The sequence below is a fragment of the Bufo gargarizans genome, chromosome 2 (assembly GCF_014858855.1).
Source record: "Bufo gargarizans isolate SCDJY-AF-19 chromosome 2, ASM1485885v1, whole genome shotgun sequence".
NCBI classification, from domain to species: Eukaryota; Metazoa; Chordata; class Amphibia; order Anura; family Bufonidae; genus Bufo; species Bufo gargarizans.
Window position 1 is genome coordinate 113,813,908 of NC_058081.1, and position 144,179 is coordinate 113,958,086.

At 44.6% G+C, this 144,179-nt stretch overlaps 1 protein-coding gene across 1 annotated transcript; it reads left to right on the top strand.

Moving 5' to 3' along the window:
- Window positions 1-3,281: 3,281 nt before the first annotated feature.
- Window positions 3,282-92,445, top strand: LOC122929570 (protein FAM169B-like). The gene is made up of 8 exons (XM_044283193.1): window positions 3,282-3,337; window positions 16,813-16,949; window positions 20,558-20,657; window positions 26,531-26,616; window positions 45,918-46,095; window positions 87,899-88,078; window positions 89,399-89,523; window positions 90,990-92,445. The coding sequence occupies exons 1-8, from the start codon at window positions 3,322-3,324 to the stop codon at window positions 91,155-91,157; spliced, it is 990 nt and encodes a 329-aa protein (XP_044139128.1). The 5' UTR covers window positions 3,282-3,321; the 3' UTR covers window positions 91,158-92,445.
- The last annotated feature ends 51,734 nt before the right edge of the window (window positions 92,446-144,179 follow it).

Consider the following 144,179-nt stretch of genomic DNA (forward strand, 5'->3'; position numbering starts at 1 on the left):
TGGAGCAGCTCATCCCAGGTCCTGTTCATCAGCAGCGGAGACACAAGGAGATGCCGGCTTCGCGAACAAGTGGACTAAGGTGAGTTTAATTATTTTTTATTTTATTTTAACCCCTCTAGCGCTGGTTTACTATGCATTCTGTATTCAGAATGCTATTATTTTCCCTTATAACCATGTTATAAGGGAAAATAATACAATCTTCAGAACATCAATCCCAAGCCCGAACTTCTATGAAGAAGTTCGGGTTTGGGTACCAAACATGCGCGATTTTTCTCACGCGAGTGCAACGCATGACAATGTTTTGCACTTGCGCAGAAAAAATCGCGCATTTTCCCGCAACGCACCCGGCTCTTAGCCGGGCCAAAAAAATGACGCCCGTGTGAAAGAGGCCTTAGTCTTTCAGCTCCCTTCAGGAAGCGTTTGATGAGTGGGTCCCGAGAATGTGGCCTGTTGAGACAGGCCGAGATGGCATAAACCTGTACCTTCAAGGTAGCTGGAGATAGGCCTCTATCTAATCCATCCTGAAGAAATTGAAGTATCGCAGGAAGGGGCGGATCTGCAGACGCCACCTGTCTGGAATCACACCATGCCTCGAAGATTCTCATGATCCTGGAGTAGGCCTTCTTTGTAGACTCTGCTCGGGAATGCGACAAAGTTCTCAGGACCGACTCGGAAAGCCCTTCTATGTTGGGAAGGGACTGATCAACCTCCAGGCTGTCAGGTTGAACCTGTGCAGATCTGGGCAGAGGTGAGTGTCCCACGACACCAGGGTCTGCTCCGGGGGGAGTCTCCAGTATTGTCCCCGACTCATCTGAATGAGCTGGGTAAACCAGGATCTTCTGGGCCAAAACGGTATGATGGCTATTACCGAGGCCTGATCCTGACGGATTTTCATCAATACCCTCGGTATCATGGAAAAGGGAGGGAAGATGTAAGCCAGCCTGAACCTCCACGGTATTGACAGAGCATCTATCGCCAGGGGGTTGTCTTCCCTGTAGAGGGAACAGAACCTCATCACCTTGGCGTTGAACCTGGTTGCCATGAGATCCACTTCTGGCATACCCCATCTGTGAACTAGCTGCCTGAAGATCTCCGGATGCAGAGACCACTCCATGGTCGGTAATCCTCGACTTAAGCGGTCCGCTATCATATTGAGGGAGCCTCGAATATGAACGGCAGATAGATGGGAAAGGTTCAGCTCTGCCCACCGAAGAATTACCCCGATCTCTGACAGAAGGGGCAATGATCTTGTGCCTCCCTGTTTGTTTATATAGAGGACAGCAGTCATATTGTCTGACTGGACTTTCACTGCTTTGCCCCGGATCTGAGGCGCAAAGTGAAGGAGGGCTAGCCGGATAGCTCGCATCTCGCGAAGATTGGAGGAAAGATGCCGCTCCAGAGGAGACCAAGATCCCTGAATTGGGGATCCGTCCAGGTGAGCGCCCCAGCCTACAAGGGACGCGTCTGTAGTCAATATGACCCAAGCTGGTTGGGTCATAGACTTCCCTGCTGGTAGCTGAAACCACCATCTGAGGGAATTTCGGGTTTGACCGGACAGGGAGCACAGGGAATCTAGCCCCGCAGGGCTGCCGTTCCATAGGTGTAAGACCTCCGACTGAAGAGGACGGAGGTGCCATAACGCCCAAGGGACCGCATCCGCAGCCGCTGACATGAGCCCCAGCATCTTCATGAGAGTCCGGATAGAGACTCGACGAGGGACATAAAGGACCTTTGCCAGGTCCTGAATCCGCGCTCTCCTTTCTGGAGTCAACCGGAGGGACATCTCCACAGAGTCGCCACGAATCCTAAGTAATGGATTGAAGTCGATGGGCTCACATTCGACTTCTGCCAGTTGATAATCCAGCCTAGGCGGAAGAGAAAGGAGACTGCGACCTGAAGATGGTGGGTAAGGATCGGAACTGAAGAGGCTATGAAAAGCCAATCGTCCAGATAAGGAATAATAGTCAGTCCTTGGAGTCTCAAAGCTGCCACCACCGAAACCACCACCTTGGTGAAGATGAGGGGGGCAGAAGAGATTCCGAAGGGAAGCACGGCGAACTGAAAGTGCCTGCAAACCCCTGAGATCTGGACCGCGATCCTGAGGAGTTTCCGGGAAGCGGAATGGATCGGAATGTGAAGGTACGCATCCTTGAGGTCCAGAGTAGCCATGACGTCCCCAGAATTGAGGATATGGCTGACTGACCTTATGGTTTCCATGCGAAACCTTGTTTTCCTTATAAATCGATTGAGGAATCTCAAATCGATGATCATCCGGAGATCTCCTGTCTTCTTGGGAAGAAAAAAGAACCCCTAAGCAATCTTCAGCTCCCAAAGAGGGAGCGACACGCCAGTCCACCTGTCCAGAGGACAGAAAAAAACACGGTGGGCTGGGGGGTGATCTCCTCCCTTTCAGGGAGCTGAAGATCGTTTATTGGTTCTTGGGCTCATTAAAATTCCGCCGGTCCTACCAGTCCACAGGGGCAGTTAACCCCATCTGTGCTGCTGTTGAGGACGTAAGGGAATTTATTTTATTTTTCCGGACCGGATTTTTTCATTCACCAATTGATGCGGATTGACTGCACAGATTTGACTGCGAACACCTGCGGATTTCAGAGTGGATTCTCCGCACATGAAAAAGGATTCAATTGGTGCAGATCTGAAAAAATAAAAAAAATCCGGTCAGGAAAAATAAAATAAATTAACATGCTGCGGATTTTAAAATCCGCACCGCAGGTCAAAATCCGTGCGGAAAAAAATCTGCATCGTGAGCATTGAGAATTTCAAATTCTTAGAATACAATGTACATGACCTACGGTGCGTATTTTCCGCACGCAATCCTGATCAGGACTTCATAAATGACATGCACAGCTGCCAACAGTCCTGAATTTGCCGGGCTGTCCCTTATTTTCAGACACAGTTTCTGCAAATTCGTAGCAACCCAGCCAGTGCCCGGGAGGGGGGGGGGTCTTTTTGCCCCTAATTTACCAAATTATAAGTGTACTGTCCCTGCCATTGGCACTATAGTGCCATGCCTTTTGCCACTTGACCAAACATCCTAATGGCCATGTGCCCTGGTTATCTCCTGCTACACAGGGCATTGCTGAGCACAACCCACTGTACAGCAGCAACTGTAAGAATTCTGGGTGAAACTACAACCCCCGCCACATTATGGCATAACGAGGGTTGTAGTATTAGGAGGCCACAGAGGAGGGAGCAGTCCCCGCCTCACGCCTCACGCCGCGGCCTATGGCAGCTCCAGCTGAGGGGGGAGGGTCGGGGGAGGCCGCGGACGGGAGGCGGCGCGCTGTGCAGCAGGATGTGATGGAGCAGGCCGGAGGTATAGTGAGCGGGGGGCGGCAGCTGCGCTACCCTTCTAGCTGGGACTTGTGGTACTACTAGAGCTGCCGCAAAGTCCGGGCGTTCTACATATGTACCTGTGTCACTCCACCTGCTGCAAAATCGTAATTCCCATCATGACAGGCTGGCAGTGCATGCTGGGGTTGTACTTTTGCAACACCTGCTCTGCCTCAAACAATAGTGGCCAGAGCAACCACTCCATGGTAGGAAATAATCTGGTTGCTATGGGCAACTGCTAGTTTTTGTGTCTGTTCATACTTCCTACCCGGCCTGATGTCTCTCCATACAAGCTTCTGCTTTATGCGGCAGCCTGTGCCCCACACATTTTTGACAGTGCCCTCTAACACCTCCCTATCTTTGAAAATTCCAATATCAGCAGCTCCTGTATCGTGCCACGTCTCTCTAGTCACCCACCCAGTCCCCTTAGTGCCCCTGTTCTGCCAAATCTCTATACCCTGCGAAAAGTCTATCCTGGAAGTGACGCGGCCGCACAGGAATCAGCTGGAGGAGGGTGTGCGCGGTGCTGCGCAAGCGCACATCCGCCGGCTTAGGGTACTTTCACACTAGCGTTTTTCTTTTCCGGCGCTGAGTTCCGTCCTAGGGGCTCAAATCCGGAAAAGAACTGATCAGTTTTATCCTAATGCATTCTGAATAGAGAGTCAGTCCTTCAGGATGCATCAGGATGTCTTCTGTTCAGTCTTTTTGACTGATCAGGCTTTTCAGAAAAACGTAGCATGCAGTATTTTTACCTCCGGCCAAAAAGCCTGAACACTTTGACTGAACGCCTGATCAGGCTTTTTTTCCCATTGACTTGCATTAACGCCAGATCCAGCCCCGTGTGTTCAGTCAAAACGGATCCGGCTTTTGCATGTTAAACCCGAAAAATGTGAAAAAAAAGTTAAAGTCCATAAATGACGGATCCGTTTTTTCCAATGCATTTTTCCATTGTGATCGAAAGCCTGATCAGGATTCAAATGTAATCCGTTTTCACACGTTTTTCCGGATCCGGCGGGCAGTTCCAGTGTCGGAATTGAACGCCGGATTAAAACAATGCTAGTGTGAAAATAGCCAAAGCAAAGAATTATTGCAGCGCCGCGATAGAAGTACTTTGTTCCTGGCGCGAGCGCCCTTAGGGGTATAGAGATTTTGCAGCGCAGAATGTTTCATCAGACCTCCCTACCCCTGAGTGCGCACGCGTGCACAAATCATCAGTTGCAGTTCAGCGCTACTATGTGGTGACCTCGGTATCCAGCACTCAGCTCTGCGGTAAGCATGAACTGCAACTGATGATTTGTGCGCGCGTGCACACTCAGGGGTAGGGAGATCTGATGAAACATTTTGCGCTGCAAAATCTCTATACCCCTAAGTGCGCACGCGCGGTGTGCGAAGTACTTCTATCGCAGCGCTGCAATAATTCTTTGTTAAGCCGGTGGATGCGCAGCGCCGCGCACACCCTCCTCCAGCTGATTCCTGTGCGACCACGTCACTTCCGGTATAGACTTTTCGCAAGGTATAGAGATTTGGCAGAACACCCCCACACATTAGTTATGACCCTTAAAGGGCATCTGTCAGCAGATTTGTACCTATGACACTGGCTGACCTGTTACAGGTGCACTTGGCAGCTGAAGGCATCCGTGTTGGTACCATGTTCATATGTGACCACATTGCTGAGAAAAATTTAGTCGTCATATATGCAAATGAGACTAGGAGCAATGGGGGTGTTACTGTTACACTTAGAGGCTCTGCTCTCTAACTGCCGTGCCCGCTGCACATTGATGGGCAGGGCCAGGCATTGAAAACATAATTACACCTGGCCCTGTCAATCAAAGTGGAAAGGGCACAGAAGTTGCAAAGAAAGTGGAGCCTTTAGGTGTAACGGCAACGCCCCCATTGCTCCTAGAGGCTCACTTGCATATATTAGAGCATTATTTTTCTCATTTCTTTTCAACATGGTACCAACGCAGATGCCTTCAGCTGCCAAGCGCACAAGTAACAGGTCAGCCAGTGTCATAGGTACAGATCTGCTGACAGATGTCCTTTTAAGTTCACCCTCACGGACAAGGATAGGACTGTTCTATTAGGGGCCGGGCATTCCATTCCACAAAATGCAAAACGCACACGTTAGTATCTGTGTTTTGCGCTTAGCAAAACAGCCAACGGTTGTGTGTATGAGTCCTAAGGGAGAGTTCACATCACTGTTATTTTTCTATTCTTCTGATCCAACAGAAAAAAACCGGATCCTGTGCAAGTGCACAATGCACGGAAATAAAAGTCCTCCATGCAGTACTGATGCACAGGATCCGTTTTTTTCACAGGATGTTTTTTAGTTTATTTTTCTGTTCTGACGGATCAGCAAAACAGAAAAATAACATTGATGTAAACTCTCCTTAAAGGGAACCTGTCATGAACTGTATACTGATCTCACTGAGGGCAGCATAAAGTAGTGACATGCTGATCTCAGCGATGTGTCACTCATGAGCTAAACGTAAGTGGTTGCTGAGAACCAGCATCATAATCATTGCAGCCCAGGCCTGGAAAAGAGTCACAGCTACCTGAGAAGAGTCCTGGTTATTCCTAATCTCCTGCTCTCCTCCCATCTGCTGATAACTGGCAGTTCTCTCCTAGAGACAAAGGGAGAAAACTAGGTAGAAGCCTGTCAGCCATCAGCCGGTGGGCAGGAGAGCAGGACTTCCTGAATAACCAGGACTCCTCTCAGGTGGCCGTGACATTGGTTCTCAGCAACCACTTACTTTTAACTTTTAAATGAGCGACTGCTGAAATCAACCTGCCTGTCTCTACTTTATACCTCCGTTAGTATGGGCAGCATCAAGTTGATGACAGGTTCCATTTAAGAATGACCAATTAGTGCCCCCTACAATATGGTTTTCCCCTTAGTGCCCCACACACTATTGCTGCCCTCTTAGTGCCAGCTCACATAGTTTAGAGAGGTTGTCTGGGCTTTTACTATTGATGACCTATCCTCAGGATAGGTCATCAATATCAGATCGGCGGAGGTCCGGCACTCCTCCAATCAGCTGTATGAGGAGATGGCGCGTCAGGTGTCCATGTGCCGTCTCCTGTCTCTCTTCCTGCTTCCTGATGCTGCTGTTTATGTCAAAGCAGCTGTGAACAGGAAGAACAGCTGATCGGAGGGGGTGCCGGGTGTCGGACCACCGCCGATCTAATATTGATGACCTATCCTTAGGATACTCACCTCGTCCGATGAACAGCACACATTTTCCTCGGCCTGTGCTCTCTCCTGCTCAGCTCAGTAGGTGCAATAGGGGAGGGCACAGGCCACAAAATGATGGAGCCTTGAGCTGACTGCCTGCTTTCCATTGTGTTCAACTGTATCTGCACCTTCAGCTCACAAATACAGTTGATATTGGGGAAAGCTGCACCACTTCCAGGACCAAGAACTGTAAAGTTTGGTGGAGGAGGAATAATGCTTTGCCAGGGACCAGCAACCTTCGGCACTCCAGCTGCTGTGAAACTACAACTCCCAGCATACACACATACTTGGCTGTTCTTTTACCTCGCATAGAAGTGAAAGGAGGATTCTGGGAGTTGTAGTTTGAGAACAGCTTGAGTGCCAGAGGTTACTGATCCCTGTGCTATGCCCAATCATTTTGGAAAATGATATGCTTCTATCCTGGTCTCTTCAAACTTGTTTGATTGGTTGGGGTGCTGGGAGTCGGACCCACATGATCTTATATTGATGATCTATCCTAAAGATAGATAATCAATATGCAAAACCAGACATTTAACTAAGGGCTCATGCATATGAACGTATTTTCTTTCCGTGACTGTTCAGTTTTTTTGTTTTTTTGCGGATCGTATGAGCAGCCATTCATTTCAATTGGTCCGCAAAAACTAAATAAAACAGAAGTTACTCCATGTGCATTCCGTTTCTGTATGTCCGTTCCGCAAAAAATAAATAAAAAAAATCGAACATGTCCTATTATTGTCCGCATTACGGACAAGGATAAGACTGTTCTATTAGGGGCCAGCTGTTCCGTTCTGCAAAATATGGAATGCACATGGACGTCATCCGTATATTTTGCAGATCCTTTTTTGCGGACCACAAAATACATACAGTCGTGTGCATGAGCCCTAATGCCTCTCTCATCATCATCTGAGAGGGGTCTAAAAGATTCCTGCTCATTAGTCACATGTAGGTACCCGAGTCATTTTGACTTTTCTTCCATGCCACGTGATGATTTCCCTTCCATCTCATTCAGTTTATTGTGCCTGCACAGGGTTTGTCATAAATTAGGTGCACCCCTGCCAGTCTGTGCACCTGGAGGAAAACCATGCCAGCCCCTGACTGGAGTAGCTTTCACACCTCCTTTATGCCTGTTTCTAGGAGTAAATGTTAGTAAATTTTCTCGGGCAGATTTTCTGTTCCCGCCACTCCCAGGTGGTGAGGACTGCATTAACGCTGGGTACACACCTGAGCGTTTTACAGCGCGTTCAAACGCGCTGTAAAACGCTCAACACATGAAAACCAATGCTTCCCTATGGCCCTGGTTCACACTTGAGCGTTTTACGCGCTGAAAAACGCCCTACGCTCAAAAAAGTTCTTGAGCTTCTTTGGGGCGTTTTGTCGCGCGTTCCCGTACATAGACTTTCGGGAACGCGCGACAATGGGCGTTCGCTTGTCTCTGTATGCGCGATTGCAAACGCCGGTACAATCGCGCATACAGAGCGCTCCATCGCGAACGCTCAGGTGTGAACCCAGGGTTAAACAATGGCTCTTGTGACTTTTTTACGCCACAATCTGGTGTAACTGTTAGTAAATGATCCCCCCCATATGTGGTTCCAATTGCACAAATGCCTGCATGTGTATAGGGCCTCTCTGGTCACTGTGATTTTTTCCCAAAAATGGCATACATACATGACAGGCTTGACCTCCAGTGAAGCTGCAGGAAGTTTATAGGATGGCATGCAGCTTTTCAAGGGTACGTCTACATCGCGATTTTGGGCACGTCACGTGTTGCTTGCCAGTTTTGTGTCAAAGTATGGCAGTGAAGCAGGGCTGCCATAGGAAAGAATTGAGCCGCAGTTCAATTCATGTTTTCTGCCACAAAAAATCCAACATTACTGATTCACCTGTCGCTGTAGCATCAAATATGCAATTCGCACTGTGTCGCCATGTGGACGTACTCTAAGGCCACCTGCACACTTTCTGGAATATGTAGTTTTTCAGCGTGGATTCCCGTGCGTAGTACAGTACCAGCAAAGTATATCAGATTACACAAATCTCATGACGGATATGCGGCAGAAACGCATATAACTCCGCATGGAAATTTGTGTTGATCTTATGTACGTTCACCGCACTCATGCAGATGGCCTAAGTCTTTTGCAATGTTAAGGCATATGCACGCTGTGTGGATTTTATTGCAAAAAAATGCAATAAAAAACGCTCATAAATCTGTACTATTTATTACCTTTTTGGTGTGTCCTATCTGCAGATTTTCGGTGTATTTTAACAACCAAGTTACCCTGTAGAGGACGAGAACCATACATGTATGGCTCTCTGATCGGGTGGGTACAGGAGCTGTGCGTGCCCAATCAGTCCTGCTGTATCTGCCGGCACCGCTGAAAATGCCAATGCTGTCGGATTAACCCCTCTGATGCCGTGGTCTCTGCTGATTATTGCATCTGAGTGGATTTCAGAGGATACTAGCTGCCTCTCTGAACACATGGGCTCCCCGGGCTGCAATGCTAGGGAGCCGATGGTTTCCGTGACCGCTTCCAGGCCTGCCAGGAACAGAGGCCTGTGAAGCCCAATCCCCCTAGACTGGGTCTCATAGGCACTCTGTCAGTGTAATACAGCATGTATTGTGCTGCATTGAAACATGGATCAGGCCCTCAAATGTTGAAGTTCCATAACGGGACATAACGGGACAAAAAAACATAGAAGTTTCAAGTAAAAAAAAAAAAAAGTGCCCCGTTTCCCCTCATCACACCATTTTTAATAAAATCAAATACAGATATATTAGGTATTGATGCGTCTGTAATGGCCGGCTCTATAAAAATATCACATGATCTAACCTGTCCAGTGAACGCCGTTAAAAAAAAAAAAATAATCCTGCCAAAGCCATTTTTTATCACCTTGCCTCACAAAATTATATCAAGCGAATCAGAAAGTCATATGTACCCTAAAATGATACCAGTGAAAACCTCATCTCATCCTGCAAAAGGCAGCGGCAGAGTTGCTGCCTTTTCTTTATCCTGCTTCCCAAAAAGAAAAAGTTATCAAAAAGTTATATGTACCCCAAAATAACTAATGATAATGACAACTCATCCTGCAAGAACATAAGCCCTCACACAGCTCCATAGAGAGAAAAATAAATGTACGTTTCTTAGAAGACGGCTGTACTGGTCCCCATAGGCTATGAGTAGGCAACATGGCACCTGTAAACCAATCCATCTGCGCTGCAAAAGCCAAAGGTGGTTTTTCCCCTCTGAACCCTGCAGCGCAAAGCAGTTTACATCCACATTTATGGCATTTCAGTACCCAGTACCCGCCTAACAATTTCAAGGATGTGGTGTGTTTCAGATGGCACCAGCTAAGCGCAACATATTGGGCACTTGAAATGCCATATCTGTGTAAAAATGACAATTTTCACTTTGCACCGTCTGCTGTAAATTATTTTTTTCAAAACACCTGTGGGGTCAAAATGCTATCTACACCCAAAATGCTATCTTTTTTTTTTTTATTTCATCCCAGAACCTCTACAGTTGTCAGCCAGTGCTGTATAAGTCACCAATCTAGGCCTCAAATGCACATGGCACTGCTTCTTTTCTGAACCCTATAGTGCGTCCAAGCAGCAGTTTATGACCACATATGGGTGTTGCCAGTGGCGTAACTAGAAATGACTGGGCCTCACAGCAAATTTTTGAATGGGGCCCCCCTTCCCCAGTAATTTTTTCGCAACCCCTTCCTTTCATGCCACCCCCATTCCTGTGGCTAATAAAGATCACTCTCTCAGACCAGGCCCGGCAGCTGTTCCATCCGTCTATACTGCCACTGTATATAATTTCATTGTGTAATACTGTTGAGGGGGCCCTGACAAAATCTTTTAGTCCTCCTCCTCCTGGATGGGCCCCTTCTAGGTCAGGGCCCCAAAGCAGCCGCTTCCCCCGCTTCCCCTATAACTACGCCTCGGGTGTTGCCATATTCAGGAGAAAATGAGTAACAAATTTGTCAGGGCTAAACTAACATTTTACTAGAAAAAAAAATAATTTTTCATGGCCAAAGGTTTCTAAATAGGCCAAAGTTCTCACTACAACCTTGAAATACTCCTTGGGGGTTGTAGTTTCCAAAATTCAGTCACTTTTTGGGGTTTTTCACTATAGGTGTACCTCACTATAGGGGTCTGACATGGCACCCATAAACCATTCCAGTTAAATCTGCCCTCCAAATACCATATGGCGCTCCTTCCCTTCTAAGCCCTGCGATGCACCCATAGAGCAGTTTACGACCAAATATGTAGCATTGCCATATTCAGAAGAAAATGGCTAACAATTTGTGGGGTGCTGTTTCTCCTGTTACCCCTTGTAAAACTGAAAAGTTTTGGCCTAAAGTGACATTTTCTTGTAAAACATGAAATTTTTCATTTTCACAGCCAAGTGTTTCTAAATTCTTTGAAACGTCTGTTGGGCCATTGTGGTAACTACACCTCTTGAAATATTTCTTGGGGGGTCAATTTTTGGGGGTTTCCACTGTAAGGGTAGCTCAGTGTCACGAATCAGCGGGTGTGAACCCACTGTGCCATATGTTCTATCTCCTATAAGGGCGTTGTCTAAGTGGACCCCTCTATCTTCACAGTACCCCTGATGGTGGGTATAGACTTTCCCGAGGGGAACACCAGGACACTACCTCTTGAAGTGGATAGGCATACGAGGCAGCTGGTCCAGGCGGACCAGGAGGTACCTGAGAGAGGTACCAGAGGTATAGGCGATGTCAGCAGGCTGAGTCGTTACCAGGAGCAACAGTGCAGGACTGAAGGATGATGCAGAGGCGAAGTCAGACAGGCAATAGGTCAGGGCAGGCGGCACAGGTACAGGTCAGGCAATACAGGTCGGCAACAGGAGAGTCAAGGCAAGCAGGCAGGTATCAAACAGGTAGCAGAATCCAGGAACACAAGTACAAATCAGGAACACAGGCACACAAGCCCCTATCAGGAACCTTAGCAGGACACAAGGACCTTGACACTAAGGCATCTGGGAAGGGGGCTGAGCCACTTATATATGTGCAGGAGGGCTAGGATTGGTCAGCGAGGTCATGTGATCTAACCCATAAAGCTCAGGAAATGACGCACGCCGGCCCTTAAAGGGATTCTGTCACCTTGTTTTAGCTTATAGAGATGCGGACATGCACGGCTAGATCACCGCTAGCATGTCTGCAATATACCGGTCCTATAGGGCTGTGTCCTTTTATTTAGTTAAAAAAATGATTTTAGAGATATGTAAATGAGCCTTGTAAGGTGCCCAAGGGGCTGTACTAACCTTCTTGGAGCCCAGCCACACCCCCCTGTGAAGGAGCCCAGCACTGCCTGCATCCTCCAAATCTCCTCCTTTCTTTACAGTTAGATTGCCGTAATCTCGCGATGCGCAGTTCCTTCCCTGAGGCTGATGCCAGCACAGGGAAGGAACACTATACCGGCACTGCGCATGCGCGAGCTTGCGCATCTCAAGATAATGCAATCTAACTGTGAAGAAAGGAGGAGATTTGGAGGACGCAGGGGGGTGTGGCTGGGCTCCAAGAAGGTTAGTGCAGCCCCTTGGGCACCTTACAAGGCTCCATTTACATATCTGTAAAATCATTTTTTAAACTAAATAAAAGGACACAGTTTTATGGGACAAGGTATATTGCGGACATGCTAGCACCGATCTACCCATGCATGTCCGCCTCTCTATAACCTAAAACGAGGTGACAGAATCCCTTTAAGGAAGTGCTGCAGGAAACAAGCAGCAAGCATGCTGTGGCCATGGCTGAGAGGAAACTGTGGAGCAGATCCCAGAACAACAATACCTAGACAGACAGAGCCCAAGGGAATTTTTTCGAATTTCACCTAAATTTTCCTTTAATTCTTGTGGAACACCTACAGGGTAACCAAAGTTTGTAAAATCATTTTTGAATAAATTGTGGTGTGTAGTTTCTAAAATGGGGTAATTTAACACATAGGGAATGTTGCATAACAACTATTTTATTAGGTATCACTTTCCATCTTAAAAGCAGAGAAATAGAAATTTTGGAAATAGTGAATCTTTCCACATTTTTGGTAATGAACCGTATCAACTCAAATTTATCACTACTATGAATTACAATGTGTCACAACAAAAACAATTAAGAATGGATTGGATAAGTAAAAGCATTTCAAAGTTATTACCACATAAAGTGACACGTCAGATTTGCAAAACTCATCCTGGTCCTTAAAGGGGTTCTCTAGGGATCATTTAAAATGGCCACCAACAACCTGTCCTAGAATGTTAGCAGGACTAGTTGCCTCCACTTACAGAGCTGCCTGGGGCGGGTGAGGGGATAGAGCCTTACTACACTGCTCTACTATAGATGGTAATGATGTGATCCTGCCTACGATATACCATCATGGCTGAGCTGCCTGACAGGAACACTCACCAATGTGTAGTTCTGTATATGCAACTACCAGAGGGTAGTGTGTAGTGAGGCCCTCCTTATCCCCGTAGGCAGCTCTGCAAGTGGAGGCAATCACATGCTAGGACTGGTTGCTGATGGCCATTTTAAATCTTTCCAGGAGAACCCCTTTAAGGCGAAAACTGGCTGTGTCCTGAAGGGGTTAAGTTGCAGTGTATCAGCTGCGGATCCGCACAATTGACACGCTGTGGATTTCAAAAGCCGCAAAGCATGTCAATTTCCGTGCATACAAAATCTGCACCATGTACGTGAGATTGGGGAGATTTCATTAACTTTGCTGGTACTTTATTACGCTGTCCATGTGTAATAGCTGTGCATAATCCGCACCGTGCGCCTGTACCGTAACATCTCTGATCCCTTGTTGTAACCTCGACTTGTGTTCTGGGAAAGATTAGGTAATGGCTTTTGTTTCCTGTTGATCCCAGAAAGTGAGCGGCAATATCTGGTACATGTTATAATGCATTGTACATTTCCCCGTGCCATCTGATTTCTAACACGTCTAACGCCAAGCTCTCTTATATTCCATTTCTTTATATAAGTACATTCCTTACGGTGGAGCTGAATTCCGCAGAAACATATGGAAGGAAGCTGATATCCAAGCGGGACCCTCCAGTCTCCACTCGGCTGGATGAGAGAGGGAGGGGGTTGTTTACCAGTTCTTCTCTGTTTAAGATGGGCTCAGTAATGCCCAGAATTCCCTCTGCACAGGGCAGTGCTTCTAAATTTACCCTCCTTGTGGTTATTTGGTATCTCCTGTCCAGTGACCGTAAGATGTTCATTTGCATTCATATTTCACATTCTTTTCCTAATTATTTTACTTTTAACCCTTGATGGACTTGAATGCATGTATGTTTCCCCGTATCACACGTATTTTAGTGTATGGAAGCGAGACACTTAATACCACAGAGTCAGTATGACTTTTTGGTGGCCCAAAAATGAGACCTTTTTGAAACATTAATAATGCATAATTATTAAAAAGGATTTCCAGTGTTTAATAAGTGATGTTTAACAACTTTTTACATACTTTGAGGGTCATAGCGCACTTTGCCTGGTGTAAGCGTAAAAAAAGTCACAAACCCCTTTTTGCGACTTTTTTGTAACGCCTGTGCGACAAAACAAAGACCGGCGTAAAGTGCCTATGTTTGTAAATGACCCCCATTGTGTTTCAATTCACCACAATTTGCTAAATATCTTCTTGCTGTCAGTGAATGGGAAAATTAACATTTATATCCAAGGGCTAAAAACATGAATCATTCGGAAAGATGAAGGCTGCCGTTGCATCCAGTCTTGACAGTTTTATGCCTTTGTAAAGATTTTATCAGTTTTTACCTCAAATTTCATTAAACTATGGCAAAAATGTTGGTGTTTCATGAAAGCACAACATTTATACTAATGCTTTGAGAAAATGGCAGCAGACACTATGACAACCACAATGTGTGAATATAGCCTACAGTATGGAAAGTAAATAGTCAGGATGCCATGGTGATGCTTTTTATGTACAGTGATACGTTATAGCAAATCAAGGCAGTAGAGGGATTTTCTGATGCAGTTTTTGGCGCTAAAACAAGGAGTGGATCCAAAACAGAAGTGAAGTAGTATTTGTTCTTTATGCCACATGTTGCGGCTGTGGTGCAGCGAAAAAAACATGCTGTTTTGCAACAATATACCTACATTTATGGTGCATTTTTTTTCCCAGCAAATGGAAAACACACAGAAAAACTGAATTACATTCATTACAAAATAGTTTCCTTAAAGGGGTTGTCTCACTTCAGCAAATGGCATTGTTTATATAGAGAATATTAATACAAGACACTTACTAATGTATTGTGATTGTCCATATTGCCTCCTTTGCCAGCTGGATCCATTTTGCCATCACATTTTATACTGCTTGCGACCACCCTTCAATCCAGCATCAGTGGCCGTCCTTGCACACTATAGGAAAAAGCACCAGCCTATGTGAGCTCCCACAGTCCCGGCCACCAGAGAGGCCAGTGCTTTTTTTCTATAGTGTGCAAGCACGGCCACCATGGAAGCGAGCAGTATATAATGTAATGTAAAAATTTGTCTAGCCAGCAAAGGAAGCAATATGGACAATCACAATACATTAGTAAGTGCCTTGTATTAACTTTCTCTACATAATAAATGCCACTTACTGAAGTGAGACAACCCCTTTAAAGTAATTTAAGTCTGCTGTGTGTTTTCCATTTTCTGGAAGAAAATGCACCATAAATGCAGATATATTGTTGGAAAAACCGCATGTCTATTTGGGTGCATTTTAATTTTTTTTTGCCACATCCAAAATGCAGCACAGTTGGAATGTGTAGCAGCACTCTTAGGGCTCATGGCCTCAAACGTAAGGGTTCTGTGCCCGTGCTGTGGACTGCAAATAGAGGTCCGAAGTGCACAGGCACCGTCCTTGTGCACTCTGTGCTGCGGATGTGGACACATTGATTTGATACTGCAAAAGATAGGACATGTCTTATTTTTGGCGGTGCTGAGGCACGGACCTGAAAGCTTACAGAAGTGCTTTGTAGTGTTTCCATAGGCTTCTGATGGACATGCCCTTTCTTTGGCCATATCTTTTGGATCCTGGACCCATTCAAGTTAATTCGCAGCATGGCGTGCACACGGCCAATGTCCGTATATTGCAGATCCGCTATTTGTGGTCTGCAATACAGGGACGGAGCCCTTACATTTGTGGGCATGAGCCCTTACTCTTCTTTTATTATTCACACCTGATTTTGCCCTTAAAAACTGCATAAAAAAAACTTGCATGTGAAAACCCAGCCTTTAAAGGCCACTTTAGCATGGTAACTATTAGTATCAGGAATGGAACCTACAGATAAAAGTATAAGGCCTCCTGCACACGACTGTGTCTGTTTTGCGGTCCGCAAAATACAGATGCAGTCCACGTTCTCCGCATTTTTTGCGGACCCATTAACCTCAGTGGATCCAATGTCCACACAGATGATCCTTGTGCTTTCCACATCTGTACGTCCATTTCACAAAAAGACAGAACATGTCCTCCGGCTGCAAAATACAGACCAAGGACCCATTGAATTCAGTGGGTCAGCAAAAAAAGAAAATGCGGATTGCACACAGACCGCATCCGTATTTCATGGATCCGCGATTTGCGAACAGCAAAACTGTTACCGCCGAGTGCATGAGGCCTAATGGAAAGATTTGTATATCTTCAGTGTTTTGGAACCACTGCTGGTTTTGATATGAAAGAAATATAGCTTGTCTGTTCTGCATTTCATACTTCTCATAGACCTTCAGCTAACATCTGCCGTTTTTTCGGTGAAACATGCACACAAAAAAAACCTCTGCAAGGTGCAAAAAAATGCAACTAAAACGGCAGAAAAATGTCACTAAAAAACTAGGAGCGAAAACACCCTTGTAGAGGCAGCAGCCTCTTGTCATGATGCTCCAAGTGTTTATTAGTGATATTATTTTAACATTCTAGATTTTCATAATGTACCCCTACTTTAGGAGACTTTACATCTAGGTTCATGTGCTTGATTTTCTAGTACAGTGGATTGTTTCAGCAGAGAGAGCACTCTTACAGGGAATTTCAGCTGTTGTCCTCCTAAGCCTCTTCATACGCTGCAGTCTGCTTTCTGCTAATGCATTCCAGCGATGAGTGACTACAATAATATTTTATTAGGCAACTGCTATTTAGTTTTTCTTTATGGTACAACAGAATTGCTGCTTTTCTTATAGAAACCTCATGTTGTGTGCTGTATCTAACACAAGCTGTCACTTTGTAGAACGTTGCTCCCCTATTGACAATATAACGTCATCAGATTTGCAAGGCGTCTTGGAGCGTTCAGCCCAGCACTACCTGCATATAAGACAGCATCATGGACCCTCTACTGAATTCTTTTCCTGTCCAGATGGAGAGAAGGTATGTGCGTGGAATAAGTGCATGTGGTTATTTCGCTACTTGAATTGGGCCAGTATAGAGGTCTAAGGACTATATGGTCCACCAGTGGTCTTCAGCCTTTCTGTCTAGCCATAACTATGGCTCTCAGCCTGAATTTTCTTGCCTGCATTTTTATGTTGTTTCTTTTACTGATCTGTGTACCTAATTTCCAGTTGTGCAACCTTAAAATAACATGTTTGCCAGTAAAAGGCCCACCCAAACTGTCCAGCTCGTAACATCTACAGGCAGAGACCCCGTTTGAACCTAGATTTTTTTTTTTCTTTGCTTCCCTGTTTTAAAGTCCCCCCACGTCCCTCACATATTTTCAATGCCTCAACTATATTCCCCTCCTTCAGCCGAGAGCCTCTTCCTAAACTGAGCAGAAATTCTTATGAATCCTCAGCTGTTTTGCATGCTTCCAGCAGTAAAGGCTAAGGAAATACTTGTATTTCATTTGAGCACCCTCCACTGACTTTAACTGGAAAAGCAGAGTAGGAGTTGTCTTTCCATAGATGTAGAAAGTCTTATTCCTGTTCTGTAAAATAAAGACACAGTCAGGTTGTGTGATTTCTAGACACTCTCCAATGATAAAGATTTTTTCTAACTGGGCACGTCCTTGCTTACAGGGGCTCTATACTTTTATGATCTTGTACCTATATTACTTAGCTGTATCTGAAGCTCTCCACTTAAACCAACTACGACTTGTCATTGTAGACGTAGCTTCATCACTGTGCTCTGTGGACCTCCTAAGAATTGGGGACTCGGCTACCTCAGCAATGACTCCTTTAAGTGAAGACCTCATACATTCCAGTATACCAAAGCATTTATGGATGATGGTTTGGGTGTTGTTGACTCTTTAACTGAAAAATAGTGACCACACACACTGGAAGCTAAATGCTCTACCTAGGACCTTAAAGGGCACATACATATTGGCCTGTATGCTCTCACAAATGGTGACTAATTTCAGTGCTTATTTATGGCAGGATTTAGGCTAGGGCTACACTACAACATGTGTTACGCTACATTTTGTTGCAGCAATGTCGCGTGACAATTTTTATAATGATAGTCTATGTCGTGTCACATGCTGTGACTGTGACACAACCGTAGCAAAAAATACATCCAAGATGGACTTTTCTGCGACTGTCGCGTCACAGTTGCAGCATGTCGCAGTGCAACACTGTAGACTATCATTATAAAAATTGGACATCAATGTTGGATATCAGTGTTGCGCGACACATGTTCCAGTGTAGTTGTGCCCTATGTGTCGCGCAACTTATTGTCGCCGTGTAGCTCTAGCCTTAAAGTATTGAAAACCTGCAGTACAAATTGGCACACTATATAGAAAATGCAAGTCCAAGAGTGCCCCTAAAAACAGTTCCACTCAACAAGCAAACAGCATGCACGGTGAAATGACATATGAGCGACCACCTGGTGGTCACTCACATACCACTGTCAACTCCCCTCGGCACTAGGTAATTGAAAATGTCCTCTAAGGTTGAATTACACTGTCAAAATTGTATTTTCCTTTTTCCAGTCATACAGCGTGACATTGTGGCTCTCCAGAAAGTAAAAACGGGTGTGTGCATGGCCCCATTGCCCCGTATGGGTCAGTGTGCTATCTGTTTTAAAAAGAGACGAGGACTTGTGTTGTGGTTTTTCTTTTTTGTAAAGAACAGTTATACACAAGTTTTTTAACAACATGTAGAAAGTCGAATATGACCAACCAGGGCAGGGTCCCCACTCTAAAATGCCCCATATCAGTTGCATGGTCTGCTTCTATGGTACATAAACTCTTTAATAGTTTCTGTCAAATAATTCTTACATACTCTCAAGATAATGCCACACAGACTTAACTGGAATCCATTGCTTGTGCTAGTTTTTATGTCTTTGAAAGGTCAAACTGACCTTTTTGTCTGCAGCAAGAGCATGGGGATTCTCACAGGTCTTGCAAGTTCCAGAAATATCTTCAAGATCCACATGCAAAACAGGATTTGCTCATTGTTTGACCTCTGTACTCCTAGTAGAAAAGGGGTTTCAAAGTCATTGAGTCTATGGATTGGTCTGAGAGATGAGAGATGAGAAAGGAGACTCTTAGACCAGATGAGAGACGTTACAGTGACATTAGCAGTGAAATGTTATTTGGACCTCCCAATATTGAGATCTTGGTAAATACAGGTGAAACACCAGAGAATTAGGAGGATCATAGTCTGATAAGACAGATGTCCGGACTCCTAGGCCCCTTTCACACAGGCGAGAATTCCGCGCGGGTGCAATGCGTGAGGTGAACGCATTGCACCCGCACTGAATCCGGACCTATTCACTTCAATGGGGCTGTGCACATGAGCAGTGATTTTCACACATCACTGGTGCGTTGCATGAAAATCGCAACAAGCTCTATATTGTGCGTTTTTCACTTAACTCAGGCCCCATAGAAGTAAATGGGGTTGCGTGAAAATCGCAAGCAAGTGCAGATGCGTTGCGATTTTCACACATGGTTGCTAGGTGACGATCGGGGTGGGGACCCGATCTTTATTATTTTCCCTTATAACATGGTTATAAGGAAAAATAATAGCATTCTTAATACAGAATGCTAAGTAAATTAGGGATGGAGGGGTTAAACATATTTTTTTTTACTCGCCTCATCCACTTGTTCGTGCAGCCTAGCTTGTCTTCTTTCTTCTTCTTTGAGGACCTGGGAGGAAAGGACCTTTGGTGACGTCACTGTGCTCATCACATCGTCCATCACCGAGACGGGCTGCGTGAACAAGTGGATGAGGTAAGTTAAATTTTTATTCTTTATTTTTATTTTTTTTAACCCCTCCATCCCTAATTTACTCAGCATTCTGTATTAAGAATGCTATTATTTTCCCTTATAACTATGTTATAAGGGAAAATAATAAAATCTACAGAATACCTAACCCAAACTTCAGTGAAGAAGTCCGGGTTTGGGTCTGGGCACCACATTCAGTTTTTTCTCATGCGCGTGCAAAATGCATTGCACTCGCGTGGAAAAAACTGAAGAATGCAACGCAATTGCATACAAAAATCACCCCACTCGAAGGCAAAATCGCACCCGCATCCTATCCAGCCCTCACACGCGACGCCCATGTGAAAGAGGCCTAACAGCATGAACTTTCAGTACCAAATAGTAACCAGAAATGGTCAAGCAAAGCCAAGGAAGAAACATCACTCAGGATCAGGCAGTAACAGATCATAATTGAGAAATAAAATAATTGGCTTCAATAACCCACCTCCATTGGATGGTGGCAGACACTTTGCCCAGGTGCAGGTGAGAATAGTGACCAGGGCCTGACACTAAAGAAAAAGAACATGTTATAATCATGTAATTTTCCAGAGGGAAGTAGAGAACTGGCTGTGTCATTGATTTGCTTTTTCCCCAGATGAGTACAGCCACTTGGAGGACTTTGAAACTTTTTGAGATATTAGTCAACAAGTATAGCATGTTGGTTAAAGTTGGTGAGAGATCAATACAGATTCCACCCGAAACGAATTGGCTGGATGAAATTCTCTTTTAACCTTGCAATAATTGGAATTTTATTAGACTCATTAAAACACTGTTACTTTTGCAGATAAAGGTCGATGGAAACTGTGTTCTTCATGCACCTTTGTATCGTGATGACGACACTCTGAAAATGCTGCTCTTAATAAACCCAAAGAAAAGAGACTCAGGTGTGGGATAGTTTTGAGTAAGAGCATATACAGAAAGTATGGTAATATGGTACACACTGACCTGATACAGCGTGGAATAAAGTAGTGAAGATCTGCCCCGACACCAACTAGAGTGTTGTTCATGAAATCGGTCAAAGTGGTAGGCGCAGTGTCCTAGAGCAATTATCCCTCATGGGTGGCTTTACATGGTGATCTTCTTGATTGCTCGGAAGGGTTACTAAAGAATAGGTCATTGCTTTGTAGAGCCTGACCGTGTTCTTACTGTACCAGAAATACTGCACTACTAGCAGTAGACTGGCTCGTTAACGTAATTTCTCGCCCATATTCATTGGGGGACACAGAAACCGTGGGTATAGCTATGTCCTCTATTAGGTGTTGACACTAGTAAAAGCTGTTAGCTCCTCCCCTGGCAGCTATACCCCCTCCAGCCTGGAAAGAGAGCTTCAGTTTTTTCTAGTGTCAATAGGAGGCAAGACCTCCCCTGAAGATTTTTTATTTTAGTTTATTTTTTTCCTTCTTTTTTTAGATGGGAAAACAGTGGACGCCTCGCCTCCCTGTTCTCCCGGGGTCGAGTTGCGCCAGTGCCCGTCACCCGCACTGCTGCCTCCCCCACAGAAGACAAGGTGAACCAGGACAGCCTCGATCCCTTTTATCCCGCCAGCCAAGGGGTCACCCATCCAAGCCCCCCTTTTCCAGCGTCCTGCCACTACGGTGCGAGTAGCTGAAGGGGTGACCCTGCTGGACCAGAGGAGGGGTGAAGATGGCGGCAGGAAAGAGAAGAGAGGTGAGTACACGGGACTAGGTGAGTATGTTTAACCCTCTGGGATTGGTCTCCCCCCTCCCCCCCCCCCTCGTGGTGGCAATAGTCTGCGAACACACAGGGCTTCAGCATAGCCCAGCACCTGCAGCCAGTCCAGCACCCCTGAAGCATTCCCCTCTAGCACAGCCCATTTGGTTGATGATTTGAGTGGAGGACATAGGGGGTTAATGTCCGCTGGGTCCGTATTAACATGCAGGGAGCGGACAAGGCGGCATCCCCGACAAGGCTGAATATACCCTTCTCCACCCCTTCGGGAGCGGGCGCCGCGCATCGCTCCGGGGGAAGGTTAACCGCCCTGCGGCCGGCACTGCTTCAGTGCTCCGGCCGCGATTTTTGCCGCCCACTCAAAATATGGCGGCCAGCAGGGCATACGGGGACCGAGCGCACCACTGGTCTTAGGCGCTCGGTCACACATGCGGAGGAGACTCCCACTCCGCAACACCTCCCACATTTACTGCCCTTGGAGTGGACGCCGGCGTGCAGCTCCGGAAGGGGTGAACTGCAGCGCGATCCGCCGTGCACCACATCAGTGTTCCGGCCCGCACTTTTCTCTGCCCGACCCGCGCTATCAACTGCCCGGCCAGCGGGGTGAACGCCCCCAGTCAGTCCAGCCAGTTTGTGACACTGCCGTTGCAGCATTCGGGGGTGGGGGGTGGGGGCAGATGGCTTACTCTTTGAAAAGCCGTGCAGCGGCTTGCTGGGCCGCAGCCTTCATCCCGGGGGGGGCACTCTGGCACAAATTCTTCCCGCCCTTCTCCCCCTCCCCCAGTCGCCTGCTGAGCCACCGGTCTTGAGACTGCCTTAACCATTCATGGCCACCCACCATTCTTAGACCGTTACCTGATTATCTGGGGCTCTTCCCCCAAGTACACTGTGCATGAGTGGAGGATTTAACCCCTTCCTGCCTCTTGTCATTTAGGCCGGCTTCCTAGTTAAAAAAATAATAATTATAATAATAATAAAGGAAATGTGCGTCCATACGGGTCCCCCTCCTCAGCCGCAGGGCCACCTGGTCTGTGTGGTCCCACACTGGGCCCGTGTCCTTTCTCGAGTAAGGGGGACCTCGCAATCCGCCCTCCGGGGCCGTTTTAGTTGATGATTCTCCACCTGCGCAATCCAGTGATGGACCACTGCAGGATCCCAATCCGTCCTCCGGGGCCGTTTGGTTGATGATTCTCCACCTGCGCAATCCAGTGAAGGACCACTGCAGGATCCCAATCCGTCCTCCGGGGCCGTTTGATTGATATTTCTCCACCTGCACCATACAGTGGAGAACCTTTGGGATTCCCAATCCACCCTCCTGGGTTGTTGGTTGATAATTCTCCACCTGCGCAATCCAGTGGGGTCCGCTGGAACCTCCCATCCACTTTCTGGGGTTCTTTGATTGATAATGCACCGCCTTCGCAATCCGGTGGAGAGACCTCTGGGAGTTCCCGTTCCACCCTCGGGTGGTTTTGGTTGATAAGTCTCCGCCTGCGCAGTCCACAACTGCCAGGGGCGAGATTCTGAAGGGTAGCTCTACGCGCAAGCGAACCGCAGCAGGACATCTTTCTCCTCGAATATTTCCGCTCCCCCACTCTTCCTCATTGGGGAGGGTCCGTCCAGGAAGGGGGAGAATTTCTGATTCGGACCCTGACATGAGTCCAAAGCAATCTTCCAGAGATTGCGTCTAGGTGGCCAGTAGTCGTATGCATTACCCCCTTCCTTAGGCGGAGTAACTGCACTACTTCTGGATACAGTACCTGCCTTATACATTGTCCCCTGCCATAGGTGGACTAAGTACAATGACTTGGGGTTCGGGACCTGCCATATGCAGATCCATCGGTGGCGCGATGACATTATAACTGGTTACATTGTGTGCTGTATGCATTACCCCCTTACTTAGGTGCACTATTGCACTCCACGGGGTGCAGGACTCGCCATATGCGCTAGTTCTCGCCGTGGGCATTTGCCCCCCTTCATAGGTGGGGTATTCTCCCTACCACTCACCAGTACTTGCCGTACTCTTACAACTTCCTTATGTAGCTAATTGCACTACCATTGAATACAGTTCCGACTGTCGCTCTATCCTTCCATAGGCGGAGTGTTGCACATCACCGTGCTTCTGTCGCATTTCCCCCTTCCGCTAGTGATCCACTAGCGGGGAATAAGTAAACATCTTCACATGCTGCAATTCTGCGGCACCACGGCTCTTGGTGCCTTCGCTTATTTCCAAGAGGGCGTGACAACATTCGGTATTCGCACTCTTACCCTAGTGCTATATGGATGCCACCAGTGGACACAGTGGCTATTCCTCATTGCATCCTTCTTTTGGTGCTGGTTTTGCGCATGATTATAACATCCTCTGTCTTCCCAGGGGGTTCCTAGCATCACTTGTGTGTCCTACAGACCCCCCATCTCTATGGGCATCCGTTGCTCCAGTCGGTCCTGATATTGTCTGCATCAATGCGTAATACATACTCCGTTGCACATATCTAGTATGTTCCAGCGAGTCGACTTTTTTTCACTGACTCTGTATTCTCTATCCACCACTCCCCCTTCTCTAGGGAAGTGGTTATGCTGGCAACTCTGGTTTAGCTCCTACAGCTTGTTTTCCTCCACAGGTGCAGCTTTTCGCTCATGTTCGAATTCATAGTCGCTGCAGTGGGACATCCCCCTCTGGTAGGGGTCCTATTCTGGAGCTAGCTTGGCAGTTGCGCCTGTTCAGCGCCCTTCCAGGTAGAATTTTTAAGGTTAGCTCCACATAACTGGGGCAGTGTATCACGTGGCTTCGGGCCTCCCCCTCAGTTTTGCGCTGATGGGGCAAGCGCTGGCTACCACTGTGGTAGCGGTATTTCGTTTCCACTACATGCTTGGGTTCTTACTGCACAGCCCTTCGCCAGGCGATGGTCTCTTTATCACCGGATTCAGTGGCTTCTACTGGTTCCCCTCCTCTGCTGGGGTATGGGGCTAGCAATGCAGTGTGACTTCCCTTGCCTGGCTTCCTTCTCGGGCGGAATTTTTTGCACGGCCACTTGATCCTTGGCTACTTCTGTATAGCGTCGGTCTCTTACAGGGTATGGGCTTAGACCTAGCCTATTCTTCTCCTGTCTTTTCCTCCTCTGGCTCATGGTTCATAGTCACCCCATATGCCTTGGTAGTTCCTACGTTGCTACCTCCCCTTACCTACGTTGCACAGGGTATTCGTTTGGTGGCTTTCCATTCCAGACGCGATCCTGTCCCAAATGGTGGGCTGTGGCGCCCTCCACATTCTTCCTCCTACAGGGACTCTTCCATTGGTCCGGGTGTGCTAACGGTATCTACACAAAAGCTTCCCACCTTTCTCTCCAGAGCCAGAGTTCCGGAAGCATGCGCCATTGAGGCCCTGATTCTCCGTGGCGGGAGTCCCGTCCCCCCCCCCCCCCCCGCCTATGCGTTTCTTCCCCTCCTTCTCAGTGTTCTTCGGGAGATCCGGATGGAGGACATTCAGACATATCCACCCGTCGCGCTTGGTACGCCGACCTTGGTCACTGCCACTCAGAGACATCCTTCTTTCAAGGGGTCCAGTCATACATGACCATGTCAATGACGGCGTGGCTATTGAGACCGCCGTTCTGACGTGGAGAGGGTTTTCGGCGGATGTCTTCCGCACTATGATTCAGGCCAGGAAGCCTGCATCGCCCAGGATCTATTATGGGACCTGGAGGTCCTTCCGGGGCTTCTATGAAGCCAAGACATTCCCTCACTTTGTGGTTTTCTCTCTCCTTTCTATTTTCAGGGTTGGACCTTGGTTTAGCCCTTGGTTCCTTGATGGGTCAGGTGTTGGCGCTTCTGTCTTGGGGCAGCTTTCCAGCGTCCTCTGGTTCCCCTGGTGCCCATGGGAATCTTCCTTCAAGGAGCAGCACATACGGTTCCTCTGTACCGTCCTTACAGCCTTGGGATCTCAATATAGTTCTCTCAGCGTTCCAGTCCTCTCCCCTGGCGCCCTTGCAGGAGTTCTCACTCTGGCTCCTGTCGTAGGGGTAGTTTTTTCTTGTGGCTATCACATCCCTCAGGCAGGTGACTACGTTGGGGGTGCTCTCTTGCAAGATCCCCTACCTGGTTCTTCCAAGTCTAAGGCGGTTCTCCTGCCCATTCCTTCTTCTCTCAAAGGTGGTCTATGACTTCCATATCAATGAAGTAATTGTCCTTCACGGTCCCTTCCTTCGCACCCTACGGAAGGAAGTTACATTATGGACGTTGTCAGTGCTCTAATCATTATTAGCAGCCTCCAGTCCCTCTCTGCGTACGGACCCCCTTTTTCTCTCAGGAGGGTCCTCGCTGGGGATTGGCGGCCTTCAAAATGCGATTGCACGTTGGATTCGGTCAGTGCTGCAGCTTACCGCGCTCGGAGCAGGGTTCCGCTCTTAGGTGTCACGGCTCACTCCCCCAAAGCGGTGGGCGCTTCTTGGGCTAGGAGGAATCGTGCTTCGGCTTCACAGTTGTGTAAGGTGGCTCCCGGTCCTCCTTACACATGTTCTCCAGAAATAACCAGGTGCATACTTATGCATCGAAGGTCGCTGCGTGGGCCGCGTGGTCTTGCAGGCGACAGTTCTTAGTTTCCTGCAGGGGCGCTTGCTCTATGGGTCTGTGGTTTTCCCTCCCTGTGGACTGCTCTCGGACGTCCCATGGTTTCTGCGTCCCCCAATGAATATGGGCGAGAAAACAAGATTTTTGTAAAACTTGCCAGTAAAATCTCTTTCTCGCTCTTCATTGGGGGACACAGCACCTACCCAGTGTTGTTGTTCGGCCACAGTTGTGGCTGTTGCTGGTTAGAACCTAGTTCGGTTCTTGTTGCTGCTACACGTTTTTTTGTTGGTTTACTTGCTTCTCCTACTGCTTCTCACAAACTGAAGCTCTCTCTCCAAGCTGGAGGGGGTATAGCTATACCCATGGTTTCTGTGTCCCCCAATGAAGATTGAGAAAGAGATTTTACTGGTAAGTTTTCCAAAAATCTTGTTTTTTAGTTAAAAACATTTCATGTTGTGGATGTCTTTTTTTATATTTTAATTTATTACTTTTTGTGTCATCCTAGTTTTGGCTGTGTACTTCAATAACAAGTGGTGGTGTGTAGCTGATATCTTACAATCATGTGTTCCAGTCCAACAAAGTCTGAAACAGGTGAGTATTTTTTATCTAAAGCCTTTTTCTCATCAGAGACTACTACTTATACAGGCACTGCAAGGGAAATGTAGTATAACATCGCGGCCATGCAGATGGATGCCTTTCAGTACAGTGGTTTGAGTGCATCAGAGCAGGAATATGGACTGTGTTTAAATGTGACTCAGTCCGCATATGGTGTGTTTCTTTATGTTACCCAAGTGATTTTTTATTTACCGCAGTGAATTGTAATATTATAGTATTTCATTGCACTTGGTTAATGGGGTTTTCCAGGATTATAGCCTTTATTAACAAGCCCCCAGAATGTGTGGTAACTAACGAAAAAAATCATACTCACCTGCTCTCCTTTTCTTTGTTCCTGCGTCCTAGCTTTGTTCGCGACCTTCCAGTCCCTGGCCTTTTTACATCTGGCCAGGGTACAAACGGGGTTTGCAATACTGCAGTCAATGACTGGCAGTGACATGTCCCAAAGTTGCACGTGACCCACAGTGAAATGCGGCTTGGGGACACCCCGCCTATGAGGCCAGTCATTGATTGCAGTGGCGCACTCAATCCATCCGTTGGTCACAAGTAATCAGGCCTGGAACTGGAAGATTGCTGAATGGAGCCAAGTGCGTATGATTTTTTTCAATAGGTGCTACACTCTCCTGAGGTTAGTTAATGAAGGCCATAAACCTGTAAAACCTCTTTAAAGAGGACCTTTTGTCTGTTTTAATAGCTTCATGCATTCTCCATGTAATAACAATCCTGGAGCATCTATTCTTATGGCTCTATATTATACCATTCCTTTATTATTTCTACTAAAAATTGTGAATGAATTGCTAGCAGTCTGAAGTAAGGGTACAGAGGGGTGGTAACCAGTTGGGGGTGTGTCCCTGCACAGACTCACTGTATCCAATCAGTGCTGCCATTTTCAGACTGTGCAGGTACACCCCCCAACTTGTTACCTCCCCTCTGTACCCTTACTGCAGACTGCTAGCAATACATTCATAACTTCTAGTAGAAATGATAAAGGAATGGCACAACATAGAGCCATAAGAATAGAGGCTCCAGAATTGTTATTACATGGGAAATGCATGAAACTATTAAAACAAACATGTCAGGAGTGGTGAAAAGTCCTCTTTAAGCTTTTAGAACATTTAATAATAAAAAAAAGAAATCTTGCAAATAAAAGACCCTTAGCCGTCCTCCCATGAAGTCCCTATTTTATTTAGGTGCTTCTCATTCATCTTGGTCTCCCATACATTGAACAAAAATGCTAAATAAAAATTGCAATTTTTTGTTCATTCCAGAAAAAAATGCAAAAAGAAGCAACCAAGAAGTCATAAGAAAAATATTATAGGTCTTTGAATGCTGAGACGCAAAACGTAAAAGTGTAATTTATCTTACCGTAAATTCTCTTTCCTTTAGTCCAAAGCAGCAGCCCCCACGGGGATTTCTAATCCTCCTGAAACATAGGACAGGAGATGTCAATTAATCAATTAATAGCAGATCCTATATTACTCCCTAGCTTAGAACCTCCCACTGTGTAATTCTAAATAAACCTAAGAGAAACAATAAACCACTCCGGTCTGTTTTAAAAATTGTTTTATTGGGTGGGTAATTATGTGCTGCTGCTTTGGATTAAAGCGAAGAGAATTTACTCTAAGAAAAATTACACTTTCCTTGTCGTCCTTCAGCAGCAGCACCCACGGGGATTTAGCAATTAATCCTAAGGGGAGGGCTCTCATTATACCGCAGACTCTATTACCGCTCTGCCAAAAGCTGTCTCTCCCTTTTGCCGCATATCCAGTCTGTAGTTTTTCATAAATGTGTTGGAAGAGCTCCATGACGCTGTTTTACAGATCTGGTCTATGGGGACCGATTTTTTTTCTCCCCACGATGTAGCCATCGCACGATTTGAATGAGCTTTTATAGGCTTAGGTATCTCAAGACCCTTCTGCTCATAATAAAAGTGATAGCCTCCCTTATCCATTTGGACAAGGAGGCTTTTGTCAGATTTTCCCCTTTTGTTTTTCTTGAATGAGAAACAAACAGGTGGTCCGTCTTCCTGAACGTATTCGTTCTTTGGACATTTATCTCTAAGGCTCTTCCCACGTCCAGTGAGTGAAGTCTACTTTCTTCCTCTGAAGACGGATTTGGGGAAAAGAAATTGGTAACTCCATTTGCTGATTTAGATTAGGGAGTCTGTCGCCAGATTTAACCCTATTAAGCTAGCTGACATTAGCGATGTTCTAATGTCAGCTAAACCTAACTAACCTATTCCTACTTTTATCTATGCCGCCGTTACCCCAGAAATCTAACTTTTATAATATGCTAATTATCCTCTAGGAGCGGGGGGGGGGGGGGGTGCGTTGTTCCTGCTCCTAGAGGCTCGGTTCTCCCACCTTTGTTGCCTCCCTCCAAGTCCTGATTAACAGGGCCAGGCAGCGCTCACATCTGTCTGCCAGCCCTGTGCTCTGGTGAAATCTCGCTCCATTTAGTATTCGGCGCAGGCACGGTGAGGAAGCTGGTAGCCTGTGAGTGTCTTTCCCTCAACGCGCCTGCGCTGAATGCTGAACCAGAGCACAGGGCTGGCAGACAGATGCGAGCGCTGCCTGGCCCTGTCAATCAGGACTTGGAGGGAGGCGACCAAGGTGTGAGAACGGAGCCTCTAGGAGCAGGAACAACGCCCCCCCCCCTGCTTCTAGAGGCTAATTAGCATATTAGAAAAGTTAGATTTCTGGCGTAACGGGGGCATAGATAAAAGTAGGAATAGGCTAGTTAGGTTTAGCTGACATTAGTACATCGCTAATGTCAGGTAGCTTAATAGGGTTTAATCTGGTGACAGAAGCCCTTTAACAAAAGATGGAACCTTAGACTGAAAAGCTGGCAAAGTCCTTAGTAAGACCTTGTCTTGAATAAAAATTAAGTAAGGTTCGGCACATGCTAGGGCCTGTATCTCCCCCGTTTGGCCGAAGAGATTGCTAGTAAGCAACAGGCTTTCATGGACACAAACTTTAAATGTAACTCCTGCAGTGGTTCAAAAGGAACATTACATAGTTGATCCAGGACCACACAAAGGTCCCACTTCGGAATCGGGTCGATGACCTGAGGTCTGATTCTTCTAACTGCTTTAACAAATCTTTGTATTAGCGGCTCCCTGGATAATTGTTTGCCTAACAAAGCCGATAAGGCTGATATATGTACCTTAATCGTACCCGGCTTTAGACCTTTGTCGAATCCTTCCTGCAGGAAGTTCTGGATATCCTAAATTTTAGGAGAATGGGAAGATACTCCATTTCTTCAACCCCAAAGATCGAGCACCTTCTTGATTCTGAGGTACACTTTATTTGTTATGTGTACTCTGGATTGTAATAGGGTTCTTATTACCGCATCTGATAAGCCCTGTCCTATTAAAAGGGGTCAGTCAACATCTAGGCCGTCAATTGCAGTTAGTGTAGATCTGGACAACATCTGCCGTCCTGAGTTATCAGGTGTGGAATCTGTGGGAGCCTCCAGAAGGTTTTCCTGCTCATCAGCATAAGCAGGGTAAACCATGCCCTTTTAGGCCAGTACGGACATATTAGGATCTGGTCCCGTTTGAACTTCTATAAGACCTTTGGTAGGAATGGGCGGAAGTATGTAGGCCAGCCTGAAGTCCCAAGGGACTGAAAGGGCATCTAGGGCCCAAGGGTTGTCTTCCCTGAACAGGGAGCAGTACAGAGGCACTTTTGCATTGGCTCAGGTAGCCATCAAATCTACCTGGGGGTCGACCCCACCACCTCTTGAGTTGAAAGAATATCTCCAGGTCCAATAACCATTCCCCCGGGAGGGGCAAGTTGCAGCTTAGACTGTCTGCAACAGCATTCCTCCTTCCTCTGATGTGTATATCTGACAGCTATTGAATATTGGCCTCCGCCCATACTAAGATCCGCTCCACCTCTTTGAGGAGGGATAAGGATCTGGTACCCCTGGCAATTTAAATACGCAACGGTGGTCATGTTCTCCAATTTTACTCTTATGGCTCGTCTTTGGACCAAGGGATGGAACTGTGTTAGGGCATTGTATACTGCTCTCATCTCTCTGAGATTTGAGGATAATAATATTTCCATTGGGGTCCAGGTTCCTTTTGCCCTCTGGCCCCTCATGTGGGCACCCCATCCTGTAGCCGAAACATCGGTAGGGACCTTGGTCCATCTGGGAAGGGCATACTTACTGCCATTGTTTATAGAGCCATCCACCACCTCAGGGAGTTTCTTGTCTCCTTGGGGACTAATGTCCAGAATTACAGGTCTCATTCCCACTTCTGCAGAGTTTCCCATTGTAAGCATCTTGTGTGCCAATTCATCCACGGAATTGCCTGCCTAGCAGCAGTCTTAAGAGACAGTGTCTTCATCATCTGACAAAGGGATACAGGTCCGACCTGCCTCAGGAGCTGTACATTCTGGCACAGAATGTTCATCTTCTTCGCCAGAAGGGAGACAGTCATCTCTTTGGTGTCCAAAAATGAATCCCAGGAACTGCTTCTTCTATGATGGGATAATACTGGATTTCTGTCTGTTGACTATCCAACCTAAAGCCGGAATTCTGTCGAAGATTAACTGGAGATGCATGTTGAGTATCTCTGCGCTCGTCCCCTTCACCAGCCAGTAGTCCAAATATGGGATTACAGTTATCCCTAATTCTCTGAGGCCTGCAACCATCAGTGCCACCACCTATATGAATGGGACTGATGAAATCCCGAATTGGAGTGCCGTGAACTTCAGATGATATAGCTGTTTGCCCAGATAAACTGCTATGAACAGGAACTTCCGATGCTTTTTGTGAATGGGTATGTGTAGATAAGCATGTTTTAAATCTATTGTAGCGAGGTAATCTCCTGGTTCCAGCAGATTTAGAACGGACTGAACCGTTTCCATATGGAAACTATTCTTTTGTATGAACCTGTTTAGATAACTCAGATCCACAATAGTCCTCCACCTCACCTGATGTTTTGGGACTAGGAATGCACTTGAATATTCGCCCTGAAAGATCTCTCCTTCTGGGACAGGCTCTAGTACATTCATCTGAATAAACTCCCTTATGGCTTGCTCTGTCTGGGGGCTGGAAATACAGCTCTATACGATAGCTATTTTTTACGGTCTCCAGGACCTATAGATCTTTCACTAACTCTTCCCACTCTGCATAAAAATCGCTTAACCCCCCCCCCCCCCCCCCACAGGCATAACTCTGGCGTCAGAAGTCCAATTTTCGTTTGGAGGAAGGGACCCCTCTACCACGGATTCTTCTCCGCAGTGTGGAGGATCCTCTGGAGATACCGCCTTTTGCCGCAGATATCTCTCCTCTCTCTGATCTTCTGTGCTCCGCGCCTCTATTGGATGAACGAAAGGAAGAATACCACTTTGTAGCAGCATAAAGAAGGGACTTCCCTTTTATTTGACAGATTCTCCATGAGCAAGTCCAGCTCTGGTCCGAAGAGCCTATTCAGACAAAATTCCATTGCACAGAGTGTATTCTTTGAGTGGACATCTGCCCCCCAAGGTTTTTATCTATAAAGATCTTCTACCCATGGACCGGGGTGCAAATCTGGCCTGCTGCACTGAGACATCACAGAGGAAATCGGAAGCCAGAGCAACCTTCTTAAAAGATAATAATATATCTCTTGGTACACCTCTATCTATGTCTTCCTCCATCTGGAGAAGCCATGCAAGGAGGTTTATAGAAACCGTATAAGAGGATAGAGCTGCCTTCACCTGGCCTGAGGCTGAAAGGTAACTTCTGCGCAAAGCATTATCCAACCGCAAAATTAGACCCATCCTCACTAGGGAATAAAGTGCGTCTAAATAATTTTGATATGGCAACATCTAGGGGGTTACTTTAGGGGGTTCTCCCCACAGTTTTTCCTCTTCTTGCTCTGTCATACACATGGTTTTTAAACCTCTTATTAAATATTGGTCCCTTATCTGGCGTCTTCCACTCATTGACCATAAGCCTCTTTACTATAGGGTCTACCTTAAAGGCTCTGGATTTTTAGGGATACCTTCGTCCCCTATTATCTCGGCCTGTAATACGGCCTCGGGCTTCAAGGATTTAAATAACCTTGACATTTTCTACAATGGAGATAGATTCAGGCCCTGATCACTACCTTCCAATTCAGAAGTCAATCTCGTCTATGACCTTGTCATGTCAGATTCCCTGGGGGATGAATATATTCTTTCAGAAATAGCACCTGGCCTTAACTCCATCTCCAGAACTTTCGGTTTCATTATCTTTAGCTGGTGATTGTTTGAATTGTTTGAATGCATCATGGACAAAGTCCTTCATCCACAAAAATACATCCTTATTGGATAAGGGCTGATCCTCCACAGGAAAATCGTTCGCTCTGCAGTCTGAGTCGAAATAGAACCATCCGGCAGGGGGGGTGTTACTCGATCTGCAGGACAAATGTTTGCGTTTCCCAGCAGACTTCCCTGCGGAGGAGCTTCTGTCTTCAGAACCCTGAGACATCTACAATAGAGCAGAGTAAAGCATGAATTCTTTTTTTTTTTTTTAAGAACCAGGGTTTCACAGTCAGACTCCAAAGCTGGTACTTGCCAGTCCCTAAGCTGTGCATCCCCTGCAATCTGACAAGTCACAGATATATTCAGCCCAGAATAACCGTTTATTCTGCCTTATTGTACTAGAGACTTAACGGCTAATACCACAAGTGAGAGATCTGACTAACAACCTCCACCTATAGAAGGAGCACCTACAGTGTAAACCTCACCGTGCACAGGGAATCTTCTAAGGAATAAACATAAGAAAACTGCAAATGGAACTGAGAAAGATTGCCTTTCTCTCTATTCCCTCTCCTTCTTACCCAGGAGAGCAGAACACACAGGCAGGTGTAATTTGAGAAGATTGAACAGAATCCAGCATCTGCAATATCCACTAGAAACCAAAGGAGAACACAGATATTAAATAAGCAGGAAGCCTAACACCTCTAGGATGCAGAAGCTTCTCTTACCTTCACAGGAGTGTAGGAGCGCACCGCAGAGCGGCGTGGAAGATGGGCGCCGCCATGTTTTTATCCCTCCCTCCTTCCTGCGTAGCCGCGCATGCGTTGGGACACATGCATGCAGCGTCGGCCGTGAGGAGGCGGAACCTCCAGAGGGAAGCTCCACTACCACCACCGAAGGTAAAGAAATTAACCCTACTGCCGCATGAAGGAAGCAACGAAGCAGGCTTAATAGGCATTACAATAGCATAGCATTTGGTAAATTTTAAAGCAAAGAATGACAATACTAGTGAACAGCACTGTAGCCCTTCCGACTAATATAGTAGCTGAACCCCAGCCCTTAACTCTAAGCAATGGCTATAAAGTGCACAGACCGACCTAGGGAGTAAATATGAAGTTAATAATAATAAAAATATACTTCCCAACATCTCTGCCTCCTTCATAGAAGGAGGCTATCCAGGAAGGACAGAAGAAAACACAGTGGGAGGTTCTAAGCTAAGGAGTAATATAGGATCTGCTATTAATTGATTAATTGCCATCTCTTGTCCTATGTTTCAGGAGGATTAGAAATGCCTGTGGGTGCTGCTGCTGAAGGACGACAATGAAAAAAAGATTTTGAAGAAAGTTTTAGTTGTGCAGAAGAAGTAAAAATACAAATTTTAATTTGGTATTGGCATAATTGTACTGACCTGCAGAATAAAGTTATTCTGTAGAAAGCAAAAAGAGAACATGGATGGCACATCCACTTGTTATGCATTGATCTATTGCTTCTCAGCATCATTTATAAACTATATATTCGAGTCACTTCATATACTATTTGACAAAATACATAGGCCCACTCTTCACGTCAAAGTGATCTCTTTAAATTGGGTCCCTATTGTAATTTTCTGCACCACCATGTGGTGACCATGGTCCCCGCAGCACCGCACGCTCGGGTGGTGAGACCCAGCAGTCCAACAGCAACCCTGTGGTTAGGATAAGCCCCCAGGCACTGGGCCCTAACAATGCAGGGACACAGCATCAGAGCCACAGCAGCGGCCACGCAGCACTGTAAACAGATCACAAAATCTCACTTTCTCGCCCAGTTTCCTTGGGGGACACAGAAGACCTTGGGTATAGCTCATCTCCATAGGAGGCGTGACACTAAGTGAAAACTGTTAAGCCCCTCCTCCACAGCTATACCCTCAGCCTGGAGAGAGAGACTGCCAGTTTTTGCTTAGTGTCCAAGGAGGCAAGACACTCCCTGCTACTGCAGGGCTGATTCTCCTTGTTTAAATTTTGATTTTTTCTTTTTTCTTTTCTTTTTGTTCCAGATCATCAGGGACAACAGAGTCGCACTAGACCTCTCTGTTTCTCCCGGGGTCGAGCTGCGCCAGTGCCGGTCACCGCACTGCTGCCTCCCCCACAGAAGGCAAGGAGGACCAGGGCAGCCCAGCTCCCCTGTATCCCGCCAGCGCAAGGGTCGCCCGCACGCCAAGCCCCTCTTCCAGCGTCCTGCCACTACGGTGCCAGTAGCTGAAGGGGCGACCCTGCTGGAATGGACCGAGGGTGAAGACGGCTATGGTGAGAGATTGGCTTCTCCAGCCCTACGACCCCCCCCTTTCCACCACCACCACCACCCGGTCTCCTGCGGGCCTAACCCCCCCCCCCCCCCATGGCCCATACTGTGCCTCTCTGAACAGCTTTCATAGCTGTGATGGTGAATGCCTTGCCTCTGATGGCAGAGGTCATGAGTTCGAATCCCTGGACAAACCTTAACCCTTCCACTGCTGGATCTAGGCTGGCCCCTGGGGTGCCGCAGGGCGGCAGTCTGCTCCCTGCTTCCCCCCTCCCCCTCCTGGCCCCCATAGGACATGCAGCTGCTGTCCCCCTTTAATGTCCCGCCGGTATATGATACTACGCGGGCACCCGATCTCGGGGTCCCCCCATCTCCTTACCGGAGCGTTGCTCAGGGCCTGGGGCCCGCTCCTGACAGACCTCGCCTCCGGCTGGCATGGACATTCCGGTGCGGCCGGGCGCCGCAATGACCTGCTGGGCCGCCATCGGGCCTGCGGGGCCGCAATTCCGGCACTCCATTTGGGCCCGACTCTTCCGGCCTGCGGGGTGGGCTCCCGCGGCCGGTTTAATGCGCCGCTCCGCCTCAGTCCCGGCGGTATATAATACTATGCGGCCCCGGTCGGCCGGGCGCCGCACAAATTTAGGCCCCGGCTTTACGGCCTACTAGGCCGCGAAATTCTGGCCTTTGTTGGAGGGGGCGGGTACCTCTCCAGGCGCGAATTCTTCCCGCCTGGGGCTTCCTCCGCCCCCAGTGGTTCGCAGCGCCGGCCCCCAGGCCGGCTCCCTGTTAACCCTTTGGGTGCAGGCCGGCTCCCAATGGGCCTGTATGGTTGGCCACCCCTTTTTTCTCTTGCATCAAGAGAATCTGTGCCCCTATATGGTGGTTCCCCTTTAGCCTCAGAGAGGCTGTTTTACAAAAAAAAAAAAAAAAAAATTTTTAAAATGAAAATTAAAGATAAATAAAAAATAAATAAATAAAATATGAAATAATAATGAATTAACAGATTCTTGTGGGCTGCGCAGGACGCTGCAGCCTCATCGCAGTAGTGCTGCCTGTCTGCATGCCCCCCTTCCATAGGCACCATGGTTTCGCGCTCCCAGCCTGCGTCGCTGCCAGGTGCATTTCCCCTTTTAGGCGGTTTCTTGCCCTCTCCCGGGATGCAGCGCGGGCCAAGTGCATGCGGTCAGTTCTGTAGGCAGCATTCGTCACCCTCTCCAGGTATGGTGCCTGCCATGGGCATGACCCCCCCCTCCCAGGCGGGATACTGCACTCTCCCTGGCTGCGGGCTGGCCCTGTGTATGACCTTCTTAGGCGGATTGCTGCAGGTTCACCGGATACGGTGCTGGCCATGTGCACGACCCCCTTCCATAGGCGGAACGCTGCACTCTCACTGGATTCGCTGCCAGCCGTGTGCGTGACCCCCTTCCATAGGCAGAATACTGCACTCTCACCGGATACGGTGCTGGCCATGTGCACGTCCCCCTTCCATAGGCGGAACGCAGCACTCTCACTGGATTCGCTGCCGGCCGTGTGCGTGACCAACTTCCATAGGCGGAATACTGCACCCTCACCGGATACGGTACTGGCCATGTGCACGTCCCCCTTCCATTGGCGGAACGCAGCACTCTCGCTGGATTCGCGGTCGACCATGTGCGTGACCCCCTTCCATTGGCGGAATGCTATACTCTCACTGGATTTGTTGCCGATCATGTACATGTCCCCCTTTTATTAGGCGGAAATCTGCACTCTCACCGGATGCGGTGCTGGCCAGGTGCACGACACGCTTCCATAGGCGGAACGCTGCGCTTTCACTGGATTCGCGGCTGGCCATAGGCATGACCCCCTTCCATAGGTGGTATGCTGCACTCTCATTGGATTCGCTGCCGGCCTTGGGCACGCCTCCTTCCCTCAGGCGGCATGCATACACTCCCTCTGTCTGTGGTTGTTCTCTCGCCGGTGCGTTGCTGGCCATGTGCATGAACCCCTTCCATGGCGGGGTGCTTGCACTCTCGCTGGATCCGCTGTCAGCCATGTGCATGGCCCCTCTTCCGTGGGCGGTGTACGCACTCTCACTGGATTCGCATTCGCTGCCGGCCATGGGCATGCCTCCCTTCCTCAGGCGACATACACACATTCTCACTGACTGTGTTTGTCTCTCGCCAGTACGTTGCTGGCTATGTGCATGACTCCCGTACATGGCAGGGTGCTCTCACTCTCCCTGGATGGGATGCTGGCCATGTGCATGACGCCCGCTGCACGTGCAAGCGGGCGTCATGTTTACACATCGCACCAGCGCCGTACATGGGTGGAACGCTTGCACTCCCGTTGGATTCGGTGCTGGCCTTGTGTGTGACCACCCCTCATTCCAGGGGCGGACCTTTGCACGCTCATGAGATTCACGGCTGTCCTTGTACGTGCTGTGCTGGACTTGTACATGTCCCCTTCATTGGCGGAGTGGTTGCACTCTCACAAAGTTCGGTGTTGGGGGAATTATTGCACGCTCTCTTAATGCTAGGATAACCCTGTGCATGTCCCCCTTTCACTAGGTGGACCTCCTGCGCTCCTGCAGGATTATATGGTATGTCCTATGTCTCTGGAGTAGGTACGGCCTTAGGCGTCACCCCCTTTTGGGGTGGGCCTTTGCACTCTTGCCGACTGCAGTTTGCCAGGTTCATTTCCCCTCTTTCGGGGCGGACTGCTTACGTTCCATCGCGTGCCATGCTAGGCTTATGCATAACTCCCCTTCAGGTTGCACTTTGCACTTCCATAGATGCTGGGGCACTCTGTGGCTGGCCCTCTTCTCTGAGTGACTTTTTTGCAGGGAGCGGCCGTTTCTTGTGCGTTGTTTGGGCCGTTTATGCCTTCTCCTCCTGTAGGTGGGTTGGCCTTCTCACTGCTTACGGGGCTGCTCGTACGTATGCTTCCCCTCCTTCCTGCGACATCCCTTTGTTCTCTTGGGTTACTTGCCGCAAGCCTTGCACTCGTCTCTACAGAGATCGTTCTGTCCACCTGACCCGGAGGGCTCTGTGCTCTCTACTGCACCGAGCTGGGTGGTACTCATTCATTTCGTTGGCCCTTCCTCCCGGGATGTGTTCGTGGTTCCTAGATGCGTGCTGTTGTCTGCAGCGCCCCTCGGATTCTTCGTTGGCTCTGGCGGGACTATGGTTCCTTCGCCTATTACCATTTCCTCCTCTTCGGATGCAGTGTGGTATGAGTCCTTCCTCTTGGCGCCCTCTACGCTTCGGTCTGATCTGCTACCAGGTTCGGGCCACTCTTCTCGGGAAGATCACCCAACTTCTCTTGGATGCTCTATTACCCAGGTCCGGAGGACTTCCACCTTGGGTTCTTCAGGGTATTTGCCTTCTGCGAGGCGGTGAACCTGGCGTCTCACAGTGTAGCAGGGTTCTGCTTTTGGGCTGTCCTATGACTTCCCTGCTGCCCACTCCTCCTTTCGGTTGGGGGGTGTGATGCCGGCCTCTGTCTCGACTACCTTGTCTCGCCGGCTCTGTTTGGCTCCCCGTTCGGTACGGATCACGCCGATGTGGCTTCTGCCCGGCCAGGCTTCAGAGGCTGTTCCTTCACTGTCCTCCCCTCTGGGGGGAGCATGGTTGTTCATGTGGATGGTTCCGGTGTTCCTTTGGTCTCGTACTGTCTCCCTTGTTCACACTGGCTGTATTAGCTGTGTGCCTCTTGCTGGGTCTACCGCGTTCTGTCCTCCCGCTGGGTGCAGATTGCGTTTTCCATTCTAGGCTATGGTCCTGCTGTAGACTTACCTTCTTGGTAACTTGGGGGGACTGCCCTTCGGTCCAGATTGTCCTTCGATCTCCCACACCAGGACTGTAGATAGTCTTCCTGTGGTGGCTACATAAGCATGGACTTTAGCCTGTCTTGTCCTGGCATCTGGCGGATGCTGGGTGGACCCTTCGGTTCCCTTCCGTCTGTCCTTCTGCTCCCCCACTCCGGGGGATACGGGACAACGTTGCTCGGAGGCCGACGGGACCAGTTTTGCCGACCCTTCTGCCCGTGTTACTGGTCTGCGCCTGGTCACATTGGGTTTTTATCCGCTTGCCCAGGTGACTCCAGCGGGCTCGCTACTGTTCGCTCCTGGCTGTGTTTCGTCCAGGATCTGTCGTTGGACTTAGGGTTTTTTTGTCTGGGTGTCGGTGGGTAGCTGGGCATTCCCCATTCTGCCCTTCTCCCCCCCATGGTTCTGTCTTTCTCCAGTCCGGCCTGGACCTGGGACTGGGACTCCTTTGCTTGAAGTGTCAAGTGTCGGCGCTGTCCTTCCTCTTCCAGCGTTCCCCGGCCCTCGGGGCCTGTCCAGACCTTCTTCCTCGGAGTGGCTCTTTGGTTCCTCTGTACTGTACTCTCGGCGCTCCAATCTTGTCCTTGGAGCCGTTACAGGAGTTCTCTCTGCCCCTTCTGTCCTGTACGGTTGTGTTCCGTATCAGTCGTGTCTCTGACGGGTGCCGGAATGGCCCCTTTTTTTGTTACGAGCTTTGTCTTTTCCAGGACAGGGCTGTTCTGCATCCCGTTTCTTCCTTCCTTCCTTCCTTCTGAAGGTGGTGTTTGCCTTTCGCTTCAACACCTCACCTATTTGGACGTTGTTTGGGCCTTGCCGTTTTTACTGTCTTTGGTGTCACCGTTCCTTTCACCAGAGCGGTCGGTGCCTCCTGGGCCGGAGGCATTGGGCTTCGGCCGTGCATTTGGGCACGGCGGCCACAGGTCTGCCTTGCACGCCTTACTGGGTTCTACAGGGTGCATACTCTGACTTTGGCAGATGCTGCCTTACCCCGCCTGGGTTTACAGGCGGCGGTTCATTGATGCCTTTCGGGTGCTTCACCTTGGTGCTGTGGTCCCTCCCCCTTTTGGACTGCTTTTGAACGTCCCAAGGTCTTCTGTGTCCCCCAAGGAAACTGGGCGAGAAAACGAGATTTTTGTATAACTTACCAGTAAAATCTCTTTCTCGCTCTTTCCTTGGGGGACACAGCACCCACCCATTCATTGTTTTTTCTCTGTACGTTTTCCAAGTTTTTGTTACCCGTTGGGTAGTTGGCTTGTTGGTTCCTTGTTGGACTTTGCCTTTTCTCACTGCTTGGACACGCAACTGGCAGTCTCTCTCTCCAGGCTGAGGGTATAGCTGTGGAGGAGGGGCTTAACAGTTTTCACTTAGTGTCACGCCTCCTATGGAGATGAGCTATACCCAAGGTCTTCTGTGTCCCCCAAGGAAAGAGCGAGAAAGAGATTTTACTGGTAAGTTATACAAAAATCTCGTTTTTCCATGTGGTCTCAGAAACTAAACTGAGATCAGTTAGGTATTCACTGTTCTGCAGTGTCCTGCTAAAGATATTATGGCAATTTTATATCGCATGGTAAATGGCATAAAAAAAATTATTTAAACAGCTATGTTGAGAGAAAAACAGAAAAGGTATTTCTTTGAAATTTGCAGCTGAAAAATTTCACTATGTTCTTAAAGGGCATCTGTCAGCAGATTTGTACCTATGAAACTGGCTGACCTGCTACATGTGCACTTGGCAGCTGAAGACCTCTGTGTTGGTCCCATGTTGATATGTGCCTGCATTACTGAGAAAAAGGAAGTTTTAGTATATGTAAATGAAACTCTAGGCGCAGCGGGGGTTCTTGCCTTAACACTTAGAGGCTCAGCTCTCTCTGCAACTGCTGCTCCCTCTGCACGTTGACAGGGCTGTGCGTGATGCTTGGTCTTGTCAGTCACAGTGGAGAAGGTGTGGCAGTTGCAGAGAGAACAGAGCCTCTAGGAGTAACAGTAACTCCCTCATTGCTCCTAGAGTCTCATTTGCATATATTAAAACATCATTTTTCTCAGCAATGTGGGCACATATGAACATGGGACCAGCACAGATGCCTTCAGCTGCCAAGCGCACATGTAACAGGTCAGCCAGTTTCACAGGTAAAAGTCTGCTGACAGATGCCCTTTAACAGGTTGAAATGCAAAACTTCTATTTCTAGATACTTTTGAATGGGGACACACCCTAAGTGTAGCAAAGGTCCTTATTAGAAAAAGCTTTTAATACATAGCGTTTAGGGTCCATTCACACGTCTGCTAAATGGGTCTGCATCTGTTCTGCAATTTTGTGGAACAGGTGCGGACCCATTCATTTTCAATGGGGCCGGAATGTGCTGTCCGCATCCGCATTTGCCGATCCGCACTTCCGTTCCGCAAAAAAATAGAACGTGTCCTAATCTTGTCCGCAATTACTAAAATATGTAGAGAATAATAATAAATAATAAATGCATTTATTATTATTCTCTACATATTTTAGTTATATCTAAGCTATCACTACCTCCACCATTTTTGTAATTCAGGATACCTTATAAGAGATTATCTATATTCTTTTCAGATCCCTTGATAAAGGTCGCTACTCAACCGAAACGTTGGGGTTTTGTTTATGGCCTGTTACATTTATACTTTCTCTGGATGGAACAGAACAATGTAAATTAAATGTTATGTATTAAGAAAATGCTTTTATAGGACCTTTGGTGTGCCGTGGATTTCTCCTTGGAATAAATCGACGTATGTCCTCTACGAGCACCCACCACCAAGGGTGTGCAGATCTCATACTTCTCTTGCACCCTAAGTGTAGGCATGTATTTATGTGAGGCTGCACTAATACAGTGGAGGTTTACACAGTATACATTTATCAAACTGGTGTAAAGTAGAATTGGTGTAGTTGCCCATAGCAACCAATCAGATTCCACCTTTAATTTTCCAAAAGAGCTGTCAAAAATGAAAAGTGAAATCTGATTGGTTACTATGGGCAACTGAGCCAGTTTTACTTTACATCAGTTTGATAAATGACCCCATTAATCTTTAAACGGCTCTTTGCTGGATGAGCCATCACTATATGATTAACAGCAGTCTGACACCATGAACACCTCGCCGATCCGCTGTTTCTGTGTGGTTATGGCAGCACTTCTCCCAATTAAATGAATAGGAGCAGCACAACGGATACAGTTGCGTAGTTCCAGTGCTGACTTTGGGCACAAGCTACCCTGAAACAGGTGATCATTGGGGGTTTGAAATGTCAGGCCCCAGCCAGAGATATTAATGGCCCATCCAGAGACCATCAATATTAGTTTATTGATATTAGACATCTTTAAGCCTTACTGGCAGATGCATAGACATGCATGTACCAAGAGAGATGGGAATTTGAACATCCTTAATGGGGTTGTCTCACTTCAGCAAATATATATATATATATATATATATATATATATATACTTGGAAAATGAGGATGCAGCACACTATCTTGTTCGGGTGCAAATCAAGCCAATGTGGACTAGCACCACGGTCCAATTCAGTAGAGATAAAATAAGGCCAGCAGTACACCAAGGGTTTCAAAGAAAAAACTTGCGGTTTATTCACCCAATGTCAGTAGCAGCGATGTTTCAACCGCTTGTTGCGTTCTTTCTCAAGCTATGAGAAAGACCGCAACAAGTGGTTGAAACGTCGCTGCTACTGACATTGGGTGAATAAACCGCACGTTTTTTCTTTTGAAACCCTTGGTGTGCTGCTGGCCTTCTTTCATCTATATATATATATATATATATATACAGGGCTCACTCTGAATGGGCCCTGGTTTAGACCCTCGGGATATATACCAAAAAGAAAACTGCCGGTCAATGACCGGAAAATCCCTGTAGGGGTCCTACCTCTAACTTTTTAAAACAAATACTTTATTAATGTCATTAAAACCCCACCTGTACTAACTGAAATTTTAAAACTATCAGGCTAGATATGGGATATTAGCAATGCTGTGTTATTGATCATGGGGCCTTATTCAGGTATGCTCCTAGGGTTTTCCTTGCATGAGTGGGCAAGGATACTGTGTGGCTTGTTGCCACGAACGTGACCTAAATAGGTCTATCGGTATTTTAATGGCCGTGTATTGTACTCATATTATATTACTGGACGACTCTGTGTGTGTTGGATAGAAAGGAGCTTGTGCTTCCTATTATTGTTTCAGACCAACAATAATAGGAAGCACAAGCTCCTTTCTATCTAACACACACAGGGTCGTCCAGTAATATAATAGTAATATAACATGGTCACACTTCCTTCCCACCTGACGGGGACCTATGGCACATACTGTTTGATTGGAAGTACACATGCATTGGATCCACGTCTGTGTTTGGCTCAAAAAAGTGCATGAAATACTGCCACAAAAACTGCGCCTGTAATTACAACTAAGGCTACTTTCACACTGCCGTTTCTGGGTCCGCCTGTGAGATCCGTTACAAGGCTCTCACAAGCGGCCCAAAACGGATCAGTTTAGCCCCAATGCATTCTGAATGGATAAGGATCTGTTCAGAATGCATCAATTTGGCTGCGTTTGGTCTTCGTTACGTTTTTTTTTTTAGTCTGTCATTAAAACGCAGCTTGAAGCCTAACAGATCCGTCCTGACTTACAGTGTAAGTCAATGGGGACAGTTCCTTTTTTCACTGACACAATATGGTGCAATTGAAAACTGATCCGCCCCCCATTGACTTTCGTTGCCTGTTGCTAATGGCGATCCCCAGCAAAAATGCTTACAGTGGAGGATGCCCACAGCGGACCACAAGTACCACAATAAACATCCTACACAAGATAGCAATTATGTGGATGTGATAACCAATATAACAATATAATAATATATTATTTATATATTATTATTATATTGGTTATCACATCCACATAATTGCTATCTTGTGTAGGATGTTTATTGTGGTACTTGTGGTCCGCTGTGGGCATCCTCCACTGTAAGCATTTTTTCTGGGGATCACCATTAGCAACGGGCCACAAATGCAGGATTTGCTCCCCTTTATATACATGCACAACTGCATGTGGGTTTGAGCACTTCCTGCTTGTTTAAAGGGAACCTGTCACCTGGATTTTGTGTATAGAGCTGAGGACATGGGTTGCTAGATGGCCGCTAGCATATCCCCAATACCCAGTCCCCATAGCTATGTGTGCTTTTGTGTAAAAAAAAAAAAAAAAAAAAAAAAGATTTGATACATATGCAAATTAACCCAAGATGAGTCTGAGCTTGAAAATATGATTCTTCTCTGGTCACACAAGTAAGATATGACTTATGTTAATTTGCATAAAAGGCAGGAAGTACAAAAATGCATAATACTTATTGAATTTGTCTGCAAATGAAATTAAAAGTGTAATTTATATGTTTTAGGGTAACACAATGAACATTTAGTAACGCCCAGTGAGGGTAGCATAGTAGAGGTGACAGGTTCCATTTTTTCAGTTTGTTTGCACATTGGTTACTACCCGTGTTAGAAAGCCAGTTTTCCTTTTTTTTTTTTTTTTGCCGGTTAGACATCTAAAAAGAGACCTGGGGACAAGACTGAACCCAAAGTGGGGGCCCTTCTAGCAGAAAATTTTACCTCTTCCAATAAAATGGTTCTCCAGCTGTCATCCTGGTATAATAGAGGAATGTAATTTTGCACTTTCTTTTGACTTCATAGTATTGTTTGCTGTAACCTAATTCTGTAACAAAAACAGTGCCGTGTTCCTGTTTATCTTTTTAGAAAGGGACATAGCAGCACTTGATTAAAGCCTCCCTGTCCAGAGATTCTGCCCTGCGATACGCAGAATTCAAAATTAGACCAGAATAACCCCAGGCTAGTAACCTGTTACATAAAGCAGATGACTCTCTGGAAAAATTTCTTTAGAGGAACAGTTCCTTCTGAGACAAACCTTTTCATCATAAGGAATATTGTTAATAACATGCTTGGGGTCACATGAGCTCGCCAAAAGAATAGAATTCCCTGCTGAGTCCTTCCTAAATAGTTCAAAATGTACCCTATTATTGTGACCACTAAGTTGTATGTCCAGGAAGGAAATAGTTTCCTTCGTAAAAAAAATTGGCTGTAAATTTTAAATTCATATGATTTGAGTTAAGGTACATTACAAAATCATGGAAACTGGCCTCACAATCCTTCCATATGACCAAAAGATTGTCTGAATTGGAAAGAGAAAATATGTAGCGAGGCTCCCAACTGGCCATATAATTGTTTGCAAATGAGGGAGAAAATGTCACCTCCATAGAGGCCCTCCACATTTGCAAATAGAACCATCCATTGAAAGTGAAAAAATTATGTTGGAGTAAAAATTGGGTGGACATACACAAGAATTCCAGATTCTATGTGCTGTATTGGTCCAAAAGATGTTGCAAAGACAGTAAGTCCGAGTCTTGCAAGACTGAGGAGTAAAGTGTGACCATATAACATGTTGCCCAACTGAACTCCTCCTCCCAAATATCATTATGCATGGGGCCCAATACATGCTTAGTATACCTTTATGTAAGTGGGTCATTTTCAAAATAAAGGTTGCAAATAATGGTCAACCCATTCTCCCAGTTGCTCTCCCAAAGATCCAGTACCCCCACAATCTGATGCATAAGCAACAGGAAGATAGGTTTATGGATTTTGGGAAGTCAATGGAAGACTGGGTTGACAGAAGAATCCACAAAGATAAATTCTGCTAGTTTCTTGTCTAAAACCTCCAATAGTCTATCCAGCGTGTGAAGAAAGCTAGGTGTGGGGTCACTGGCCCATACTCAATATGTATCTGGATTACTCAAAAATGTATATTTTTTATTTTTGGTATAAACCTGCATTAAGAACGATGATCGTCCAGTAGACTGAGAACTGATCTTGACACCAGTCAAGTTTGTGATTCTTGAGAACTGGAAACCTCCGTTGAGTAATGAAGTTTTATCAATCCCCAGGTTCAGACATGTGAAGAAAGGATTGTCCTCTTTGTTCTCAACTGCCTGGTGTGTGGCTTTATGGAGAGCGGTGATTCCGAGAATGGAGTTTGCTTTCTTCCACACTCTGCAGGGGAGCTGGCCAAGATTTTCTGGCATTGCGGAGAGGCTGTGGCATTTTACACGTACAAAAACAAAGGTGAATGCCCAAAATGTCATTCTGTCTGTATTTTATTGTCCTTCCACTCCAATGACATAATAAAGTTTCAGTCGAGTCATGTGCTTATACAGCTACAAATGAAGGGTTAAAAACCAAGTGAGTATAAGCTCGTAAAGAGAAACAAAGAGAGGTTTTCGGGTTTTCTCATAATATGAAATTGGAACCACGTTTTCAGTGCATCCCTGACATTGCGTGGTAGATTCTGTTTGGTAATCAACAGATGGATTTAATTGTCCTAAGGAAATGGGAATTAATACTTGTCAATGACATAAACAGCATCTCCCCTCTCATGAATCCATAACGGCATCTTCTTAACTGCCTTATTAACAGTTTACTAGTTTTTTTCTTTAGTTAAAGGGTTATCCTAGTTAGATAAAATTATCCCCTATGCACCACTGATCACAAGAATGTGGGTCCCATACCCCTGAAAAGAATGCTCTATTCATCTCTATGGGACTGTCGTAAATAACCAAATGTTTGTACCTGGCTTTCTCCGGCAATCCCATACAGAATAAATGCATGACCTGCCACTCCATTTATTTTGGGTGTATGGGGCCCCCATTTTCGTGATCTAATAGCTATTACCCCCTATTATCCCTTTAATCATCAGTATCCCTATTAAACTCTGATATTAAATTATACCTCCAGTGAGAAAATACACAGTCGAGTCACATTATTATGACCACTTCCTAATTTCGACGTCAGCAGCGCGTAGCTCATAAAGGAAGTTATGTGTCATGAGCTGGCTTGGTGGGTATATAAGGTGTGCAATAGGCTGTCTGCACAAATATCCCTCATTAGTGTCATGGGTAAAAGGGACGATTTATCAGAGTTGCAAAAACAGATGATTCTTGGCTTTTGGGCAAAAGGTGGCAGTATTTCTGAAACTGCACAGTTTGTGAAGTCACAAATTGGTATTGGCTCCGTGGCTACACCTGCTTGGGGGCTATGGGTTGGTGCTCACCCCGCGACTCACCCCTATGTCGCAAAGAGAAAATGTCTAAAGTAGTTTTGGATGTGGGGGCCACTCCAATATCTAGAGTTGTTTATGACGATGAAGGGATATCTTGGTACAATGTATATTTATTTATTAAGAAACTAAATGAAACTAAATAAAAAGTGCTGTGCGCGTATTATCAAAGAATACAATAATTATTATAAAGAATAAAACCAATTTATTTGGATGGTTAGCTTAGGATAGAAAAAAAAAAAAAATAAGGACGAATTTAAAAAAGTATGTAATTCATTTGTGGAAAAAGTAATTTCATGAAGTGTCTGCTTCATAGGAATATTCATCCACTGATGTCTGTGGGGTAATAGTCTTTTGACTTATATCCAGTAGATGGGGCTATTACTCTTGAATTAGAGAGTATAAAGCGATCGGAGTGAAATAACATCCAATCAAAGTATTAGTTCATATTCATCATTGGTTGTTTGGTATTAGTTCATATTAATCAATGATTGTTAGGTATTATATGATACAGTCTTTCTATATCAGCAAAATGAATTCATTGTCTCGTCAGCCGATCGCCGCCTAAACAGCAGGGAGGCACTGTATTAAGGTCAGATATATAGAAATATGTTATTCCTATGTCTGCCATTAAATATGTTGCTGCCAATAAATGCACTTGTTGTATCCAAAAGGAAGATAATATTTACTTTGTATATGGTCTTGGATTTTTCAATCTCTATGTGGTTACATTACCCGTCCCATAGATGCTGAATAGATTGGGAGTTGTCTGCAGCGATGTATGCTGGTTTTCTCCGCTGTACTCACCAGCTCCTGACATGGCATCCCACGTGAGCTTCAGCGGTATCTTGTCCTCCGAATGGAGGCAAGAGTGCTGGGCTGTTTGTTTCCTTGGTGCGTACAGTTGCCGGATCGGATGTTGAATCCTGTAGAATTGTCAAAGTTGCTTAAAGGGATTCTGTCATCTCGTTTTCTGTTATAGAGATGCGGACATGCATGGCTAGATCGCCGCTAGCATGTCCGCAATATACCGGTCCTATAGTTCTGTGTGCTTTTTATTGTGTTTAAAAAATGATTTTATAGATTTGTAAATGAGCCTGGTAAGGAGCCCAAGGGGCTGTACGAACCTTCTTGGAGCCCAGCACCGCCTGTGTCCTCCCAATCTCCTCCTTGCTCACAGTTAGATTGCCGTAAGTTTGCGATGCGCAAATTCGCGCATGTGCAGTGCCGGTATAGTATTCCTTCCCTGTGCTGGCATCAGCCTCAAGGAAGGAACTGCGCATCGCGAGATTACGGCAATCTGATTGTGACGAAAGGAGGAGATTCGGAGGACATAGGCGGTGCTGGGCTCCTTCACAAGGGGGCGTGGCTGGGCACCAATAAGGTTAGTACAGCTTACAAGGCTCATTTACATATTTCTAAAATCATTTTTTAAACAAAATAAAAGGACACAGCCCTATAGGACTGGTATATTGCGGACATGCTAGCGGCGATCTAGCCGTGCATGTCCGCAGCTCTATAACCGAAAACGAGGTGACAGAATCCCTTTAACTATATAAAGCATGTATATTGCTGCAGGGAATAACAAACGCGTTTCGAAGCGCAATACTTCTTTCTCAGTGGCCTGCAGTATATGAATTTGGCGCGACTTTTAAAGAGAAATCGCATCATCATGGGGAGGTGCCCTCAAATTAAAAATGGGGGAGGGGAGAGCCATATGAAAAAAGAGCCATAAGAGAAAACAAAGATAGCTATTCCAAAGATAGAATAAATTGTACCAGATCTCCGATGATTATCCATGAATACTATTATAGGGTATGGATGTGGGGATCTTTGTACTATGGCCTTACTATGTGTACATATAATACGCCCCATAATGTATATGTACATGCGCATAGACTGTCAAACAAGAAGGAGAAACGTTCTAATTTTTCGTTATTAATAATATAGAGCATTTAGGTAACTGGAAAATTTTTGGTATTGTATAATAAATTGAATCAATAAAGCTATAGTAGCCCGCATATCTATATTTTTTAATTGACCTGTGTGGTTATTTGTTAAGTGCGATGTTCGGTGCAATGAATTAGATTTGAATTATACAGTTCCCATCTGAATTTTGCCAGCTAATTTGCCTGCATAAACCCACCTCTTCAGTGCCTGAGGGCACATTAATCTCTGAACTGTCTGCTAAAGAATTATTACCTCCACAATACAGAGAATTTCAGCATGTCTGTGATAAGAAAAAGGCAGATAAACTACCCCCACCTCGTCCATATGATTGTCCAATAGAACTGTTACCTGGAGCTGAATACCCTTTGATAGTATCTACTCTCTTTCTGAACCAGAACTAAAGGCCTTAAAGGAATATCTGGATGAGTATTTAAAGAAAGGCTTCATCCGGCAATCTACTTCTCCAGCTGGAGCACCTTTTTTCTTTGTTGAAAAAAAAGATTCCACCTCGCGTCCCTGCATTGACTATAGAAGACTTAATAATGTCACTATAAAAAAACGGTATCCACTTCCTTTCATTCCAGAACTACTTGAAAGGCCTCGTACTGCTAAAATATTTACTAAACTTGATCTTAGAGGAGCATATAACTTTGTCTGAATTTGTCCAGGAGATGAATGAAAGACTGCCTTTAAAACATGGTATGGACATTTTGAGTATCTTGTCATGCCTTTTGGACTTTATAACGCTCCAGCCACTTTCCAACACTTTATCAATGATGTTTTAAGGGATATGCTGGATCAATTTGTAATTGTGTACTTGGATTAATCTTTTCAGAAAACTGGGAACAACATCACAAATACATCTGCAATATTCTGCAAAGGCTTCGAGAACACTGTTTATACATCAAACTTGAGAAATGTGAATCTGAGCAGACAACTGTTCAATTTCTTGGAAACATTCTTTCCCAGGAAGGTCTGAGGATGGATCCTAGAAAGATCAAGGCTGTAGTGGAGTGGCCAATTCCAAGAAATGAAAATGATGTACAGAGATTTATTGTTTTTTCCAAGATCATTGCACCAATTACACAACTCAATAAGAAGGCAGTACATTTTGCTTGGAAATCAGAGGCTCAGGATGCTTTCACTAAATTGAAGACTCTCTTCACATGTCCACCGATATTAATTCACCCAAATCCAGAGCTACCATTTACTGTTGAGGTTGATGCATCTGATTCTGCAATAGGAGCAGTCCTGTCGCAGCGGTCTGGAGATAAGATGTTGTTGCATCCTTGTGCCTATTTTTCCTCACCAAATGTCCTCATTTGAAAGGAACTACGATATTGGGAATAAAGAACAGCTAGCAATTAAAAGTGCATTTTCTGAGTGGAGGCATCTCTTGGAGGGAGCTCACAATCTTATAACTGTGCTAACTGATCATAAGAATCTCAAATTTATCTGTAGTGCCAAAAGACTATCTTCCAGACAAGCAAGATGGAGTTTATTCTTTTTTCGGTTTAATTTTATCATTACCTACCGACCTGGATTAAAAAACGGTAAAGCAGATGCTTTATCTAGGATGTCTTTTGAGCCTACACAGAAAGACAAAGGTCAAACCAAAATTTTTGCTGAAAAAAACTTCATAGGGCCCCTCATTCTAGGGAGCTCTTGAGTTTAATTAAGAATGGATATGAGAATGATTCCTTCCTTAGTCATCCTACAAGGAATGTCAATCTCTGCTTCAAAGATGGTTACTGGATGCAACTGGATCATCAATTATATGTACCAGAAACTTGACTTGATGTTCTAAAACTAATTCATGATTCTAAGCTGGCTGGACATTTGGGTATTAGACTCAAGAACTTCTATCTTGTTCTTTTTGGTGGCCAAGTTATAAGAAGGATGTCAAAAGATATGTTTCCTCATGCTTGATTTGTGCTCACAATAAGACTGCACACTCTTCTCCTTTGGGTTTGTTACAGCCACTTCTTGTTCCTTCTCGACCTTGGGGCTCAGTCTCAATGGATTTTGTTGTCGATCTACCTCCTTCTAAGGGAATAAACACTATTCTGGTTGTCGTAGACTGTATTACAAAGATGCCCATTTTATTCCCACTAATGGAATACCCACTGCAAAACAAACTGCTGAACTTTTGGTTCGGGAAGTATTTAGATTACATGGTATCCTTGACAATGTGGTATCGGATCGAGGTGTGCAATTCACTTATAAATTCTAAAGCTTTTGCTCTGCCTTGGGGATAGGAATACATTTGTCATCTGCCTTTCATCCTCAATCTAATGAACAATCTGAAAGAACTAATCAAACTCTTGAACAATACCTTCGATGTTTCATAACTTATCTGCAAGATGATTGAAAGACTATCTCCCCACAGCTGAGTTTGCATACAATAACAGAACTTTACGGAAAACAGTAAATTTGAAGAAGAGGCCATAAGAATGAAAGATCAATTTATGAATAAGGAATATCCTGAAGAAATTATTAATAGTGCATTGGATCTAGTCAAGAGATTAAAAAGACAGACTTTCTTCTCTGATGGTTCGGATAAAAACAAAAATAAAAATAAAATACAAAAAGAAGCAGAACGGAGAGTCATCCTACCATTTAATGCACATTATAAGCAAGTCCAATATATTCTGAAACAACAGTGTTGGACTGGGGTGCCTAGGGCCCACCAGTAAAATTCATTTTGGGGGCCCACTATAAAGCTACATGCAAATACTAACCACCCATACAGTGGCAGCAGCAGCAAGATGCTACAATGTGATTATGGGGGCCCATGCAGTGACTTTGAGAGGGCAGCTCATGGGGAAAGAGGACATGGCTAGCTTGAATCTATATCTAAAAGTCATCTCAGCCCCCCCCCCCCCCCATGTGTCTATAATAATAAACTGGGCACTGTGTTAAATAATGTGCCCAGGTTTTCATATTAACATAGGCTGGTTGAGCCGCTCTATGCTGCCTATCTATATCTAGTGCAGTCCGTCTACTGCGCCATGTGCCACTTCTAAAGGGAGGGGAGGGACTAGGGGCCCACCAGGGGATTCACCTGTACCCCTGTGGGCCAGTCCGAGCCTGTGAAACAACATTGGCACTATATATTGGACGATAAAACAATAGGACACTTACTGCCAAAGTCACATTTGATAACTTTCACGAAAGTGCCTAATTTAGGCCTTAAAATAGGGCCCTCCATTAAACAACAAAAGAGGAAGAAAGTCTCTATGTTCCAAAACTGGACAAATATGAATTGTTTCTTTAGGTGTGGGAGGTGCACTGCCTGCAAAAACACATTTCCTAAAAGAACACTAGAAGTGCCATCCACACAGAATTCGTTTTCCTGGAAGATTAGGGACAGTCTGTCCTGTAACTCCTCCAGTGTCATCTACATCATCCAGTGCCCATGTCAGAAACGGTATATTGGGCGCACTAAACGACCATTAAAAACAAGAATATCTGAACATATGACTAAGATCAAAAATGGGTTCGACAAACATTCCCTGTCGAGACATTTTAGGGAAGTCCATAATAAAGACCCCACTAAACTGACATTTGCGGCACTGGAGAAGGTGAAACGACACTGGAGGGGTGGTGATCACATTCACCTAATGTCTAGGACGGAGTCTAGATGAACTTTTTGAATTCAGGAGTTTGCTTACAGCGGGTCTCAATGCCGAACTAGAGATCTTCGGCTTCTTGTGAGGGGGGGTGGGCGCCTGCCTCTGATGGGAGATCGCAGTGGTATTCTTGGCACTGCGATGTCCCTTTGGAGATGGGCCCCCATCCCAATACACCTGCAAGATATTTCACAAACAAATGTATTGTTCAAGTTATCTCATAGAGCAGGGATCAGCAACCTTCGGCACTCCAGCTGTTGTGAAACTACGATTCCCAGCATGCTCCATTCATTTCTATGAGAGTTCTTAGAAGAGCAGAACAAGTATCATGCTGGGAGTTGTAGTTCCACAACATCTGGAGTGCTGGAGGTTGCCTACCCCTGTCATAGAGATTCTACATCCCCACATTTGTGTCTGTGCAATTTAATAACTTTTAGCCATTTTAAGTATTTTAATATTTATATGTAAATCGCATTGTTTATTCATTTTGGGAATTTTCAAGGAATGATAATGAATTTTTGGAACATTGAAATGAATTGTAATTCCAATTTAGCAGTCTTGGTCATGAAAAACGCATCTGCTGAAAAAATCGCCTTAAAAAGCATCAAAATCGCATTAGATCGAATTTGTCTCTTTGAAATCCGCTGCTCCAGGACTTACTTTTTACCATTGTGTCTGCTTTGAGATTCGTTCCTCCAGGATTTGCCTATTACTGAGTAGAGTATAAATAATGGAGTCTAAGCATATGGAGTATAACCACTGAGGAAGAGGTCAGCAAGACCTCGAAACGCGTCTGGTGCTGTATACTGATGCTTTGAAAGATTCCATAAACCAGTTTAAGCATGGCCATGCGATTTAAAAACTCTGAACGAATTCAGCGATTTGTGAGACGATCTTTCAGCCACATTAGAACACAACGCGAGAAGAAACCCAGCCCGTGATTTTGCACTTAACCCCTTAAGGACACAGCCTTTTTACACCTTAGGACCAGGCCATTTTTTGCAAATCTGACCAGTGTCACTTTAAGTGCTGATAACTTTAAAACGCTTTGACTTATCCAGGCCGTTCTGACATTGTTTTTAAGTCACATATTGTACTTCATGACACTAGTAAAATTAAGTCAAAAAAATATTTTTTTTTGCACCAAAAAATACCAAATTTATCAAAAATTTTGAAAAATTAGCAAATTTCCAAAGTTTCAGTTTCTCTACTTCTGTAATACATAGTAATACCCCCAAAAATTGTGATGACTTTACATTCCCCATATGTCTACTTCATGTGTGAATTATTTTGGGAATGATATTTTATTTTTTGGGGATGTTATAAGGCTTAGAAGTTTAGGAGCAAATCTTGAAATTTTTCTGAAATTTACAAAAACTAAATTTTTAGGGACCATTTCAGGTCTGAAGTCGCTTTGCGAGGCTTACATAATAGAAACCACCCAAAAATGACCCCATCTAAGAAACTACACCCCTCAAGGTATTCAAAAGTGATTTTACATATGTTGTTAACCCTTTAGGTGTTGCACAAGAGTTATTGGCAAATGGGGATGAAATTTGAGAATTTCATTTTTCTGTCTATTTCATTTTTACCCATTTTTTCCACTAACAAAGCAAGGGTTAACAGCCAAACAAGACTGTATCTTTATTGCCCTGACTCTGCAGTTTACAGAAACACCCAATATGTGGCCGTAAACTACTGTACGGCCACACAGCGGGGCGTAGAGTGAAAGGTGCGCCGTATGGTTTTTGGAAGGTTGATTTTTATGGACTGGTTTATTTACACCATGTCCCATTTGAAGCCCCCTGATGCACCCCTAGAGTAGAAACTCCCTAAAAGTGACCCCATCTAAGAAACTACACCCCTCAAGGTATTCAAAACTGGTTTTACATACGTCGTTAACCCTTTAGGTGTTGCACAAGAGTTATTGGCAAATGGGGATGAAATTAGAAAATTTCTTTTTTTGCCTTATTTTCCATTTTAACCCATGTTTTCCACTAACAAATCAAGGGTTAACAGCCAAACAAGACTGTATCTTTATTGGCCTGACTCTGCCGTTTACAGAAACACCCAATATGTGGCCGCAAACTACTGTACGGCCACACAGCGGGGCGTAGAGTGAAAGGTGCGCCGTATGGTTTTTGGAGGGCTGATTTTTATGGACTGGTTTATTTACACCATGTCCCATTTGAAGCCCCCTGATGCACCCCTGGAGTAGAAACTCCCTAAAAGTGACCCCATCTAAGAAACTACACCCCTCAAGGTATTCAAAACTGATTTTACATACGTCGTTAACCCTTTAGGTGTTGCACAAGAGTTATTGGCAAATGGGGATGAAATTAGAAAATTTCTTTTTTTGCCTTATTTTCCATTTTAACCCATGTTTTCCACTAACAAATCAAGGGTTAACAGCCAAACAAGACTGTATCTTTATTGCCCTGACTCTGCCGTTTACAGAAACACCCAATATGTGGCCGTACACTACTGTACGGCCACACAGCGGGGCATAGAGTGAAAGGTGCGCCGTTTGGTTTTTGGAGGGCTGATTTTTATGGACCGGTTTATTTACACCGTGTCCTGTTTCAACCCCCCTGATGCACCCCTGGAGTCGAAACTCCCTAAAAGTGACCCCATCTAAGAAACTACACCCCTCAAGGTATTCAAAACTGGTTTTACATACGTCGTTAACCCTTTAGGTGTTGCACAAGAGTTATTGGCAAATGGGGATGAAATTGGAAAATTTCATTTTTTTGCCTTATTTTCCATTTTAACCCATGTTTTCTACTAACAAAGCAAGGGTTAACAGCCAAACAAGACTGTATCTTTATTACCCTGACTCTGCCGTTTACAGAAACACCCAATATGTGGCCGTACACTACTGTACGGCCACACAGCGGGGCGTAGAGTGAAAGGTGCGCCGTTTGGTTTTTGGAGGGCTGATTTTTATGGACCGGTTTATTTACACCGTGTCCTGTTTCAACCCCCCTGATGCACCCCTGGAGTCAAAACTCCCTAAAAGTGACCCCATTTTGGAAACTACGGGATAAGGTGGCATTTTTTGGGGGAGTATTTTTAGGGCAAATATAATTTTTGGTTGCTCTATATTACATTTTTGTGAGGCAAGGTTACCAAAAATTGAAATTCTGAAGTGACCCCATTTTGGAAACTACGGGATAAGGTGGCATTTTTTGGGGGAGTATTTTTAGGGCAAATATAATTTTTGGTTGCTCTATATTACATTTTTGTGAGGCAAGGTTACCAAAAATTGAAATTCTGATATTTCATCTCCATTTGCCATTAACTGTTGAGGAACACCTAAAGGGTTAATAAAGTTTGTATAATCATTTTTGAATACCTTGAGGGGTGTAGTTTCTTAGATGGGGTCAATTTTAGGGAGTTTTTACTCTAGGGGGGCATCAGGGGGGCTTCAAAAGGGATATGGTGTCAATAAAAAAGGCCATCAAAATCGGCCTTCTAGAAACCATGTCGGTCCTTTCCTTTTGCGGCCTCCCTTTTACGGATACAGCAGTTTACGACCACAAATGTGGCGTTTCTGTAAACTGCAGTATCAGGGTAATAAATTTTAACTTTTGTTTGGTTGTTAACCCTTGTTTTGTTACCGAAAAAAACGGACTGAAATGGAAAAGTGCCAAAAATAGCTGTTTTGGCACCGTTTTTTTTTTTTTTTTTTTTTAACTGTGTTAATCTGGATAGTTAGGTCATGGGATATTGTTATAGAGGAGATTCTTACGGACGCGGCAATATCTAATAAGTCTACTTTTTTTTACAATTATTTAGGTTTTTGACTATATTATCTTTTTTGATACAACATTTTTTTTTGGGTATCTCTAAAGTCTAAGTGTCATTTTTTTTATTTTCTTTTAGCCAATTATCTTATGTGGGGGCTCATTTTTTGCGGGATGAGCGGACGGTTTTATTGGCACTATTTTGGGGGCTATATGACTTTTTGATCGCTTGCTATTAAACTTTTTGTTATGTAAGGTGACAAAAAAAATATTTTTTTGCACCTATTTTTTTTTTTTTTTTTTTTTACTGTGTTAATCTGGGTGGTTGGGTCATGGGGTATTTTTATAGAGGAGATTCTTACGGACGCGGCGATACCTAATAAGTCAACTTTTTTTTACAATTATTTAGGTTTTAGACTATATTATCCTTTTTGATACCCTAAAAAAAATTTGGTATCTCTAAAGTCTAAGTCATTTTCTATTTTTTTTTTTATCTGATTATCTTATGTGGGGGCTCATTTTTTGCGGGATGAGATGACGGTTTTATTGGCACTAATTTGGGGGCTATATGACTTTTTGATCGCTTGCTATTAAACTTTTTATTATGTAAGGTGACAAAAAAAAACTTTTTTTGCACCTTTTTTTTTTTTTTCTGGACCGTGTCAATCTGGGGGGTTAGGTCATGGGGCATTTTTATAGAGGAGATTATTACCGACGCGGCAATACCTATGTCTACTTTTAATAAATTATTTTAGTTTTTTTGGGTGTCTCAAGTCTGAGAACCATTTTTTTTTATCCGATGTCAGTGCTAAATTGGGATATAAATTTAGTACTCCATGGAAGTGTGATACTCCCTGAAGCAACCGTCAATGCAGAGGCCCGGATGATCGGGGCATGTGTCGCACTGAGTAGTCGTGTCCTTCCGTATCCCCCTCCTGCGACACACTCTGCACTTTTTTTGGGTTCGTCCCTTCTTTCCAGTATGGGGGACCACACCTGGAAAGTGTTGGCCAGGGACGATCCGGGCACCTACAGTTCCCGAGGTACTCCGGCCTGCTCTTTCCCGGTCCGAAAAGATCAGGGCCTTGAGGACTGCCTCATAGAACTGGAGGAATGTCCCTGTGCTGCCAGCGCTTCGGGATAGTACAAAAGAGTTGTACATGGCAACCTGTACCAAGTAGACCGCAACTTTTTTGTACCATGCCCGGGTTTTGCGCATGGCGTTATATGGCTTGAGGACTTGATCCGAGAGATCAACTCCTCCCATATACCGATTGTAGGCGACGATACAATCGGGCTTGAGGACCGTTGCCGCGGTACCTCGCACAGGGACAGGGGTGATGCCGTTACCATGAATTGTGGACAGCATAAGGACATCCCTCTTGTCCTTATACCTGACCAGCAACAGGTTTCCAGTGGTAAGGGCACGGGTCTCACCCCTGGGGATAGGTACCTGGAGGGGGTGGGCAGGGAGGCCGCGTTGATTTTTCCGCACGGTCCCACAAGCGGACGTGGATCTGGCGGCAAGGGACTGGAACAAGGGGATACTGGTATAAAAGTTATCCACGTACAAGTGGTAACCCTTATCCAGCAGTGGGTGCATAAGGTCCCACACAAGTTTCCCGGTAACACCCAGAGTGGGGGGACATTCTGGGGGTTGAATCCGGGAATCTCGCCCCTCGTATACACGAAATTTGTAAGTGTACCCTGAGGTACTCTCACAAATTTTGTATAGCTTCACGCCATACCTCGCCCGCTTGGAAGGCACATACTGGCGGAAAATGAGTCTCCCCTTGAACGCAATGAGAGACTCATCAACCACGACCTCCCTTCCAGGTACATAGGCCTCCATGAATTTGGCCCCAAAGTGATCGATGACCGGCCGTATCTTGTACAGACGGTCATGGGCAGGATCACCTCGGGGTGGACATGCTGCATTATCGGAATAATGCAGACATTTCCGGATGGCCTCAAACCGGGAGCGTGTCATAACCGTACTGTAAAGTGGGGTCTGATATAGGACGTCCCCACTCCAGTACAGCCTGGCACTGGGTTTCTTGACCAGGCCCATATGCAGCACGAGGCCCCAAAATGTCCTCATTTCGGCTGCACTGACCGGCGTCCAGCCACCGGGCCTGGCCAAAAAGGAGCCGGGGTGTTGAGCGACGAACTGTTGGGCGTACAGATTCGTCTGCTCCACCATCAGATTTACCAGTGGGTCACTGAAAAAATGACAAAAAAAGTCATATTCAGTGTAGCCCACTGTGGAAATCTGGATTCCTGATTGGCCTACGAAATCGGGAATCACGGGCTCGTATCGCTCTGGGCTACACCAGACAAGTTCACCGGCAGGGTGCTCCGGTGGATTTAACTGGTGGGCCGGGAAACAAGTACGAGCCCCAGAGCTGCTCGTACTAGTGTGGGCCACAGGGTCCCTAACATGGCGGTCCCCTTGCTCCGCCTGGCGGCGTCTCCGCCGCCTTGGGGGCTCATCATCATCGCTAGATGATGAGGAGGATGCGGATGACAACAGGAATGTGGGGTCATCCTCATCCTCACTGGGACTCTCGGACTCGGAGGCAAGCTGGGCGTATGCCTCCTCGGCCGAGAACGTCCGGCGGGCCATAGGGGAGTGTGTGTCTGCGTGTATATGTGCGTGTGTGTAACTCTTTATTTGGTGTGCGTGTGTGAGGGGGCACGGGTGTTCACGAACTCACCCTAAAACTAACAGAAAAAATAAATAAACTAACTAAAAAAAGGGCAAAAAATGTGGGGAAAAAAAATTCAAAACTGCTGATCAACCGTCCGAAGTTGATCAGCGGTGGGGTGTGCGATGCGCTAACAGTGGCCGGACGCTAAGTGCTGTGGACCCCAGACACCCTAACTGGGGTGATGCAATAAAAGTTCAAAAAAACTACCTTTCCCTTTTTTTTCCCCTGCCTAAACCAAACTTTCCCTAGCTGTCCCTATGTACCTGATGGGGTGCTGGGGGCAGAGATCGGGTCCTGGGGGGGCACAGATCGGGTGCAGGCAGCGGTGCAGCGGTGGCAGCAGACACGTGCAGGCAGCTCCTCTCTCCTCCGGCTCCGGAACACAAAAGGAGGAGGAGAGGGGCGCCTGCCTCTTTTCAATCTGCCGCCGGACCGCCCACAGACCAATCAGAAAGCGATCCTGAGTGGTGATGTCACCATCACCACTCAGGATCGCTGGATGGTGATTGGTGGAGTGAAATCATACCACCATCACCATCCTGTTCCGGGTTATCGGGTCTTCAGAGACCCGAATAACCCGGAAACGCAGAAAACCGCAGGTCTGAATTGACCTGCGGTTTTCTGCGATCGCATACATGGGGGGGTCACCGGACCCCCCGACGCATTTGCCCCAAGTGCCTGCTCAATGATTTGAGCAGGCACGGGGTTCCGATCGCCGCCGGCCGCGCGGCGGTGATTGAAAATGCACAGGGCGTACATGTGCGCCCTGTGTCCTTAAGTACCAGGGCACAAGGGCGTACCTGTACGCCCTGTGTCCTTAAGGGGTTAAGTTCCCGCGAGAACTATACATGGAGCCATACACAGAGCAGTTTGAACAACTGCATGAAAGTCAGACCCCACCACAGGTTATCAATTCGCTCCAAGTGCGCACACCAGCCAGTGTGAAGATCCTATGCCAGGTGTGGTGAGTGCTCACTGAGCAAGATTTTACTATCTGCACGTTGACACTTTACTGCGGTTACAAACTTTCCCAGCTCGCGGTTCCGACACAACCCTCAGACAAGCTACAACGCTAGACCAGAGCGTGTACCAGCTGCTACATACAGGCTGTTACAAAATCAGCGGTAATATCAGATGCGCTAACAAGGACACAATTTGGAATATACATTCATTCGGGCAGGAACATTTCCTTGCACCATCTTCCAGAGTGATATTTTATCGCCAGCATATATATATTGTGTTATTTATTTTATCCTATTATTTTAATCTATTTTATTGCTGTCTATTTTATTGATGTAGTATTAAATTTGCCTGCTCCATGATGTATTGAGTGCTTGCCCACCAGTTTTATTGTATCTTTTGCATTTATTGAATGGGGTGATTCAATTTCAGGGTTTTTAGCACCTATCCAGAGTCATTGGAGGTGCGCCACCCTAACAGTATTATTTACAGAAATATATTGGACCATTTAAAATTTCTGCTCAAATTAATGAAGTCACCTGTCACGACTATGTGTTTGGTCGTGACTCTTTGTGTTGCATGAAGTTGTCAGCGGTCTGCTTGTTGTCTACCGCAGGTGAGGGCAGTTAGTATGTTGTCTCACGTGTGGTTGCCGCTGTTTTTCATTGTTCTCTCTTGAAACCATTTATTAAAAATACTTTTCCACGCCGCCATTTGCCTCCTTCCCCACCAGTAGAAGTGCATAGTAAATAAGAATTTATAGTTGAAAAGATCTTGGACTCTAGAATCCATCGGAATAAGCTACAGTATTTAATCAAGTGGAAGGGCTATAGCTCAGAAGAAAATTCTTGGGAACCAGAAGAAAATTCTTGGGAACCAGAAGAAAATGTTCATGCTCCTAAACTCACCAAAGAATTTAATCGGCAATATCCTGATAAACCAGTCTCTAGGATGCCCAGAAGTCATCCTGGAAAAGGGGGAGTACTGTCAGGAATCAAACCAGGAAACTCCTGTGTCCCAGGCGCTAGCCTTGCTCACTGATCTACTTGCTACTCAGGACAGCTCCGCTCCTGAATCTAGTGAATAGTTTCCTAGTCTTTGACAATCCCTGCTCGTTTAGCCTAATCAGCCACACTTTGGAACTTCCTATATAAACCAGACCTTGTCACTTCCTCCTTGGCAGATTATTGTGCTTCCTGCCTCTATCTAGCTCCTGAGCCTTATCCTCAACTGCTGTGTTTACTTGTGTACCGAATTTGGATTGTTACCTGACCACGCTTCTGCCTTATCCAACTGCTGTGTTTACCTGGTACCAACACGGACTGTTATGCAACACTGCTTGCTTCTGCTACACCAGTTCTCCAGATTGTCTCAGCCATTGGACTCCTTACCTACCTTCTAGGCCTGGACGATTCCTCATTTCAGGTGAGCAATTGTGACATCATTACACTGGTGGTGGAAGCATTATGGTCTGGGCAATATTTTTGTGGCATTCTTTGGGCCTACTCATCCATGTAGAAGGCTATCTCAACAGATTTGTTTATGAATCCATCCTTGCAGATCATGTACACCTATACATGATCTTCCCTGTAGCGGATAGGATCTTCCAGCAAGACAGTGCCACATGGTTAGAAATGTCTGACATTGGTTGGAAGAGCATGTCTAAGACTTCCATCTGTGGAACCACCTTGATCGTCATGGTCTCTTTATGGATCCTCCCCCACACACCCTCTGGCAGTTGTGGGATGCACTGCAGTCAGCATGGCTTCAGATACCTGTGAAAACCAGCCAGGACCTTATTGAGACACTGCCAGCCCGTCTAGCTGCTGTCTGTGCTGCACATGGCAGTTACCCTAGATCTTAGCTGGTTTCTCAACTGTGTATAACTGCAGAATGTTCCTAGATCTTCAGTCACAGCCTGGTTACCGGTCACTGTATGTAAAAACCTGCTAGCAAACATGACATTTGCCATTTTTTCCTATCCACAGTTTGTACACTTCTACCCTACACATGTCTTGACTTAAAGCTGCTGTAATCACAGGACTCCAATACATTTCCCTCTACAGACACATGCAGCTTGAATACTGTAACTGAAAGGGTATTATACGTTTTTATTTAGCAGCATCTCTCTGGGTCTCTTCTACATGATGGAAGTAGCTGTGTACTGTAGTTCCAGCACCTACACTATGTGGACAAGTATTGGGGCACCTAAACATTACACCTACATGAGCTTTCATGACATTCTTAAAGCTAAAACAACTTCTACTCTTCTGGGAAGGCTTTCTACAAGATTGTGTTTCTCTGTGGGAATTTTAGCCCACTCATCTAGAAGAACTTTTGTAAGGTCAGACACTGATGTTGAACGAGAGGGCCTGGCTCGCAATTTCTGTTCTAGTTCACCTCAAAGGTGTTTTGATGGAGTTGTGGTCAGGGCCCTGTGTGGGCCAGTCAAGTTCTTCCACACCAAACCCATCCTCTAACCATGTCTTCATGGACCTTGCTTTGTGCACTGAGGCACAGTCATGATAGAACAATCATGGACCTTCTCTAAGCTGCTCCCACAAAATTGGAAGCATACAACAGTCCACAATGTCTTGGTATGCCGAAGCAGTAAGATTTCCCTTCACTGAAGCTAAGGAGTCTAGACTGACCCGCGAAAAACAACCCTAAACAACATCCCTCCTTACAGTTGGCACAGTGCATTCAAACAGGTAACATTTTGGTATTCGCCAATCCCAAACTTGCCCATTACACTGTCAGATATAGAGGTGTGATTAGTCATTCCACAGAACACATTTCCACTGCTTCAGAGTCCAGTGGTGGTGTGAAGTTGATTAGAATACAGGATTATCACATATGTATGTGGATGGAATAATGGTACTTTACACTGCTCCATCTGGTGTTTAGCATTGTGCTTAGTGACGTGAGGCTTGCATGTAGCTGTTCGGCCATGTAAACCCATGCCATGAAGTTCTCTGCACACAGAGAAGGTTTTTATTCTGCAGTTATTGAGTCAGCAGGGCATTGGTGATTTTTATGCACTATGCACCTCAGCTCTCGATGACCCCACTCGGTATCTTTACATGGTCTGCAACTTTGTGGTTGAGTTGCTATGGATCCTAAACGCTTCCACTTTGCAATAATACCACTCACAAATGGTTGCGGAATATCTAGAAGGGGAATTTTATGAACTGACTTGTTACATCAGTGATATACTATTACAGTACCATGCTTGACATTAAGTGAGCTCTTTAAAACAAACCATTCTTTCACAAACTGTTGTAAAAGCAGACTAGGTGCTGGATTTTCTACACCTGTGTCAATGAGACTGACCGCAAAACATGGATACTGCGGTGTGCATTCTGTGTTTTGTGGAATGGCCAGCCCTTAAAAGAACAGTTCTATCCTTGTCTGTAATTTGTACAATCATAGGACATGACCTATTTTCTTGCGGAACGGCCATGCGGACATACGAAAACAGAATGCAGAAGAGTCTTTAAATTTTTTTGTGGCCCCATTAAAGTGAACAGGCCACAAAAAAAAAGGAACCAACGCGGTAAAAAAATACATTCCAGTGGATGAGCCCTGAGTCCCACACCATTTTCCAGCAAGTCAAAAATAAATTGAGAAACCCTAGATGCACCAAATTGCCCCAATTTTCAGTACTTTTTAGAGAGATTCTAGGCACACATTACATGGCTAACCTACTGATTTCAAGGAGAACTGTGTAATGCTTCTTTTTCCCTCTGATGGACTTGCAGGTATATTGAACAATTGCAAGGTTCTCCCAGCTGAACGTTAAGGGTTGCAACAGTGGAACACCCTGTGATCACCTTATTATTGGGGGACCTTACTATTTTAAAGGGATTTTCCAAAGCGGACAACCCCTTTAACCACTTCAGCCCCCCTAGCTTAAACCCCCTTAATGACCAGACCACTTTTTGCAATTCTGCACTACACTACTTTCACGGTTTATTGCTCGGTCATACAACTTACCACCCAAATGAATTTTACCTCCTTTTTTTCTCACTAATAGAGCTTTCATTTGGTGGTATTTCATTGCTGCTGACATTTTTACTTTTTTTGATATTAATCGAAATTGACCGAAAATTTTGAAAAAAATGACATTTTTCACTTTCTGTTGTAAAATTTTTCAAATAAAACTCCATTTCTATATAAATTTTTCTCTAAATGTATTTTTCTACATGTCTTTGATTAAAAAAATGCAACAAGTGTATATTTATTGGTTTGGGTAAAAGTTATAGCGTTTACAAACTATGGTGCAAAAAAATTAATTTACGCACTTTGACTTTCTGAGCACCTGTCATGTTTCCTGAGGTTCTACAATGCCCAGACAGTAGAAACACCCCACAAATGACCCAATTTTGGAAAGTAGACACCCTAAGGTATTCGCTGATGGGCATAGTGAGTTCATGGAAGTTTTTAGTTTTTGTCACAAGTTAGCGGAACATTTTTTTTTAAAATTTTTTTTCTTACAAAGTCTCATATTCCACTAACTTGTGACAAAAAATAAAATTTTACATGAACTCGCCATGCCCCTCACGAAATACCTTGGGGTGTCTTCTTTCCAAAATGGGGTCACTTGTGGGGTATTTATACTGCTCTGGTATTTTAGGGGACCTAAACCGTGAGAAGTAGGGGCATGGCAAGTTCATAGAAGTGGGGGGGTTTTTCGGTACAAGTGAGCGGAAAGTCTGGAATCCAAGGGGGCCCTAAAGCGTGAGAAGAAGTCTGGAATCCAAATGTCTATAAATGCCCCCCTAAAAGGTACTCATTGGAATTTGGGCCCCTTTGCGCACCTAGGCTGCAAAAAAGTGTCACACATGTGGTATCGCCGTATTCAAGAGAAGTAAGGCAATGTTTTTTGGGGTGTATTTTTACATATACCCATACTGTGTGTGAGAAATATCTCTGTAAATGACAACTTTTTACTTTTTTTTTTTTTATACAAAGTTGTCAATTTACTGAGATATTTCTCTCACCCAGAATGGGTATATGTAAAAATACACCCCAAAAAACATTGCCCTACTTCTCCTGAGTACGGCGATACCACGTGTGACACTTTTTTGCAGCCAAGATGCGCAAAAGGGGCCCAAATTCCAATGAGTACCCTTAGGATTTCACAGGATATTTTTACGCATTTGGATTCCGTGAGGGGTATGGTGAGTTCATGTAAGATTTTATTTTTTGTCACAAGTTAGTGGAATATGAAACTTTGTAAGAAAAAGCAAAACAATTTTTTTTAATCAATTTCCGCTAACTTGTGCCCAAAAAATATATAAAATCTTCTATGAACTCGCCATGCCCCTCAAAAGTGATCTTTATAGCGCCGCAGCGATTTTACTGTGTTTTTGCAGTGATCAGAAAAAATAAATTCTGTCACTGCGGTGGGGTGGACTGAACGCAAGTGTGCGCACAAGATCAGGCCTGATCGGGCGAACACTGCGTTTTTTGTCGAGCCTATAGAACATGTCCTATTCTTGTCCGCAATTGCGGACAAGAAAAGGCATTTTCTATATAGTTCTGGCAATGTGCTGATCCGCAAAATGCGGAAAGCACATTGCCGGTGTCCGTGTCCGTGGATCCGCAAAACACATACGGAAGTCTGAATAGAGCCTTACAGGGGGGTGATCAATGACAGGGGGGTGATCAGGGAGTCTATATGGGGTGATCAGGGGTTAATAAGGGGTTAATAAGTGACAGGGGGGGGGGGGTGTAGTGTAGTGTGGTGATTGGTGCTACTTACAGAGCTGCCTGTGTCCTCTGGTGTTCGATCCAAGCAAAAGAGACCACCAGAGGACCAGGTAGCAGGTATATTAGACGCTGTTAACAAAACAGCGTCTAATATACTTTTTTAGGGTTAAAAAAATCGCATCTACAGCCTGCCAGCGAATGATCGCTGCTGGCAGGCTGTAGATTAACTTGTCAGCCGCGCGTCGCCGTGAACGCGCGCTCGTTCATGCGAAATCCCGGCTCTCGCGGAATGACGCGCCGACGCGTCAATGAGGAATAACCCGGCCGCCCGCAGGACGCATTCCTGCGTTAGTCGGTCGGGAGAAGGTTAAAATACAAAACTGTCAACAGCATTTCCAGGAAACATACCTTCTTTTGAGAAAAGCCATAGCAGTACCATTTTACCCATTCATGCTCCAGAAATATGCCATGGATTGGACAGTATATAGATTAATAGACTACTGCAAAAAAAAAATTATATCATAGGGGAAAAATGCCTGTTCTTCCCTTGAGCCAATGCAACTGATTGAACGGTGCCAGTACCTAATGATGCTTAAGTGACCCCTGTTGTCCAGTTTACCCGGGGCCTGTAGTGAGAGGTCAGCTTGCAGAACATTGTTTGTGAGCTGCCTGTGCTGCATTCTTTCTTGGTGGTGTCAGTGTTTTTAACAAACAGGGTAATTTTTTGGCAGTGAGGTCTTCTCTGGCCTCCCCTGTTCCAAAGCCAGCTTTAAAGCAGCAGAAATAATTACCTCCTGTTGACTGTCTCATCAGGCCGTAATGACAATATCCTCTGTGTATTTTGACAATATACTCGGTCTGCTGACTTATTCAACCATAGAGAACATGGCCTGCTTGCCAGAGCCATCCCACTTAACCCTATCCTTAGTTTATAGTAAGAAGGCATTGGTGTTAAAGGGATTGTCAGAGTTATAACAAAACTTCCTCAGTGCCCCCAGATATAATAAAGTAACGTATACTCGCCACTTACTCTCCTGTCTGCTGTTCCTGCCTCTGCAGCTTCGGTCCTCACCCCCAGTTTCTGTTTACTTTTTTGTTTGTTTTTAACTCTGCTTTATTAAAGCTTATGCAACCAAACATAGTAAATAAAAAAAAAAGTTATTAGAATAAAATTGCAGATTAGCAGTCTTTAAAGCAACTGTAGGGTTAAGTGATGCGGTAACAAATTCAAGAAACACATAAAGGTCCAGACCAACAGGTTGTTGCAAGTGTATACATATATGTATAAACTATAGCAATCTCAAAAGCAATACAGGGGTATTGTTATCCTGGGGATGGAACAGTCAAGGTAATATTTCGAAATGTTCTACAGAGCATTTGACAAAATCTTGGGTGAGAGTACTGCATCTGCGACAAGCTACGCCACCAACATATGTGACTATCTGGAGGAACGGTACAACACCAGAGCGCAAGGAAGTGTGAGCACAGGACCTTATAACTGGACTTGGCAAGCTAGATTTTTGGTGCTCATCAGAGCCTTATATAAAGTACAATATATGTTTCTACAGTTTTGGACAGTGTATTGGTCCTTATCTGAATGGGCTCCTGATAATGACGACCGTGTCTAAGGCTAAGTGTCTAATACTCCCCATGCTGCCCTATGTACACCAACCTTTATAACCACATCAGTGGTTGGTGACTCTGTATAGGTATTTATCACTATATATATTTTGTCTCACAGATATTCACTGGTGAACCACGTATGTGGCATTATTTTATAATTAGAACTAAGTAAAAGTTACGTTTTAAGAGGGTCAATTTTGCTGGAATTTTTCATATTTGATGATCGTATTATAATTTATTCATCAATTCAGCTGGACGTTTATGTCTTATATTATACTATGGCCAATTTCTTATCTGGCACTTTATTTACAGAGGCTTTGATTAAAGAGGCCAGAGACATCTTCTCTGACAGAGAGATCCCTGGACTGAGCACGTCCGCCACCTCTAAACAAGTCTTCTGGGATTTATACAATAGATACAAGGAGAACATCAAATCTTGGTGGGAGGTACGCTCAATCGAGAGCTACATAGAGCACAAGATAGTACCCAAGGGGCTTCGCCTCCAGAACGCATTACATCACCGTCATTAACAAGTAGATGGGAGAGCGAACTTACCCTAAGCTCATTAAATTTAATGAAAATTCTCCTTGAGGAAGAGAAACTGATGTTTGACAAAACATCTGTTAATCTACAAGAGCAGATCGAGGTCGCCCTTACATTCAAGGACGATCCCGACTTTGCGAGACGGGAAACCTCGCTTCAAGTATCCGTTGAAAGATTCCAAAATATTATAAAAGAGAGAAAACATAAACAGTTTATTCGGGATCTTTCCGAGTTCAGAGAGAACCGGGCTTATACTCAAGTGTCCAACAAAAGTAAACCAGCAACATCTGAGATATCTACATCTGAGTTAGATTCCTCTGACACTGAACCATCAGCGGGTACATACAGAGGTAGAGGTGGTCCCCAAACTAAGAGACGCGGTAGACGATGGCAGAAAGAGGGGGGAGGGGCCGGGCAGGGGGAATGGGATACCCTGCTGGTCCATTATCCTTCTCTGCAGCCTCTCTTCTCCACAACCATCTTTTTTAGAAAGAAGACAGGCCCCGTAGCAGCTGTGGGACAGGGGAAGGACGGACAAGGTCTGAGGGGAGGTCTCGAGATCATCAATTTGACGACATGTACACTGAGCACACTGGAATTAAATGTATTAAGCAAAGGGTTGTCATTTGTACCCACTACAAACTTTTGTCTATTTACTTGGACAAAAGATTTAAATCTGTTCAGCAGGCGCCTTAAATGGCACAAGTTTTTCAAAGATAGTAATAGACAAACCTGTGAAAGACTTGGGCTGAGCGAGAGGGACGCCACGGCTTTGCATACATTATGTGAACTAGGGGAGGAAGGCAGCCGCAGACCGGGTCAGGGTCCATTTACCGACCTTAAACCTAAAAGTGGCAAGATGCCCCCACCCATGAACTATGAGTGTGTAGACATCTTTTTACAAATGGAGATTAATGACCTGGAACAACTCGGACATGTATCTCCCCGTCATTTCAATCTTTCTCAGGCAGAGATGCGAGCATTAATCTCGCTTGAGAATGATAAATCTATCATAATTAAACCGTCTGACAAAGGAGGTAATCTGGTTATCCTCGACCATGTAGCCTACCAGAATATGTGTCTAGATCTCCTTAAGGACAAGGAGGGCTATAGAATATTGCCCGCTAACCCATCCACCTGCTTCTATGACTATCTTAAAGACATTCTAACTGGAGCCCTGGTAGAAAGAGTTATCTCCCCAGCGGAGTACGACTTTCTCCTCCCTGCCCATCCCACTGTAGCCACCTTTTACGGACTACTCAAGGTCCATAAGGGTATCACACCGCTTAAGGGTCGTCCGATCGTCTCAGGGGTGAATTCGTTAACCCATAATTGCGGTGTGTATATCGATCGGGTGCTGAGGCAGTTCGTCATGTCCCTCCCGTCATATACGAGGGACGCGATGGACTTCCTCAGCAAGATCGAAACCATTAACGTGGACCCGGGATGCCTACTGGCCAGCGTGGATGTCCAGTCTCTCTATAGCTCTATTCCACACAGCAAGGGCATTTACGTGGTGGAGCACTTTTTGAAAACCAGGGACATCCATTGCAGAACCCATAACGCCTTAATTCTCAGACTTCTCGAGTTTGCTCTGACCCACAACTTCTTTTTATTTAACTCTCGCTTTTACCACCAGCTCAGGGGGACGGCTATGGGGAGCCCATGTGCCCCCACGTATGCCAACCTCTTCCTGGGCTGGTGGGAAGATGTATACGTGTTTCCAGATGTACCAACTTGGTGGTCCGATAGGATCATCTTCTGGACACGATACATTGACGATATCTTTGTCATATGGAAGGGTGGGTCAGAGCAACTCAGAGATTTTGTAGCGGCCCTTAATATCAATGATATTGGTTTGCGGTTCACATATGAATCTGATACACATCGCATCCCCTTCCTGGATGTGCTCGTTACAAAAGAAGGTGAGAGTGCGGGCATGTACAGGAAGGAGACTGCAACCAATTCACTTCTTCATTGGGACAGTCACCATCCCACACCACTCAAGCGCGGTATACCGAGGGGCCAATACCTCCGTACACAGAGGAACTGTTCTGAAAATGAGACATTTCATGGTGAAGCCAAAAGACTTCAGACTAGATTTAAAGAAAGGGGTTACCCCCAAACGATCCTTAGGGGGGCCTTTCAAAATGCCCTAGATAAGGACCGCACGGAACTCCTTGTCCCTAGACCTAAGTCACAGAACGGACAACAGCTAGTACGACTTATCTGGACCTTTGACTCTTAAAATACACAGGTTGTCTCAATTCTGAAAAGATATTGGCCCATCTTACATATGGACCCCGACCTTAGGGATGTGCTCACTGTGCAACCGAGTATCACATATAGATGGGGGAGGAGCCTCAAAGATCGTTTGGTCCACAGCCACTACACGACACCAAGTGCAATGGGGACGTGGCTCGACCGCAAACCCTGCGGTATGTTTAGATGTGGCTCATACAAGGCCTGTGCATTCATATCTACAGCTAAAATAATCACATGCTCGGTAACTGGACATACCTTTAAAATGAGAGACTTCTATAATTGCAGGAGCAAAGGGGTGGTGTACGTATGCCAATGTCCATGTCCTATGGACTACATAGGAAAAACCATCAGCGAGGTCAGGCGACGGATTTGCGAACATGTGAACGACGTTGTTAAGAAAAAAAATCACTCCGGTTGCGTCACATGTTAACGACGTCCATGGTGGTAACCCCAACTGTCTGAAGTTCTCTATCTTGGACATGATTCCCCCATCTCCAACGGGAGGCGATTGGGATCGTAAAATTCTCCAGAAAGAGTGTATGTGGATACACCGGTTTAAATCTCAGGTACCTCTTGGAATTAACGAGAGACTTACCTTCTCTTGTTTTTTATAGTTTGTGAAGGATGTGCCCAGACTGATCACTCTGATCATGAATAAGCCTACTCGGTATGATGAGGTTTGGTATATTGGCAGCATATGGGAAGTATCCGATTTTTCTTTATTATTTGGCGTCTAATATCATACAGACGCCTGGTGCTGCCTGTTATCCAGGGCTTGCACCTAGGTGGAATGCTGTGTAACATATCTGTTTCCTGATAATTGTTCACACCGATCTTCCCTTTAAACCCCCCTTTACCTAGCTATAACGCTGCCTATGGCACTCCAGCAAAATATGAGGGCATGTCAATGAAAACGTAGACTATATACATATATATATATATATATATATATATATATAGTCAATCATTGACATGCACCCTATTGCTATACGACGCGGCCTTGATACTGGAATTACCCATATCTTGGGGACTTATAACTATGTCAGGTATTTGTTAACCTGTTTCAGTTTACCCTTAAATACGTGTTAACTTTAATAAAATAATGTATTTGGGTTTATTTCTGAATGACCGCACAGCCTAAAGCAAGTATACCTTTCTGAACGATGTGACGTCAGTAAGCAAGACGTCCGGCTGCTCAGCAATGATTATAAACAAATCAGGAACGATGTGGCCGATAAACCGGATATGACGGCCACATGCGTTCCACAGACTGGATATGACGCGCACCTGCGGTTCAAGGGCCGGATGTGACGCATTAGGAAACATCTCGCGACCGGAAATGACTGCCTGGCGTTCTTTTGGGCGCCGATTTCAAACAGCTGGCATGGGGGTATTTAGGGAGGCATAAAATAACAACATGTGTGACTATCTGGAGGAACGGTACGACACCAGAGCGCAAGGAAGTGTGAGTACAGGACCTTATAACTGGACTTGGCAAGCTAGATTTTTGGTGCTCATCAGAGCCTTATATACTGTACAATAAATGTTTCTACAGTTTTGGACAGTGTATTGGTCCTTATCTGAATGAGCTCCTGATAATGACGACCGTGTCTGAGGCTAAGTAAGTGTCTTGAACAATAGGGGATAGAATCCCAAGTAGGGCTTAGGCTTTATCCTGATTAGGGATGAGCGAACTCGAACTGTATAGTTCGGGTTCGTACCGAATTTTGGGGTGTCCGTGACACGGACCCGAACCCGGACATTTTCGTAAAAGTTCGGGTTCGGTGTTCGTCGCTTTCTTCGCGCTTTTGTGACGCTTTCTTGGCGCTTTTTGAAAGGCTGCAAAGCAGCCAATCAACAAGCGTCATACTACTTGCCCCAAGAGGCCATCACAGCCATGCCTACTATTGGCATGGCTGTGATTGGCCAGAGCACCATGTGACCCAGCCTCTATTTAAGCTGGAGTCACATAGCGCCGCCCGTCACTCTGCTCTGATTAGCGTAGGGAGAGGTTGCGGCTGCGACAGTAGGGCGAGATTAGGCAGATTAACTCCTCCAAAGGACTTGATTAACTGATCGATCTGCAGCTGTGGATCATTGAGCTGCTGATCCTCAATTGCTCACTGTTTTTAGGCTGCACAGACCGTTTGTCAGTCACATTTTTCTGGGGTGATCGGCGGCCATTTTGTGTCTTGTGGTGCGCCAGCACAAGCTGCGACCAAGTGCATTTAACCCTCAATGGTGTGGTTGTTTTTTGGCTAAAGCCTACATCAGGGTGAAGCTGTCACACCAAGTGCATTTAACCAGCAATAGTCTGTTCATTTTTTGGCCATATACAAAATCAGGGGCAAGCTGCGCCTGTCACCAAGTGCATTTAACCCTCAATGGTGTGGTTGTTTTTTGGCTAAAGCCTACATCAGGGTGAAGCTGTCACACCAAGTGCATTTAACCAGCAATAGTCTGTTCATTTTTTGGCCATATACTAAATCAGGGGCAAGCTGCGCCTGTCACCAAGTGCATTTAACCCTCAATGGTGTGGTTGTTTTTTGGCTAAAGCCTACATCAGGGTGAAGCTGTCACACCAAGTGCATTTAACCAGCAATAGTCTGTTTATTTTTTGGCCATATCCCAGTCTAATTCTGTCACTAAATCCATACCGGTCACCCAGCGCCTAAATACTAGGCCTCAAATTTATATCCAGCTAAATCTGTCCCTAGTGCTGTAGCTGGGCGAGTTATTTAGTGTCCGTTCAAGCACATTTCTTGTTCTGGGTTGAAATACAATTCCCAATTTAGCAATTTCATAATTTAGTGGTTTCTGCTATATCAGAGCTATTTGAAATCTATCCCTAAAAGGGTATATAATATTCAAGGTGCACATTGGGTCATTCAGAATAACTTCACACACACCCGCTACTGTGTATTTCCAAGTCTAATTCTGTCACTAAACCCATACCTGTCACGCAGCGCCTAAATACTAGGCCTCAAATTTATATCCCGCTAAATCTGTCCTTAGTGCTGTAGCTGGGCGAGTTATTTAGTGTCCGTTCAAGCACATTTCTTGTTCTGGGTTGAAATACAATTCCCAATTTAGCAATTTCATAATTTAGTGGTTTCTGCTATATCAGAGCTATTTGAAATCTATCCCTAAAAGGGTATATAATATTCAAGGTGCACATTGGGTCATTCAGAATAACTTCACACACACCCGCTACTGTGTATTTCCAAGTCTAATTCTGGCACTAAACCCATACCTGTCACCCAGCGCCTAAATACTAGGCCTCAAATTTATATCCCGCTAAATCTGTCCTTAGTGCTGTAGCTGGGCGAGTTATTTAGTGTCCGTTCAAGCACATTTCTTGTTCTGGGTTGAAATACAATTCCCAATTTAGCAATTTCATAATTTAGTGGTTTCTGCTATATCAGAGCTATTTGAAATCTATCCCTAAAAGGGTATATAATATTCAAGGTGCACATTGGGTCATTCAGAATAACTTCACACACACCCGCTACTGTGTATTTCCAAGTCTAATTCTGGCACTAAACCCATACCTGTCACCCAGCGCCTAAATACTAGGCCTCAAATTTATATCCCGCTAAATCTGTCCTTAGTGCTGTAGCTGGGCGAGTTATTTAGTGTCCGTTCAAGCACATTTCTTGTTCTGGGTTGAAATACAATTCCCAATTTAGCAATTTCATAATTTAGTGGTTTCTGCTATATCAGAGCTATTTGAAATCTATCCCTAAAAGGGTATATAATATTCAAGGTGCACATAGGGTCATTCAGAATAACTTCACACACCCGCTACTGTGCATTTCCAAATCTAATTCTGTCACTAAACCCATACCTGTCACCCAGCGCCTAAATACTAGGCCTCAAATTTATATCCCGCTAAATCTCTCGTTACCGCTGTCCTGTTGTGGCTGGGAAAGTTATTTAGTGTCCGTCAAAGCACATTTTTTGTTCTGGGTTGAAATACAATTCCCAATTTAGCAATTTCATAATTTAGTCGTTTCTGCTATATCAGAGCTATTTGAAATCTATCCCTAAAAGGGTAGATCATATTGAAGGTGCACATAGGGTCATTCAGAATAACTTCACACACACGCTTCTGTGCATTTCCAAGTCTAATTCTGTCACTAAATCCATACCGGTCACCCAGCGCCTAAATACTAGGCCTCAAATTTATATCCCGCTGAATTTGAATACAATACATTGGGCCAAATAATATATTTGTTGTTGTGGTGAACCATAACAATGAGAAAAACATCTAGTAAGGGACGCGGACGTGGACATGGTCGTGGTGGTGTTAGTGGACCCTCTGGTGCTGGGAGAGGACGTGGCCGTTCTGCCACATCCACACGTCCTAGTGTACCAACTACCTCAGGTCCCAGTAGCCGCCAGAATTTACAGCGATATATGGTGGGGCCCAATGCCGTTCTAAGGATGGTAAGGCCTGAGCAGGTACAGGCATTAGTCAATTGGGTGGCCGACAGTGGATCCAGCACGTTCACATTATCTCCCACCCAGTCTTCTGCAGAAAGCGCACAGATGGCGCCTGAAAACCAACCCCATCAGTCTGTCACATCACCCCCATGCATACCAGGGAAACTGTCTCAGCCTCAAGTTATGCAGCAGTCTCTTATGCTGTTTGAAGACTCCGCTGGCAGGGTTTCCCAAGGGCATCCACCTAGCCCTTCCCCAGCGGTGAAAGACATAGAATGCACTGACGCACAACCACTTATGTTTCCTGATGATGAGGACATGGGAATACCACCTCAGCATGTCTCTGATGATGACGAAACACAGGTGCCAACTGCTGCGTCTTTCTGCAGTGTGCAGACTGAACAGGAGGTCAGGGATCAAGACTGGGTGGAAGACGATGCAGGGGACGATGAGGTCCTAGACCCCACATGGAATGAAGGTCGTGCCACTGACTTTCACAGTTCGGAGGAAGAGGCAGTGGTGAGACCGAGCCAACAGCGTAGCAAAAGAGGGAGCAGTGGGCAAAAGCAGAACACCCGCCGCCAAGAGACTCCGCCTGCTACTGACCGCCGCCATCTGGGACCGAGCACCCCAAAGGCAGCTTCAAGGAGTTCCCTGGCATGGCACTTCTTCAAACAATGTGCTGACGACAAGACCCGAGTGGTTTGCACGCTGTGCCATCAGAGCCTGAAGCGAGGCATTAACGTTCTGAACCTGAGCACAACCTGCATGACCAGGCACCTGCATGCAAAGCATGAACTGCAGTGGAGTAAACACCTTAAAACCAAGGAAGTCACTCAGGCTCCCCCTGCTACCTCTTCTGCTGCTGCCGCCTCGGCCTATTCTGCTGCTGCCGCCTCGGCCTCTTCCTCCGCCTCTGGAGGAACGTTGGCACCTGCCGCCCAGCAAACAGGGGATGTACCACCAACACCACCACCACCACCTCCGTCACCAAGCGTCTCAACCATGTCACACGCCAGCGTTCAGCTCTCCATCTCACAAACATTTGATAGAAAGCGTAAATTCCCACCTAGCCACCCTCGATCCCTGGCCCTGAATGCCAGCATTTCTAAACTACTGGCCTATGAAATGCTGTCATTTAGGCTGGTGGACACAGACAGCTTCAAACAGCTCATGTCGCTTGCTGTCCCACAGTATGTTGTTCCCAGCCGGCACTACTTCTCCAAGAGAGCCGTGCCTTCCCTGCACAACCAAGTATCCGATAAAATCAAGTGTGCACTGCGCAACGCCATCTGTGGCAAGGTCCACCTAACCACAGATACGTGGACCAGTAAGCACGGCCAGGGACGCTATATCTCCCTAACTGCACACTGGGTAAATGTAGTGGCAGCTGGGCCCCAGGCGGAGAGCTGTTTGGCGCACGTCCTTCCGCCGCCAAGGATCGCAGGGCAACATTCTTTGCCTCCTGTTGCCACCTCCTCCTTCTCGGCTTCCTCCTCCTCTTCTTCCACCTGCTCATCCAGTCAGCCACACACCTTCACCACCAACTTCAGCACAGCCCGGGGTAAACGTCAGCAGGCCATTCTGAAACTCATATGTTTGGGGGACAGGCCCCACACCGCACAGGAGTTGTGGCGGGGTATAGAACAACAGACCGACGAGTGGTTGCTGCCGGTGAGCCTCAAGCCCGGCCTGGTGGTGTGTGATAATGGGCGAAATCTCGTTGCAGCTCTGGGACTAGCCAATTTGACGCACATCCCTTGCTTGGCGCATGTGCTGAATTTGGTGGTGCAGAAGTTCATTCACAACTACCCCGACATGTCAGAGCTGCTGCATAAAGTGCGGGCCGTCTGTTCGCGCTTCCGGCGTTCACATCCTGCTGCTGCTCGCCTGTCTGCGCTACAGCGTAACTTCGGCCTTCCCGCTCACCGCCTCATATGCGACGTGCCCACCAGGTGGAACTCCACCTTGCACATGCTGGACAGACTGTGCGAGCAGCAGCAGGCCATAGTGGAGTTTCAGCTGCAGCACGCACGGGTCAGTCGCACTACAGAACAGCACCACTTCACCACCAATGACTGGGCCTCCATGCGAGACCTGTGTGCCCTGTTGCGCTGTTTCGAGTACTCCACCAACATGGCCAGTGGCGATGACACCGTTATCAGCGTTACAATACCACTTCTATGTCTCCTTGAGAAAACACTTAGGGCGATGATGGAAGAGGAGGTGGCCCAGGAGGAGGAGGAGGAGGAGGAGGAAGAGGGGTCATTTTTAGCACTTTCAGGCCAGTCTCTTCGAAGTGACTCAGAGGGAGGTTTTTGGCAACAGCAGAGGCCAGGTACAAATGTGGCCAGCCAGGGCCCACTACTGGAGGACGAGGAGGACGAGGATGAGGAGGAGGTGGAGGAGGATGAGGATGAAGCATGGTCACAGCGGGGTGGCACCCAACGCAGCTCGGGTCCATCACTGGTGCGTGGCTGGGGGGAAAGGCAGGACGATGACGATACGCCTCCCACAGAGGACAGCTTGTCCTTATCCCCTGGGCAGCCTGGCACACATGAGCGACTACATGCTGCAGTGCCTGCGCAACGACAGCAGAGTTGCCCACATTTTAACCTGTGCGGACTACTGGGTTGCCACCCTGCTGGATCCACGCTACAAAGACAATGTGCCCACCTTACTTCCTGCACTGGAGCGTGATAGGAAGATGCGCGAGTACAAGCGCACGTTGGTAGACGCGCTACTGAGAGCATTCCCAAATGTCACAGGGGAACAAGTGGAAGCCCAAGGCCAAGGCAGAGGAGGAGCAAGAGGTCGCCAAGGCAGCTGTGTCACGGCCAGCTCCTCTGAGGGCAGGGTTAGCATGGCAGAGATGTGGAAAACTTTTGTCAACACGCCACAGCTAACTGCACCACCACCTGATACGCAACGTGTTAGCAGGAGGCAACATTTCACTAACATGGTGGAACAGTACGTGTGCACACCCCTCCACGTACTGACTGATGGTTCGGCCCCATTCAACTTCTGGGTCTCTAAATTGTCCACGTGGCCAGAGCTAGCCTTTTATGCCTTGGAGGTGCTGGCCTGCCCGGCAGCCAGCGTTTTGTCTGAACGTGTATTCAGCACGGCAGGGGGCGTCATTACAGACAAACGCAGCCGCCTGTCTACAGCCAATGTGGACAAGCTGACGTTCATAAAAATGAACCAGGCATGGATCCCACAGGACCTGTCCGTCCCTTGTCCAGATTAGACATTAACTACCTCCCCATAACCATATATTATTGGACTCCAGGGCACTTCCTCATTCAATCCTATTTTTATTTTCATTTTACCATTATATTGCGATGCTACCCAAAGTTGAATGAACCTCTCCTCTGCCTGTGTGCTAGGCCTAAATATATGCCAATGGACTGTTGCAGTGGTGGCTGACATGAAGCCTGATTCTCTGCTATGACATGCAGACTAATTCTCTGCTGACATGAAGCCAGATTGTCTGTTACGGGACCTCTCTCCTCTGCCTGGGTGCTGGGCCTAAATTTATGACAATGGACTGTTGCAGTGGTGGCTGACGTGAAGCCTCATTCTCTGCTATGACATGCAGACTGATTCTCTGCTGACATGAAGCCAGATTGTCTGTTACGGGACCTCTCTGCTCTGCCTGTGTGCTAGGCCTAAATATATGCCAATGGACTGTTGCAGTGGTGGGTGACGTGAAGCCTGATTCTCTGCTATGATATGAAGACTGATTCTCTGCTGACATGAAGCCAGATTGTCTGTTACGGGACCTCTCTCCTCTGCCTGGGTGCTGGGCCTAAATATATGCAAATGGACTGTTGCAGTGGTGGGTGACGTGAAGCCTGATTCTCTGCTATGATATGCAGACTGATTCTCTGCTGACATGAAGCCAGATTCTCTGTTACGGGACCTCTCTCCTCTGCCTGGGTGCTGGGCCTAAATTATGACAATGGACTGTTGCAGTGGTGGCTGACGTGAAGCCTGATTCTCTGCTATGACATGCAGACTGATTCTCTGCTGACATGAAGCCAGATTCTCTGTTACGGGACCTCTCTCCTCTGCCTGTGTGTGTGCTGGGCCTAAATATATGCCAATGGACTGTTGCAGTGGTGGCTGACGTGAAGCCTCATTCTCTGCTATGACATGCAGACTAATTCTCTGCTGACATGAAGACAGATTCTCTGTTACGGGACCTCTCTCCTCTGCCTGGGTGCTGGGCCTAAATATATGCCAATGGACTGTTGCAGTGGTGGGTGACGTGAAGCCTCATTCTCTGCTATGACATGCAGACTGATTCTCTGCTGACATGAAGCCAGATTGTCTGTTACGGGACCTCTCTCCTCTGCCTGTGTGTGCTGGGCCTAAATATATGCCAATGGACTGTTGCAGTGGTGGCTGACGTGAAGCCTCATTCTCTGCTATGACATGCAGACTAATTCTCTGCTGACATGAAGACAGATTCTCTGTTACGGGACCTCTCTCCTCTGCCTGTGTGTGCTGGGCCTAAATATATGCCAATGGACTGTTGCAGTGGTGGCTGACGTGAAGCCTCATTCTCTGCTATGACATGCAGACTAATTCTCTGCTGACATGAAGACAGATTCTCTGTTACGGGACCTCCCTCCTCTGCCTGGGTGCTGGGCCTAAATATATGCCAATGGACTGTTGCAGTGGTGGGTGACGTGAAGCCTGATTCTCTGCTATGACATGCAGACTAATTCTCTGCTGACATGAAGACAGATTCTCTGTTACGGGACCTCTCTCCTCTGCCTGTGTGTGCTGGGCCTAAATATATGCCAATGGACTGTTGCAGTGGTGGCTGACGTGAAGCCTCATTCTCTGCTATGACATGCAGACTAATTCTCTGCTGACATGAAGCCAGATTGTCTGTTACGGGACCTCTCTCCTCTGCCTGTGTGTGTGCTGGGCCTAAATATATGCCAATGGACTGTTGCAGTGGTGGCTGACGTGAAGCCTCATTCTCTGCTATGACATGCAGACTAATTCTCTGCTGACATGAAGACAGATTCTCTGTTACGGGACCTCCCTCCTCTGCCTGGGTGCTGGGCCTAAATATATGCCAATGGACTGTTGCAGTGGTGGCTGACGTGAAGCCTCATTCTCTGCTATGACATGCAGACTGATTCTCTGCTGACATGAAGCCAGATCGTCTGTTACGGGACCTCTCTGCTCTGCCTGTGTGCTAGGCCTAAATATATGCCAATGGACTGTTGCAGTGGTGGGTGACGTGAAGCCTCATTCTCTGCTATGACATGCAGACTGATTCTCTGCTGTCATGAAGCCAGATTGTCTGTTACGGGACCTCTCTGCTCTGCCTGTGTGCTAGGCCTAAATATATGCCAATGGACTGTTGCAGTGGTGGGTGACGTGAAGCCTCATTCTCTGCTATGACATGCAGACTGATTCTCTGCTGACATGAAGCCAGATTGTCTGTTACGGGACCTCTCTCCTCTGCCTGTGTGCTAGGCCTAAATATATGCCAATGGACTGTTGCAGTGGTGGCTGACGTGAAGCCTCATTCTCTGCTATGACATGCAGACTAATTCTCTGCTGACATGAAGCCAGATTGTCTGTTACGGGACCTCTCTCCTCTGCCTGGGTGCTGGGCCTAAATTTATGACAATGGACTGTTGCAGTGGTGGCTGACGTGAAGCCTGATTCTCTGCTATGACATGCAGACTGATTCTCTGCTGACATGAAGCCAGATCCTCTGTTACGGGACCTCTCTCCTCTGCCTGTGTGTGTGCTGGGCCTAAATATATGCCAATGGACTGTTGCAGTGGTGGCTGACGTGAAGCCTCATTCTCTGCTATGACATGCAGACTGATTCTCTGCTGACATGAAGCCAGATTCTCTGTTACGGGACCTCTCTCCTCTGCCTGTGTGTGTGCTGGGCCTAAATATATGCCAATGGACTGTTGCAGTGGTGGCTGACGTGAAGCCTCATTCTCTGCTATGACATGCAGACTAATTCTCTGCTGACATGAAGACAGATTCTCTGTTACGGGACCTCCCTCCTCTGCCTGGGTGCTGGGCCTAAATATATGCCAATGGACTGTTGCAGTGGTGGCTGACGTGAAGCCTCATTCTCTGCTATGACATGCAGACTAATTCTCTGCTGACATGAAGACAGATTCTCTGTTACGGGACCTCTCTCCTCTGCCTGGGTGCCGGGGCCTAAATATCTGAGAATGGACTGTTCCAGTGGTGGGTGACGGGAAGCCAGATTCTCTGCTATGGAACCTCTCTCCAATTGATTTTGGTTAATTTTTATTTATTTAATTTTTATTTTAATTCATTTCCCTATCCACATTTGTTTGCAGGGGATTTACCTACATGTTGCTGCCTTTTGCAGCCCTCTAGCTCTTTCCTGGGCTGTTTTACAGCCTTTTTAGTGCCGAAAAGTTCGGGTCCCCATTGACTTCAATGGGGTTCGGGTTCGGGACGAAGTTCGGATCGGGTTCGGATCCCGAACCCGAACATTTCCGGGATGTTCGGCCGAACTTCTCGAACCCGAACATCCAGGTGTTCGCTCAACTCTAATCCTGATACATCTCTGCCTTTCATCCACAGGTGGGATATATCTGACTGGTCCCATTGAACCCTTGCACCTATCATTATCTGCGCTATATTGTTCCGTATCCTCCACTTGTATCATGTTATAATATAAATGTATCACAATATATCATAATTATCCTTTACTAAGACGGTTCACCCATGACTGTTTATTTACCCCCTGATGAACCTGAAACAAGGGAAAACGCGTCGGGGATTATGCTTTAAAAAGCCTGGGAACATATGATCATCGTTACGTTTCCAAGGGGCTTTTTCTATGGTGCCAGAGGTGGGATCCACACCGTCGCACTATATGTCTTTCTATCTACATGGGCTACTGTTAAAACGGGCGATAACTAACCTGTGACACTAGCTTCATCCGTCTTATATACAGGTTGCCGGATTATTGGTCATTGAGAGGAGGGTGTACGTAGGGCAGTCAGTCCAGGTTCGAGGACAGGGAGTCTCCACCACCATGGGACGTTCCTGGGCTGAGGTTTTATAGAGGGTGAACGTAGGGAAAGGATAGACGCTACACCAACCTTTATAACCACATCAGTGGTTGGTGACTCTGTATAGGTATTTATCACTATATATATTTTGTTTCACAGATATTCACTGGTGAACCACGTATGTGGCATTATTTTATAATTAGAACTGAGTAAAAGTTACGTTTTAAGAGGGTCAATTTTGCTGGAATTTTTCATATTTGATGATCCTATTATAATGTATTCATCAATTCAGCTGGATGTTTAAGCTACGCCACCACCCCCAGATCTTAGGAAATTTAAGAGGGGATTTATGATGCTGCAATATATAGTAGAAGCTGATTAATCTATAATTTTCATGTTAAGCTTAGAAATATTAGGACTGTACCATCTCAGGGCAATGCATTTGCAAGCTATAAACAAGGATTCTTGAAGAAAAATTGGCATGTAATGATGTAGGTCTCTTTGTCCAGGCCTCACAAACAAAGTTCAGGTGAACAGGGAATTGGGAGAGACAGTGGCGTGGCCAGAAAATCTGTAGCCAGTGCCCAGAAGTCCAAATCATATCCAATTTCTGATACCTGGGGCATTCAGTAGTAGGCACCCTGCCCTATCCTGTACAGCCTGGTTGGAGTGGGATATGTCTCCAACCCGTTTGAGTAACCCCATGCCGAGGGAGTAAGGGTTTAGGCCCCATTCACACGTCCGCTATTTCGTTATGCATTTTGCGGAACGGCATTGCGGCCCCATTCATTTCTATGGGTCCGCACGATGCGGACAAGAATAGGAATATTATATTAGTGCTGGCGATGTGTGGTCCGCAAAATGCGGAATGCACCTTGCCGCTATCCGTGTTTTGCAGATCGGTGGATCTGCAAAACACGTTACTGACGTGTCAATGGAGCCTTAGAAAATGGGGCAGACTGCTTCAAAACTGGCCACAGAGTTAGAAGATCTAAATAATATACCAAGTTATAACCAGAGGTAGGAAGTAAGACTTGAGTCACACAAGAGTATAGATAACGTAGTTGACCAGCTAGGTAATTATACAGGGTGACCCATGAAAAAGTAGCCTGCTTCTAGCGATAGTGTGACAAGATGATCGAGCAAGTGGATTGTTGTTTTTTTTATTACCCACAAGTCACAGAAGATGCAGAAAGTGGTCCCCGTTCACATCTATGCATCTTTGGGCACGTCAGATTATGTTGGCTAGTGTTTGTGATGTTTTCCTTCCGTTCATCCAGGGGATGTGGATTGTTAGTGGACACTTTCTGTTTTCACCCACAGATAAAAATCACATGTGGATAAGTCTGGGGAACGTGGTGGCCATAACCCCTTGCTCACCATTCGCTCCTCTAAACATTTCAGGAACCCGTGCCGGTGAGATCCTTGAGGTGCGGCATGTTGTCCCATCTTGTTGGAAATCACTGTTGAAGAGCTGAAAGCAGCATCAGCCAACATTCAATCGGGGACCACTTTCAGCATTTTTTGTGACTTGCTCGTTCATCTTGTCATACTATCGCTGGAGGCAAGCTATTTTTTCATGGGCCACCCTGTATATTAATTTTGGGAGGGCCATACCACCACATTGCAATAACTCCAAACTCAGTTTTGACCAGTTTATGTTATCTTACTGCAGTGCTGAAGTATTTATTTTATGCACTTACACTGAACAAAAATATAAACGCAACACTTTTTCAGTTTTGCTTCCATTTTGCATGAGCTGAACTCAAAGATCTGAAACATTTTCTACATACACAAAAGACCCATTACTCTCAAACATTGTTCACAAATCTGTCTAAATCTGTGTTAGTGAGCACTTCTTCTTTTGCCGCAATAATCCATCCCACCTCACAGGTGTGGAATATAAAGGTGCTGATTACACAGCGTGAATATTGCACAGGTGTGCCTTAGACTGCCCACAATAAAAGGCCAATGTGCAGTTTGATCACACTAGCACAATGCCATAGATGTCGCAACGTGTGAGGGAGCGTGCTATTCGCATGCTGACTGCAGGAATGTCTACCCGTGCAATGAATGTTCATTTCTCTACCATAAGCCGTCTCCAAAGGAGTTTCAGAGAATTTGGCAGTACATCCAACCGGCCTCACAACCGCAGACCACGTGTAACCTTATATAGTGCTACATCGCTGCCTCAGCCTGTAAGCAGAAACCAGAGGTTAGGACTGGAGAAGCACCAAGGGAAGTGGCAGCGGAAAAAAAAGGGTTCTCCACTTTTGCTACTGTACATTGATGCAAAGGATCATGATGGGTCATCAATATCAGATTGAAGGGGGTTCGACTTGCACCCCCAGCGATCAGCTGTTTAGAGAGAATGCAGTGTTTTCCTCACTGTTAGGCCTCATGCACACGACCGTTGTATGTTTTGCGGTCCGCAAATTGAAGATCCGCAAAACACAGAAGGCATCCGCGTGCGTTCCACAATTTGCGGAATGCCGCGGACAGCCATTAAAATAACTGCCTATTCTTGTCCGCAAAACGGACCACAGAACGGAGCAACGGATGCGGAAAGCACACAGAGGGAGCATGCACACAAACATATTTTCTTTCCGCTTCCGTTCCGCTTTTTTTGCGGACCGTATGGGGAACCATTCACTTCAATAGGGCCGTAGAAAATTCAGAAGGTACTCTGTGTGCATTCCGTTTCCGTTTGTCCACATGGCCGTTCCGCAAAAAAGTAGTGCATGTCCTATTATTGTCTGCAAATCATGGTCAGAGGCCTAATTTAAGCCAATGGGTCCGCAAAAAATACGGAATACATTGGTATGTCATCTGTATTTCATCCGTATTTTGCGGATCCATACTGTAGAAATGCTATGCCCAGCCCATGTTACTCATGTATTTGGTGATTAATAAATTACTGTTTCCGTTTCGGATCTACAAAAACTGATCAAATGCGGAAACCATACGGATATGTTTTGTGCAATAACGGAACGGAAGAGGACTTAAATCAGAAAAAAACCCACCTCAGATACAGAACAACAGATCCGTGAAAAACGGACCGCAAGACAACAACGGTCGTGTGCATGAGCCCTTAGGCCTCATTCACACATCAGTGTTTTGGTCAGTGATTTCCATCAATGATTGTGAGCCAAAAGGTGCTGATCTAAACACAGAACAGGTGCAGATTTTTCCATTATACCTTATGTCTGTATAGGCTTCAATCCTTGTTTTGGCTCAAAATCACTGATGGAAATCACTGACCAAAACACTGACATGTGAACGAGGCTTTAACCTGCTCGTTGTCGACATTGAGCATGTGAAATTACAACTCCAACATCCCATTCACTTAAAAGGGACAGCTCTGTTCTATAAATTGAATATGAGTTGTACCATTACATTTGGGGGAAGTAAGGGAGTTTTTTTTTTTTATAACTTGGACAGCCCTTTTAACCCCTTCCCGACACATGACGTACTATTATGTCATGGAAGCCACTGCGTTCCCCCAATGTAGTATGTCATGGTGATCGGACGGGCACCGGATCGGTGTGCGCCTGATCACTGCAGGGGTTCCGGCATCCCTGGTAGCCGGGCCCCTGCTGTATGCGCCAGCATCACTGTAAAAACCGATGCCGGCGGATTAACCCCTTCTATGCAGCGGTCCGCGCTGACCACGACATAGAAGGGGTTTGTGTCGGGTGAGGGAGCGCATCGAGTCCCTATGCTGCTGTGGCTGGGACTCAATGTGTCAGAAGGCAGCCTGATGCCGTGCAGAGGCTGCCCAATGCCTTGCATGGCCTCTGGCTGGGTCTCCTAGGCAACCTGTTAGTGTACTACTCAGTGTAATATGCTAACAGGCAATGCATTACAATACAGATGTATTGTAATGCATTGCAGAGGGGATCAGACCCCTAAAAGTGAACGTCAGAAATAAAGTAAAGAAAAAAATAAAGTTTTAAAGTAAAAAAAGAAGAAAAAAACGCCCCTTTCCCCTTATTTTATCATTTTAAAAAAACTGAAAAAAAAAAACACACATACTAGGTATAGCCGCGTCCGTAATGACCGGCTCTATAAATATATCACATGATCCATCCTGTCCGATAAACACCATAAAAAATAAAATAAAAATTCCATTTTTGTCACCTTACATCACCAAAAGTGCAACACCAAGCGATCAAAAAGGCGTATGTCCCACAAAATGTATCAATAAAACTGTCACCTCATCCAGCAAAAAATGAGCCCCTACCTAAGACAATCACCAAAAAATAAAAAAAACTATAGCTCTCAGAACATGGAGACACTAAAACATAATTTTTTTGTTTCAAAACTGGTATTAAGGTGCTAAAGTGAAATACATAAAAAAAATATACATATTAGGTATGGACACGTCCGTAACAACCAGCTCTATAAAAAATCTCTATAAAAATATCACATGACCTACGCCTCAGGTGAACACGTAAAAAAAAATAAAGCTATTTTTGTCACCTTACATCACAAAAATTGCAACACCAAGCGATCAAAAAGGCATATACCCTCTAAAATAGTACCAATCAAACTGTCACCTCATCCTGCAAAAATTGAAAAATTAACCTAAGACAATTGGTCAAAAAATATAAAAGCTATGGCTCTCAGACTAAGGAGACACTAAAACACTTTTTTTTTTCAAAAATGCTTTATTATGTAAAACTGAAACAAACAAACATAGAAAGTAGACATATTTGATATCATTGCGTCCGTAGCAACCTGCTCTATAACAATAGCACATGATCTACCCTTTCAGAGGAATGTTGTAAAAAATAAAAGCAGTGCCAAAACATAAATTTTTTTGGTTACCTTGCATCACAAAAAACGTTATATAGAGCAATAAAAAATCATATGTACCCACAAATAGTAGCAATTAAACTGGCACCTTATCCCGTAGTTTCCAAAATGTGGTCACTTTTTTTGAGTTTCTACTGTCGGTGTGCATCAGGGGGGCTTCAAATGGGACATGGCATCTAAAAACCAGTTAAGGTAAATCTGCCTTCCAAAAACCATATGGCGTTCCTTTCCTTCTGCACCCTGCCGTGTGGCCATATAGCAGTTTACCGCAGAATCAGGGTAATAAATATTGAGTTTTGTTTAGTTGTTAACCCTTGCTTTGTTACTAGAAAAAAATGTATAAAAATGTAAAATCTTCCAAAAAAGTGAAATTCTGAAATTTAATCTCCATTTTCCATTAATTCTTGTGGAACTCCTAAAGGGTTAACAAAGTTTGTAGAATCAGTATTGAATACCTCGAGGGATGCAGTTTCTAAAATAGTTTTTTTGGGTGGTTTCTATTATGTAAGCCCCCACAAACTGGTCCTTAAAAAGTGGGTTTTTGAAAATTTCTGAAAAGTTTCAAGATTTGCTTCTAAACTTCTAAGCCTTCTAACGTCCCCAACAAATAAAATGTAATTTTCAAATTGATCCAAACATAAAGTAGACATATGGGAAATGTAAAGTAATCACTACCTATTATAAAAGTAGAGAAATTAGAATTTTTCAAAATTTTGGGTAAATTTGGGATTCTTTCACAAATAAAGGTGAAGTATATTGACTCAAATTTATGACTATCATGAAGTACAATGTGTACGAGAAAACAATGTAAGAATGGCTTTGATAAGCAAAAGCGTTCCAAAGCTTTTGCCACATAAAGTGACACATGTCAGATTTGCAAAAATGGCCTGGGCAGAAGAGCAAAAACTGGCCTGGGGTAGAAGGGGTTAATAGAATAAATACCAAATACCCCACTGTCTTTTTTCTGCAGTAACCGTATCTTAAAAAAATAATCAAACAAACATAGGGAGTGATTTATTGTCTTCCTGCGCCTCCTTTTTGGTGTAAACAAAGTCTCAAACCTCAGCGGGGTTGCCCGTAAGTAAAATGCTGTATACTGCTTTTATAAAGTAGCCTGTTTTCTGAGAATTGAATATTCTTGTTGTGTCTCTTTAATGGTCATCAGGACTAGAACGTTTAAACCAGGACATCGTCCTCTCTGTGCCTACAGCTGAGTAGTATGGGACTGTGTATGCCCAGGCTCTGTGCCCATGGCTCAGCCCTGCAGTTAAGTTTTGTGTGTTCTTTGCAGTGCAATAATTTGTTTATTAGAAAGTTCACAAAATAACTTTACTTTGTTAATGGATTGTTTGTGAACCAGGCAACCTGTGTGACAGGAGCGGCCAGTGTTACATGCTACCAGTGCTGGACACCATCTATGTGCGAAAGGAATGGCGGCGGCATGGTTTTGGAATTGCAATGTTGAAAGACTTTTGTCAGACTTTTTCACAAGAAGTTGCCCTGGGTATCAGCTCACCTATTTCTCCAAATATGTATCACGGTAAGAAAAACCTAACATAGGAGCATGGTTTTACCTTGAGTGGATCTGGAACACTCATCATTCAGCAATATAACTTGTTTAGTCAATGGGTGGGTTTGAAACCTTTAACAGTACTCTGCTTGTGTAGTGGGCACTAACACCACTTTTTCTTTGGTACTATAACATGTGTTAAAAGGGTTTTCTGAGATTTTCAGATTGATGGCCTATCCTCAGGATAGGCCATTAGTATCTAATTGGTGGGGTCCTACTTTCAGCACTCCTGATGATCAGCTGTTTGTAGAGACTGCAGTGACATCACATGGCCTAGGCAAGTGAATGGGGCTGAGCTGCAATACCAAGCACAGCCGCTATCATAAAGACGCCGCTGTGCTTGGTAAGCTGTGCGGATGCCCGGTCACTCACTGGAGCACTGCAGCCTACAAAGATGCTGAACCCCACCAATCTGAAATTGATGACCTATCCTGAGAATGGGCTATCAATATAAAAAATCCGGAAAACCACTTTAAATTGATTGGTGAGTGGCATAAAAACAATGGTGGGATTATGTTTTTCATGCATTTCTCAGAAAAATGAATTTGAACAAAGGGATGATTCACATGTCTGTGCTTGGTCCGGGAAACACGGTTTGTGTGTTGGCCACATCTCCTGGAACGACCGCAGATCCCCTTACCCGAACTGAATGCATCATTGTAATTTCTGATACTGTCAGTTCCTATCTGATTACGGGTCTGTTGTACTGTACTCGCATTATCACATCAGCACAGTACAATAGACCATTGATTCGAAAGGAACTGGCTGTATTAATCACTATGATGCAGTTCAGGTCAGAGGAATGGAGGTTGGTCCGGGCAATGTGGCTGACACACAGGCCATGTTTCTCGGACCGAGCATAGTCATGTCAATCAGCCCTAAGGCACTCTTTACGTATATTTATTTTTTTCCTTCAGACAGAGGTCTACATCAGTAGTGTAGACATACAGTGACATATGGCAACCATTGACTCTGAAGTGATAAGATATACCATGCACCTTTCATGTTTTTACTGTATCTCTCTTTATAGGAAATCAACCGAACAGTAAATAAAAAAAATGCTGGACCCATGTATTTTAAAGGGCCCAATGGATACATTTAGCGTATGCACCAAATATGACAAATGTGTTCACATAACAAAATGTGATCTGAGCTCAAACAGAATAGTGAATCTGAAGCCACATGTTAAAAATGAATAAAAATGTATGCATTTAGAATAGCTTAACTAACTGCATCAGGTAGCATAACTGAACCCCCCCCCCACATGAGCATAATATTCTCTGTTCTTAGTCTGTGGCAGATTTCTAGCAGACAATCACAAGGAACAGGATCGTCTTTGGGAAGTGGATCCCCCAGGTGACTGGAGCCAGCGCACCAGTATTTGGTTACAGATTCAGCTCGGTGAGACTCCAGTGGTAAGTTTTCTGATACACGTGCATTCCTAAGTTATGAAGAAATATTAAAACGCTTATCTAGGAATCCGAAATTCAGTTTTGAAAAATTTTGGTAGTTGAAAAGACTTCTTGTAAATTCCCCTGCCAGTAAGAAGCACAGAGATGGCCCATATGCCCACATGAACATGCAGCATGGGTATTCTTTTTAAAGCCCTAAAGGGCCCCTACTATATTCCGTGGTCTATCAGATCTTGCACTATTGTTGTATTTTCTGTAAAAAAAAATATATATATAATTTTTGAGCTCCTATTTAAATAATTATTTCTTAAATCTAGCTCTTTGTTCAGTATTTTAGATGAGCATGAGAAGAAAGTCTGTAGGGTGTGGTTCACTTTGTGCATGTAATGTTAGTGTCTCCTCTTGAGTAACACAATGTCAGTGACAATCGTGGGAACACTTTTTTTTTTTTGGGGGGGGGAATAAATTGATGTAACTGGGCGTGGGATGGAAGAATGAAAGCGCTAACATGTAGGTTGGGCGCACAGACTCATGTAGGGGTTTGTTATCTGTCTGATAGATAAGTTTACTGCTGGTTAACCACCAGTACTGGTCTCTACTGCATTGCGAAGGACACACTGGAAATCTGCAACATTCTGTGGATTTAAAATCCACACCGCAGGTCACTTTACATGCAGATTCTTTGTGGATTTTTTCACAGCGTGCAGATGAGATTTGTTTAAATCTCACACAGTTCCTCTTTGGAAAGTCCACAGCATGTATTCCCCTTGTTGATGTATCCAAAAGCTGCTTATAAATCTACAGCGCTCCCAAACACTTCACTGTCAGCAAGTGCAAATGTCGCATTTCCTTAAAGGGGTTGGCTCATCTCAGACATTGATGGCTTGCCACGTTGCCATCAATGTCAGATAGATGCAGGTCTCACCTCTGTGACCTGGCTGATATCTTCAGAAGGGGCCCACACAGTGAACAAGAACACAATGCCAATGTGTGGCACTCCCTCCATCCATTGCAGCGGGAGTTCCAGAAATAGCCGAGCGAGTGTGGTCAGCTATTTACGGAAGTCCCATAGCGGTGAATGGAGAGCACTCCACGCAAGCGTGGCCACTACTCCATTCACCGCTATGGGACTGCTGGAATTATATGTGAGCTGGCGCTTGGCTATTTTTGGGACTCCCATATCAGTGAACAGAGGGTGGCTGCTCATGCCCTGCTGCTGCTGCTCTCCGTTCACTATGGGGCCCTGTTCTGGAGATAGGAGTGGGTCCTAGAGGTGAGACCTGCACCTATCTGACATTGATGGCATATCCTTGCAATATGCCATCAATGTGTGAGATGAACCAACCCCTTTAAGAATTAGGAATGTTAAGATCCATCAAGGCTGTCTTTTTGTATGCAGTGAATCCAGTTGAATGCTGAGCCCCCAGATGGTAGATGAATGTGAATATATATTATGCTTCTTATTGCAGATAAAGAATTGTTTTGTGGAGAGATTATCTGAAGACGCAGGAGGTCAAGGTCATACCGCTTCAGCAGAGGATGACCAGAATATTGGATCTCCAAATCATCAGCTCAGCAAGAAGAGGAAGATGCAGGCCGAGAAAGTCTGTGAGACAAAGCAAAGTAAAATATGCTGATGTGACAGCGGCTCACATTATACAAAATGTTGGACAGAAGATGAATTATGAATTCCAACTAACCATTCTGAATGCATGGTGCTAAAGTATTGTGCGCTATACCTTAATTGCTCTTGGACTGCTTTTAATACACAATTTAGTATATAGTGTGGAGCACAATTACACTGTGCACTATGTAAGTTGTGCTATGTCATTTGCATGTATGGAGGAGGCTCTTGAGCTGAGCCCACTCCGTAAGTGGCAGGTGCAATGCAGCTGGCACCTGGCAGCAATGACCAGGATCATAGATAACTCTGATTCCCGGTCACTTGACACCTCAGATGCCGCGGTCAGTAGTGATTGCGGCATCTAAGGAGTTAGACAGAGGGAGGGGCTTCCTCTCTTCCCTGATCGGAGCTCCCACAGCAATTCCATTTGCCTGTCATAGTAAGCTGCATGTCAAGGCTTGCCTGTGGCAGGGCTAAAACGGGTTTTCTCACTTCAGCAAATGGCATTTATCATGTATACAAAGTTAAAGGGGTTGTCTCACTTCAGCAGATGGCATTTATCATCTACCGAAAGTTAATACAAGGCAATCACTAAATATTGTGACTGTCCATATTGCCTCCTTTGCTGGATGGATTCATTTTTCCATCACATTATGCACTGCTTGTTTCCAGGGATTAGGGCCTTTCATACTGTAGGAAAAAAGCTGGCTTCTCTGGAGGCTGGGACCATGGGAGCATGCGCATGCATGAAAAAATTAATCCAACCAGCAAAGGAGGTAATATGTAAAATGACAATACATTAGTAAGTCATGACATGACAAATGACATTTCCTGAAGTGAAACAACCCCCTTAATAGGAAGCTTGTAAGATTTAGCCAGCATTTATAGACTCCTGAATGGCGAATTCAGTGCATTTTCCATTCTGAAATTCTTGGAAAACCACTGTTTGAAATCTGCGTTGCGAGGAACTGACTTCCTTTATTCCTACTGTTTCCAAAATTGCTAAGTTTTCTTATGGGAAATCTCAGCTGGTGGCTACACGTGGATTGGTCCCACTGAGTGGTGCTAAATCCTTGTGCAGATGTGCGACATCTGCAAATGCAAATTTGGAGCAGAAATGTGAGGGCGAGCCAAGGACTTCTGCTGCCAAATCGGATGTGGATTTTCTTGATGGAATTGACTGCTGATCTCCTTAAAGGGGTTATCCCATGACTAATGTACAAAATGAAAATCAGACATCATATAGTACATGAGAACCTCTTTCTAACAAAGCTATAACCAACCCTGTACCTCACATGGATCCAGAGATCTGTCCATTCATTGCTCTGCTAGATTTACATCAAGTTGACAGCTCAAGGGGAGTGTCTTTTCTGCTGCAGCTCAGGGGGCGTGTCCATGCTCTCTATCACAGCTCAGGGGGCGTGTCCGTGCTCTCTCTATCACAGCTCAGGGGCGTGTTCATGCTCTCTCTATCACAGCTTAGGGGGCGTGTCCATGTTTTCTCTATCACAGCTCAGGGGGCATGTCCGTGTTCTCCCTATCATAATTTAGGAGGCAGTTGAAGAATGAATGTAAACGATTTCCAGCCACCGGTGTTGGTAAAATCTATTCAGTTTTAATTATTCTCCATTAAAAAGCAGTTACAAAATAGTGGGTACATACCATGCCTTACATCTCTCTGACGCGTTTTGGGCGCATGTTTTTAGCACCCTTAGTCATAGAGTCACTAGGTGACTACTTCAATCAGGTTATATAGTGGAAAAGGTGGGAGGGAACACACTCAATAGGTGTGTTTGGCATTAGAGAATACAGACCACTCCCGAATTAACTCCTTAACTACCATAAGAAATCGGACTGGACTCTAAAGCAACAAAGCAAAATGAACCCAAAAATATTAAAAACATTATATTTAAAATCATTGTACACTGTCACAACAATATACCTAACAATCTCCAAACAGAAATTATTTAATAATATAAAATTAAATCCTATTTTCTGTTTAATCCATGGGGGATGCATGATTTAAGCTTGAACATCCAAAAAGCCTCTCGATTAAAAGGTTTCCTCTGTAGATCTCCACCCCTCTCAGGTAATCTCACTTTTTCAATGCCCTGTACCATAATGTGTCTCGCATCCTCTCCATGATGGTGTAAAACATGATGGGAAACTGCTGAAATATGGTGTAATGTGTTTTTGTTTCTGTTATGTTCTTTGATTGCATCTGACAAATGGTAACAGCAGGTAGCGTTGTACAGATACATTTTATTAAATAACTCCGTAGCTATTCTTAATTACATGTAATTACAAAAGTATTCAGATCCAGGTGCTGGTTTGAAAACCGTAGAATACTTTTCGTGGGACAATCCCTTTTAAAGAGGGTCTTTCTTTTGTTTGTATGATAAACAGCTAGAACTTCGAGCACCAGGAGGCTTGGCTGAACCCTTTGAGCACTGCCTTGTAACACCACCTGTGATCTGCACATGTTCCCCCTCCCCTTGATTGACAGGGCTGGACATGCTGTGGACAGAGCTGTGTGGTTGCGGTGTGGATATGTAAATATCATATATACCATAGCTTCACCACACTGGGATCTGCTCAGGAAGCTAATCTACATATTACTGCTTTATTCACAGGCACAATATATGATTATAAAGACACCAGTAATATGTTAGTCTATAAGCATAGGAAAGACAAGCTTGTGTACATGGTAAAGTCATAGCTTGGTGGTATAGTGGTCTATCATGAATGTAGAGGTGTTAGGTTCAAATCCCAGGAGAGACTTATATAAGTTTTTTTCTGTAATTTTTTCTCTCTTTTATTTAACCCATATTAAAAGGCTATAATAATAAGGCCTTACTATATTGAGAACAGCAATTTGAATGGAGTGGCTCGCTGCTGGTTGTGGCTGGTACTGTGCTACAAACTAAAATTGAGGACACCCTACCTCAATCAATATAGTGAATGAGAATTGTAGTAAAAGCGAGCACTCACTCTATGGCATTACTCAGATATATTTAATAATAGTATTGGCCTTCAATCCAATAAAATAGTACATATAAAATACGATCACACTTAAAGGGGTTGTCCAGGTTCAGAGCTGAACCTGGACAGCCCTCCATTTCCCCCCCGGCAGCCCCCCTGACATGAGCATCGGAGCAGTTCATGCTCCGATGCTCTCCTTTGCCCTGCGCTAAATCGCGCAGGGCAAAGGCATTTTTCTGAGTTCCGGTGACGTACCGGGGCTCTCTATGGGGCTGACAGGAACCCAAAAATACAATGTATGATCAGATGCAATATATAATAGAATTCCTAGGATAAATGTACAAAAGACCACAATAGGTAGATGGCGATAATAACAATAAATAGTAGTAGCAGTCGATATTAGCAGCAATCGATGTTTCACTAGTAGCGTGCAATATTTACCGCAGTGCCTGAGGGTGGCAAAAAAGTGTTGAGTGCTTAAATAAAAATAAAAATCAGTCCTAAAATCAGGACTAGGTGCAAATGTATTTGTGTCCAAAAGTAATATGGTGAATAAATTGCTTCAAAGTATATAAACAATGTGTCAAATAAAGACACCTGGTGAATCACTGCACGTTGATAAATGCCGATATATTTATATCACTTGCTGTAGCTATTCGCAATTGCCATACAGGCAGGATTGTCCCGGTTAGTGTGTCATCCACATAAAGTTGTTCGCATATACCACTGTATAATGAGTCTCTGTTTAGCTGTTTAACGGTTAGCTTATATACAAAGTCTGTGGTAGCGGCCAAATAATTGCCTATATGTAGCAAAATGGCCTTAAGTAATTTGGGAATTATATTGAGAACAGGGTTGTTGTTTATTTGCTAAAACCTATTACAGTTTTTTTCATAGACAACGTATTATTATAAAGAAATCAGTAATATTTATCTATATACAGTATATAAAGAAGGACGTATATATGTATGTATGTTCCGTGATCACTCAAAAACACAGCCATCGATTTAAACTAAACTTGGTATACACATCCCTTGCTACCTGGAAAGAAATCTTGTGGGGGTCTCGGCTCTCTAGCACGTAGCGTTCCTGAGATATTCCAAAAAATTGACCTGTATTAGCCAATACAAGCTGCAGGTCTTTCTCTTCATATCCCAACTGCCATACACACGGTCACATGTCCCTTATCAGGCAATAGAAGCTTGCAGGCCCTTAGTCTCCACATACACACAGTTTAACTCCAGGTTTCCATAACAACCCAGCCATTTTATTCACTGCTGTAGTATCAGCTTCAGGCTCGGGCTACACAATGAAAATAAGTCGCACGACACATAGGGCACAACTACACTGCTACATGTGTCGCGCGACATTGGTGCAACAACAATTTTTATAATAATAGTCTATGGTGTTGCACTGTGACCTGCTGCGACTATGACTGGATGGATTTTTTGCAACTGTTGTCTCGCAGTCGCAGCATGTCACATGTCGCAGTGCGACACCATAGCCAAGTGATGGCTAACCTGTGGTAAAACTACAACTCCCAAGATGCCCCCTTGCTTGGTTGCTCTCAGAACTCTATAGAAATAAATGTAGCATGCTGGGAGTCGTAGTTTCACCACAGCTGGAGTGCCAAGGTTAGCCATCACTGCCATAGCCTATCATTATAAAAATTGTTGAAACAAAATGTCATACAACACATGTCGTCGTGTAGCCCTAGCAATAAAGGGGCAGGGAGCTGTGGAGGTCACTGTTAAGAAGGCGTTCACTGTGGATGTTACTGTTAAGGGGGCAGGCCGTTGCAGAGGTCACTGTTAAGGAGGCGTTCACTGTGGATGTTACTGTTAAGGGGGCAGGCCGTTGCAGAGGTCACTGTTAAGGAGGCGTTCACTGTGGATGTTACTGTTAAGGGGGCAGGGGCCACTATTAAAGGGGCAACTGCTGTGGAGGTCACTGTTAAGGCAGCGGGGTACTGTGGAGGTCACTGTTAAGGGGGCGGGCCCCTGAGGAGGTCACTGTCAAGGGAGTGAGGTGCTGTGAAACTTGCTGTTAAAGGGGCAGTCTGCTGTGAAGGTAAAGGTTAAAGGGATGGGCTGCTGTGGAGGTCCCATTTTTAAGTGGAGGGGAAGTGTTAAGGGGTGGGGGACTCTGGAGCGAGATGCTGTAGAGGTCACAGTTATGGGGAATACTGTCGACACACAAACATTAAATGAAATAGATGTAATATACCGATGCAAAGCCGGGTCCTTCTGCTAGTTAGCTTTCCCAAAAACAGTATTCTCAATATGATGAGGGTATTTTTATATGTGGCATAAAAAAAAAACTTTGAAGTCTCCCAAGATTCAAGCCTGGGATCCCTACATGCAAAATTATTCTCTTTACCAGTAAACTATAACATTACCACATAGATAAGGTTGTCTTTTTCCTATGTTTATAAGGTTACACACATCACTGGTGTCTTTATAATCCTATATTGCACCTGTGAATAAAGCAGTAATATGTAGATTAGCTTTCCAAGCAGATCTCAGTGTGGTGAAGCTATAGTACATAGTTTATATAATATTGACATGCTAGCACACAGCTCTGCTATCAAGGGTAGGGGGGGGGGGTGTATAGAGCACAGGGGGTGTTACAAAGCAGTGCTCAAAGGCTTCAGCCCTGCCTCCTGGTGCTTGAACTTCTCATTGGCATTTGTATATAAATGCAGATTACTCTTCAGCTGTTTATCATACAGACAAGAGAAAGGTATCGTTTTAATAAGCATGATGAGCCCTACCAGGCAGTATGTCTGGTTTAATAGGGTTGATCCTGGTGACAGAGCCTCTTTAAGGGTTTGTTCCAAATTTTTAATTTATCCCCTCTTCACAACAAATAGGATGTGTCTGATGACTGAGGGTCCGACCGTTGGCCCCCCTGCCGATAACGAGAACAGGAGTCCAGTGTCCTTGATACTGCTGAATGGAGCAGCAGTCGAACATGCATGCTGCCACTGCATTAATTCCCTATGGGACTACTGGAGATAGCCGATGCTATAGAGATGCCGCACTATAGAGATGAAAGGAGCAGCAGCGTGCATGTTTAACTTCGCTTCATTCATACGGGGGGACGACGACGACGACCCTGGTTCTCATGATTGAAGTGTTCCCAGCAGTCAAATCATCACCAATCAGACACTTGCCACAGGCCGGTTAATTATGCAGTGATCCCAGTAATCCATTCATATGGCTGCATAACCACTATTCAGGGCTGAAACATAGAAACATAGAATGTGTCGGCAGATAAGAACCATTTGGCCCATCTAGTCTGCCCAATATACTAAGTACTATGGATAGCCCCTGGCCCTATCTTATATGAAGGATGGCCTTATGCCTATTCCATGCATGCTTAAACTCTTCCACTGTATTTGCAGCTACCACTTCTGCAGGAAGGCTATTCCATGCATCCACTACTCTCTCAGTAAAGTAATACTTCCTGATATTACTTTTAAACCTTTGCCCCTCTAATTTAAAACTATGTCCTCTTGTAGCCGTTTTTCTTCTTTTAAATATTCTCTCCTCTTTTACCTTGTTGATTCCCTTTATGTATTTAAAAGTTTCTATCATATCCCCTCTGTCTCGTCTTTCTTCCAAGCTATACATGTTAAGGTCCTTTAATCTTTCCTGATAAGTTTTATCCTGCAATCCATGTACCAGTTTAGTAGCTCTTCTCTGAACTCTCTCCAAAGTATCAATATCCTTCTGGAGATATGGTCTCCAGTACTGAGCACAATACTCCAAATGAGGTCTCACTAGTGCTCTGTAGAGCGGCATGAGCACCTCCCTCTTTCTACTGGTAATGCCTCTCCCTATACACCCAAGCATTCTGCTAGCATTTCCTGCTGCTCTATGACATTGTCTGCCTACCTTTAAGTCTTCTGAAATAATGACCCCTAAATCCCTTTCCTCAGATACTGAGGTTAGGACTGTCTCACTGATTTTATATTCTGCTCTTGGGTTTTTACATCCCAGGTGCATTATTTTGCACTTATCCACATTAAATTTTAGTTGCCAGATTTTTGACCATTCCTCTAGTTTTCCTAAATCCTTTTCCATTTGGTGTATCCCCCCAGGAAAATCAACCCTGTTACCCTGGTGGATATATGGGTGATTACTACTTACAAGCTGCCTCGTTGGCTTTTGCTCAGCCTTCCTATAAGCAGGTATAAATGAGATATGGCTGGACAGGCTGAACAACTTATTTATATATATATATGTATATATATATATATATATATTTTTTTTTTTAAATCTGTGTAATGAATCATTTGTTTGCACTGATACTGGTGGTAGACCTGCAAGGTACAGTAGGTACGTAGTAAATGGTCAGTACACTAGGAGGTTAACCTGTATCTATGTCTAGCACTGGAAAGCTAGCCTGGGAGAGCGTTCAGATTGGTAATTTTACCATCAACAGAGGACATTTGAAAAGTGAAAACCTGATGTAGAATCTGTGACTTGTGGGATTTGTATGCCTTGTGTTCACTGTTAGGTCTTGTGGCGACGCTGCTACACTACTGATATATTGCACAATAATTTGCATTGATTTCTTTGTATATAATTGAATTTCATGTGATTGCCTTCTAAATGGGCAGATTTATATTGTGTGGATTTCTCTCTTGCAATTACAGTAACAATAAAGCTTTCCTGCTCTCACGCAACAGAGACATTCTCTTGTTCTCCTACTTGTGGCCAGTTTTATATGAAGAATCTTGAAGAAAATCAGCCTAAGTGACCATGGTGCAGACTAGCGATGAGCGAATCGACTTCGGATAAGCGCAATGTACAGTATTAGAAAGTATTGGCTCAGATGAGCCAAAGTTATTACTTTGCGAAGTCTCGTGAGACTTTGCATAATAACTTCATAAATTAATTTCTACTGTAAAAAAAACATTTCCCGAACTCGGGTTTGGTTCCAAGTGGTACGCTCGCTCCGTACAGTAGTCAAAAGAAGTATTATGCGAGTCGACTTCGGATGTTTCATCCGAAGTCGATTTTCTCATCCCTAATGCAAACCATAGACATGAAGTGTTGTCGGTGAATCCACTGATCGCGTTGTGGTAACTGGCAGACCATCCTCATACATGTTAAATAAGTACAAACACAGACAAAGGGGAAGATTTATCGCAAAAACTGCAGCTTGGATGTGGACCACAACTACTGTCGTGTGCATGAGGCCTAATACTGGGTTTCATCTCCTCAGGTTATGATACAGACTGCCCCTCTGACATGGTAACGGTCATACAGATGATGGTTATCCTCCTGTGGTATGTCATTCCAACCTCTTTGAACTTGGAGCCGTAGTTCAGCTAAGGTGCTTGTTGGCTGCTGTGCATGGGAGATCCATCCCCTCATCCAGTTCCAGACATTCTCGATGGGAAATGGATCTGGCAATCGAGCTAGCTGGTGTATCTGCTAGATAACATGAAGAGCATGTTATGGGCAGGCAGTGTGTGGGTGGATATTATCTTGTTGGAACACCATGTCTCAAAAAAGGTAGTAGGTTCCACATTGTCCTGGACATACTGAAGGCAAGTCAATGTTCCCTCTTTGAATACCAGGAGGAAAAGGCCATGGTAGCTGATGGCGCCCCACACCATGACATCTGATGTTGGTCCTGTGTGTCTCTGCACTATGCATAATGGCAGTAGGTGCTCTCCAGCCCTCCTGAAAACTGATGTGGCCATCATTAGTACCAAGGCAGAACCTCCTTTAATCACCGAACACTACTGTTTGCCATTCATGCCTCCAATGGGTTCTTTCACTGCATTAGTGCCGGCGCCCTAGTGCGGGTCAGTATGATTACACCAAGTAAATACTTTTTTTTTTTTTTTTTCGTATTTATGTCTGTGTTGCTGCATCCAGAGACTCATAACAATTTTTTATACATCGATAGAGCTGTTCAGATGAGGCCTTTATTTTTGTAGGACAAATGGTAGTTTTCATTGTTGCTGTTTTGGGATGCATGCAACTTTTTGATCTGTTTTTATTGTACAGTATGTTTTGGGAGGTGGTGTGAACAAAAAAACTGCAGTTTTGACTTTTTATTTTTGATCATGTTCACTGTATGGGATAAAAAATATGCTCATTTTATTTTATGTGCAGTAACCCAGAGGCCACTGCTAAAGGTGAGAATTGTGTTACTGTCTAATATATGCAATGTTTTCTCGTGTGGTTAAGCAAAACTATTTTATTTATATGTTATGTAAACTTCTGGTTGGTGCATCGAAGGGTTAGCCCATTGCTTAGCTACAATCTCTAGGCAGGGGCGGCCCCAACCTCAGGTCTTGGTCTCCTTCTTGTAGTGTTGGAGTCATCCAATAACCCATCCACTTTGAGAGTACAGAAAGCAACTTCATTAAAGATTAAGCAGCCATGTTGGTCGGTATGAAAACTATTGCCTGTGAAGGCAACAGCATTTTGTCTAAGTGTAAAGGCCTAAGGTCCCTAGTCATATAAGAGAGAGACAGATTACAAGTCTGTTAAAGGTCTGCACCTGCATTAGGCATTGTAGAACCACATTTTTAGGAGAATATTGCACCACCAGTCTGGATTAGAATGGTGTACAGCAATACATAAAGTGTGCACCTGGATGGGGCTTGGAAAGTTAAAGGGAACCGATCACCCGTTTTGTGGTGTCCTAACTAAGGGCAACGTAAATAAGTGATTGATTCTCTTAGCAAAATGCTGGGTCACTTTCTTTAATTGACCCAGTCAATCTGCCTACATCTTGTATTGAAAAGCTCCAGCTGATAATGATGAGTCATGAATATTCATGAGCTCCTGACTCTCCCCGCCCACCTGCTGCTGGATGATAGTTTGTTTCCATATAAATCAGCAGCAGATGGGCAGGGGAGTGGCTATAGCTCTGAATTAAATATACGCTGGACTCAATGACATCACGCTGGACTCAAATCATCTCATTAGCATGCAGCATCTTTGTGTGTATATTATGAGGTAACCATCTGTCACACCAGTAAGTGAATACATCTAAGGTACTTTTTAGTAGTTAATGATTGTATATAATTAGTTAGATTATAATCAAATATCCACATGACAGGTTCCCTTTAAGTCTCTTTGTTCAGCTGGAACAAGAACTGTGCCTACATTTACCTGTAAGTGTATGTGGATACTGCAGAAACTTTCAGAAAAGTACAGGGTAAAGGGGAACTAAAGCCAGAATCCAAATGCAAAAAAGAACAATCAAAATATACCACAATAATTTAATGTGTCTTTGTTATTTGCTCTTGTTTCGTTAGATACTGTTTTACTCTAATTGCCGACCATGAAAAATATAGTAGAAAAGCAGTCCATTTGCAGTAGCCCAGATCGGGGGGTATCTTCAAATATATAAGAAAAGAAATGAATAGCACAGTGGTCCCACGTGCAGTACCGCACCATGTGAACAGTTGTCAAAGCTCATCTTACCTGAAGCTCTCAGGAACTCCAACTGAGAGCATGGTAGGTTCATTTAAACCCTCATGCAAAATACCTTGCTAATTAAAATCACCTGGCCGAATGGAAGGAGTGCTGATCCAGGGACAGAATCTCTGTACTTATATAAAAAAGAAAAGAATCGCTCATCCAGCTGCTATGCTTTGATCTAATCCCTGCTACTATAGCAGAAAACAGCACTAAATAGCTCATGTGTACCGCCTATGCAGCGCCACGCCAATTTTATAGTAGGACCCACGCATAGAGGCAACCATGGAGTGCTGTAGCAGGGATTAGATCAAAGCATAGCAGCTGGATGTGCGATTAATTTATTTTCTTCTTTATATAGGTATCTTCAAATAGTTTTACTACATTGTCATGTATTGCACCCAGTATAGCTATGTATAGATGGCACAGCATGGGTGAACTTGTAGTAGGCTAGGTGGTGGCTGGCTCCACCTCTATCTTGAGGTTGTTCTAGGGAAAGTTGAGAGTGGGTGTTCAGAGAGGCCCAAGAAGCTACAGAGACATACCGATGTGAAATGTGGCTGCTATAGTTGGATGTACTACAACTCCTATTTTGCACTTGAGTAAAGAGACACGTTTATTCTTCTACCTCTGGCCTGGTTTTCCGACTCCTACACCAAACACTGACCATTACATTCCACTTGCCCTACCTTGCACCCTTAGGCCTCATGCACATGAATGTATTTTCTTTCCATGTCCGTTCCGTTTTTTTTGCGGACCGTATGTGGAACCATTCATTTTTAATGGGTCTGAAAAAAAAATACAAGGTACTCCCTGTGCATTCTGTTTCTGTATGTCCGTATTTCCATTCCCCCAAAAAATAGAACATGTCCTATTATTGTCCGCATTACGGCAGGAGCCCCAGAACTAGAGTGTGCCCGGAAAAAAAAAACGCACGCCTTCAATTAACTGCATGGGTCTAAGCTGCAACAGTGTGAGGAAAACCATTGATTGACTGTGACAGCCAAAGCCACTAACGCTCCCATCCTGCCCTCCAGCTCCTCTGGGGTTGCTGCACATTTTTCTCTCCGGCTGCAACCATATCTTCAACCACTTCCTTCTCCCCTTTCTCATGCTAGTGCATTTGAGCCAGGCAGTATAGAAGGAGGGGGCTTTGTTTAGCCTGGATAACTTTTGTTTGCACAGCAAGAGTTGCCATTTTCTCAAAGCTGGGTTACAACCATGTGGAACTGTACACTACGTGCAGAATTATTAGGCAAATGAGTATTTTGACCACATCATCCTCTTTATGCATGTTGTCTTACTCCAAGCTGTATAGGCTCGAAAGCCTACTACCAATTAAGCATATTAGGTGATGTGCATCTCTGTAATGAGAAGGGGTGTGGTCTAATGACATCAACACCCTATATCAGGTGTGCATAATTATTAGGCAACTTCCTTTCCTTTGGCAAAATGGGTCAAAAGAAGGACTTGACAGGCTCAGAAAAGTCAAAAATAGTGAGATATCTTGCAGAGGGATGCAGCACTCTTAAAATTGCAAAGCTTCTGAAGCGTAATCATTGAACAATCAAGCGTTTCATTCAAAATAGTCAACAGGGTCGCAAGAAGCGTGTGGAAAAACCAAGGCGCAAAATAACTGCCCATGAACTGAGAAAAGTCAAGCGTGCAGCTGCCAAGATGCCACTTGCCACCAGTTTGGCCAACATCACTGGAGTGCCCAAAAGCACAAGGTGTGCAATACTCAGAGACATGGCCAAGGTAAGAAAGGCTGAAAGACGACCACCACTGAACAAGACACACAAGCTGAAATGTCAAGACTGGGCCAAGAAATATCTCAAGACTGATTTTTCTAAGGTTTTATGGACTGATGAAATGAGAGTGAGTCTTGATGGGCCAGATGGCTGGATTGGAAAAGGGCAGAGAGCTCCAGTCCGACTCAGACGCCAGCAAGGTGGAGGTGGAGTACTGGTTTGGGCTGGTATCATCAAAGATGAGCTTGTGGGGCCTTTTTGGGTTGAGGGTGGAGTCAAGCTCAACTCCCAGTCTCTGGAAGACTGCCAGTTTCTGGAAGACACCTTCTTCAAGCAGTGGTACAGGAAGAAGTCTGCAAGGTAAGAAAAACATGATTTTCATGCAGGACAATGCTCCATCACACGCGTCCAAGTACTCCACAACGTGGCTGGCAAGAAAGGGTATAAAAGAAGAAAATCTAATGACATGGCCTCCTTGTTCACCTGATCTGAACCCCATTGAGAACCTGTGGTCCATCATCAAATGTGAGATTTACAAGGAGGGAAAACAGTACACCTCTCTGAACAGTGTCTGGGAGGCTGTGGTTGCTGCTGCACGCAATGTTGATGGTGAACAGATCAAAACACTGACATAATCCATGGATGGCAGGCTTTTGAGTGTCCTTGCAAAGAAAGGTGGCTATATTGGTCACTGATTGTTTTTGTTTTGTTTTTGAATGTCAGAAATGTATATTTGTGAATGTTGAGATGTTATATTGGTTTCACTGGTAAAAATAAATAATTGAAATGGGTATATATTTGTTTTTTGTTAAGTTGCCTAATAATTATGTACAGTAATAGTCACCTGCACACACAGATATCCCCCTAAAATAGCTAAAACTAAAAACAAACTAAAAACTACTTCCAAAAATATTCAGCTTTGATATTAATGAGTTTTTGGGGTTCATTGAGAACATGGTTGTTGTTCAATAATAAAATTAATCCTCAAAAATACAACTTGCCTAATAATTCTGCACTCCCTGTAATAGACTACAAAATATTAAATCAACCCAGATAAACCCCCCTCCCCATTCGGTTATATTCAAATATAACCCAATGGTATGTAGCAACCGTCAGAGATGGAAAGCTTTCTTATCTGACAGAAATCTATTACATTTTCCTGTCTAGCAATAGTCATTATTACTCAAACATGTAAGGCTTGTGGGTGGAGCATTAGTGAACATTATTAGGAGTATTATAAGGCAGTAGTGGACATTAAAGGAAAAGGGGTATAAGAGGACAGAACTGCATTTCCCAGCATGTTCAGGTTAATATGGATTGGTCATATAATACACTGTAATACTTTAGTATTGTAGCATATTATGTCAACCATCCAAGCCTTGTGCCTCCTAGCTGCCATAGCTACCTCTCATCACCCTGCAAACGCATCATGGGGAGAGTGTGTGTGGGGATTGATGGGGTGCAAGAGGGAGCCCCCTCCCTTTCTCAAACCACCTACCGTATTTTTCGCTTTATAAGACGCACCCCAGAGGAAAATAAGAAAAAACATTTTTTCATCAGACCTCATATCAGATCCTCAGATCAGACCCCCATAAATATTAGGACATCACATCAGACCCCCATATCAGCCCTCCATGTCAGAACCCCATCAGCCCTCCATGTCAGACCCCCAACAGACCTCAGAACAGCTGTTACGGCGTTCACCGCATAGGAGATTTTTAAAAAATATTTTAATAGTTTGGACTTTTCAGACGTGGCGATATGTAATATGTTATTATTTATTGTTTATATATGTAAAATTGGGAAAGGGTGTGATTGATACTTAATATTTTGGTGTATTTTCTTTTCCTTTTTTTTTTTTTTTTACTTTTTATTTAATAATTATTTCCCCCCTTAGGGGCTAGAACCTGGAATCTTTTTATCCCTTGTCCTATTCACCCTAATAGAGCTCTATGTGGGTGAATAGGCCCTCACACTCTCCCTGCTGCCCTGTGCATAGTACACACAGCAGCAGGGAGATTACCATGGCAGCCAGGGCTTCAGTAGCGTCCTGGCTGCCATGATATCGGAGCCCCAGTGTCACTACCAGAGCTTTGAGACGTTCTCACAGCTCTGTGTCTCCACCCCTGTGATGATGTCACTTAGAGTTTGGAGGTGTTCTCACTGTTCTGTTTCTCCGCCCCTGTGATGAGGTCATTACTCCCAGCTGTTCCTCCTGCGTTTGATTTCCCTGCCTTTAAATCACCCCTCCTCCTATTGCAGGGCGTGGATTATATTTCTCTTTTCAGTTGTAGCTCTGCCTTGAGTATCTTCACTTGTTTAGCTATTAGTTCTCTGGACCTGTGTTCTGTTGCTGCAAGCACTCCGGATATTGCCAGCGGCCCTTAGGATCCGTCTTCTCTGCGGTTGCAGCTCCATCAGCTAAGTGTGCAGACATTGTTGTGTACCTGGTGATTTTCTGACTGGATCTGAGGTGGCCACGGTTCCCTCCTTATTCTGAGCAGGGCATCGGTGGCCGTGCCCCTTCCACTAGTGTAGGGGTTACAGGGCTCATCAGTCTTAGGTACGCGGGCATGCCTCGTTCCACCACTTGGATCCGGGCATGTGCTTTAGCAGCATAGGGAGAGTGTTGAGGGTCTGACAGGGGTCACCCTTTCTCTTCCCTAGTTTGGGTCCGGTCAGTAGCTCTTTTACTGTGTATGCTCTTGTTACCCTTAAACAGCCGTGACACCCAGGATTACACTGCTGGGGCTCCGATCAGAGGCTGCCACTGCCACCAATAAATGAAGAGGAGGAGACCCTGTGGCCACTGCCACCAATGTTTTTAATACTGCGCTGCGCCGCCAATGATAGTTAACCTGTTTCTGCCGCCGGCACCCACCTCCTGTGTCTGTATTAAAGGTTCCTTATCATTGGTGATGCAGTGGCCACAGTCCCTCCCATCCTTCACCCCCGTCTCTCCGCATTGGTGGTGGCAGCAGCAGCACAAGGGGGAGGGAGAGACTGCTTCCTTCTCCTTCCTTCTGTGCTGCTGAGGGAACATGGAGCTCGCCGACAGCAGCGCGCTCCATGTTCTGTGATTCTAGGTTGTGCAACAAGGCAGCCTAGTATCAGTTAAAGGCAAATACCCAATGCAACACTTGAATGCATACTAGTGAGCACTTCCATAAGGGAAGCGCTTAATAGTATTCGCTTTATAAGACGCACGGCCATTTCCTCTCTACTTTATGGGGGGGGGGGGAAAGTGCGTCTTATAAAGCAAAAAACAATCAACATTTACCACAGCATCTTAGGAGTTAAACATCCAGGCTCTGAGTTATCTCCAATCGTGGCAGTGAGAGCAGGTGCCATCAGTATAATACAGCTGGAGCCCTCAAGAAATGGTATGGGCACAGCTCCTGAACCTGCTTCACCACAGCGCCGTAATAGTACATGACTAAGCATTAATTACTTTCCTTCAATGACGTACTATTACGGCTCTGAGTGGGAAGTGGTTAACTAGCGGTAATCAGTAGGTCTTTCTTCAAAAGAAGATAATTGATTAATGCCAGAAAATTGGCTGAAATCTGATATTTTTGACAACTTTTAACTATTGTGTATAGTGACCTTTAGACATTGTGCACAGTGGATACATTACAAAATGTAACTTTTTTTCAGTTGTATTTTACAGTTATGCTGGCTCATGGGGGTTCGTGATTGCTCAGAACTTATTTAACGCCTGAATATTTTCTACATGAATACACACTGACCTCTAGTGGTAAAATGAAAGAATACACTTTATTATGATAAAATTTGCTTATTGCATAGCTGTTGGGGTCTCTTTAGTGATAATGACACAATATTGCGTTGCATATTATATAAAAATATCACAGGACCTAACCCCTTTAGGTGAACACCATAAAAAAAAAAACTTTGTCAAAAAACATTTTTTTTGTCACCTTACATCACAAAAAGTGTAATACCAAGGTATCAAAAAGTCATACGCATCCCAAAATCATAGCAATCAAACTGTCATCTCATCCCGCCAAAAATAATACCCTACCTAAGACAATAGCCCAAAAGATTTAAAAAAAAACTATGGCTCTCAGAATATTGAGACACTAAAACATGATTTTTTTTGTTTAAAAAATGCTGTTATTGTGTAAAACTTAAATAAAAAAAATTATACATATTAGGTATCGCTGCATCCGTAAGAACCTGCTGTATAAAAATATCACATGACCCCAGATGAACACCGTCACAAAAAGTGTAAGAAATCAAAAGGTCATATGCACCCTAAAATAGTACCAATCACACCGTCATCTCATACCGAAAAAAATTAGCCCCTGCCCAAAAAATAAATAAAAAACTATAGTCATATTTGGTATTGTCGCGTCCGTAACAACCTGCTCTATAAAAATACCACATGATCTAACTTGTTTACTTATTAGGGCCACATGGACCATCAATCCATCAAAACAGATAAAGTTAATAAAAATTATATTTAATGTAATATAGACATAAAACGCCACACAATAAAATTGGAGTGAAGATAAAATACTGAAAAATAAAACCACCAATAAATCCGAATCAGCAGCAATATGAGATAATAAATATGAGATAATAAGTATGAGTCAGCAATAATATATAAAATAACCAATAAATACGAATCAGCAGCAATATTCAAGCAGCAATGAAAAATAATAAATATGAGTTAGCAGGAATATATCAGCAGTAATGGAAATAATCTAAGAGCTGCAGCATAGATAGCAATAGATCAGTAGCAATCCTATGCCATCAAAGTGGCAGTATAAAAATGAATGTCCAGCAGTGGCTAGGATGAAATGTCCGCCTGTGTTTCGACCGTGCTCATCTGTTCATATAATAAATAAATACCGTTCTTCAATAAGTATGTCTCTATTCAATAATTTCATCCAGAGATATTATATATTGCGCAATTTACATGTTTAGAAATGTACTTTAGCACTCCATGCCGTATGTGGCTTCTCCGGGGTATCTCTTCCTCTTTGGCCTGCTAGGACCTACGCGGCGTCCTACGTGATCCAGACGTCCTCTCGTGGCGTCTCACGTGACGGCAGCAGGAAGCAGGGCGTGTTTTCTAGGTCCTAAAACTCCTCCGCTCCGCTGTATCGGAAGTATAATAGTTTGATCGATGGTAAAAAATTTGAAATCGCCCCTATATTCGAGCCACATAAGTGGAGTGTAAATTCGTTTGCTGTCCTTTTTTTTTTTTTTTTTTTTTTTTTAATACAAAACACGTTTCGGGGCCAACAAAACGCCCCTTCCTCAGTGGTAGACAGCAAATGGATAATGTTCTTTTTATAGGATCAGTATTTTTTCCCCACAGGTGATTTGGAAAATGGGTGATCCTCAAAATCTGGATTTGCGATCCGGCTGCTGGCCTTCTGCTCACAATATCACCCTCATTTACTTCTTTCACTTATATATCATTTGTATTGTTACTTTTTCATTTTACATACAATATCATAATTATATTGAAAAAACGCCCCTGCGTTATTGGTGCGCTTTACATGCGTTAGTCATAAAGACTAATGTGACACCTCTCTTGTCATCTTTGTAATCCCATGCTCATTATTATAATGTCAAATTTCCTGTCTATATTCCCAGATTTCCATATTTCCATATCTCCCAGATCTCTGTATAATCGTGTAGATTTTCTAATTATTTTACTTTGTATTCTAAATCTCGCAAAATTCGATTAAAAGCGATATAATATTTATCTGGTCTTAACGCGTTTGGTATAAAAATAAATACCCTGCAACCTTTTAATGAAAAGGATGAGTTTTGTGGCATTAGATAAAGATCTAAAAGAGAGAATGATTGCCTTGGAAAATGAAATAATATCAAAGAGACGAAATTTAAAAGGGATGAGCAGGACTATTCGTTAAACAGAGTGTATACATGGAAACAAAAATCTGGGGGCACACCCAAATATATTTTAAAAGGCAAGAGACACAGAAAATTCTTCCAACACAGAGTCAGCTTCACGAGTGCTGAGGGATCCCCTGATTCGTCTGCCTCTACCCAAGAGAGAGATCATTCCCCTAGGACAGTCCCCAAAACACAAAAGCAAAAAACTGTTATGAAACATAATGAGAGAGGCAGAAACAGTAATTGTGGGAAAAATAAAGATCTAAAAAAAGTATCCAATGAGGTATCTGCGGTACAAAATGAGTGGTGTAGAAAAAGCTAAAAAAACGATTCCGGAGAGCAGGCCGTCAACATGGAAGAGGGCCCCAGATATCTGAAGAGGGCATGAACGAAGCAAAAGTAGAAGAGGAGGTTTAAAATCTCTCCAGTTATATACTCTCAGAATCAGAATTAACCCCTTAAGGCCCTATTTCACCTTAAGGACCAGGCCATTTTTTGCTAATCTGACCAGTGTCACTTTAAGTGCTGATAACTTTAAAACGTTTGACTTATCCAGGCCATTCTGAGATTGTTTTTTCCTCACATATTGTACTTCATGACACTGGTAAAATGAAGTAAAAAAAAAAAAAAAAATGTATTTATAAATACCAAATTTACAAATAAATAAAAAAAATTGCAAATTTCTAAGTTTCAATTTCTCTACTTCTATAATACATAGTAATACCTCCAAAAAAGTTATTACTTTACATTCCCCATATGTCTACTTCATGTTTGGATCATTTTGGGAATGATATTTTATTTTTTGGGGATGTTACAAGGCTTAGAAGTTTAGAAGCAAATCTTCAAATTTTCCAGAAATTTTCAAAAACCCCATTTTTAGGGACCAGTTCAGGTCTGAAGTCACTTTGCGAGGCTTACATAATAGAAACCACCCAAAAATGACCCCATTCTATAAACTAAACCCTTTCAAGGTATTCAAAACTGATTCTACAAACTTTGTTAACCCTTTAGGTGTTCTACAAGAATTAATGGAAAATAGAGATACAATTTCAAAATTTCACTTTTTTGGCAGCTTTTCCATTTAAATAATTTTTTTCCGGTTACAAAGCAAGGGTTAACAGCCAAACCAAACTAAATATTTATGGCCCTCATTCTGTACTTTACAGAAACACCCCATATGTGGTCGTGAACCGCTGTATGGGCACACGGCAGGGCGCAGAAGGAAAGGAATGCCATACGGTTTTTGGAAGGCAGATTTTGCTGGACTGTTTTTTTTTTACACCATGTCCCATTTGAAGCCCCCCTGATGCACCCCTAGAGTAGAAACTCCATAAAAGTGACCCCATCTAAGAAACTACACCCCTCAAGATATTCAAAACAGATTTTACAAACGCAGTTAACCCTTTAGGTGTTCCACAAGAGTTATTGGCAAATGGAGATTAAATTTCAGAATTAAAATTTTTGGGCAAATTTTCAATTTTAATCCATTTTTCCCAGTAACAAAGCAAGGGTTAACAGCCAAACAAAACTCAATATTTATGGCCCTGATTCTGTAGTTTACAGAAAGACCCCATATGTGGTTGTAAATAGAGATGTCGCGAACATAAAATTTTCCGTTGGCGAATGCGAATTTCTGCAAGTGTTCGTGAACGGGCGAACCGCCATTGACTTCAATAGGCAGGCGAATTTTAAAACCCACAGGGACTCTTTCTAGCCACAGTAGTAATGGAAAAGTTGTTTCAAGGGGACTAACACCTGGACTGTGGCATGCCGGAGGGGGATCCATGGCAAAACTCCCATGGAAAATTACATAGTTGACGCAGAGTTGGATTTTAATCCATAAAGGGCATAAATCACCTAACAATCCAATTTTTTTTTTGAACAACGTGGTTTAAAACATCCAGTGTGTGTATACGATCAGGTATGATGTTGTATCGATCAGGTAGTGTAAGGGTTACGCCCGCTTCACAGACATTGACAGACCAAACTCCCCTTTTAATGCACCGCAAACAGTCCATTTGCCCAACCGCAAACTTCCCATTTGCACAAGGTTGGATACCAAGCTAGCCATGTCCCGTTGATGTCATTGAAGGTTTCTTCCTCCACCCAGCCACGTACAACACCAAGGGTCCCCGAAAGGTGAATTGAATAGATTTTTTGAACGGGGAGATGGTTAAAAAAACACTGGCTCCCTCCCCTTTGTTTGAATCCACGCCACGGTCACTGCATCTGCGCCGTGCAATTTACTGTCGCACCCAATATGAGTGGTATTTTCTGTAGTACTTTTCTCATCAGTTTAATCCCGGTTACGTGACGTCCCCAATCTGGGGTCCATTTATTAAATTGATTTTTCGAACGGGGAGATGGTTAAAAAAACGCTGGCTCCCTCCCCTTTGTTTGAATCCATGCCACGGTCACTGCGTCTGCGCCGTGCAATTTACTGTCGCACCCGATATGAGTGGTATTTTCTGTAGTACTATTCTCATCAGTTTAATCCCTGTTACGTCCCATATAAGGGATTGCCTTTTGTGAAAAAAAATTTAGGCCGGGTACCGTCGACTGCCTTCACAGTGACAGACCAAACTCTGATACACCAAACTGAATTGATTTTAGGAACCAGGAGATGGAAAAAGCAGCCTGGTCGTTCCTCCTACTCCCAAGTTGGGGCACTGCGCGTGCACGGAGCAATGTGCTGTGACACCCTATATGAGTGGTGTCTTAACTAGTACTATTCCTATCAGTTTAATCCCTGTTACAGTCCCCTATCCGAGGACGCGTGTCGAATTGATTAATCATTGTCGAATAAACGACATCCTGAAATAATTTTGTTCTGAGCTCTGTACTTGCTTTGTATTGGAATTGATGGGGATTTTTTAAATTGTCTGCATTATTTCTAATAAACTATTAAGAGACTTTATTATGATTTTTTTTATTTTATGTATTAAAAACCCATACAACTTTAAAAAAATAAAAAAAATGTTTTTTCTATGAAAAATTATCCAGCCGATTGCTTTTAGTCTGATCATAATGAAGCAACGGCCTTATCTGGGGTGTGGCAACATTGCCAACACACTCACAGAGGTGATAATCGCTTCATTGTAATACGCAAGCCCCTTCACCACAACAAGGTACCGATCACGAAGGGGAATTGACACATCTATGTGCCTTTTTTTTCTTTTGTTTTTGCAGCCACAGTGCAGCACTAGAGGCCAGAAAAATTAGGCATGTACACATGCCTGAAAAACCAGGTATTGATGTTTTCCAGGCAGAAAGGTGACTAAAACATTACGGCTTGAACCCTAGTTGGTGGCGGAGAATTCACGAAAGTCATCCGGTATGCAGACGCGGGGACCATTTTGAGGCCAAGGCATGTCATCAGGCCTTTTGTTAGTCAAACGTATCCCCCACTGTCAGTCCCTTCGGGATCCATGCCTCATTCATCTTAATGAAGGTTAGGTAATCAACACTTTTTTGACCGAGGCGACTTCTTTTGTCAGTGACAATGCCTCCTGCTGCACTGAAGGTCCTTTCTGACAGGACACTTGAAGCGGGGCAGGCTAGAAGTTCTATCGCAAACTGGGATAGTTCAGGCCACAGGTCAAGCCTGCACACCCACCAGTAGTCAAGGGGTTCATCGCTCCTCAGAGTGTTGATATCTGCAGTTAAGGTGAGGTAGTCTGCTACCTGTCGGTTGAGTCGTTCTCTAAGGCTGGATCCCGAAGGGCTGTGGCGATGTGTAGGACTGAAAAAGCTCTGCATGTCCTCCATCAACAACATATCTGTAAAGCGTCCTGTCCTTGCTGCCGTGGTCGTGGTAGGAGGAGGATTAATTTCACCTCTTCCCCTGTTAGATTCCCGTTGTGCTGTGACATCCCCCTTATAAGCTGTGTAAAGCATATTTTTAATTTTGGTTTTGAACTGCTGCATCCTTTCTGACTTCCGGTAATTTGGCAACATTTCTGCCACTTTCTGCTTATAACGGGGGTCTAGTAGCGTGGCCACCCAGTACATGTCGTTCTCCTTCATCCTTTTTGTACGAGGGTCCCTCAACAGACATGACAGCATGAAAGACCCCATTTGCACAAGGTTGGATGCCGAGCTACTCATTTCCCGTTCCTTGTCCTCACTGATGTCATTGACGGTCTGTTCTTCCCCCCAGCCACGTACAACACCACGGGTCCCAGATAGGTGACAACAACAAGCACCCTGGGATGCCTGCTGTGGTTGGTCTTCCTCCTCAAAGCCACATTCCTCCTCTGACTCCTCTTCCTCATACTCCTCTTCCAGCGTTGGCGCAGGTCCGGCAAGCGATGATGACAAGGCTGTTTCTGGTGGTGATGGTGACCACAACTGTTCCTCTTCCTCTTCACACTCATCTACAGCCTGATCCAGCACTTTTCGCAGGGCACGCTCCAGGAAGAAAACAAATGGGATGAGGTCGCTGATGGTGCCTTCAGTGCGACTGATTAGGTTTGTCACCTCCTCAAAAGGACGCATGAGCCTACAGGCATTGCGCATGAGCGTCCAGTAACGTGGCAAAAAAATTCCCCAGCTCCCGGTCATACAAATACTCGTTGACAGCTTTTTTGTTGTTGGAGCAGGCGGTCGAACATTAGGAGTATTGCATTCCAACGTGTCGGGCTGTCGCAAATCAAGCGCCTCACTGGCATGTTGTTTCGGCGCTGAATGTCTGAAAAGTGCGCCATGGCCATGTAGGAACGCCTGAAATGGCCACACACCTTCCTGGCCTGCTTGAGGACGTCCTGTAAGCCTGGGTACTTAGACACAAAGTGTTGTACGATGAGATTCAACACATGTGCCATGCACGGCACATGTGACAACTTGCCCAAATTCAATGCCGCCAACAAATTGCTTCCATCGTCACACACCACTTTGCCGATCTCCAGTTGGTGCGGAGTCAGCCACTGATCCACCTGTGCGTTCAGGGCGGACAGGAGAGCTGGTCCGGTGTGGCTCTCTGCTTTCAGGCAAGTCAACCCCAAGACAGCGTGACACTGTCGTATCTGGGATGTGGAATAGCCCCTGGGGAGCTGGGGGGATTCAGTTGATGTGCAGCCAGACGCCGCAGCAGAAGAGGACTCAGCCGAGGAGGTTATGGAAGAGGATGGAGTAGAGGAGGTGGCTGTAGGCCTGCCTGCAAGTCGTGGCAGTGTCACCAACTCCACTGCAGAGCCACGCATTCCATGCTTGGCAGCCGTCAGCAGGTTGACCCAATGCACAGTGTAGGTGATATACCTGCCCTGAACGTGCTTTGCAGACCAGGTATCAGTGGTCAGATGGACCCTTGCCCCAACACTGTATGCCAGAGATGCCATGACTTCCTTTTCAATCACTGAGTAGAGGTTTGGGATTGCCTTATTTGAAAAAAAAATTAGTCCGGGTACCTTCAACTGTGGTGTCCCAATAGCGACAAATTTCTTGAAGGCCTCAGACTCCACCAGCTGGTATGGTAAAAGCTGGCGGGCTAAGAGTTCCGTCAAACCAGCTGTCAGATGCAGGGCAAGGGGGTGACTCTGTGACATTGGCTTCTTACGCTCAAACATTTCCTTTACAGACACCTGACTGTGGGCAGATGAGATTGAACTGCTGAAGGTGAGAGGCGGAGTGGCGGGTGGTTGAGAGGGAGCAAGGAGGACAGTAGTGGTTGACGTGGCTGAAGATGCTGGACCAGGAGGAGGATGGTGGCTTTGAGCTTGTGTGCTGCTTCTACTCGTCATCATGTGTTGATCCCATAGGCGTTTGTGATGTGCGATCATGTGCCTTCGCAAAGCAGTTGTACCTAGGTGGGTGTTGGACTTCCCACGACTCAGTTTCTTTTGGCACAGGTTGCAAATGGCATCGCTGTTGTCAGAGGCAGACACACAAAAAAAATGCCACACTGCTGAGCTTTGCAATGACGGCATTCTGGTGGTGGCAACAGCATGCGTTGATTGGCGTGCTGTCTGGCTGACCCCCGGTGCCTATACATGCTGTCTGACTGTGCCACTAGCTCCTTGCTACAACCTCCCCCTGCTTCCAACTCGTCTCCTCCTTCTCTCTGTCTCCCCTTCTGAACTTTCCCCCTCTTCTTCTTCTCTTCGAGCAGGCACCCACGTGGCATCCACGGACACATCGTCATCATCAACCACTTCACTTGTATCTGACACCTCAGCAAAGGAAGCAGCAGCGGGTACAACATCATCATCATCATCACACTGTACGTCCATGTGTGTAATGCTGCCTGACTGAGACATATCCCTGTTATCTACATCCTCTGGCAATAATGGTTGCGCATCACTAATTTCATCCAACTGATGTGTAAATAACTCCTCTGAGGGATCAAGTGAAGCGGCTGTGGTGGTAGTGGTGGTGGTGGCGGCGGGCGGGAGAGTGGTAACTTGAGAGCAGGTGACCAAAGCTGAGCTGGAGGAGGATGGTGCGTCAAGGTTCTTAGCGGAAGCTGTTGAAGATTGGGTGTCCTGTGTAAGCCAGTCAACTATTTTCTCCGAATTTTTGGGGTTCAGGGTACGTGGCCTCTGAACACTGGGCATTATTCCAGGGTCAGTGGAAATAACAGCACCATGACCACGACGGCCCCTGTGGGGTGGCCTGCCTCTGCCTGTCATTTTTTTTTTTAGATAAGTGGTACTATGCGTGCAAAGGTACTGTGCCACCCTATATAAGTGGTGGGCAGTGGGCACAGTACAGTCTGTGTGGGCCTGACACACACGGGATTGCAACTGTGATTATATCACAGAAAAATATTAAATATAATTTTTTTATTTGCAAGGTATTTCAGTGAGTGACACCCTGTAACGGTATAAGTGGAGGCCTAGCCAGTGGCCACAATACAGTCTGTGTGGGCCTGACACACGGGCTTGCAAATGTGATTATATCACAGAAAATTTTTAAATATAATTTTTTTATATGCAAGGTATTTGAGTGAGTGACACCCTGTAACAGTCTGTGAGGGCCTGACACACACGGGCTTGCAACTGTGATTATATCACAGAAAAATATTAAATATAATTTTTTTTATTTGCAAGGTATTTGAGTGAGTGACACCCTGTAACGGTATGAGTGGAGGCCTAGCCACTAGCCAGTGGCCACAATACAGTCTGTGTGGGCCTGACACACACGGGCTTGCAACTCTGAATATATCACAGAAAAATGTTAAATATAATTTTTTTTTTATCTGCAAGGTATTTTCTGTCACACCCTGTATGAATGGTGTGCACACAGTGCTGTCTGTGACTGAGCCTGCAGCCTCTCACACACGGACAGCCAGGCAACAGCAATATATATATATATATATATATATAACAAAAAAAAAAAGCACACTGATGTACCATCCCTGAAAAGGGCTTTGTGGGGTGCTGTCAGGACGCTGTCCTTACAGCAGATGAGTCTGTGGACACAGAACACTGCCCTAGCTAACGCTTTCCCTATTGAATCAGCAGCAGCAGTACTGTCCCTCCTCTCACTGAGAATGCAGCTTCCGAATGAATCTAAAATGGATGCTGTCCAGGAGGTGGGAGGGTCTGCTGCTGATTGGCTGGACTGTGTCTGCTGACTGTGATGTACAGGGTCAAAGTTTACTCAATGATGATGTATAGGGGGCGGACCAAACATCGCATATGTTCGCCCGCCGCGGCGAACGCGAACCAGCTATGTTCACCGGTGAATAGTTCGGGACATCACTAGGGCGCAGAAGGAAATCAATGCCATACGGTTTTTGGAAGGCAGATTTTGCTGGACTGTTTTTTTTTTGACACCATGTCCCATTTGAAGCCCCCCTGATGCACCCCTAGAGTAGAAACTCCAAAAAAGTGGCCCCATTTTAGAAACTACGGGATAGGGTGGCAGTATTGTTGGTACTAGTTTAGGGTCCATATGATTTTTGGTTGCTCTATATTACCCTTTTTGTGAGGCAAGATAACAAGAAATAGCTGTTTTGGCACCGTTTTTATTTTTTGTTATTTACAACATTCATCTGACAGGTTAGATCATGTAATATTTTTATAGACCAGATTGTCACGGATGCGGCGATACCTAATATGTATACTTTTTTTAATTTATGCGAGTTTTACAGAATGATTTCATTTTTGAAGCAAAAAAAATCATGTTTTAGTGTTTCCATAGTCTGAGAGCCATCATTTTTCCAGTTTTTGGGCGATTACCTTGGGTAGGGTATGATTTTTGCGGGATGAGATGACGGTTTTATTGGAACTATTTTAGGGTGCGTGTAACTTTTTGATCGCTTGCTATTACACTTTTTGTGATGTAAGATGACAAAAAATAGTTTATTTAGCACAGTTTTTATTTAACATTTTTACGGTGTTCATCTGAGGGGTTAGGCCATGTGATATTTTTATAGAGCCGGTCGATACGGATGCGGCAATACCTAATATGTATACTTTTTTTTATTTTATGTAAGTTTTACACAATAATATCATTTTTGAAACAAAAAAAAAATCATGTTTTAGTGTCTCCATATTCTGAGAGCCATAGTTTTTTCAGTTTTTGGGCGATTATCTTAGGTAGGGTCTCATTTTTTGCGGGATGAGATGAAGGTTTGATTAGCACTATTTTGGGATGCGTATGACTTTTTAATCACTTTCGCTATTGCACTTTTTGTAATGTAAGGTGACAAAAAATGGTTTATTTAGCACAGTTTTTATTTTTTACATTTTTACGGTGTTCATCTGAGGGGTTAGGTCATGTGATATTTTTACAGAGCCGGTCGATACGAACGCGGCGATACCAAATATGTATACTTCTTTTTAATTTATGTACGTTTTACACAATAACAGGTCTTTTCAAACAAAAAAAATGATGTTTTAGTGTCTTCATATTCTGAGCCATAGTTTTTTTTTTTTTTTTTTGGGCGATTGTCACAGGTAGGGGCTCATTTTTTGTGGGATGAGGTGACGGTTAGATTGGTACTATTTTGGTGGGCAAACACCTTTTTGATCGCTTGCTGTTGTACTTTTTGTGATGTAAGGTGACAAAAAAATTGTTTATTTAGCACAGTTTTTATTTTTTATTTTTTACGGTGTTCATCTGAGGGCTTAGGTCATATAATATGTTTATAGAGCCGGTCGATACGGACGCGGCGATACCTAATATGTATACTTTCCCCCCCCCTATTTTTTACCAATTTATTTTTACTTTATTTGGGGAAAATGAAGTTTTTGTTTATTTTTACTTGAAACTTTTAATTTTTTTTGGGGAAAACTTTCTTTTTTCAACAGTTTTTTCACTTAATTTTTTGTCCCACTTTGGGACTCGAACTTTTGGGGGTATATTCCTTTACAATGCATTTCAATACTTCTGTATTGGAATGCATTGGCTGTATGAGTAAGGCCTCATGCACACGACTGTTGTGTGCATTCGTGGCCGTTGTGCCGTTTTCATTTTTTTTCGCGGACCCATTGACTTTCAACGGGGCCGTGGAAAAATCTGAAAATGCACCGTTTTGCAGCCGCATCCGTGATCCGTGTTTCCTGTCCGTCAAAAAAATATGACCTGTCCTATTTTTTTTGACGGACAACGGTTCACGGACCCATTCAAGTCAATGTGTCCGTGAAAGAACACGGATGCACACAAGATTGGCATCCGCGTCCGTGATCCGTGGCCGTAGGTTACTTTCATACAGACGGATCCAAAGATCCGTCTGCATAAAAGCTTTTTCAGAGCTGAGTTTTCACTTCGTGAAAACTCAGATCCGACAGTATATTCTAACACAGAGGCGTTCCCATGGTGATGGGGACGCTTCTAGTTAGAATATACTACGAACTGTGTACATGACTGCCCCCTGCTGCCTGGCAGCACCCGATCTCTTACAGGGGGCTGTGATCCGCACAATTAACCCCTCAGGTGCGGCCCCCCTCCCTCCCTCTATTGTATTAATATCATTGGTGGCCAGTGTGCGGCCCCCCCCCGGCCCCCCTCCCTCCCTCTATTGTATTTATATCATTGGTGGCCAGTGTGCGGCCCCCCCTCCCTCCCTCTATTGTATTAATATCATTGGTGACACAGTGTGCGGCCCTCCCTCTATTGTATTAATATCATTGGTGGCACAGTGTGCGGCCTCCCCCCCCCCGATCATTGGTGGCAGCGGAGAGTTTCGATCGTAGTCCCAGTTTAATTGACAGATCATTAAGCAATGCGCCGCACAGACCTGTCACTTACCAGTAGGAGGAGCTCCCGGCTGGTCACAGACAGCGCAGCAGGTAAGTATGATGCTTCTAATGTTGCTAAGTAACCATGGCAACCAGGACTTCAGTAGCGTCCTGGTTGCCATGGTTACCGATCAGAGCCCCAGCGATTAAACTGGGACTCCGATCGGAACTCTCCACTGCCACCAATGATCGGGGGGGGAGAGGGGAGGCCGCACACTGGCCACCAATGATATTAATACAATAGAGGGAGGGAGGGGGGGCCGCACACTGTGCCACCAATGATATTAATACAATAGAGGGAGGGGGGGCGGGGGGGGGGCGCACACTGGCCACCAATGATATTCAAACTGGGGAGGGAGGGGGGTCTGCCCCCTGCTGTCTGGCAGCCCCTGATCTCTTACAGGGGGCTATTATACGCACAATTAACCCCTTCAGGTGTGGCACCTGAGGGGTTAATTGTGCGGATCACAGCCCCCTGTAAGAGATCGGGTGCTGCCAGGCAGCAGGGGGCAGTCATGTACACAGTTCGTAGTATATTCTAACTTGAAGCGTCCCCATCACCATGGGAACGCCTCTTTGTTAGAATATACTGTCGGATATGAGTTTTCACGATGTAACTTGCTGCAGGACAACTTTATGGGCCAGTTTGTAGAAGCTTCCACTAGGGGCAAAGGACCGTGTCCAGAGAGTTGTGGTCAATGATTCCTATTCAGAATGGTCCCGGGTTATAAGTGGTGTACCCCAAGGTTTAGTGCTGGGCCCTCTATTATTTAATTTATTTATTAATGATATCGAGGATGGGATTAATAGCACCATTTCTATTTTTGCAGATAACACTAAGCTATGTAGTACTGTACAGTACAGTCTATGGAAGAGGTCCATAAACACTCTGAGTGATTGGGCATCAACTTGGCAAATGAGGTTCAATGTGGACAAATGTAAAGTTATGCATCTTGGTAGTAATAATCTCCGTGCTTCATATGACCTAGGTGATGTAACACTGGGAGAGACACTTATAGAAAAGGATTTGGGTGTCCTTGTAGATGGTAGATTAAATAACAGCATACAATGTCAATCAGCTGCTTCTAAGGTCACCAGGATATTGTCATGCATTAAACGAGGCATGGACTCGAGGGGCAGGGATGTAATATTGCCACTTTACAAAGCGTTGGTGCGACCTCATCTGGAATATGGAGTTCAGTTATGGGCACCAGTCCATAGAAAGGACACTCTGCAGCTTGAAAAAGTACAGAGGAGAGCGACTAAACTGATAATGGGCATTGAGGGTGCTTTAAATGACCTCCGGGGAGTTATGAAAGGCACTTGAGGAGGGGACCACGGCCCCATGAGAAGGTAAGCAATCTTGCCTGCCTCTAGTTGCTTTGTTTCGTTACATCACTGCTGTCTGTCTGCTGGACGATGATCATACTGTGAGTAGTAACTGGTGTTGATATTTTGGAACCAGTTAGAACCAGACTGAGAGAGAAAATTTTACTCTATTGTGGATATTCTTCTCTGTTTTTTCTGTGGTTTGTGTTGTGTGTTAGACTCCTCCCAGGTAGCAATTAACCAGGGCAAGAGAATTCCCCTGGCAGGAGGTTGCACTTTGAGCGCAGGGACGGGACTGACGGAGACCACAATAGATTTCTGCCTGTGAGAGTCTGGAGGAATTGCCAGACCAGGGGGCAGAGGGGGTGGTCAGACCGGCAGGCCAACCATGGAAGCCAGGGAAAAATCCTGTCTGCCAGTGAGGTCATCCCTGCTTGTTGTTAAATAGGAGGTGTCGCTTGTTTTAGTTTTGTTAATGTTCAAGTGGGTAAACAAGAAGTTGAAAGTTTATCTTTATTGTGTATACTTGTTTATTGTGTTTCCACTCAGAAGAAGAAAAAACAAAACTGTGCAATGTAGCAGAGGAAATTCCCGTACTGATTCTTTGAAGTTGCAAGTCATCAAGTCCGGTTGTTACTGCCATCCCTCTCAGGGAGTGAGGGGTGTTTGGGTTAAATGTGCATGCAAAAATTACTGCTGCAGAACCCGTAGGAACTCTGTGAGACAGAGATCATATGGAGACGGAGAGCTGGATACTTATAAGGGACACCCCGTGTTGAGGTTATTATAGACCTGGTGGGTCCCCAAGGTGATCTGTGCGTAAGTCCTGACTAGGTGAACCAGAAGGACTGTCCGAGGGAGGATGACCTAGAGTAGGTGAACCAGAAGGACTTAATTAGCAGTAGTCTGCATAAGGGTAAATTCCTACCTCTCAGTTGGAGTTCCTGAGAGTGTGATAAGATGAGTTCCACACCTGTTCACATGGTGCAGTACTGCACGGCGGCCATTTTTTGCTTTGGTGCTGTCCTGATGGGTTGGTGGGGCCCAGTGCCAAGGTTGCTTTGCCAGACAGCGGGGGCGCTGTTTGGCTTCTGGGTCCTGCTGCCTGCTGGGGCGGTGCTGTTGCGTCGGTGGTCGCTGTGCAGTGCTGCGCCAAATTTAGGTTAGGGTCCCATTCAAAGAGGCAACCTTGTCGCGGTGAGTGGGCCTACGCTTTTTGATGAAATTGTATACTAATGCCTCATGTACAGCATGTAGCATAGGGGTAGGTATACGATATATTGCGCTGAGAAGCGATGTTAATTATGCTGAAAAGCAGTTAGATAAAAGCATAGTATTGAGGATGTGCGATCCAGTTCTTTTTATTATATTTAATAACCAGAAGGACTGTCTGAGGGAGGAAGACCTAGGGTACGTTTAAACTAGGTGTACCAGAAGGATTTTGATCCAAGGGAGGAGGACCTAGGGGAAGCCCGGCCGGCAAATTATGTAATTCAGGATTTGGTGTGGTAAAGTGCCTTGTGAGCCAGACCCAAATCCTGGCATAAGACTGAGACAGACCATGGGGAGCAGAAGAGGAAAACTTCCAGACAAATCGTGAAAGAGAGTTAACCCCTTGTTATGTACCGGCTGTGGGATTTACGGGAGAAACAGTTTTTGTCCGTGAATTTGAGCCAGTTAAACTAAAGTTAAGACAGTACAGTTGTTACCCAATTGTTACTAAAGAAGAAACCCAGTTAAGGGGCTGCCTGTCAGTTACAGGATGGTTCATGTTCCTAGAGAAGGTAACAATTTTGAAAACCCCAGATAGAAGGAAGGCTGTTGAAAGGATTCAAGTGCCCAAAGGAGCACAAAGCCTAAGGGTATTTTTGGGCCTGGTGTCATACTGTTGCCCCTGGATTAGACATGCCTCCATGTTAATGCAGCCTCTGTGTGATTGTCTGTTATCTGACCCATTTCGCCTGACAGAAAAGGCAGTAAATAATTTTCATACAATGAAGCTGTGCATAACCTCAGCCCCAGCCCTCAGTATTCCAAAATATGATGAATAATGGAGACTTCTTTGATTCTGAAATTCAGGGTCACAGTCAGCCAGGTTAGAGCCTGTTGCCTGCCTCGCCCCCTCCTGTGTCAGGGCAGTCGCGGCAGTGCAGGCAATGAAATTAATGATCAGCTGTGAAGACATGGCAGTTTCTGTGTATAAATAGCACCCACACGTACCCCCTTCCCCACATTTTCCAGTTTAGCAATCAGTTTGAGTTTTAGGAAGGACGGGGGGGGGGGGCGAGAATGGAAACATACAGTTGTGCAAACACACAGGAAATACTCACACAAGTGCAACCAAAACATATTTCTATGGCTAGACAACTCAGACTCCAATGTGCACTCCTCATTTTTTTTCAAAAGATGTACTACTCTGAATCCTGCTACTTTGTTACCAATTACAGATTCAGAAATGGGGGAGGGTAGCACAGGTAGCCCTTTGTCTGATTTAGCTGAAAATGCTCCTCATGATTGTATACAGTTGATGCCACAAGAAACTTCTGGAGTTACTCATGAAAAACCTCTTGATAAGGCCTCATGCACACGACCGTTGTGTGCACCCGTGGCCGTTGTGCCGTTAGACGTTTTTTTTCTGCGGCTCCATTGACTTTCAATGGGGCCGTTGAAAACTCGGCTTGTGCACCGTTTTTACACCGCGCCCGTGACCCGTGTTTCGAGGCCGTGAAAAAAATATAACCTGTCCTATTTTTTTCACGGCTAACGGATTGCGGCCCCATTGAAGTCAATGGGGCCGTTAAAAACACGTTTGCACACCCGTTTGACACCCGCGTCCGCGCCCGTTTTATTTATTTCATTTGCCATGGCAAAAGTTGTGGCAATAAATTGAAAAAAAAAATATGTACAGGAAGTTTAGGGTCACAGGTTCTGCTAATTTCTAGCCACCTGTGTCTGGAAGCTTCTCTCGGTGTGGTGAGGCAGCCATTAATTTTTCCCTGAGAAAATGCCTAGGTGGAATGTCGATAAACTCATCACCCTGGTCCAGGAGAGGCCTGAAATATGGGATACCCGCAGCAATCTCTATCTGGATTGGACCAGAAAGGATGCTGCGTGGGAGCAGGTGGCCCGTAGCCTCCGCAAGAACGATTGGGCGAAAGCAGATAGCAGAGGCCGTGCTGACTTAGGTAAGTGAGAGCAATGTAGTTGTGCTGTGCGTGCCCTCTGGATGGCAACCAGATTTTGTTTTTAACCCTGAGTTCCCAATAGTGTTTTCTGTGCGGTTCAGCTTCATTTTCCATAAAGGGCCGCACATGCTTTGTTAAAGTGACGTCTATTACATTCCATACAACACCATTTCTAAGTGTAAATGGCTGTCCCACCCTTTGCTCCAGCATACAGTTCTCATGTTTATAATCACATGTTTGTGCCCTTTTTGTCCCAGACACATGTCCTTGTATTTGAGCATCTTAGAGTTGTGACCGACACTTTATTTTTCAAAGTTAGGGCCACAAGGCTTACACGACTAGTATCCTCCATCTTGTTCGTCTGCATTAGTATCCAGACACCTGCTGGACTGTAGCATGTGCTGTTTATTCTGTCCTTTTATGTTGGTACCTTGTTATTCCCTATTTGCTCCTTTTTTGGAAAAATGTCATTTTATGCTGGTTTCTTTGGATCCATTTTAATTTTTTTTTATTTTATTGCTTCATTATGAACAGTGAAACAAACCAAGACTCGCTGGGCCAGTTGCCGGGACCAATTTCGGCGAGAGGTCTCCAGCAAGGGCCGTAGTGGAGAGGGTCCCTCCCGCAAGAGACCATACATCTACACTGCCCAGTTGCAGTTTCTCAGACCCGTAATGGACTTGAGGCCGTAAGTAAATTATGATTTGTTGATCCATTTCTCATTGTGCTTAATCTTTCAATTGTGTATGCCTCACCTAATGTGTACCCGAAAGTAATGGCTTCATTTCTGTTGTACTATTGAAGGCATATACTTTCTGTGGGGCAGCCATGTACAAAATGTCACAATCCCACATTTTTAGAAGGCACACGCCAAGCATGCCTGAATACCTGTAAGTTAACCAGTCCTGCTTGGAGTTGTCGTTGTGCATCAGATGGTGGGCATCAGTTTGCACATGCCTGGGGTTGGTTGTGTCCATCACTTTATGTGAAAGGTTGCCCCCATTCAAACCCGCTGCTGAGCTGTATGATGAGACGACACGTGTAGTGCGCATATAGCACCCCCCTCTCTGTTTGGTTCCTGCTGCATCAATTTTGGGCAGGTCCCAGAACATAGATGTTTTTAATATTGAAAGGATTTCACAAACGACAAGCCATGTGCGCTCCGCACGCATTATCTCATCATACAGATGTTCTGCGTGTTTGGCTCCTGTTGGTCTTATACCACGATAATCTTTGGAACTTTTCATAGGGATAGGTCATTTATACCTCCAAATGTGCATGTCTCCCGTTTGAATGCGAGTCCTGATTAGTATATCAGTTTTGATATTAGCGGGTGCTTTTATAGTTCCCATATAGATTCCTTTTTTTAACTGACATGTCGGAATTTGATCCCCATTTGGTATTGGCCACGTCATTCACATTGCTTTCAATGTATGGCACCAGGACCAACATTGATTCCTTGGTTTGTTTGTGTACAATGAAAAAATCCAAGAATCCAATGATGTTCCTTCTAGGCTTGACCACCCGTCTCAGAATGACTGCTCTCATCATGCACAATTGTGGCCCAGTACATGTTATTAGTTCGCTGTAAAATAAGTTCAACCAGTTAGACCCTACGTCTTGTATGTTGGTATGGTTGAAGCAGGCCACATACTGGTGAGATGGCGTCAATATCCGCACTGGTTTGGTGCCTGGAATGAGTATTCCTCTTCTTTCGCTGGACTGCTTCAACCATCAAACCATGTTTTACCATTACATTACCATTAGCGCTTTACCAGTTGTGAGCCATCTTGCCCTATATATTGGAAATACATTTGGAATTGCACTGTTCACATAGATGCATGTGTTTATTGCGTATTCTCTTTCATTATGTTGTATCGAGCCACTCCATATATATAGTGTCTGTATACGGCTGATCACACCTAATATCACAGTTTTTTTTCTGTAAAATTTTAAAAGAGATATCTAATTGAGTTTTTACATGTCTTTGAAAAACAGTACTGTGGACAGTCTGGAACCCTCTGGGGAGACATCTTCCGATGTGAGTGAAACACCCGCCGTTTTTTCCCCTGCAATAAGTCCAGAACCGACGCCAGCAGAGGAGCCGGAGGAATCGTCTCAGGGCCAGCAACAACAACAACCCAGTCCACCCCGTGTCAGGCAGCCACACCCAAGACGCCACCGCCAAGTCCCTCCCTCCACCTCTGTGCCAGAGAGTCGGGAGGTTATTGACGCACGCGTCATTGATTTTCTGGCACAGAGGCGGAGTGACGGAGTGGAGGAGAAAATGCTTCGGGGATTGGCGCCCCTTATGAAGAAAGTGCCGGAACCAGATCACAATGCGTGCGTGGCTTCAATTGCTGTTGTAATGAAGATGTTCGCAATCCCAAATCATGGGGACATACTGGGTCGTTTAAACCACTGGATGATGGATCTGGAAAATGAGGGGCAACCCCAAATGGCCGGCCAATTTGGACGTGAAAGGCAACCGACTCAGGCGCCTTCTTTTGCCCCACACCCCCAGTACGGGCCACCCCATGGCCATATGCAAGGGGCAGCACAGGGCATTTTCCAGGGCAGTTTGCCCACTGTCCCACCCCAGCAGGCTCAGGGAAGGCCACGGTCCTCCTTTCCGGCAGGGTCTTTCACTCAGGACCTCTTTGAGTTATAATTTTATTTTTTTGGGGTTGGTTTTTCTGTTTTAATTTTGTTTGTTGTGTTTTTATGCAAAAAATATTGTACATAACCTGTTTCGGTGCAGAATAGTTTTGTAAAAAATTATTTTGTGCACTAAAAATGTGTCTGGTTTTATTTTCAAACATTCCACAAACCATTAACCTTATCATTTTGTCTATCATGCCAAAAAACACACACACAGTATCTCCAAATGCAATACTTTATTAAGATGCACCGCACCTTTAAATTTAATAACTTTCAAGATGAGGTATTAGAAAATTTTATGGACAAAATACTTGAAGTTTAAAGATGAAATAGTCTAACTAAATTTAGACCAAAACATCAGTTAAATTAAATGTGTAGATCGAATAAAATATGCGATGTCCACAAAATCTCAGCCCGCAAGCCCACGTCAAGGGTCCTCATTACCTTGCGAGTCCCTACACTCCACTAATACAATAAATTCAAGTAATCTATCTAGAAAATAACAAAAAACTAACGAGCCCAGAAGATTTCAAAAACTGCCACGAATAGCGTCCCTCTGCCATGGCAAGGACCCCTCTGGGCTGTGAAAGTAGTCTGCAAAGAGTTCACGAACTGCAATGCCTGCAGTCCCTGGTCGTCTATGCAGGGTCCTTTCCAAGCCCAAATCTGAAGACGTTGGAAGATCTTCCAAGTCTACAGAAGAGGAAGCCTCGTGAATCCTGGTGAAGTTGTGCAGAACAACACAAGCTTGAATCACCAGGGTAGCATTCTCCGGATCCATCTGTATGGATGACAAAAACACCCTCCACTTGCTAGAGAGTATCCCGAAAGCGCACTCCACATACCGACGGGCACGAGTCAACCGGTAGTTGAAGATACGCCTCCTGACATCCAAACCACGCTTTGGAAAGGGCCGCATAACATGTGGAGTCAATGCAAACCCTTCATCCGCCACGATGACAAATGGAGCCGGCGGACGGGCATATCCGGGCAGTGTTCTGGACTCGGGCAGGGCAAGCTGGTTGGCAAGAAGCCGCTCACCCATTCTAGAAGCACTAAAGATGCGAGCATCCGCAGTGCTTCCATAGGACCCAATATCTACCATTATAAACCGGTAGTTACTGTCAGCAACAGCCATCAGCACTACCGAGAAAAACTGTTTATAATTGAAGAAACGGCTCCCTGAGTGTGGCGGCTTCTTCACACGGATGTGCTTGCCATCCATTGCCCCAATGCAGTTTGGGAACTGCGCAGAATTTTGAAAGCCCTCAGCGATACGAAGCCAATCGTCCACCTTGGGCTGCGGCATCACCGTCTCTCGGAGCTGCTGCCAGATGACATGGCAAGTGTGTCGAACAATTCTCGAGATCGTGGAGGTTCCTAATAGAAACTCGAAATGCAGGGATGCAAACGAGTTCCCAGTGGCAAGGAATCTGTTGAGAGAAAAAAATTACAAAAAGTAACGGAACAACAGAGTCTGGATTCCTTAACAACGTTCTATACACTACATGATTTTAAACCACACTATGTCTAGTGGAGCGTAACCTATGGGAAGGGCCTCTCTGTGTGCGGCCACACACATTGTAAATTCAAGGGTTAACAAATATACACCCTAGACTTTACATAGCATTGATCTGCCAAAAGCACACAATTCAAGCAACAGGCGGCATAGAATTAATTCATGCATTGTCTAGCAAATGGTTAAAAACCAAAAGGCCCAACTATATTGTACTACAGTATTCCTGCAAAATTGTCTGGTGTGCTTTTGCCAGTAAAGTAGACAAATGATGGATGACCAGTCGCAACTCTGTCTGAAAACGGCTTGCCATCACTGCACCATGTCCATGGATGCTTAAACTAAATTATATTGGCAATGGGGAATACAAACCATACCAGAGCATCATTTGGGGTAGGGCCAGTACTAACACTAAATTTTAACATAAACAGTGTTTCTACCCTTTGTAAAATGCAGATAGTCATGTGCAAGGTTAGAAATCTGCGAGCAATAGCCATTATGTGAACATTACAAGGAAACCTGAGGGGTTGGCAGCAGCACAATCCCCTAAAAAAGTGAACAGACTGGGATATAGACTTCTAATAGGTGGTACACGCCGCTAGAGAACCTGACAGAGTGACCCAATTCGTTCACACACTCCTAAACACAAACGAATATGCCTGTATTTGTGGAAAATTGTCTAGAAGCCAAACAAGGCATGTAACAGCCTGCAGTAACATGGCTGAGTGACTGACTAAAAACACAATTTTAAACAAACTACAGGCGAATGGCGACGAATCATGGAGTGTCTGGAGCCCTTTAGATGAACACACGTTTTAAAGCTGCTAAAATAAACCTAACCCCCAAAAAAAGAATCATATGTCGCAGGTTTTCAAGAGGTTAAATAAAAAAAAACACCCCCCAAGAAAAATAGGATTTAAAAAGAATGTGACTTCAGGAAACAGTAGCACATGTTTCACAGCAGCCATTTTCTAGCACATGTTCCCCCTGACACAAGCAGTGCACATTACTGGTGAAACTTTCCAAGTACTATACTGCTTACCTCAACGTGACGATGAGCCTTTCCTCAGGTGAAATGCTGCGCCTCATATTGGTGTCCATAAAGGTAAGGACAGTACGTAGAGACGACAGCAATCGGTCAAAGGTACCCACTGACATCCGACAGAAGGCAAAGAACTTCTCCGGATGGCGGCGAAGATCTTGGTATAGCGTATGGAAGTGTCCTTTCCGGTGCCGTTGTGAAACAATCGGATGGACCCAAAATCGTCGCCTTCTACACGGTTCCTCGTCCAACAAAGGAGTGCGCTGTCCCCAACGCCGAGAAACCAGCCAATGCAGCACGACCTCGTCCTCAGAATCAGACATGGTGATACAGCAAAGAGAAGCAGCCAAAATAACCTCTGTACTCTGGAAAGACTACAGAAAATGGCCACAAATGCATACTCAGGTGCCCCTGATTTATACCAGTATCCTGGGTGGAGATATTAAAATGACATTTTTTTAACCATTCCTAGATTTCTGACGGGCCGCAAAAAAAATGGGAACACGGAAGCACAACGGAAGCAAAAACGGCCACGGATCACGGAACAACGGAACCACGTTTTGCGGCCCGAGAAAAAAAACTGTCGTGTGCATGAGGCCTAACACTGATTTTGAGTGTTTTGTAGATGGAAGCAGGAATATGGGAGAGGATGGCCAGTTCCACACTGGATATGCAGTGGTCACACAGCATGAGGTAGCCATTGCTGAACTACTTCTTCCGCAAATGTCTGCGTAGGAGGCAGAGCGGAAGGCACTCACCGAGGAGTGTAAATTGGCCAAGGGGAAGAAGGTGAACATCTATACAGATTCAAGGTATGGTTTTGGTATTGCACATGACTATGAATCCATACGGCGGGCTAGAGACTTTCTAACCTCTGCAGGTCAGCCCATTAAAAACAAAGACTTAGTGTTTGAACTAATGAACTCACTACTGCTTCCAGAGGAAGTAGCCATTGTCAAGGTTAAGGCACATACCAGGCAACAAACCCGGGAGTTAGGGGCAACAACAGGGCAGATGCAAAAGAGGCACCAGTGAAGCCTTGGAAACCTGAGGTAATCCCTGTTGGTGTCCTGGAGCCTCACCACATGTCTGAAGACGTGTTGATTAAACTGTCTGCACAGGCAGATGAAGGAGAAAAGAGCCCCTGGACTCAGAGAGGAGCAGTGGTGAATGAGCAGGGACTCTAGGAAGTGACAGGAAGAATATGCCTACCCAGAGCCCTCTATCCTATGATGGCTCAGGAGGCCCATGGGCACACTCACCTATCGACATGTGCCATGGTAAGTGTGCTTAATACAGGGTGGATTGCTCCAGGGTTTTCTCTGTGCACTGAATAACCCTGGTCAAGTGGTGAAGACCCAAGCAAGCACACCCCAGGCCACTTTACCTATTTCAGAGACTGCAGATAGACTATATACAACTACAAAAGGTAGGAGTGTATGAATTCGTTCTCTTGTGTGTTGATCTCTTTTCAGGTTGGCCAGAAGCCTTCCCAATAGCCAAAGCAAATGCCAAGAATACGGCAAAGAAACCGGTCAGTGAACTGATATGCAGATATGGTGTTCCTGAACGTATTGAGTCTGATAGAGGTTCTCATTTTGCAGTTGAAGTGATGAGGGAAGTTATGCGAGCATTAGGGGTGATCCAAGCTTTCCGAGTTGAGCTCTTAAACGGATAAAAGGCCATGCGGGATATCCAGAGGCCCTGGGCAGAGTGCTTTCCTCTGGCTCTATATTGAGTAAGGACTACCCCAAACAAGAGGACAGGGTTGTCCCCATTTGAGATCTTGTTTGGAAGTGCCCCCATGTTAGGGTTGTACTTTCCCCAGCAGCTGCAGATGAATAATGACAGTCTGACCAGTTACATACGGGCCCTCACAAAAAGGCTAGGATACACGCATAAACAGGTGTTTGCTTCACTTGCAGCTCCTGACTTAGTAGAAAAAAACTCACAACTTGCAGCCTGGGGTCTGGGTGGTGATAAAAAGGCATGTGAGAAAAGGACTAGTTCCAAGATTTGATGGTCCCTTTCAAGTACTGTTGACCACCCACACCACTGTAAAGGTTGAAGGAAAACCCAACTGGATACATGCTTCTCACTGCAAGAAAGTCTTGGAACCACAGGATGAAGGTCCTTCTGTAGACAGTGGCTCTGACCCTGAGCGTGTCAGCAGTGTTTCGTCCACTGAATGAATGGGACAATGCTTTGATACAGCACCATCAGGTGCTGTTTTAAGGAATAAATACAATTGAGGGACTGTTGGATCTGTACTCACAGTCCAGTGAGTTCAGTCAGTATGCCCTATTTCACCATGCCCCTCAGTTTTTCTAAATTGACTAAACTGGCCAACTCTACTATCTTTTTCACAGGCATGAAGCAGGTTAAGTCCAAACTAAAAACGGGGAGGTACCCTTACCCATTGCAGGATGGGCTGATCCCCCTGGCTCATGGTAAACAGATCAGGGCACCAGCTGATTATAGCTCTACCCCCTGGAACGAGAACATGTGGTGCAATGTATCATGCTTTCCAAGTTTGACACACTGTTATTTTTTTCAGATACAGTCGAAAGGTATGTCTTTTAGTACTCATGACAAATTCAGCTGCAATGACTCTAACCCGAACAGCCTGGTGCAGTGTGTTGGTATAGATCCTGCAAAGGGTAAGAATCTGGCCTGCAGCAACCGTACCTTATTTGATTTGATTGCTGGAATAACCTCTAACTCCTCAGAGGGTCAGGAAAAGGGACCAAAACTGGCAGAAGGTGTCCTACTGGCCAAATTTATAACTCAGTTGTTTAATAGTACGGTGGTTGCAGTCCCAGAAAATATATTCCTGGTCTGTGGGCATAAGGCATACAAGTGGTTGCTCAGATATGTCACTGGTTTATGTACAATCGCCCGGCTTACTCCTGCAAACTTTATAATACCTCATTCCGACATAGATATATTTATTAATAAATCTGTGAAGGTTCTCATTTATCCAGGTCATGGTATATATCTGTAAAGAATAAATCAAGGCAACTGGACGTACTGTAGATTTCTTGAAAACGTTTCACTCGTTCTTCCAACGAGCTTTCTCAATTCTAAGTGACTGTACAAAAATTCTGGGAATAAATATGTAACTGAATCCACATCTGGTAATTATACCCAGCATTGGGTCAAAGGTGTTGATTCCATTATCCTAATTGGAGTCAGTAGGTGATAAAGACTTCCCAGACTATTAATAAAGTTTGTTAGAAGGGGAAACAATATCGAGATTATTGAGAGCATCTGTGGTACTGTTCCCCCTGAAGGCAATCCTTAGGGCAGAATAGGATTAGCTTGTTCTGAAGTACCTTTGGGCGGTAACAGTTCACAGATTTCTCAAAATGGGGGAATTGTGAGAGATAGAACTCCATCTTGCATATCCTATATCTATCTGAACCAGAGTTCAATTAGACGTTATTAAAATTTTAGACAAGTGTCAGCTCTTTGCAGGCACGCTGGAGGGGGGAAGGGGGGGGGGGGATTCAGCAGACAACCTCCCCCCCTTCCTGTTCTATTTTTATAAATGCTAGTTTCTGCTGTTCTAAGTTTAAGATCCTCTTTATGATAAATATGTTTCATTTCTTCTGTCTTTGTGGTTTTATGTGACGCACGGCTGTTGGGCATCTATCAATAATTATGATATAAGATTGTCTGCTAATTTACAATAAAGGAGATTACTGATTACAACCATTGCGTGTATCAGCCTTCTCTGTGCACATTACACTATTTGAATTCGGAACCGATAATCATAGACACAGGGGTAATTGCCCTCACAGGATTTTACAAGCTTTGGTAACCCTTTGTGTCAGGCATGTCCAAACTGCGGCCCTCCAGCTGTTGCAAAACTACAACTCCCAGCATGCCTGGATAGCTTACAGCTATTAGGGCATGCTGGGAGTTGTAGTTTTGAAACAGCTGGAGGGCCGCAGTTTGGACATGCCTGCTTTATGTATTCCACAAGAATTAAAGTAAAATGTAGATGACATTTTAGAATTTCACCTTTTTGGCAGATTTTCCATTTTAATCCATTTTTTCCCCGCTAACAAAGCAAGGGTTAACAGCCAAACAAAACTCAATATTTATTACCCTGATTCTGTAGTTTACAGAAACAGCCCATATGTGGTCGTATACTTCTGTACGGGCACACAGCAGGGCGCAAAAGAAAATTAACGCCATATGGTTTTTGGAAGGCAGATTTTGCTGGATTGGTTTTTAGACACCATGTCCCATTTGAAGCCCCCTGATACACCCTACAGTAAAAACTCCCAAAAAGTGACACCATTTTGGAAAATACACCCCTCAAGGTATTCAAAACTGATTTTACCGACTTTGGTAACCCTTTAGGTGTACCACAAATATTAAAGGAAAATGTCTATGAAATTTCAGAATTTCACTTTTTTGGCAGATTTTCCATTTTAATCCATTTTTTTCCGCTAACAAAGCAAGGGTTAACAGCCAAACAAAACTCAATATTTATTGCCCTGATTCTGTAGTTTACAGAAACACCCCATATGTGGTCGTAAACTGCTGTACAGACACACGACAGGGCGCAGAAGGAAAGGAACGCCATATGGTTTTTGGAGGGAAGATTTTACTCTGATAATTTTAAGTTGCCATGTCACATTTAAAGACCCCATGATGCACCCCTAGAGTAGAAACTCCCAAAAAATTACCCCATTTTGGAAACTACGGGATAAAGTGGCAGTTTTGCTGGTACTATATTAGGGTACATATGATTTTTGGTTGCTCTATATTACACTTTTTGTGAGGCAAGGTAACAAAAAATAGCTGTGTTGGCACCGTTTTTATTTTTTGTTATTTACAATGTACATCTGACAGGTTAGATAATGTGGTATTTTTATAGAGAAGGGAGGCGACAATGCCAAATAATTTTTTGGGTGTCTCCATATTCTGAGAGCCATAGTTTTTTTTTATTTTTTAGGCAATTGTTCTAGGTAGGGTCTCATTTTTTTGTGGGATGAGATGACTGTTTGATTGGTATGTTTTTTGGGTGAGTATGAATTTTTGATCACTTGGTATTACACTTTTTTGTGATGTAAGGTGACAAAAGAATGGCTTTTTTTACACCGTTTTTATCATTTTTTTTAAACGGTGTTCGCCCTGAGGGGTTAGTTCATGTGATATTTTTATAGAGCAGGTCGTTACGGACGTGGCAATACCTAACATGTATACTTTTTTTTAAATTTATTTAAGTTTTACACAATAATATCATTTTTGAAGCAAAAAATAAATAAATCATGTTTTAGTGTCTCCATAGTCTGAGAGCCATATTTTATTTATTTTTTGGGCAATTGTCTTAGGTAGGGGCTCATTTTTAGCGGGATGAGGTGATTGTTAGATTAGTACTATTTTGGGGGGCATACACCTTTTTGATCTCTTTGTGTTGCACTTTTAGTGATGTTAGGTGAACCCCAAAAATTTTTGTGCAGTTTTTATTTAACTTTTTGGACGGTGTTCACCTGAGACGTTAGGTCATGGGATATTTTTTGTGGAGACTTCCAATATGTCAACTTTTTTTCCCTATTTTTTACACTTTATTTTGGGAAAAGGACACTTTTTTTTTTTACTTGGAACTTAATATTTTTTGTAAAACTTTTTTTTTTACTTTTAACTTTACACTTAAATTTTGTCCTACTCTGGGACTTCAACTTTTGGGGGTCTGATCCCCTTTACAATGTATTACAATACTTCTGTATTGTAATGCATTGGATGTAAGTGTATATATAACCAGTGTAATACATTTACAGCCTGCATGCCTGTGAGATTCAGGGGGTTTGGATCTCACAGGTAAGGCCTCATGCACACGACCATTGTGTGTTTTGCGGTCCACAAATTGCGGATCCGCAAAACACGGATGGCGTCCGTGTGCGTTCCGCAATTTGCTGAATGGCGTGGACTGCCATTAATATAACTGCCTATTCTTGTCCGCAAAATGGACAAGAATAGGACAGGTCATATTTTTTTTGCGAACCACGGAACGGAGAAACGGATGCGAACAGCAAAACAACGGTCGTGTGCATGAGGCCAAAGAGGCCTTCTCTGCTATCGGGTCCCAGTCACAGCATCACAGGGACCCAATGGCCACATGGACCCGTCAGGATACCGCACTTGCCGCGGTCAGTGGACAGTTTTAAAAAGGGTTTAGATGAATTCTTAAAAGTAAACAACATTAATGCTTATGAAAACGTGTAGATATCTGAGTCTCACTTCCTGCTGGGATTCACGTCTCCACCTATCCCCTGGTTGTACTTGATGGACTTTTATCAGCTATCAACTATGTAACTATGTAGGACTGTACTGGTGGAGAATGCAGAGGTACTGTCACAACCATGTTTATGGCCGTGACTCCTTGGGAGCCGCATACAGTTGCCCGCGGTTTGGGTTGTAGTGTCAATCGCAGCGGGAGGCATATTGTTGTTGGCCTCAAGTGCGGTTGCCGCGGACAACAGCTATGAGTGCGGTTCCCTTGGAGTTGTGTGCGCGTTTTGTATGCACTTTCGTATGTCGGTGTGCACTCTGTGTTATGTGTGGTGTGCACTTACATCTTCCCCTCACTGTGGATGCCCGCGGCAACGTTTGGTCGTTGTGTGTACATGTGGTGGCAGTGTCCCGGTCTTCGGGCTGTCTCCCAGGACATGAGTGCCACCCATGTCGTTGCCTGCGGCAACAGCCACAGTGTGTTTTGTGTTTTGGACACTTCCCCTTTAAGTTGTGTTTTTCCCTTCTGTGGTATTGAAGGGTTAACTCCCTTTCTGTGTGCGTGAGTCACGGGGTGTGTCTGATTGTTGGGTGTGTCCGACTGTGGGGTGTGGCTTCTTGGCCTATAAAGCCTGACTGTTAGCACAGGTCTGAGGGTTGCTTCAGCCATGCTTAGCTGGAGCAGCCTCCTGTGTTTTCTACCTGCCAGTGAGAGCCGAATAACAACTATCAGCCTACTCTCCCCATGTATAAACCTGAGATATCACAAGCTATACAAGAATATTTCCAGTTAAATGTAGGATCAGTATCTAACCCACTCATAGTCTGGCAAGGCCTTCATTAGAGGCCTTCTCGTCAAAATTGGCCACAAAGAAAAGAAAAGACGAGAAAAAGAGGTTGCGATGACTCTAGAAAAGATTTCACAACTAGAAAAAATCAACATAAAACAACCATCTGCTTGGATAACTGCTGAGCTCCGCAATGAAAGGGACAAGCAGAGAAATACCCTTAGGCTACATGCACACGACCGTATGTAGTTTGCAGTCTGCAAATTGCGGATCCGAAAAAAAAAAATATGATGAAATTTTTTTTGCTGATCCATTTTAACAATGCCTAAAACGGACAAGAATAGGACATGTTCTATTTTTTTTGCGGAGCTACGGAACGGACATATTGATCCGGACAGCTCACGGTGTGCTGTCCACATTTTTTGTGGACCCATTTAATTGAATGGGTCCACATCCTGTCCGCAAAAAAATGGAACTGACACAGAAACAAACAACGTTAATGTGCATGAGGCCTTAACCGGGATTTTAGTAAATCACTACTCCGACTAAAATCCTGATTTTACCCTCATGGGAATAAAGGTAGATTAGATATGCTCAGGTAGATTATTAGCCCAAAGGCTTAAACAACAGCAAGTTAAAACTAAAATCCCGTTCATTATTCACCCTTCCTCTAAAGCTGAAAAAAAAACCTGTCACCTCATTCTGCAAAACCTGAGCCCCTTCATTAGATAATCGCTCAAAAAATAAAAATAATATGGCTTTCAGAAAAAGGAGACACAAAAACATGATTTTTTTTTTAAATGCTTTATTATGTAAAACTGAAACAAAAGAAAAGTAGACATAGCTGATATTGTCACCTCCATAACAACATAGCACATGATCTAACCTGTCAGATGAACACCGTAAAAAACAAAAAATAAAAAACTGTGTCAGAACAGCCATTTTTTGGGTTACCTTGCCTCACAAAAAGCGTAATATAGACCAATCAAAAGTCATATATACCACAAAATAGTACCATTAAAAGTGTCACCTTATCCTATCATTTCCAGAATGGGGTCACTTTTTTGGGGTTTCTACTCTAGGGGTGCATCAGGTGGTCCTTAAATGTGATATGGCAACTTAAAATTATCTGTATACGGCGCTAAATGCCTCAGAAGTAATCGGCTGCTTGTAGTTGAATGGTTAAATATGGAGTAGTTCCAATCACGATTTTAAAATCACAATGTTTGTGTGACCAAGCAGAGTTACCTTTTAAAATGATAATAATAGTGCATTAAAAACCCAGTGAGAATATAAATAAATTTCAAGTTAAAACTCACTTCACCCAGGAGGGGCAGGGTGGGATAAAGCACATAACACCCACTCTGCTTCCTCCTGCGCCTGGGTCGCCTATAAGATTGTCGGGAAAAAACAGCAGTCACAAATGGAACGTCTGGTTATTTTCCTTTTTATTAGCACAGGGTAGCGGTGAGGGTAGGCTCAACGCGTTTCGGGGTCACTAAGGATCCCCTTCATCAGGAGCATGAATACATCCCATGTGGTAGCAAGTATTTATACAGTAAAAGAGTGCCAAAAGGCTGTAGAAAGAGCGCCAAAAGCGGGGGGAGGAAGTGATGCCACGATCCGAAGTGGACTTTGATCTGAATTTCAGGAAAAAAATTCTCGCGCTTTGTGGTAACGAATCAATTTTCCCTAAAATGATGGCTGAAAATAAAAAAATTATACTCACCTCATCCACTTGCTGGCGGAGAGGCCCTCCACTCCTGTCTTGATTGAAGAAAACCTGCCATAGGAACTGTGGCATGCACGGTGACATCAGTCCTGGAAAACCCCCTTAATTGACTTCAGATTCAAGGACTTTAGAAGGGAACTGCATTTATTAATTTATTTATCGTTTTCATTGCATTGTATAATTGAAGATTTTCCTAGCTATTGTAACGGAAAATATAGATTTTTATTGAAGACAGGAGGTGAACATTGTGCTAAACTTTCTTTTGCTACTCCCCTAGCAGCAAGAATTATTACAACAGGTGTATGAAAACTTTTTTCAAATAGATAATCAGTAATGTAAATGAGGAAGGTAGGTGACCAATCAGTGCATATAAGGTGATGCGAGTATAGACCCCGCCTCTTTCTTGATGACGACCAGAGAAGAAGTTGAACCGGCTTGGAGTAATCGGAATATGGTAGCAATGGAATAAACGTAGAACTGGGTGATAAAAGACTGGAATAACAGGAACTTCTGAGGATGGATGAAATGATGAGGTATCCAAAGTATTCTAGTATGCTGTGGAAACAAATATATATAGTCAGGGTTGGGTTAATAGGGAGGGACAATGTTCGCCTCCTGTCTTCAATCAAATCTATATTTTCCGTTACAATAGCTAGTAAAATCTTCAATTTTATTGCAACAGGAGGCTCTCATTGTGCAAGTTTAAATCTAAACAGTACGGAAAAACAACATGGTAATATTAATGATTTGCAAAATGGACATAGAGATATGAGAGTCAGGTTTGAAATAAAATGTTTTGAAAGTGGAGTCTGAGGACCAATCTGCGGCCTTCAGAATATCCAAGAGAGAGCCTCCTTTTTGGAAGGCTTTGGTGGATATTGCTCCTCGGACTGAATGGGCACCAAATATTGATGTGTTAATCCCGGCCATTTGCATGGTAAGTTTAACCCATCTGGATAGTGTAGGGGAAGATACTGGAAGATGTGTTTTACGGAAGGAGACAAGAAGTTAAGAAGATTGAGGGCTGCGTAGAGGTTGGGTCATAAGTTCATATGTCTTTAGACAGCGGACAACACATAGTTTATCATGAAAAGGGAAAGCTGGGTAGAAGACCGTGTATAGGTTGGTTTTGGTTCGTCTAACAATACGGAAGGTTACTCCGTTAGGGGTAAATGATCTGTGAGTGATGTCTAAAGCTCTGAAGTCTGACACTATCTTAATGGAGATGAGACATAAAAGAGCTGTGAGTTTAAAGGAAAGTAGTTTTAGGGCTAGAAATTTGTTGTCCTCCCAAGACGAGAAGAGGTTTAGGAGGAGAGTAACATCCCAAGTGGAGTGGTACCTAGGTTCAGGAGGTTTCCTAAAACGTATGTACTTCATAAGTCTGCAGATCATTGTGTGTTTACCAACAGGGATGGAGTTAACGGGGGCATGTTCTGCTGATATTCGTGGAACGGTAAAGATTTCTGGTTCTATAGGCCTTCCCAAATTCAAAGGATGCCGATAAGAAGTTTAAGACATGGGTAACAGATGCGTGAACGGGATCCAAATGCCGTTAAGAGCACCAATGAAGCCAAATTTCCCAGGCTGATATATAAGCCTTTCTTGTACCTGGGGCCCATGCGTCAGAGAGGATGTCAAGAGTAGATTGTGAAAGGCCTTGATCGAATCCCGATTGCCTGAGATCAACCAGGCTACTAATGATAGGAGTCCTGACGAGATCAAAGGGTGAGAATGTCCTGAAGGATTTCGGAGAAGATCCTGGGAAAGTAGTAGAACTGTTGGGATATCTATGGACAGGCTGAGTAGTGTGGGGAACCATGCTTGAGATGGCCACCAAGGAGCGATGATCACTAATGTTGATCTTTGGGAAATTGTCTGAAGGAGAACTCTGGGAATTAAGGCGAAGGGGGGGAAAAGCATAAAGGCGTTTCTGTGGCCAGATTTGGCGAAAAGCATCCAGAGCCAGAGCATTTGGATCTGGACACCAGCTGAAGAAAATGGGTAATTGGCTGTTCAATCGTGATGCGAAAAGATCCATGTGGAGGGGCCCCCTAAGCTGTTGATTTGTTGGAAGATGAGAGGATTCAATTGCCAGTCGCTGGAATCCGATAGGTATCGTGAATTCCAATTGGCAACTGAATTGATCAAACCCGGAAGGTATTCTGCTCTCAGGGTGACATCCCTGTCCAAGCAGAAATGCCAAAATTCCTTGGCAATATCGTTTCAAATTTTGGAAGTGGTACCCCCTAGACGGTTGATGTATTGTACTGCAGCGATATTATCCATATGTAGTAGTATGCAGCAGTGTGATCTGTCTTTTGAAAAAAATTTTCAGGGTGAAAGAACCTGCTAGAAGTTCAAAACAGTTGATATGTAAAAGAGATTCTGTTTCTGACCATTTTCCTCCTGTGGAATAAGGGCCACAACGAGCGCCCCAGCCTGATTGACTGGCGTCTGATTCTAAGACCAGATCTGGTAAGGAATTGAATATCATTTTCCAGATCCAGACCTGTATGTGTTAGAGCCACCAAAGAAGTTCTTCCTTGGCTTCTGGGGAGAGGAGGATTTTGTTCGTATATTGTAGGCCTTCCCGTAAATTTGTGCCTTTAGCCGTTGGAGGGCTCTGTAGTGTAATGGAGCTGGGAAGATGGCTTGAATGGAGGCCGATAAAAGCCCCACGATCCGCACAATAGTGCGTAGTGATACCAGATGTTTGTTTAAGACTGATCGGATTTCTTTCCGAATCAGGGAGAGTTTCCTGGAAGGAAGACTCAGGAGAGCTGAAACATTATTGATATTGAAACCTAGGAATTCTATTTCCTTGGATGGGGAAAGAATAGATTTCTTGGAGTTGATTAGAAAACCAAGATTGGTTAGAAGGGACAAAGTCCATTGTAGATGAAGTTGGATTAGTGGAAGGGATTGTGCCATAATTAGGATGTTGGCCAAATAGATGATTAGACGTACACCTCGGGATCTTAGGAATGAAACAACTGGTTTCATTCGTTTGGTGAAGCACCAAGGGGCGGATGATAGGCCAAATGGAAGGCAAGTAAATTGCCATTTTTGGTTGTTCCAGAAGAATTGTAGGTAAAGTTGATGGCAAGGGTGGATAGGTACAGTAAGTCAATGACTGGTCGGGGGGTTAGGATGTTCCTCTGAGGTATTCATGTTGCTAAATATGTGTGTATGGGTAAAAGGGAGAAAGTATAAGAGAAAGAAATGGAATAGTATAATTAAGAACAATAGTTGTGTATATATATATATATATATATGTTATACCAACTGTGTTAATGCTATCTAGGTAACATACATATATATATATATGTATATATATATTTGTCACTTGTTATTTCTTGATTTTTCACTTTCCCCCCTCTCTGCTGCCGATATTCCATTGTAGTCACTCTCTCTACTTACTTTTATACTGCTTCTGGGTCCCAGTTTCTTACCCTGCGTACAGCGGCATCATCATCTTAAGCAGACGCTGAAGTCTGCTTTCAGATCAGAGCCTGAAAGCAGATAGTGTTCCTCATGCCCCCCGATCTGTGCCCCTCCAAGCCCTTGGTGCCCCTCTGTACCCCCCGATCTGTGCCCCTCTCCTGCCTCCTGCGCTCATCTCCTGCCTTGATGCGGTCCGCCCCCTCCCCACCCCATGCATTCATTTTCTAGCCGCCGCCCCCTTTCTAGCGCTGCCCCCGATCCCTCTTCTGTGTGTGATGGCGGCGGCTCCATTACTGAGCCGCCGCCATCAGCAGAGAGTGTCAGCTCTATGCTGACACTCTCCTGTAACCCCATAGATGCCGCATCCATGGGGTTAACAGAGGGAGGGAGCTCCCTCTCTCCACCATCGGGGCTGCAGCGCTATGATTGCAGCACCCGATGGTTGCCATGGCAAAGTGTCCGGTTGCCATGGCAAAGGCGTCCAGTGCTGCCACCTACAGGCAATCTGGAAGTATTATACTTTGGAATGCAAGAGCATTGCAAAGTATAGTACAACTATCAGCCCCACTGGATCTTCAAGATCCAAGAGGGAACTGATAAAAAAAAAGTGAAAATAATAAAAGTAAAAATAAATAAATAAATTAAAATGTAAATTAAAAAAAGAAATTGCCTTTTCCTATAAAAAAATGAAAAAATAAAATAAAATACACATATTAGGTGTCACCACGTCCGTAACAACCGCCTCTATAAGTATATCACATGATAAAGCCCATCCGATAAACACCATAAAAATAAAATAAAAAAAACTGTGCCAAAAAAGCTATTTTTGTCACCTTACATCACAAAAAGTGCAACAGCAAGCGATCAAAAAGGCTTATGACCCCCAAAATAGTACCAATCAAACTGTCACCTCGTCCCGCAAAAAATTATACCCTATTTAAGACAATCGTCCAAAAAATAAAAAACCTATGGCTCTCAGACTATAGAGACACTAAAACATCATTTTTTTGGTTTCAGAAATACTATTATTGTGTAAAACTTAAATAAATAAGAAAAAGTATACATATTAGTTATTGCCACGTCCGTAATGATCTTCTCTATAAAACTATCACATGACCTAACTCCTCAGATGAACGCTGTAAAAATAAATACATGAAAACTGTTCCAAAACAGCCAATTTTTGGGTCACCTTGCCCCATAAAGTGTAATAATGAATGATCAAAAAATCCTATGTACCCAAAAATGGTACCAATAAAAACCTCAACACTTTCTGCAAAAAACGAGCCCCTGCACAAGACGATCAGCAGAAAAATAAAAAACATATGGCGTTCAGAAAACCAATCCAGCACAATCTGCCTTCCAAAAACTGTATGGCATTCCTTTCCTTCTGCGCCCTGCCGTGTGCCTGTACAGCAGTTTACGACCACATGTGGGGTGTTTATGTAAACCGCGGAATCAGGGTAATAAATATTGAGTTTTGTTTGGCTGTTAACTCTCAATGTGTTAAAGAAAAAAAATATATAAAATGGAAAATCTGCCAAAAAAGTGAAATTTTGAAATTTCATCTCCATTTTCCTTTAATTCTTGTGGTACGCCTAAAGGGTTAACAAAGTTTGTAAAATCAGTTTTGAGTAACTTGAGGGGTGTAGTTTCTACAATGGGGTCATTTATGAGGGTATCCACTATTTAGGCCCCACAAAGTGACTTCAGACCTGAACTGGGCCTTAAAAAGTGGGTTTTGGAAATTTTCTTAAAGTTTGTAAGAATTGCTTCTAAACTTCTAAGCCTTCTAACGTCCTAAAAAAATATAATGACATTTCCAAAATGATGCCAACATAAAGTAGACATATGGGGAATGTTAAGTAATAAATATTTTATTAGGTATGACTTTCTGTTTTAGAAGCAGAGAAATTGAAATTTGGAGAATTGTGAATTTTTCAAAATTTTGGGTAAATTTGGGATTTTTTCATAAATAAAGGTGAAATATATTGACTCAAATATATGACTATCATGAAGTACAATGTGTCACGAGAAAACAATCTCAGAATGGCGTGGATAAGTAAAAGTGTTCCAAAGCTATTACCACATAAAGTGACGCATGTCAGATTTGTAAATTTTGACCTGGACACTGGGGCATCAATGACCCTTGGTCATGAAAGGGTTAAAGGGGTTGTCCGAGTTATGAAAAAAAATAATACAGCACAGAAAATCTGATATATAACTGAGCTAAGCAAGTTTTATGCAAAAAAATAATAATATTTTTACTCATTTCCCTGGTTCTTTTCTGGGCCTTTGCTTACATGCAATTAAAACAATCTCTGCCCCTCCCCCACTCTGCTAAGGGACTGGATACAAGAGCTGCCCTGAGTGACATGTCTGCCTGCTGGGAAACTCTGCAGCATGTTGCATGTGTAGCAGTGTCAGACTGGGGAATCTAGGGCCCACCAGTAAATATTATTTTGGTGGCCCACTGTATGGATGCATTCAAATATAATAAATATTTTAACAAGTTTTTTATATGAACATAGGCTGGTTGAGGTGCTGTATATTTAATATATGTAGTGCAGTAAGTCTACTGTGTTATGTGCCACTTGTGCAGGGGGTGGGAGACTAGGGGCCGACCTTGCTCAAGGGCCCACCGGGGGATTCCCCTGTACCCCTGTGGGCCAGTCCGAGCCTGATGTGTAGGACTACAAGTCCTAGCTGTATAATGACACTGCTAAGGGAGTGGATACAAGAGCTGCCCTGAGTGACATGTCTGCCTGTTAGGAGACTCTGCAGCATGTTGTATGTGTAGGACTACAAGTCCCACCTGTATAATGACAC

What these genes read in the sequence shown, in the direction of transcription:
- LOC122929570 (XM_044283193.1), top strand. An exon ending in TTACACGTACAAAAACAAAG is followed by an intron (nt 46,096 to 87,898) that starts GTGAATGCCCAA and finishes TTTGTGAACCAG; the next exon opens with GCAACCTGTGTGACAGGAGC. An exon ending in TTCTCCAAATATGTATCACG is followed by an intron (nt 88,079 to 89,398) that starts GTAAGAAAAACC and finishes CTCTGTTCTTAG; the next exon opens with TCTGTGGCAGATTTCTAGCA.